This window comes from Protomyctophum parallelum (genome assembly GCF_964188405.1).
Source record: "Protomyctophum parallelum genome assembly, chromosome: 1".
NCBI classification, from domain to species: Eukaryota; Metazoa; Chordata; class Actinopteri; order Myctophiformes; family Myctophidae; genus Protomyctophum; species Protomyctophum parallelum.
In genome coordinates this window covers 20379020-20500915 of record NC_139697.1, presented here as the reverse complement: position 1 = coordinate 20500915, position 121896 = coordinate 20379020, and the positions used below count along the sequence as shown (strand labels likewise).

General features: G+C 39.0%; 3 protein-coding genes across 7 annotated transcripts; 2 read left to right on the top strand and 1 right to left on the bottom strand.

The window, feature by feature from the left end:
- Positions 1-595: 595 nt before the first annotated feature.
- On the bottom strand, positions 596-21590 carry gpnmb (glycoprotein (transmembrane) nmb; the record flags this gene model as incomplete). The annotated part of the gene is made up of 13 exons (XM_083769747.1): positions 596-768; positions 1721-1814; positions 3358-3587; positions 4081-4195; positions 4796-5026; positions 5792-5851; positions 8927-9152; positions 11321-11418; positions 12119-12280; positions 15798-15983; positions 18439-18579; positions 19502-20521; positions 21524-21590. The coding sequence occupies 13 exons, from the start codon at positions 21588-21590 to the stop codon at positions 609-611; spliced, it is 2790 nt and encodes a 929-aa protein (XP_083625873.1). The 3' UTR covers positions 596-608.
- A 9121-nt stretch (positions 21591-30711) lies between these two features.
- On the top strand, positions 30712-47341 carry LOC310859747 (polypeptide N-acetylgalactosaminyltransferase 15-like). Of its 4 annotated transcripts, none has more exons than XM_083766447.1 (10): positions 30712-31360; positions 32432-32598; positions 34481-34685; positions 37663-37830; positions 39267-39384; positions 41012-41209; positions 41334-41465; positions 43072-43173; positions 44866-45009; positions 46173-47341. In XM_083766447.1, exons 1-10 carry the CDS (start codon positions 30723-30725, stop codon positions 46377-46379), a joined length of 2079 nt encoding a protein of 692 aa, XP_083622573.1. In that variant the 5' UTR covers positions 30712-30722; the 3' UTR covers positions 46380-47341. The 4 variants fall into 4 exon arrangements, with proteins under 4 accessions (XP_083622573.1, XP_083622574.1, XP_083622576.1 ...); XM_083766448.1 differs by having other exon boundaries at positions 44866-45037; XM_083766450.1 differs by having other exon boundaries at positions 44866-44999; positions 46173-46205.
- A 377-nt stretch (positions 47342-47718) lies between these two features.
- oxnad1 (oxidoreductase NAD-binding domain containing 1) lies at positions 47719-66787 on the top strand. 2 transcript variants are annotated; one of them, XR_014569969.1, is made up of 9 exons: positions 47719-47776; positions 48199-48341; positions 52773-52836; positions 52989-53092; positions 57185-57326; positions 60332-60586; positions 61517-61625; positions 62799-63737; positions 64344-66787. XR_014569969.1 is itself a non-coding variant. In XM_083776779.1 (8 exons), the coding sequence occupies exons 2-8, from the start codon at positions 48214-48216 to the stop codon at positions 62954-62956; spliced, it is 960 nt and encodes a 319-aa protein (XP_083632905.1). In that variant the 5' UTR covers positions 47719-47776; positions 48199-48213; the 3' UTR covers positions 62957-63820. The 2 variants fall into 2 exon arrangements, 1 of the variants encoding a protein (XP_083632905.1); XM_083776779.1 differs by lacking the exon at positions 64344-66787 and having other exon boundaries at positions 62799-63820.
- The last annotated feature ends 55109 nt before the right edge of the window (positions 66788-121896 follow it).

Below are 121896 nucleotides of genomic sequence, written 5' to 3'. Positions count from 1 at the left end.
ACAGTCCAAAGAGGGAACAATATTATAGTTATAGACTCGTTGCATTCCCAATGCAACCACTTCACCCAAAAAGTATAAGACTTGACAGCTCCTTTCACCGATCCACATGCTAATTACACACTACTCATGCATAAATCACTTGCTCTATCATACACTGTGCCAACAACAACATTAATCGACAGTAAAGTAATTAGTAGTATTTAATATTTCTCGACAAGACATTAAATATGTGGTTCATGCCATTTTGTGACTCGTAAAAACCTTTGATTATTTTGCACAGTCGTCACTTGATTTCTCGACATGGCCCTATAGCTATTATATTTCAGCCATGCCGAGGGAGTGAAGCAGTGGCGTCGCGCAAGGACTTTCTAAAGAGGACAAGACGCGAAGACCGTAAGGGCGCCGCCATGTTGCTCACATGGTGCTCCATGGAAGGAAAGAAACATGCGCAATGGGCTTTATGCAGCCAACACTTCCGCGTTCAGCTTCCTTGGTCTCAACTGTGCATGTTTCTTTCCTTCCATGGAGTGCCATGTGAGCAACATGGCGGCGCCCTTACGTTCTTCGCGTCTCGTCCTCTTTAGACAGTCCTTGGCGTCGCGTTGAGCCTACAGAGGCCTACGCGAGGAGCGGGTCAGGAGGTGACGACTCTCCTCGCTGGTCGGGAAGAGCGTGTCTCTCAGCCGTCCCATGCGTCCTCCGCCCCCGACGTGGATGGCGGCGTCCTCCACCAATGACCTGCGCACGGGCCGGTAGACTTTGTAGCGCCTGGTGGAAAGAGAGAGAGACGGGTGTCAGAGGGCATAGGTAGAGAGAGAGAAGGCCGGGTGTGAGTGGAGAGAGGGTTGTTGCAATGCAAAATGAATAACATGACGGGCAAAGGAGAAGAAATCAGACATGGGATGGAAGATGAAAGTGAGGAATGATTATAAGAGAATGAGATGAGTGATCCGAATTTGCCTGGGATACCCTGACCATTTCTCCAAGAAATGCACCTTGTTTGTGGCATGAAGCCTACTGCCATATGTGTGCCTGCCGAGCCGTTTCGACCGAAAATCAACCGATAATTCCCAGTAGATTACTTATTACGCCGATCTTATCTAGCCGATCGGACCTACTGCATGTAGTCTAGAGCCTACTTGCTGCGATTGGCGTTGATGACACGTTAAACGATCTTATCGCAAGTTATCGGTCTACTCGGGTCTACTGGACATGCTGGGAGCCTACTGAAAACGACAAGCCTCCTCATACCCTCCCCTAAACATAACCGCAAGCATGTCGCAGCGCGGTCCTAATATTAAAGCATGTTCGCCAACCTTAATCCTCTAGTTTTCCGGGTTTTCGTTTTATCAATCGGCAGAGAATGCCCATACTCGTGGAAAACAATCGTACTGATCCTAAGTGATCACTGCGGTCTTGTCTATTGATAACAGTCGAAACGGATGGAGCGCCACTCCCTTTTACTGTCGATGCGTTGTTCTTAAGGATACCCCTCAGGGTTCCTTGAGGTGGGTATTAATGGACCCTTACTAGACCTTCTGTGACTCTGAGAGTATACAAATCGCCCCCTTTACGGTTATGGGTCCATTTGGTTCCAATTGTATACAGAGTTATGCGGTCGGGTTGAAATGGAAAGGTTAGAGAACCACTGCTGTGCGTGTGTGCGTGCGTGCCTGCGTGCCTGCGTGCGTGCCTGCGTGCGTGCGTGAAGACTACTCACTTGTAGACCAGGAAGGCAATGAAGGCAAAGACTGCTGCCAGGATAACGGTGGAGGTGAGAACCACCTCAGGAGTATGAACAGAAGACTTGGACGCTGCTCAGAGATGGAGAAACGGTGGAAAGCATCAATCCTGTTCTCTATCTAAAGGTTATTGGCTGTTCACAACTTGTATTAACAGTTTCAATTTGTATCGCAACTCATTTCTATCACAACTTGTATTGACAGTTTCAATGTGTAGTACAAAAACTCTGTATAGTCATGGTATGAATGAACAGAAGTATCTAGATATCACCTGCACGTTGCATGTAAATATATACTTTCGTATATCGCAATCCGATCTATTGCACATTGATAATTCGGCTGGATTGAGGGGGGGGGGGGGGGGGGGGTAATGCCTTTAGGGCACAAACATAACACCTTTATATAAAATATTGTTTTTAGATAAAGTATGCAAATTAGGTACATCTACGTACTAATCTATGCACTCTTTATAATGAACACCATACATGCAGATTGAGGCCACTGTGTGCCACCCAAGTCGCGGACTCTCCTACTGGCCGGAAATTGCCAGTTCAGCCCAACAGCTTCAGCGAGAGCAGCCTACGGCAGCAACAATTCAGCATTAGGAATTTTAACTGCGGACCACCGAGTTCTACGGGAACCTAACCAGCTGGGACCACCAGCAACGCCAGGGGAGAAGTGTCTGTTCAATCCAACTCTGTGTCCCAGAGTTGCATCGAAGCTGGACAGCGCCGGGAGTGACCTTCGTTTGGGACCTTTTGGATAAAAGAGTACTGCTCACATTGGCCAGTCTCACTGCTCTCCATGGATTGCTCTAAAACTATCGCTTTTTTGTCTGAGGGTCATATAATGTCTGGGTCTTTTTCCATGGCTAGCAGGATCATTTGAAGAGGTCTAACTTATAACCATACATCTGGAAAATGTCCGAAGCGAGATAATGGATTATCCCAAACCGGAGGACAATGGCTGGCGGCAGACAGACAATTGTCCTGTCCCAGTGTGGTTCTCCTGTTCACAGTTTCCACGAAGCCCGTGCAGAAAGTGTGGAGAGGGAGCTGATGGAGGTCGGAAAGTGAAAGAAGGAAACGGCTTCTACCTCCAAAAGAGGCAGACAAAGGAAGATGCTGTATTCTCTAATGAAAATCAGACGGAGTCGGAAACTTGGACTAATATTTGTCAGTTGATTTGTCTATAAAATGACATTATCCTATTGAATTACCTTATTTTTACCTAACTAAATTCAGGCACTAGTGCATTTTATCATAATGACGCATGTAGTCTGGGAGCCTATACTGGCTGCTATTGGCATTGATAAAACGTCCGAGTGAAAATCAACCGATCAACTCCCAGTATAGGTTACTTAATACTTCAATCAATCCGACCTTATTTTTTATTTTTATTTTTGGAGGGGTCCCAGATATAAATGGCATTACATGGGGGTCAGTAGCCGCTATGCATGTCAAACTGGGCATCCTTTTCAAATGGGGTCTTCGTGCGTGCGGACTCGGCCCCCAGCCTGGCGCGCTAGTCAAAATATGGCCCTTGAGGAGAGAATTAATTGGGGAACCCTGCTGTACTGTATGAGTGAGCGTGTGCACGTCGTGGGACGGTATACCAGGCGTGTCCGTGTCGTCCTGCGTCTTGCTGATGGTGACGGTGGTGGTGGCCAGCGCCATGCTGCCGGGGTCCACCAGGGTGATGTTGACGCAGTAGGTGCCCGGCTCCTGGAAGGTCCTCTGCAGGCGCACCTCGCAGCTGGGCGCCGGCTCCACGTCGTTGCACACCACGCTGCGCACGGTGCGGCAGGTGGCGTCCGACACGATGGTGCACACGGAGGTGGGGTTCCTGTGGAGGAGGAGGCGCGGGGAGGGAGGGAGGGGGGGGGGGGGACAGAGAATCCACCTTTATTTAACCCATTTAGGCCTGTCGACTATCTAAGACATATGCCTCCCCACCCGTGTCATACCAAAGACTGTGCCTCCCTGCTTGGCGTCAACGGTTGGCTATGTATGACTGTGACATACTATCGTCACGTCCGGGGAAAATAGCTCATCTACAAGCTGTTTTGCAGATCTGCTCTTTTCGCTAAATTTAGAAAAGAATCTTTTGGATTATTTATAGAACGTTTGCTGTAATCCATTTTCAGATGGGGGTGGGTGGCCAAATACAATCAATCTGGAGGTCCCTTGACATGTTCTACTGCCTACTGGCTTAACCTTCCTGAGTAAAAGCATTAATAAGCACACTAGACCGGTACGTCGGTAGGTACATACTGTATAGGTTGGGGAATTACTTAATCAAAGACACAGTTTACTGATCCAAGCTCAGCCTCGCTCACCTGCCCAGGCATTTGACCACGAAGCTGACGTCAGTATTGGTGACTTTGGCAGCAGAAACGTCCAATATCCTGTTTGTTGCTGTTTGTTGGCTGAAGAATGCGCTGTGCTTGGGCTCTGTGGAGGGCACAGTTACAGCATGCAACGTTGTCTTTTTTAATAACGTTTAATTATACTACACAAGATCTTGTTATATTTCATGCGTTTCATTCAGCCAATGGAAAGGCAGATCTACAAGTTGTACCTGTATATATCGTCACTGTTGGGGCAGAAACCTCGTATCTCTATATTACATTAAAGGGATTGTGACATGAAATAATATCTTTTGTAAAAAAAAAAAAGGTTCTGAGCTCAATTGCACCCCAAACATTGCTGCTTTTGACATTTTTGGTCTAGTTAAGGGCCGATTCATACTCCTATTTTAGCCAACTTTAGGACGGTACCCCCCCCCCCCCCTCCCTGAATCTCAAATGACGTCACATTGTAGTCTCTACAGCGCCGAACCGACTTTTATTCGGCTCTGAAGGAGTATGAATCGGCCCTTAGTCTGTGTGGGTTTTATAAACATTACCCAATGAAAGGTATAACAAGCTCCTGCATGTGACAAAATAATGGAACTTATTTTCCCCCCCCTGAAAACAACTCCATTCTGAAACCCTCCACCTCCCCCCCCCCCCCCATGCCGCCACAACAACAGCAACAACAACAACAACCTACCAACAATGGTGATGTTGCCCGAAAAGTAACCATAGAGGTAGTGGAAACACTCCATTTCGCCATTCCCGGCCGCTACCAGGCTCCGGCGGCTTCGGAGGCGCAGGGCGGCGGAGGGGGGCGTGGGGCGGGGCCCCGGGGTCACGTCGGCCACCGTGTCGGGGAGGGGCTCCGTGGTGGGGAAGCCCGTCGTGGTGGGAACGGTGGAGGGGCCGGGCTTGGTGGTGGTGGGGGCTGGGAGGAGGAGGAGGAAAGGAAGGTGTCACGATATCTGTCTGTTGTATACTTTTATTATTGTAGTCTTGTTCCTTGTGTTCCCTGCTAGTGTATAATTTATGTTATGGTGTCCAGCCCATGTATGTCCTGTGTTGGTAAATAAATATTAATTTAAACTGTGGTTCTGCACTTCGGTCCAACACCTGTCTCATACCGTGACAGAAGGAAGGAGTCGCAGCTTTATGGCGTCAGAAGCCGGGGTGAACATGGTGTGTTCCTTTTATACATTTAGACCTTTCGTCGATTCTAAATCCTGACAGTTCTCTGAAGAACCCCATGTTTCTATGTGAGCGGTTCTCAAACATTTTCATGTCAAGGACCCCTAAAAAATATATGTAATTGGCCAACGCCCCCCGTCTGAAAATATGTTGTTCCAGGGACCCCCCTCCCCCATTTAGTTGTTTAAAAATGTTCACTGTGAAAGAAAGTATTTTTAAAGATTTGCGCCACATTTTAACACTTTTTCAAAAATGGCTATTTGTTTTTATTCGATAAGCTGTATGAGGTCTCTCTCTCTCTCTCTCTCTTTCTCTCTCTGATTTAATTTAATTGGAATCCAAAGTCTTCCCAACCTGAAAATGACTTTTACTCAAGAGCTGCGGAGATGGGGAGACGGCTGTTACTGAACAAACACTCTATCAATGATTTCTATTTAACACTTGAACACTACACACACACACACACACACACACACACACACACACACACAGTAATCTTCCTCACCCCGAGTGGTTTCCATTTGAGCAGTGATAGCGTGGGTGCCAGGCGGAGGTGTGGGGGCAGCTGGAGAGAAAGAGATTGACAATAAAACACTTGAAATTAAGACAATACAATACAGTATAGTGGACAGTTACGAGGTGCATTTAGTCATACTTTAATCCTGTACAGTACACTAGAAAATGTGTAAGTTGTACTTTTGGATACGAATAGGCTACTTAAGCATTTAATCAAGCATGTGCACATTTAGATTCTTCAGTATTTTTTTAAGCAAGTATAAGCACAGATTTCACAGAGCAACTTCGACGCATGTTGTGTCCATATAGGAGACCATTTCCAAACTTTGCCCGCGCGCAAGTGGTTTAATTCCCCCTAACACTAAATCTAACCCTATAACCCCAACCTCAGTCTTAACCAGACACTTATTCCCCCTAACCTCATATCAGTTTTAACCAGCCATGTATCAGTTTTAACCAGCCGCGTATTCGTTTTTGGTCGAAAACGTAGTCTGTGGTTGTAGGAAAATCAGACCCGTCTGAACTGAGTGGTGCCGTACAGCAGGTGCTCCAAACCTTTCCGTTGTCACGGACCGGCACACAGTTCATAAAGACAGTTGACTGGCCCTTAAAGGTATATTCAGTGATTTCACTCAAAAAACCTTAGGTTTCGTTTTTGGCTGTGGGACCCAGCCTTTCGTCCAATCAGGATAGAGAGTCAAAAACGAAACCTAAGGTTTTTTGACCCCCAGGGGTTAACTGGGGACAGGGATGAACTCCTTATATGGCCAGCACACTCTATAGTAGGGAGGATTATCACAACAAAACAAAAAAATAAGTGATATTTGAATTAAGTGAAATCACTGAATATACCTTTAAATAGGTTACCCGCTGTTATATTATTATTATATCACAACATAATGTTATACCATTGACCTAAATGGCGTTATATCAACAATGATAGTATGTTGTTTTTTTTAAGCTTAGGCTTATGGCTTATGTATTATTGTCTCCACCAGGCCGAAGGCATGGGGGGAGAGTATGTTTTGCACTCCGTCCGTCCGTGTGTCCGTCCGTCCGGCCGAAGGCATGGGGGGAGAGTATGTTTTGCACTCCGTCCGTGTGTCCGTTCGTCCGTCCGTCCGTGTGTGTGTGTGTGTCCGTCCGTCCGTGAGCAGCTAATCTCGGCCACCGTTAACCCGCTCGATGCCAGATTTTGCACACACACTCCCTGGATGCCAACGATGAACCTCTGCCCCAAACTTTCCAGAACGGCCTGTTATAGCGCCACCAGGAGGCCGCTTTGTGCAAAACAAGTTTTTGCACAGTACACCTACACATTTTGTCCAAACATCACGCAAATTGGTACACAGTCTCTCTAGAGCCATTCAATGAAACCAGTCTTTCAGATTTCTCAGACTCCATCCTGATTGGTTAAGATTGGCTTCCAAAGTTCACAGGAGTGCTCCGTTTCAAACAAAATGCTGCAAATCATGAACACATCGCGTGATTTCCGTGAAATTGTGCACCCACATTCCCACTAGGCCCAGGACGAAATGCCACATGAACATTTCAACTCAGCCTCAAGGTGGCGCTATAACTGGCCGAAAAGTGTTTTTACCTCTAACTGCACGGATCTGTGGATAACTTTGTATGCCAACTCCCTAGAGGCCAAGGAAAAACCTTTGCCTGGAATTTTTCACATCTGCTCTTTATAGCGCCACCAGGAGGCCGACATATGTAAAACACATTTTCTATTATTACTCCTTCAGATTTTATCAAAATTTCACGCAAATCGGTACACATGATCTCCATAGTCATGTGATCAAGACAGGTTTGTTTGATTTCTCATATTCCATCCTGATTGCCCACGATTGGCTCCTACAGTTTTCAGGAGTAGCCCGCTTTGTACAAATCGCCACAACTCCTCAAGGCAAGTTGCAATGTCCTACATTCCTATCCTGGTGGAGACCTGTGCCCAGAAGGGCACTTTTTCTAGTTTATTTTGTATACCTGACTTTTTACTTGTAACGAAGTATAGTTCTACATAGAAGTATTGATACTTTTAAAGTAAAACAAGTGAGTACTTATTCCTAGCCTCGCGTAGCGATACTAATATCACTGCGTGGATATTAGTCTCATCCCTCTCAGCATTAGATTTTTTTCCCGGCAATGTCCCGCCCCATATTTGCATACTGGGCCCTGGTTGGTTATAGCCTGGTTCCAGACGAATCTGGTTGGCCACTTTGTCCGTGAAGTCCTCCCACAATTGAGAGGGGCCGGACATAATCTCGCCCCGGGGGCAATAATATGCATTGCAAAGGGAGACGAAGGCAGGCTACTTTTTCCACCACTGCCTACAACAGACACAATAGAACATTTTAGCCTCGTTGACAAATCATGACAATAAACACATTTTTTGGGACCGAACAAATAATTAGACAGAATTAAAAAAATCCTAAAAATAAGTGTTGTACCCTGCCCTTTTGAGTGGTGCAACCACTCCAAGGAACAGCAATGTCCAACAGGGGGCACTGTTGCACCACTCACTTCAGACTGGTCTGATTTTTTCCTTCTTTCTAATTATTTGTTCGGCCCCCCCCCAAAATGTGCTTATTGTCATGATTTGTGAACTCGGCTGTTGGCTTTGTCCGAGGCTTAAATGTCTTTAAATACTTTTTGAAACGTCTATAAAATGAATGGGGAATTATTTCCTGGTATGCCCTCGTCGTTCAGAAAGGGGGCGGGACTGCAACGCTCTATATATACGCGAGGCTAACTTTTCCCACCACTGCCTACTACAACAACAACCAAGCCCCCAGTTAAGGCTATCCGACGTTGAAGCTGCCACTACACCTACTGGTCGAAAAGAGGAACTGCAGCACTTTCACGGAGATGGACGGACGTTCATGACGTTCATGTCCGGGGCTTATAACTTCCGCTCGCTCAGGCCATTGAGTTATAATAATTACACTTCCGGGCAGTCTTTTCCGGGTGCTTCAAAACGCCACTGAGCAACTTCCACCGAAATGAATAGCTTGGGGGCGGGGCTAGCGCTCCGGTTTCCGGTCTCTATCCTTTATAGCTCTATGACAACAACAGACACAACATAAACCCAATGCGGCGGCAGCAGCCGTATATATACCTGTGGGAGGCTGGGGCGGCGCGGGCCGCGGCGTCGGGGGGGCGGCGGGGGGCGGGCACTGGACGCGGAAGGCCGCCTCCACGGTCAGCTTGACGTTGACCGTGCCCAGCGTGCTGTAGGCGTGCGTGGCCACGCGGCTGTGCGTCACCAGCTGATTGCCGTCCCGGAAGTCCCAGATGTAGTTGACGCAGGCGGCCGTCTTCAGGTAGTCGCTGGGGTCGTGCACCTGCATGCACGCAGTGTTGATTTTTAACCCATTCTGACCTGAGATCAGATTCTAAAAATGTCTATTACATCCTGACAGTGTCATTATTAACCCATTCTGACCTGAGATCAGATTCTAAAAATGTTTTTGATTTTTTTTAAATAGCAGACCTACAAGCTCGTAGCGCGCCACTCGGTGGCGCGCTATGAGCTTGTAGATCTGCTATTTTTCAATAGCTAAAGCACAAAGTAATGCTAACACCAAAATGGGTTAACGCCTAACGGCAACATTTTTTATTTTAGTTTCTTTTAGTCAGTCTTTTGAATAGTTTTCGTTTGGTTTTAAAGTCACATTTTAGCCACCATGGAATGTTTTAGTGTTTAGTTTAGGTTCAGGCGACCAAATGTAATATTTTAGTCGACTAAATGTATAGGCTACGGCTGATTACGGCACCTAAAATATATTTTTCCGTTGTATTGGCTGATTTTACACTTGCTGAAAATAGCAGATCTACAAGCTCACAACGCGGCTTTTTTCAGTGTAAAATGACTTATAGGCTACTGGATCTCTTGTCCACTAGTGCCTTTCTAACATTCTAGTGTAGTTTTTATCCGTATTCGTATTCGTATTCAGTCTTAGTTTTAGTCGTCATAGCTTACTTTTCATTTTAGTTTCCATTTAGGGAAGTTGTATTTATACAACGTATAGTTTCGGGAGAAGAGGCCTCCTTCCGCCCGACCTTAAAGGTGTAGTGAAACGGAAATGGTGAACAACGTGAAAATGGTGTTTCAACATGAAACACCGGTCTGAAGTTTCTGAACCAATCAGAGCGTCGCATCCCTTCAGGCGATGGGACGGTAGCTAGGGACGGTAGCTATGCTATGCGCAACAGCGTGGTGTGTGTTTGTTTATAAATCATATGGTCGGCCAGCTGTACCAGTTTACTGTTATGTGGCTTATTTCTACCCTATAATGTTTTCAGATACATATTTTAGCGTGATGATTGAGTTGAAACCGAGTAATACACTGTCTGGATATCTTGAATGGAAATAAAAACGGAGTATTCTGTAATCAGTAGCAGCTGTGTTGGACGGATGCGCAAATATGGGGAATTAAACGGGTGAGCTTCATTGTTATTGGCTTTTATCGATGTGTATCTCTACACGTCATCACGCAGCACGTTTTTGTTTTAATAAATAAATAATACAATCGTTTTTATGGACCTTTGATATAATAAAAAACACACAGAAATGAGAATTTTCACATTTTTTTGGCATCCATTGTTGGGTATGCCCATATGATGACCACGGATATGGTCTAAAAGTGTGAAAAACGTATTTTTCATTTCACTGCGCCTTTAACCACTCCCCCCTCCTTATCAATCACTCCCCTCCTTATCAAACCCACCTGCCTTTCATTATCACCTGGCCAATCCTGCCACAATCACCACAGTATAAATACACCTGTGCGCCGACATCTACCTGTTCTCACTGCCTATACGTGATCCAGAACAATCCCTCCATCCACCCCTTCTACCTCCATCTCCATATAATCACACTTGTCTACTTCTCTTTCAGGAACCCGGGGCAGTTTCCGGAGCAGACGCCCGCTCTTCCGATCGTGCATTACACGGCGTCCTCTCCCGAGACTACACCCCCATCCTGAGTCTCACCCATTACACGGCGTCCTCTCCCGAGACTATACACCCCCATCCTGAGTCTCACCCATTACACGGCGTCCTCTCCCGAGACTATACACCCCCATCCTGAGTCTCACCCATCCCGGGTTCCCCTCCTCCCCCCATTTATCATTCGATAGACGGTTGAACTTGAGCGAAGGTTTGGTCTCTTACTAAAGGAAGTTTTCGTCAGTGAAAGAAGGTGCAGTCGAAGGAACATTTTTCGTCGTGGTATCAGTGGACGAAATCAACCACTGACCTGCACGCCGAAGACCACCTCCTCGCCAAATCAACCACTGACCTGCACGCCGAAGACCACCTCCTCGCCAAATCAACCACTGACCTGCACGCTGAAGACCACCTCCTCGCCAAATCCACCACTGACCTGCATGCTGAAGACCACCTCCTCGCCAAATCAACCACTGACCTGCACGCTGAAGACCACCTCCTCGCCAAATCAACCACTGACCTGCACGCTGAAGACCACCTCCTCGCCAAATCCACCACTGACCTGCACGCTGAAGACCACCTCCTCGCCGCGCAGGTACACGCTCTCCGTGAGGTTCACCGCCGCCTTCTGGGAGACGTTGACGTTGAACGGGATCTTGTCTTGAGTGACGGTCGGAGAGATGGAGTATTTAGTAGAGTCATTTATTTACTTACACTGTCTGTCTGTGCATCGACTACCAGTGGTGTCAAGTAACACCAAGTAAGTTCATTGCGTGAGTATTTCCAATTTCCAATGCGTTTACTTCTACTCCACTACATTTCAGAGGCAAATGTTGTACTTTTACTCCACTACAATTATAGTTGAAGACTTTAGTTTAGCAACAATACCATGATATATATATTTTTTGTTCCGTTATTATTAAAATCTTAGTGTTTCGCCAATTCTTTGGGGGCCCATTTGCAGTATCCACCAGTGGATCCCCCCCCCCCCCCCCCCCCCCGGCCCACAGGTTGAGAATCACTGCTCTGCCTGGCTCTCCTGTCACTCCATCCATCATTGTGTCATGTGCAGCCAGGAGATTTACTGTATATAAGACCTATTCTAAAGGCCTATTCATACTCCAGTTTTTAGGTGATAAGGTGACCACCGAAACGGTGGTTTAGTAAAAAAACAGAGAGGTACCGCGTGGCGTGTGTTGGGGGGTGAGCGCTGAGTCACTTTACCATCGCGGCGTGACGTCATGTTGTAGGTTTCGTAGGGTCACCATTATCAACCAAAAACTGGAGTATGACTAGGTGGCCCCTAACAGTGTAATCATGTGTGTGTGTGTGTGTGTGTGGGGGGGGGGGCTTTCTCAACCTGTGACAAAGAAGACGGCGCTGTCGGTGGAGAGGGGCGTGTACTTTCGGCGCTCCTTTTTCCTGTAGACCATGACCTCCATGACCTCTGACCCCAGGGGCATGACGCTGGTGTTGAGGGTGATGCTGGAGGACGAGCCGTCACACGTCTCATAGTACTGACCTGGGAGGAGGAGACGGGGTTAACCAATTCTGACCTGAGATCAGATTCATACGAGGTTTCCACTGGACACACACTGGTCTGATTAACCCATTCTGACCTGAGATCAGATTCTAAAAATGTCAGTCGTTCTTCGATTTTTCAAAAATAGCAGACCTACAAGCTCGTAGCACGCCACTATGAGCTTGTAGATCTGCTATTTTTCAATAGCTAAAGCATAACATGATGCTAACACCAAAATGGGTTCCCGTTCAGACAGGGTTAAGAGTCTATGTGGATCCCAAGCATGGAGTTATAGAGAGCGGACCGGGAGGCGACAGCCTTGCAATGTTACACGGTACGGCAATTATTATTATTATTGCCATCACCTGGGTGGGTCAGGTGTGTGTGTATAACTTTCCCGACGTCAAGCCGTGTATATGTTCAACCACACAGCCATGCAAAATAAGTAAATAACATTGAAAATCGCTTTTTCGGGTGGGATTTAGCGAAGGGCAAATTATATTGTGTTTATAATATATGGTGTGGCAACTTTATAACATAAAACAGTCTTACTGCTCAGGCAACAGCATAGTTACAAGATAGTGTATGGTTATTTCCAGCAGTGGCTATAGAGTCTGTAGAGTAGATTAGAGTCCTGAGTGTTGAAATGAAACCAAATGCACCCGTTGTGGCTACGGTTTGTGACTGTGCACGACATGTTGGTGTGCAGGTCTGTGCACGTGGACTATCTTTGCTGAAAGCACCTAACTCCAAAATGTTCATTTTTCAGGAAATGAAAAGACATCCAGCTCAAGGAGGTTAGTTTAGGTTTTTGTCGAAGCACTTTTTAATACTTTTCATTGGTTCCATATATATTTGTAACCAACACAAAGACGTAAAGGGTGTTCAATATAGCACTGATTTATGGAAAAAAAAGGCTAAACGGATGGAGTTAGCTGGTTTGGCAGATAGTTTGAGGATCCATTGGTGTTAGGAGGTTTTTTGCAGAGGCACTTTTTAATTCTTCCCATTGGTTCAATGTGTTCATCCTATGTCCAGCTTTGAGGGTTTGTGTATAAACACAAACATTGAATGCCGTCGACAACGAATGGCCACGTTTGTGTAAACACAAACAAACACAAACAAACAAACACAGACAAAAGTGAGGACGCAAATTGCGATTAGCCGGAATGAGGTGTTATCAATAACATTGATTTATAAAGAAAACAAATAGAGGGCTATAAACGGGTGGAGTTTGGCAGATAGTTTGAGCTGGGTCCAATGGAGTTTAGGAGGTTTTTTTGCTGAAGCACTTGGTTCAATATTCTTTTAAAGGGACACTTCACCCTTTTTGCAAAAAAATATATGTTAATGATGTTTAGAAGCTTTAGAACACTTTCCTGGGGGTCTTTATGTGTGTAATATGTGGTTTTTAGATATTTTAGATTGTAGCAGTGAGCACAGTGTCTCTGATGTCATGGACACTGGTCTCACTACCTTCCTGGACTACAATTCCCATAATTATTTGGTGCACTGCTCCTCCTTGTGGATAGGGAGAGGGCTGTCTTACTGAGACAAAATGTAGTCCAGGTGAGCCCAGTGTCCATGACATCAGAGACACTGGGCTCACTGCTACAATCTAAACTATCTAAAACCACATATTACATACATAAAGACCCCCAGGAAAGTGTTCTAAAGCTTCTAAACGTCATTAACATATATTGTTTTGCAAAAAGGGTGAAGTGTCCCTTTAACCCATTTTGGGGCGGGAACCCCTTTTGGTGTTAGCATTATGTTACGCTTTAGCTAGTGAAAAATAGCAGATCTACAAGCTCATAGCGCGCCACCGAGTGGCGCGCTACGAGCTTGTAGGTCTGCTATTTTTGAAAAACGACTGACATGGAAACATAGCTTTTTCAAGAAAACTGTCAGGATGCCGAAGACATTTTTAGAAACTGACCTCAGGTCAAAATGTTCATGTGTGTGTTCTCTCTTTACCCATGGTGTGCCACACGTAGACGTAACCCTTCATGTGTGTGTTCTCTCTTTACCCATGGTGTGCCACACGTAGACGTAACCCTTCATGTGTCATGTGTTCTCTCTTTACCCATGGTGTGCCACACGTAGACGTAACCCTTCATGTGTGTGTTCTCTCTTTACCCATGGTGTGCCATACGTAGACGTAACCCTTCATGTGTGTGTTCTCTCTTTACCCATGGTGTGCCATACGTAGACGTAACCCTTCATGTGTCATGTGTTCTCTCTTTACCCATGGTGTGCCATACGTAGATGTAACCCTTCATGTGTGTGTTCTCTCTTTACCCATGGTGTGCCACACGTAGACGTAACCCTTCATGTGTGTGTTCTCTCTTACCCATGGTGTGCCACACGTAGACGTAACCCTTCATGTGTGTGTTCTCTCTTACCCATGGTGTGCCACACGTAGACGTAACCCTTCATGTTATGTGTTCTCTCTTTACCCATGGTGTGCCACACGTAGACGTAACCCTTCATGTTATGTGTTCTCTCTTTACCCATGGTGTGCCACACGTAGACGTAACCCTTCATGTTATGTGTTCTCTCTTTACCCATGGTGTGCCACACGTAGACGTAACCCTTCATGTGTGTGTTCTCTCTTTACCCATGGTGTGCCATACGTAGACGTAACCCTTCATGTGTGTGTTCTCTCTTTACCCATGGTGTGCCATATGTAGACGTAACCCTTCATGTGTGTGTTCTCTCTTTACCCATGGTGTGCCATACGTAGACGTAACCCTTCATGTGTGTGTTCTCTCTTTACCCATGGTGTGCCATACGTAGATGTAACCCTTCATGTGTGTGTTCTCTCTTTACCCATGGTGTGCCATATGTAGACGTAACCCTTCATGTGTGTGTTCTCTCTTTACCCATGGTGTGCCACACGTAGACGTAACCCTTCATGTGTGTGTTCTCTCTTTACCCATGGTGTGCCACACGTAGACGTAACCCTTCATGTGTGTGTTCTCTCTTTACCCATGGTGTGCCATACGTAGACGTAACCCTTCATGTGTGTGTTCTCTCTTTACCCATGGTGTGCCACACGTAGACGTAACCCTTCATGTTATGTGTTCTCTTTACCCATGGTGTGCCATACGTAGACGTAACCCTTCATGTGTGTGTTCTCTCTTACCCATGGTGTGCCATACGTAGACGTAACCCTTCATGTGTGTGTTCTCTCTTTACCCATGGTGTGCCACACATAGACGTAACCCTTCATGTGTGTGTTCTCTCTTTACCCATGGTGTGCCATATGTAGACGTAACCCTTCATGTGTGTGTTCTCTCTTTACCCATGGTGTGCCACACATAGACGTAACCCTTCATGTGTGTGTTCTCTCTTTACCCATGGTGTGCCATATGTAGACGTAACCCTTCATGTGTGTGTTCTCTCTTACCCATGGTGTGCCACACGTAGACGTAACCCTTCATGTGTGTGTTCTCTCTTTACCCATGGTGTGCCACACGTAGACGTAACCCTTCATGTGTGTGTTCTCTCTTACCCATGGTGTGCCACACGTAGACGTAACCCTTGCGTCGCCAGTCGTTGCTCTGGGGGAAGGGCTTGCCGTCGGGGAACACGTTGCACCTCTTCAGGTCTTTGCACGGTCCGAAGCCGTAGTCGTCCAGCCAGGTCGGGTCCGCGGCGGTCTCGTTGAACACGTAGCCAGAGTGCACCTGTCCGTTGGCTGCATGTGATCAGAACGAAATGTTAAAGCGACAAGATGGGTTACCACGAAATGACAAACAAGATAAAAAGATGAACAGAATGCATGTCAAACCTTTTTTTGAGTGGTGCAACCACTCCTAAAACCAGCAATGTCTGTGTACACCTATATGTGTTCACTATGTATGTGTTCACCTATGTAAGTATGAGCACCAGTATGAGTACCAGTAGGGGCGCTGTTGTGCCATGCAGAAACAGAGCGAGAGAGAGAGAGAGAGAGAGAGAGAGAGAGAGAGAGAGAGAGAGAGAGACAGTGCTGCACTGTTGCCTGCTAATGAGAGAGAGAGAGAGAGAGAGAGAGAGAGAGGAGGGGGGAGAGAGAGAGAGTTGCACCACTCAGTTCACACAGGTGTGATTTATTTTTTCCTTTTAGGGGACAGGAGCGGTTGGTAAGTAGGCCTAATTATAAAATCAGACACAAGTAGCATGCATGTGCTTAAATTCACATTTAGATCTTTTTTTTTCAGATGTCAAACATGTCTGAGGTGATGGATGATGATGGTCATGGAAGGGGAACCTTCTGAAAGCTTCATGGGCTCAAAGATAATCAACTTCAAAATCTCAAAATAAAACCGGTCAAAATGACCTCTCAGACATGCTAGTGTTAGCACTGTCTGATGCAGACAGACAGACAGACAGACAGACAGACAGACAGACAGACAGACAGACAGACATAAGGCCTGCTAATACAGAACAAGCCCCCGCTGCTTCAGTGTACCTTCTTGAAAGGTGGGGATTTTTGTATAGTTTGTCTACACTGTATAATCAAGATCAAAAGATAAGCTCCAAAGGTGCACTCTGGAATGTTGTGGCGTATACTTTCGACGTTGAGCGCTTTGCAGAGTAAATCCTAACACAAACACACACGTACAAATTACAAATCCATTTTGGCACTCTTAAGGCCCTTTCAGATCAGACGGGCAGCGAGTGACGCAGGCGCTCACCACAATCCAGGTCGAGTCACCCGCGGCGCACGCGCGCGCAACAGATTTTTCACGAGACCGCGCCCGTGAAAATACGCTTGCTTAATTATCTGCGTGTCCAAAGTAAACAAATAAATCTATACTCCCGAGCCACTCGCGTGTGTGATGGTGGTGGTGGGGCATTGTGAGGCGTTTCGTTGCAGTTGGCATGCGGCATAGTGTGGCATTGCAAGATGTTGCGTGGTTGTGGTATGCCATTTTATGTTTTGTTGCGAGGAGCTGCATTTCATCATGTGCATGCAGTGTTGTCTTTGGCAGCACATTTCTATTCATAGTCTCTTGAATAGTTTTCACTTAGTTTTAGTCACATTTTAGTCACCTGGAATGTATTAGTGTGACTTATACTGGATCTCTTGTCCACTAGTCCCTTCCTAACATCTTAGTCTAGTTTTTAGTTGTTGACGAAATTGTCAGTATATTTAGTCTTAGTTTTAGTCACCATAGCATAGTTTTCATTTAGTTTCCATTTAGTTTTCTTCAGTGGAAAAAGGTAGTCGACGAACATTTTCCGTCTTAGTTTTAGTCGACGAAAACAAAACTGCACCGAAAACTTTGAATATTTGTTGTATTGTTGGATAAGATTTTGTCCACAACTCCATGCTGTATTGACGTTGGTACCATAGGAGAGATAAAAGGCAAAGGTTGATCAAAATATGAATTATTCTACATTCCCTAATTGTGTAGACTTCTTGTGAATTAAGTTAATGCAGATGTTTAATAATAATTTAACTCTTGAGAGCGTAAAATGAAACCAAACGGACCCTTATGGGTCCTTTTGTTTCATTTTACGCCTGGATTTAGTCCATATATAGTTATATACTATAACTAAATTAATTTGAAATTAAATAAAAAAGGTTTTTTTTTCAGGATTCCAATAAAATAATTGCCACATTTTTTTCAGGATTTCAATTCAAATATGGCAAAAAAATAACTGATCTACAAGCTCAAAACGCGCCGCACCGCGACGCGTTTTGAGTTTGTAGATCGGCTGTTTTTGCTGCCCTCTCCATGGTCAAAGTTGCCCACCCCTGACCTGAGGCCAGTTTAGTGTGTAAATATAGTGGACCTTCTCCATGGTCAAAGTTGCCCACCCCTGACCTGAGGCCAGTTTAGTGTGTAAATATAGTGGCCCTTCTCCATGGTCAAAGTTGCCCACCCCTGACCCGAGGCCAGTTTAGTGTGTAAATATAGTGGCCCTTCTCCATGGGTTGCCCACCCCTGACCTGAGGCCAGTTTAGTGTGTAAATATAGTGGCCCTTCTCCATGGTCAAAGTCGCCCGTCCCTGACCTGAGGCCAGTTTAGTGTGTAAATATAGTGGCCCTTCTCCATGGGTTGCCCACCCCTGACCTGAGGCCAGTTTAGTGTGTAAATATAGTGGCCCTTCTCCATGGTCAAAGTCGCCCGTCCCTGACCTGAGGCCTCCAGCTCCGTACCGTCTTTACAGTGCTGGTCCCACACCAGGTCCCCGTTGGCGTCCTCCTTCGAACACGGAGGATACTCGATCTTGGCGGTGAAGGAGATGCTCGAGCCGTTGATCGCCGGGCTGTCACTCGTGAGGCGAATGGTAGGTTTACCTGAGAGAGAAAAGTATATAGCGTACAACATCAACATTTATTTTATTTTATTGGTATTACATTATATAATATATAATGACATAATTACGAGGTACAATTGAAATGTATGTATTCTTTCTACATTGAGTTTTGCCTTCTTTTCTCCTAAACCCTTCATTACTTGCTTTGCACCGCTGATTGTATTGGCAATAAGCCATATAAATGAATAGCTGAATGAATTAAAATCCTATTAATTAAAGGAAAAGGGGGGTGAAGGCGGGGAGATTTAAGCCCAAACCACACCAAAGGGTCGAGACGGGACGAGCTGGTTCCAGCGGTGGTCCCAGCGGTATGTGATATCATGTCCTGTTGCACGTCGACCACAAGGGATTCAACTGGCTCAATTCAATGGCCCGTGTCACGGTCTAGTGTTAGTTAATGTTCTTGGTGTTGGTTTTACTTTACACTTGTGTGCTTTTATTTTGCAGTCTGTTAGTGTTTCCTGTGTTGCTCATGTTACCCGTGTTGTCTCACCAGTACCCTGATTACCCTAGTGTTTCACCTGTGTCTTTGTGTATTTATACTCCCCTGGTTTTTTCATTTCCTTTGTCAGGTCATTGTTTTATAATTATGTCACTTGTGTTTGCCGCCTAGTGAATTCCCAGGGCATTTCTAGTTCCTGTTTGCCTCGTGTTCCTGCGGTTCTTGGATGTCGGTAATAAACCTTCTGCAATTCCACTACTTTGCCTCTCTGCCTCTGTCCTGCACTTGGGTCCGAAAATTTCCTGCCTCGTATTGTGACCGGCCGAACCGCACCAATGGGTCGCCATATACGTCTATACTCGCAAGCGTTTGGTTTGCAAGGAGTTGCATGGCGACCCATTGGTGTGGTTTGGGCTTAAGTATAGTATGTATAGTATCTGACTATAATAAGCCATACTACCTTTATGGTGCGTCAGATCTCTTGGCTTTGGCTTCGGCTTCGGGAAGAATGGAAACGGCGGGTAAAGGCCATCGTCCCAGGGATTGCTGTCGGGGAACCAACCTGGGATGAATGGGATGGGCGGGATGGGAAAGGGAAACTTCCCCTTCTCCAGCTTGTCAGGCTTCTTGTCGGGTTTTTTAGGGGTCCACTTGTCTGGGTGTTCAGGGTCCCACCCTGGGATCGGAGGGAGCGGTGGAATGGGATAAGGTGACTTCTCGAGCTTGTCAGGCTTCTTGTCTGGTTTTTTAGGGGTCCACTTGTCGGGGTGTTCAGGGTCCCACCCTGGGATCGGAGGGAGCGGTGGAATGGGATAAGGTGACTTCTCGAGCTTGTCAGGCTTCTTGTCGGGTTTTTTAGGGGTCCACTTGTCTGGGTGTTCAGGGTCCCACCCTGGGATCGGAGGGAGCGGAGGGATGGGATATGGTGACTTCTCGAGCTTGTCAGGGTCGGGTTTTTTAGGGGACCACTTGTCTGGGTGTTCAGGGTCCCACCCTGGGATCGGAGGGAGCGGTGGGATGGGATATGGTGACTTTTCCAGCTTGTCTGGCTTCTTGTCAGGTTTTTTAGGGGTCCACTTGTCGGGGTGTTCAGGGTCCCACCCTGGGATCGGAGGGAGCGGTGGAATGGGATACGGTGACTTCTCCAGCTTGTCAGGCTTCTTGTCGGGTTTTTTAGGGGTCCACTTGTCGGGGTGTTCAGGGTCCCACCCTGGGATCGGTGGGAGCGGTGGGATGGGATATGGTGACTTCTCGAGTTTGTCAGGGTGCTTTTTGTCTGGTTTTTTAGGGTCCCACTTGTCGGGGTGTTCAGGGTCCCACCCCGGGATCGGAGGGAGCGGTGGAATGGGATATGGCGACTTCCTGACCGGTATCGGGATCTTGTTATTAGGGTCCCATCCTGGAAACGGTGGGAGCGGCGGGATGGGATATGGTGACTTCCCGGGCAATGGGTGCTTGTGAGGGAACATGTCCCTGTATGCTGCAGCGGGAGGAAAATGAATAGAGGTATATTGGGTTAGAAGGTTAGAACACCAGAATTGGATTAGACTTGGCAAGTGATTCTCAAAGGAATCCCACAAGGAAGCAGTGCACCCTTCCAGAGCTATATAGTCCCCAGCAACATGAATTAAGGAAAAAGAAGAAAAAAAAAATTGAATTTAATGGAAGTACACAGTTTTAGAGAATATATATATTAATAAGCAGGATTCATATTGAGATTAAAGTCCACAAAGAAAGGACACAATGGCACACTTTATAGGTCTAACAAAACCTCACCAAAATAACATTTGCTTCATTCTCGCTATCGAAAATGAATTGAAGTTATCGTTTTAAAAGCTATTTTTAAAGCTTATTTTCGACGTTAAACCAACACTTCAACATATCCGTCATCCAGAGCCTGCAGTGCACGCGCGCCCTAATCAAGCTCATGGGACTCTGACTGGCAGACAGGCGCACGGACACTGCCTGCATAAACTATTATAAGGCAGGCCAAGGAGGAAAAGTGACAATAAAGAAAAATAGTGAAACGTAATTTTATGAGCCCTAGCTGTGTTCATAAACGTTGCCATATCCAAACATATTATGGCCAAAATATAATAGAATCCTTAATTTTATTTTATAATTTAAAACAATGAGATGTTACACGCAGCATGCATATACAGGCCTGCCGCCTATAATGGTATAGAAACACATTTCTTCATTCAGGCTTAAACTGAAAGCTATAGGCCTATAGTAAAATAGGCCTATACCGATATCGTAATCAACTATTTTGAACCATAAGAAGGACTTACTTTTCTGCGGCTTCTGCCCATCAGCTTGATAAACGAAACATGTGCATGCCAGCACAAGAATATATTGTAAACATCCCATGTCAGTCGTTAAGGATATATATTCTTTTTAAAGTCGATGACAAAATATTGACAATGCTGGATTTCTTTTCTTTTTTAAAGATTCAAAAGAAGTTTCTCTTCGCATCACCAACGTCGGTCGACGCACCAGACGAACTTGTACAATGACATCCCGGTGGACCAAGAACTCCTCACATCCATAATCGAATCGCGTGGCCGCGCGGCGCGCATGAGCATGTGATGTTTCTAACGAGATGCAACTCATCCCTCATTAGCTTCTATACTAAAGGTACCCACACACACACACACACACACACACACACACACACACACACACACACACACACACACACACACACACACACAGCGTGATTCACTGTCCGTTCCATGGCGCAGGCCTATATCTTTTTACTTAATAGCGCTTTTAGTCTCAAACGCATTGAACAAAGAAATGTCTGAGTTTGGGTTTAATGAGTCCCTATTTTTCGGTGGAAATCATGTGACTTATAGCCTAATTGCGACGTCCTAATAGGATACAGCCTAGGTCTAAAATATATACATGCAAGCAATCTATATTGTATTTGAAATCAAACAATGAAATACATCAACCAACGTACAAGTCAAGAGCTCAATGCCAAGGGCAGGGACCTAAAGCAATATTTCTCTGATTTTTTTGTATTGCAGAAACTTTCAACCAATTAATTTTGACCATTCTCTTTTCAATAAACATAGCCGTGTAATTGAATTTATTCAATTCAAAGGGAATTGGCTAGCCTGTCATTCATTTCACTCAGAAATATACCTACTCGAATTAAAACCTTGATTTTAATTGATACAGAATAAGTTTCGTTCTGGATAAAGTTATTTGGCCGAAACAATTATAGCATAGACTTGCAATAAATCTTTAGCCTCGCGGTTTGACATTTTATGGTTTTATATGTGCCATCAAATCTAATTGAGAATTATGAACCATGCAGATCAATCCTGCTAATTACTTATTGCCTTAGTGTTTTAGCCAACAATCCGTCCTGGAATTAAGGGACATTACAAAATGGGCAGCTGTTGAAACAGGACAGGACACCATGCTGACTTTTGTGCAACTTAACACGTGATATGATATGAGGCCGGCTACTGTACATGAGTTTGGACATTTGCAGCACAGCTGTGTAGCCTCATTTGAAATATCAACAATGACAATGACTATGCAGATTTCGATCTTGTTCTTCAAAACGAGATATCTCTTTGGACGTCAAGTGAACTGTTGTTTTAAGTAATCCGTGTGGAAATCATTTCTGGTCTAAATATAACCTTGAAGTCCATTCAATCACCTCACAACATCTTCCCAAAAATACCAATATCCACAAAATGAATGTAAATGTAGACCCATCCATTTATTGCTTAGTAATTCCATGACTGATAACAATTGATTGAGATTGAGGAACACAATTAAAACACAACACATTTGTAAACTATAAGCACAATACTAACCCTTAATAGGAGAATATAGGCTAAGTATATCTATGAACACCTTTAAATGCTTCAAATATCTGCGTGCTCCTTAAAAACGCTTTTATTTAATTTAACGTTTTTATTTTTTATTGAACTCTTTTCCAATCAAGGCTATACTTGAGATAGTGATTTCGTTAAATATAGTGCTGCATGTATTATTTATTTATCTATCATTTCTTTATTGTTTATATATGGCAATCATGTATATATGCATAGATGGACTGGTTTATTTGTGAGAGTTTACGTGCACAGAGCTACACAGCGTTTCCTTATTATGAAAGAATCTCATGATGTGTGTGATTTGATAAAGCCAATTAACCTAACGAGCAACGCAAGTCAAGGCATGCAACTGACTGACTGACTGACTGACTGACTGACTGACTGACTGACTGACTTGGCTGACTTTGACTCTTGACTGACTGAGTGACCACGGCTATAGGTCACATGATATCCGTTCAGTGGCACATGCAGTACAGTACAGTAGGCCAGTGGCGTGCACAGACATTTAGAGGGGCAGGTGCTCAAGTGGGAAAAAAGGGCACCTTGTGCAGCGCATTTTGGGGCGGGAAGTTGGGAACCCATTTTGGTGCTTTAGCTATTGAAAAATAGCAGATCTACAAGCTCATAGCGCGCCACCGAGTGGCGCGCTACGAGCTTGTAGGTCTGCTATTTTTTTAATTATCGAAGAACCACTGACACTGACTGGGCCTAAATAATATAGTAGAAGCGTTTTTTTTTTAATCAAGATTTGATCAATGTCACTACACTACAAATTAAGAAAAAAAATAAAACTTTCTTTTTTTTTTTTTAAGCACATTGCCAAAAGGGCAGGGGGTGCTCTAGCACCCCCTAGTGTCTATCTGTGCACGCCACTGGTACAGTAGGCTAAACTAAAGTATACATAATGTGTCTTGTATTAGCGAGACAGAGAAAATGTAAACACTACTAAGCTACGTCCAGTAGAGAGCAGTCTCTCTCTCTCTTTCACTTTGTCTCTGTCTGTTCTCTCATCCCGGGCCGTCCGGTGATGGAAAAAGTACTCACGTGTTTTCTTAAAAGTATCAACAGGGCCTGCTGCGGCAATGTAGAACTACTCCATAACAAGTCAAAGTAATCGAAAGATTACTTGAGTAAAAGTATTGGTATCAAAATGTACAAGAGTAGAAAGTACTCGTTATGCAGAATGTCCTATTTCAAGTTTTCAAATAGGGAAGAAGTGGTATATGGTTTGTAATAAAAATCAAAATCTTCAAAGTAACTATTAAAACTAAAGTTTCCAAATAATTGCAGTGGAGTAAAAGTACAATATCTGTCTCTGAGATGTAGTGGAGTAGTACGGAGTAGTCGTAGAAGTAAAAGTAGGCCTACTGGAAATTAGAAACACTCAAGTAAAGTAAAAAAATACCTAAAAAGTGTACTTATAAGTATACTAGTCTACAATGTCTACACCACTGTTGTATACTCCCTCCCCTTTGTCTCTGTGCACACATTTACAGAAAACTGTGTGTGTGTGTGTGTGTGTGTGTGTGTGTGTGTGTGTGTGTGTGTGTGCGTGTGTGCGTGTGTGCGTGTGTGTGCGTGTGTGCGTGCGTGTGCGAGCGTGCGTGCGTGCGTGCGTCTGCAATAATTGGCAGTCGCCAGAAGAATCAGAATCAATCTTTATTGTCACATCACATTACAAGTAAGGTGGGTGAAAGACTTGGTTGTGCAGGTTCATATTGCAGTTAAAAAGGTAGAGAGAGAAGAGCATAAAGTGCCATATATGGAGAAGGCGATGCTTCCTGTACCCGTGAACTGTATCCTGAAGCACTTGTTGTACAGCTTTCCAAGATTGCGCATCCACCATTGGTGCACTTATTGCATGTTTGTGCCGAATCTGGGTGGAATGAGATCAGTGGAGTAACAGTTACCTTCGGCGTTGTTGTGCCCGTCCGTGTGTGGGCCTTACTCACTCTTTTGAAGTACCGTAGTTAGTTAGACAGCGAGGTACATACAAGGGCACTGGTGGTCCCTTGAGTTAGTATCTTTAAGGCCCATTGCATGTTCGCAACACGAGGCTAACCCTGAGCCATCCCACCCAGGCCTACAGTATAGCTAGCACAGGAGTTCCCAAACTGTGGTGCGCGAACGCCCTCAAGGGGGTGCGTGACATGAAAAGGGTAATGTCGGTTTTATGGTGTTCACATCATCTATGTCAGGAGGTAACAGGGGGTGCACGGTCAAAAACAAATAATGAGCAGGGTTTATGACGGGTTTTGCCGACGCATGCTAGCTGCTGTGTGAGGTCTAGTAGTAGTCTGACATATCTGTCGTTTTGATTTGGTGCCTTTGAGGTGTTTGAGTACCATGTCCATTGTCCATGGCACGAGTCCTACAGTCTACTGCATTCAAAATGACATTGAGAGCTCTAGCTCCGTTTGGAACCTCAATATCTACGCTTTAGCTCCGTGATGAGGTTTCCGTGGCAGGATATATCCCTGCACAGGTCAAAATGGGGTCGAGCCGTCCACAAACAGTGACGAAGACCCTTTTCGCAGTATATAGTTTCCTAAAGGTTGTTATCAGAACCGAGCTACAAGATGATAAACTTAACACAGGCACGTCAAATTTTAAGTCAGTGGTGAAACAACCTTACAAAGCGGTTTGTTTGTCAGCCACCATGTTTTCGCAATGCAATCTTACGGAAGCAGTACTGCACATACGGACGGGGGTTGACTGGACGAAAGTTTTATTTAAGCCTGATTTAAGCAGTTGTTTCACCCCTGACTTAGTTTAGTTTAGTTTATTTGATCATCTTCACAGTTACAAAACAGCTTAGTTGTTAACACACGGTTACATAACAAAAAGGACCCCTGACTTAAAATGTTACATGCCTGTTGTTGTAATACTCTAAGTACTGGACCCTCAACTGGTTTGACAGACAGGTGTGTGTGCCCACTGTGCCGGCAGGGTGGTGTGTGACGATCCGGTTGAAGTATTCCTTGGTCCGGCAGCGGGCGGACGGACGGACGGACGGGCCCGGGAGAACAATAACGCGACACGAGGCAGTATCACTCTAAGAGGTTCACAAGATCTTATTATACATACAGGACATATATAGCTGTTGGATCCTAATGTCCTAATGACGTGACTAACTGAGACATATAACAATCGGCTAGCTGCAGCAAGTTGACCTTGCTTTCTGCGATGTCTCCAGTAACTATAAAGTATGATTACAGTAGTAGGCTACACAATACATATCCAAGTACATTGTATTCACGTACAAGTACAAGTACACAGCCAATGGGCAATCAATCAGATCATATCACAACACCTGTGTTAAGTTCATCAACTGTATCTCGGTTCTGATACCTCAGTGCATTACAGAGTACAGATCGACGAGGAGGAGATCCTGCCCAAAAAATCATATTCTTTGGTTCTTTGGTTGAACAAGCGTGTGGCGTGTGCGCACATGTGCGTGTGTGAGAGTGCCGTAGAATGTGCAGTTGTGTTATTCTGTGTATGTGCATTCATATTGTATGCATAATATACTGTATGCACGCATGCAATATAGTGTATGTTATTAGGTATGCATATTATTTATATATGTGAGTACAGGATCCATGCATGCATTGTCAAGTATAGGCTACTTGTTCTCATTTCCAGCGTTGGCCTCCACAAGAGTGAGGAATGCAGGCACACATTCCTGAGGATGCGTGGGACTGCACCGTGGTCCTGCTGTGATTGTGTGAGTGTGTGCGTATACAGTATGTGTGTTGGCCCGGGACCCCGGACTGTGTGTGCGTGTGCGCACGTGCGTGCGTGCGTGTGGTAGTCTGGAAATGTGCTGGCAGTGGAAATTTCAATTCAATGTGTTTTGGCCCAGAGGACAGGCCATATGGGAGTGTTCACTGTGTGTGTGTGTGTGTGCGCAGTCAGGGCTGGAAATACATGTTGGCCAACTTGTCGTACTCGAAACATGTGCCCTGTAACATTAAAATTCCCGGACTGTGTGTTCCCTTATTAACCCATTCTGACCTGAGATCAGATTCTAAAAATGTCTTCTATTTTTCAAAAATAGCAGACCTACAAGCTCGTAGCGCGCCACTCGTGGCGCGCTATGAGCTTGTAGATCTGCTATTTTTCAATAGCTAAAGCATGACATAGTGCTAACACCAAAAGGGGTTACCCGCCCCAAAATGGGTTAAGTGTTTATGTGTATTGTTTTAGACTATAGTGTGTTTGTGGAGAGGGATGGAGGTGCGTGTGCGTGTGTGTGTGTTCCCTCGTGCTAAAGGCTTCCCGTGCCCCTCTGTTATTATGCTTGTTGTTTTGTTTTTGTTCACGCCATCCATGGCATCCTCTTTTTTCCAGTTCTTCCCATCTTCTTTCTTGATTGATTGATTGATTGATTGATTGATTGAATACTTTATTAGTCGGAAAAGTAAACTTGTTGTTTCCATTGTGGCCCTATATGTATTCATTCAATTAATCAACATATAGCGTAAAATAATGTCATCAACAAATATGAACACACCATATGTACAAAGGTAGGCTATAATTGTGGTCCTATTATATATGTCCTTATCACTTTTTCACAGTTCTTTGAGTTGGTTGGTTCCATTTAGTGTAGTGTACCCATGTTGTTGTTTTTTTGGTTGTTATATATTTAAATAGTATATATTTGTCCCGATCGGATCACGTGATTGGAAATCGGGGGCCGATGGGGTTATTTTCAAAATATCGTAATCGGGGAGGGAAAGATCGGAAATATCGGATCGGGGGACAAATCGGTATCGGCATATTCTCAAAATCAAAATGATGGGAAGCGGATCGGGAGCAAAAGAACGTGATCGGGACATCCCTAATAATAATTATATTTACTTTCCCAAATTCCCATATCTATTAGTATATTTCTCTCTCTCTCTCACACACACACACACACACACACACACACACACACACACACACACACACACCCTTCCTGTCTTCATGCTCTTCTCTAGTCTTTCAACTTCAATCTCTCTCTCGCTCCAGGTGTCTCCGCCCCCTGTATACTGTAATCAGTGCCATCAAAAGCCACTGTTTGATCTGCCCTGTCATCTCGTGCAAAGAGAATGGCACGCACGCGCACGCACACACACACACACACACACACACACACACATGTACACACACACACACGCACGCACACGCGCACACACACATGGAGCCCCAGCCTAACCCCACCTCCTCCTCATTCAAGGTAGGTAATCACAGACACCAAAACAAAACAGGGGGTCTCTCTCAATGCAGCCAAATTGGCTTCAAAGCCATGCAGTGCTGCCAAAAGTAGCAGGCGGTGGTAGCCAGCAATGGCCTTTCACAGCTTAAGTCAACACTGACCCGAAGTCATTACAACGGATCCCGCTGACCCATAATGTTGGCACTTAATTTCCCCCAAACTCGATGGAAATAGCACTAACTCACAGTGTTGATTTTGTCGACTAAAACTACGACGAAAACATCTGTCGACTACCTTTTTTTTCACTGATGAAAACTAAATGGAAACTAAGCTATGATGACTAAAAGCTATAAGATTAAATATATTGACAATTTCGTCAACACATAACAACTAGACTAAAAAGGAAGGGACTTAGTGGACAAGAGATCCAGTAGCCTATAAGACATTTACACGTATTTGCATGCTGAAAATAGCAGATCTACAAGCTCACAACACATCGCTGCGGATGCTGTGTGAGCTTGTAGATCGGCTATTTTCAGCAAGTGTAAAATCAGTCATTATAGGCATCAAATCAACTGCAGATTTAGTTGACTAAAACTAGTCTAACACTAAACTAGACTAACACTAAAACTTTCTGGGTGACAAAAAATTACAAAAACGAAAAGAAAACTATTCAAGAGACTACTAAAATTTGCTGTCAAAATCAACACTTAGGTGTAGTTTTTCTTTTCTTTTGTCTTGAAGGGGCATGTTTTGCACAATAACATTAGTCTTTTCTGCCCACGATCTTTTTATATGAATCAGGTCAGATTCCGCAGATTTTGTAACAGTGTATGGGTGTCAGGCTGACACCCATACACTGTTACAAAACGAAAATAAAAATACTTTGAAAAGAAAACGTTTTATTCTGTGTTCAAACTGGCTGCTTGGAGTCCAGTTCCCTGTCTCCATTCCCAGTCTATGCTCCATTTAGAGGCAAACAACAGCGGAGGCTGCCAACTCTCTCTCGGTACGAGGTCGTGGCTGCTGCTGTTGCGGCCGCTGGTGTTACTCCGAAATGTGCGATCTATCGAATTGCGTGACTGACGACATTCTGTCAAATTAAAGTCATTACCGCAAGCGAGGATCAAATAAATGCATGGGAAATGCATGGGCCATTTTTTTAAATCATTATCAAGCATGAAGAAGTCAGTCCTTTTATGATGACTTCCTTTTTGCTTGAAATGAAATAGCCCTACTGTTTATGTTAATAAATACTTAAATCAATAAATGTTACATTTCCTACAGTAACATATCATACATGTCACCTGCAAAGAAAACGTTCTGTATTGTTACTTGCGACCTCTGGGGTGACGGAATTTAATAGGTTACACATGTCGCTGTAACAGCGAGGCTTTCAGCGGCCCAAACAGACGGTCATGGGACCGTCGAGGCCCGCCGCCAGCTGGCCAGAGAGAGCATCTTGGATATGACGCGCCACTAGTAGGAGATCAACTCAACTCTCTCAATACAAATACAATGAACAGATTCTGTTCATTGAATCTGCTCATCCCCCTTGAGGATTGATCAAACTCTTCGGCTCTGGAACAGAACCTAAGAAATTAAATGTACGGTAGCTTAAATTATGCTTGCTTGGTGAGATTAATGGATATATGATGACTCAAGGGAAGGATATTTTTTATGAACAGGAATTTAACATAATGAACTAAAAAGCAGTTGTTTTCATTTCAACCCTTTTCATATTAAGGCCCATTATTTATTCTGCATTTGAGCCACGGACCACCAATTGATTAGGCTACATTTAGCCTATATCAGACACAAAACTAAATAATATTTTGTTCTCGTTGGGTAAGATTTTGTCCACAATTCCATCCATTCCGTATTGATTGGTATAGCCTACCATTAGGAGAGATATAAACAGGCAAACATTGAACAAAATACTACATTGACAATCTACATTCTCTAATTGTGTATAGACTTCTTGTAAATTAAGTAATGCAGATGATGTTTAACAACAATTTAACTCTTGAGAGCATAAAATGAAACGGGTCCATTTGGTTTCATGTTACGCTCTCAAGAGTTAAAGATCTAAGGGTCCATTCGGTTACCAACTCTCCATCATTTAATTAGCTGGGGACCACCTGGAACCCCCTCAAGGACCACTGGTTGAAAACCACTGAACTATATAGTCGACTCTACACACAGGAACTTGTTGCTGGACATCAGGTGCTGCCTTACATCAAAGTACCCTGCCGAGTCTTTAGGACCGCGAGGAGGCGCTCCGGATGAGAGAGACCTGGCTGGTGGTGGAGGTGCACCTCTGTCATTAAACACCAAGATGAGGGTGTCTTCAGTTCAGTTCAAACCACAACAGCGGCTTCTATCACGCGTTATGGAATGCTCTCAAACGGTTAATAAATGGACGCTTGGGTGGGCTAAATCCTCAGTTTATAGGATAATCTCTTCACACAATGCCGTCGATATCAGTGAAAGAAATGGACAGGTCAGCGGTCCGGAGTAACATGGTGCCCCAGCAGCAGCCCCACTAACTCTCTCTCTCTCTCTCTCTCTCTCTCTCTCTCTCTCTCTCCTGCCTCACTCCCATCCATTCCTCCCCAGTTATGGGGCTACTGCGGGGCAGAGTGAGAGCTCCCCGGCGACGCGTGTGCTGCTTCCTCTGGCTGCTGCTGCTCGCCATCGCCCTGGCTGCCCTCGGCCTCTCCTCCGAGCTCGTCTATCGGGACCAGAATAGTCACCAGCATCATCCGCATCGCCAGAGAGCCCCGAGCCTTTATCCCGGCGGCGGCGACCGTCCACACAACCAACGGATCCCCGAGCCGCCGGACCTCGAGGTCATCGTGGACTCCCGGGATCCAGCGGCGTCGAAGGTCCGCACGGGGCTCCTCTCGCCCCTCACTTCTCTCCGAGAGGACCAACTTTTATTCGTGCCGGCGGCGTCGGCGCAGCAGCAGGGCAGCAAGAACCCGCCGGTTCCACCGCCACCACCACCACCGCAGAGGAAAGGGAGTTACAAGATGCTTATGCCGGGGCCAAATAAGGACACCACCACCACCGCGCCAACAACACCGTTGACGCGCGGCGCTATGGGGAAGGCGGTTCGGCTAATACGGGCGCAGGAAGCAGGTTTGGAGGAGGAGGACATGATGGAGCTGGCCGCGGTTCAGAAATACGGTTTCAACGAGGTGATTAGCGAGGGGATTTCGTTGCACCGTGGGCTGCCCGAAGCACGCCATCCCGCGTAAGTGACCTGACCACAGTGACCAGTGTGACCGCCCTGTGCAAGCGCGCACGACGAAGGACAGACTGCACTTTGCATTGATTTGATTGTAAACACAGGTTAACTCCTCTCCTCTCCCCTTGCACCGTGTGTAGCTAAGCTTATTTATTGTTTCACTTATGCAGAGGTGAAAAGTGTTCTAAGTAGTAACAATACTAACAATACTGTTTACTTAAGTACAATTTTGAGTTATTTGTAGTCTATATACCTTACTTCAGTATAGCCTACCTAATTCCAATTTCCAATGACTTCTACTCCACTACGTCTCGGAGACAATTATTGTACTTTTACTCCACTACATTTATTTGAAAACTTTAGTTACTATTTACTTTGTAGATTTGGATTATTATTACAAAACATAGACTAGAATAATACATACATTTCAGTCCTATAGATATACTTTGGCCATTTGAAAATAGCTGCTCTAAAGCGCATGCACAATAGATTTTATACACATTTGAAAACTTGAAATGGGAGTGGGGACATTTCTGCATAATGATTAATTTTACTTTTGGAGCTCCTGAAGTACATTTTGATGCCAATACTTTTGTACTTTTACTCAAGTTTTGATTTCCAGACTTTTTACTTAAAGTATTTCTATATTGCAGTATTGATCATTTTACTTAAAGCAATAACACAAAATGTTAATGACATTTAGAATATTTCGAAAACTTTCCTGGGGGGGACATAAAGACCCCAGGAAAGTGTTCAAAAATCTTCTAAACGTCATTAACATATACGTTTTTGCAAAAAACGGTGAAGTGTCGCTTTAACCCTTTTTGGGTGGGAACCCCTTTTGGTGTTATGTTATGCTTTAGCTATTGAAAAATAGCAGATCTACAAGCTCATAGCGCGCCACCGAGTGGCGCGCTATGAACTTGTAGGTCTGCTATTTTAGAAAAATCGAAGAACGACATACATACATAGCTTTTTCAGAAAACTGTCAGGATGTAGAAGACGTTTTTTAGAATCTGATCTCAGGTCAAATCATTTGAGTGCTTTTTCCTCCCCACCACCACCACGTAAATACAGGTGTCTGGGGGAGCAGTACAGCGAGTCTCTCCCCTCTGCCAGCGTGGTAATCTGTTTCCACGACGAGGCCTGGTCCACGCTGCTGCGCACCGTGCACAGCGTCCTGGACACTGTGCCCCGCCAGTACCTGCACGAGGTCCTGCTAGTGGACGACCTCAGCCAGCACGGTGAGCCAGGGACGTGCAGAGAGTGTTACACAGAGAAAATAGCCGATCTACAAGCTCTCAACACGTCGCCTTGCGATGCGTTGAGAGCTTGTAGATCGGCTATTTTACATGCAGGGCGCAGACTCCGCTGCACTATACTGGAGATGTGGTGATGACATGGATTTCTATAAACAAATTATTTCGGCATGAAATGCTGCGTTCAGGAGAGATCAGGAGAGTTCAGAAAAGAAAGCAATTCTCGTGTATGGCATGGAAAGGAGAGGAGGGCATTTGGCATTAGTAAAGTGCTGCATTCATAGTCTGGAGAAGGCAGTTGTTTTACAGACGGGTAAAAGGGCAGGCAGGGGCTGACGACCCCCTTTGATGTCTATGTGTGCACATGCCGTGCTGTGAGTTATATATATATATAATTTTTTTTTCAAATGAGCCTCCGGAGTCCACCGCTCCCGAATGAAGTGTCTGGTGCTGGGAATCTGGATACATCACTGAGGATACGTCCCAGTTGCATCCTAGCGATGTTTTTTAGTTCCTATACCCATCCATCCATCCATCCACTCATCCATCGATCCATCCACCCACCCACCCACTAGCCTGGGCACCATTCCATTTCTGATTCATGAACTGGTCGGGATATCACTACGTCATGTTGTAGTATTGTTTTGTAGTCATCAATCTCCCGGAACTTCCTTTTCCCTCAAACCGATTTTTCTCAATAAAAGCTACAGGCTACGAGAGCTTTTATTGTTATTCTTCCGGTTTGAGGGAAAAGGAAGTTCCGTTTGATTGTTCCAGCCTGATGACTACAAAACAATATTATACAACATGACGTAACGATATCATCCGTTCCAGACCGGTTCACACTGCACTTTTGGAACAGAGATCAGGCTTTCCTCCGAGGTGGAAAGCCTGGGGAGGCGAGATTACCTACCCACCCAGTTAGGTGATGTCTACTTTTAGTTTTTGCTTCGTTCTTAGGTAATATTTGGCCCATGACATCATGTTTAAACAATGTAGACAAGAGGCGATCAAGAAATAAATGTAATCATCCACGCTGGCACAAACATGTCGGTCTAAAAGTGTATTGATACCTGCCAACCAGCGCTGTCCAGGTAAACAAAATTAAGCTTTTAAAGTGACGGTACACATATTATTAACCAGTTAACAGTTTCTTTAATATTATTTTATTGGTAAAAAGGTCAATTGCCTTCCATCTGTTCTGTATTTGAAGGCCCTAGTAAAAGATACCGGTTCTGTTCAGAATTTATTGTCTCTCGTCTTTCCACAAAATAATAGAAAATGCTCAATAGTTGGCTCGATAAGAACCCGGCTCGACAAGCCTGATCGATAAGGTACTCGTTATCAATACAAATTAAAGGACCACTTCACCACTTTTCAACCTATCTTCATATAATAGAATATAAAAGAATATAGAATATAAAAAATCATGCAATTTCTTTCTACTCGGTCTGTGTCTCATAGGAGGGCTGTGGGCAGTTCAGAAACCGTCTTCCAGTGACATCATCGATGGGGAATACAAGCTAATAGAACCTGCAGGCTTTCTAGTTCTGAAAAGTTGCAATGCGAATATGGAAGCCATCGTTCTCACAATAATGAAAATCTAAACATTTTTGACAAAAAATCTTGTTTAAAAAAAAAATCTGCCTAATGATGATGTCACTGGAAGGCAGTTTCTAAACTGCCCACAGCCCTTCTATGAGACACAGACTGAGTAGAAAACAATCGTGCCATTTTATCATGATTATATAGTGAGGACCTATTATATGAAGATAGGTTGAAAAGTGGTGAAGTGGTCCTTTAACAACACTGAACACACCTGTCCTTTTGCTCTGGCTGTCTCTGTCCCCTGTGCTGCCCACAACAGGTCACCTGAAGAGTGTGCTGAGCGAATATGTGGCTCATCTGGACGGGGTGCGCTTGATTCGCAGCACCAGGCGCCTGGGCATCGCTGGGTGTCGCTTGCTGGGTGCAGCCAGGGCTGCCGGCGAGGTGCTGGTGTTCATGGACTCGCACTGCGAGTGCCACAGAGGCTGGCTGGAGCCCCTGCTGGAGAGAGTGGCACAGGACAGGTATACAATATGCAGACTAACCTATCACTGTGCGTTGTGTTTTCTTTATTTTTTTTATAACTTTGTTTATTGTTTTTTTTCACAGAAGCATTATTGAGATAGAGTTTGAAAAAGAATAATTAACATTAACAGCCTCTCTTAAATAAACCCCACAAGTATGACATAAAAGAGTAAACACATTGAATTTTCACCCCAAAGAAAAAGGACAACAGAAAACAAGACAAACAAACCTTAAATACAAGATCAGTAAAAGTTGAAAAATAAAAGGCAGACAAAAACAGACAAATCAACAGTACACAACATCCTATATAAAAATAAACGGTAAAAGGTACATGATACATCCATAATCCAATCCAATACAATCCATACAATCCAATCACAGTATAAGCTACTTTTAAAACAAAAGTCCAGCAGACCTCACTCATCCCCAAGCAGAGATGGATTCAAATTCTGAATGAATTGAAAGAATGGACCCCATATCCTCCCAAACCTATCGGAAGAGTGTCTAATCTTCTCCAGTTTTACACAGTACAAGGTGTCCCTAACCCAATGAGTGTGAGAAGGGGAAGTGGGCGATTTCCAGTTGGTCAGAATTAGTCTCCTCGCTAACAAAGTGACAAAGGCCAAAACATCCCTCTCTGGTTTGGAGAGCGACGGTATTGAGGGAAAAACACCAAACAGGGCCCCCAAAGGTGTGGGCTCCACTCTTTGCCTGACTATCTTTGATAAGGAATTGAAGATATCGGTCCAATATTTGTGCAGAGAAGGGCAGAGCCAGAACGTATGGATGAGGTCTGCAGGAGCCTGCCGACATCTATCACACTCAGGAGACACATCGTTATATATTCTAGACAACCTGGCCTTGGTGTAGTAGACACGGTGTAGTAATTTACATTGAATAAGAGCATGCCTCGCACAAATAGAGGACCCATGTACCCGATGTAGAATTGTATCCCAAACCTCCTCAGTTATCTCCTCTCCAATATCCACCTCCCAACGAGCCTTTAATGAATCCAAAGACTCTGGGCGCAAACAACAAATCTCATCATAAATACATGAGATCGCACCCTTCAAGGTTGGCAACGGAGTCATAAGGGTGTCTATAACAGAGTCATTGTACGTTGTGTTTGTAATGTTACATAGCTGTTATACTTAAAATGTGTCCTGAATATTGACAAAACAAACGGATGCCAATACATATTCATGCATTGAGCCACAGCCCGCCCACTGCGGCCAGTATAATCCTATGAGCCATTGAGAGGTGATGTCTTTGCCTGGGTTCTACCTCATCATTGGCTCCCGGTGGTTTTTTAGGATTGATTTTAAAATTATTTTACCAAGCCCTAAATGGTCTTGCACCTTCTTACCTCCTTGACTGCCTACCTAGATATGTCCCTCAGGTCCTCCACAGCTGGCCTGCTTGAAGTGCCTAAAAATAAAAGTCTACTAAAACATGTGGTGAGGCAGCTTTCTTTCTGCTGGGAATAAACTCCCATTACAGCTCAGACACGCACCCTCTGTAGACATTTTTAAAGCTCAACTCAAGACTCACCGGACCTCTTGCTTCTAGTTGGGTTTTTAAAACATTTATTTTTGTGGCTTTTGCCTTTATTTAATTTTTATTTTTTTTGTAGAGGGATAGAATCACAGTAGGCTGACAGGAAATGGGGAGAGAGATGGGGGGGAAGTCGGACACTGCCAGACTGGATTACCAGCCAACGTGCACGGACCGCTGAGCCAACGGCCCAGGCTCTAGTTGAGTTTTTAATATCTGTGTTTCTACTCTGTTCTGACTGACTTGCTGCATGTTTTTCTTTCTTCTATGCTTTTATGCTTTTATTTATTTTATGTTTTACTGTTTTAACTGCTTGCTTGTGTTTTATTGCTATTTTTTTGTTCTGCCCTGTAAAGCATTTTGAGCTGCATTCATGTATGAATGAAAGGTGCTATATATAAAGTATATTATTATCCAACTCCCTCAACAAGAAGATATTCGAATATATCACTTTAACCTTACAAACATCAACTTTACAGATATCCTCATCAAAGTATTTTACACGTACTGTAACAGCAGACAGTGAGAAGGGAGACGTGTGTATATATTCATTAGTGAGGTGGGAGAGGAGTGCGTGAACTTATTCCTCGGGCTCACCTGATTTGGCTCAAACTGCCTGTGGAGTGGCTCTAATTAGGTAATTAGGCGTGCAACCACTCATTTCATTTTTGACCCTTTGTCTCTTTTTCTTTTCTCGTTTAACCCCTCTTCCTTCTTTCCTTTCTTTCTTGCCATCATTCCACACGGTCATTCTTGTGAAAAGAAAGAAAAAGACAAGCGTAAATTAATCGCATCTGGTCTGTAAATTAAAACAGACCACAACAACGGATAGTGTGTTTATGTTGAACTTGGCTGCTGTATTAAAACACGAAGTGTAAACCCGAAGAGAATGATGCATAGTTTCTCTCTGAGTCACTGACAGACACACAGATATCAGCTTTAAAGATAAGGGGGGGGGGGGATGCACGAAGCATGGAGAAAACCATAATGAGCTGGATAACAAATGTAATTGGACAGCCGTAGATGGTTGTGAATCAGAAGGTCGCCAGTTCAACCCTCGGTCAAGTCTATAAGGGCGAAGTGTCACTGAGCAAGACACTTCACCCCAAACATTACGTGAGAGGCCTGAAGTGAATGCATGCCTTTAAAAGAAAAATGGATTTGAGTGTTATCAACCAGTAGGTAACTTATCAAGGCCATATAATGGAGTCAGTGGGCTCTACTGGAGCGGAGACGTTGTTGTCTTTGTCAGCCATTGTCCGACGTGGCGTTGGTCGCGTTGTCCGACTATTAGTGACATATCGCTAAAAGTATTTAAGCAACTTAAGCTTAGTGTTACTTTTAGTAGCAAATTCTGATTTAAGCTCAGCGGGTGAAATGTGCCAGTATAAATGCTTCTCTGTGGTGATTGTTTGTGTCTAGGACCCGTGTGGTTTCCCCTGTTATCGATGTGATAGACTGGCAGACCTTCCAGTACAATTTAACCCGGTGGCCAGTGAGAGGAGTGTTTGACTGGAGACTGGACTTCCGCTGGGAATCATTCCCTCCGACTCAAAACACAGACCAAGACTCGGCCATCAAACCCGTCCGGTGAGTGAAAGGTTTCACCTGTTTTCCTTACCAAGCAGTTGTTTTCAACCCTTTTCATATCAAGGCCCGTTATTTATTTGGCCACGGACCACCATTTGATGAGATTTACCCTCTTAGACTCAAAACCAAAGAATATTTTGTTGGAATAAGATTTGGTATACAATTCCATGCTGTGTTGATGTTTGTATACCGTTAGGAGAGACTACATGCAATTGATGCAAACGTTGATCAAAATAACAATTCTTCTACATGCTCTAATTGTGTAGACTTCTTGTAAATTAAGTAATGCAGATGTTTAACAATAATTTAACTCTTGAGAGCGTAAAATGAAACCAAATGGACCGGTAAGGGTGCCCATATGGGTCCATTTGGTTTCATTTTACACTCTCAAGAGTTAAATTGAACTCATGTGCACAAGAGTCCTTGAACCACCTCAAGGACCACTGGTGGTCCCCAGACCACTGGTTGAAAACCACAGTACAGTATGCAATGTGATACCTTATAAATTGTTCACGGAGGTGGGAAGTAATAAAGAACAATAACCATGTTATTGTCCTTGAGTATAATGTGAAGTATTTTATACGGTAACAAGACAACTCACCCCGTTTCTGTTTTCCTCCCAGAATTTTCCCCAGTGAGGGGTGGGAGAGGCTGGACAACAGACGGCTGGACTTTGAATTTCTCTAACTATAAACGTTCATGACAGCAGACAGCCTAAGTCCAAATATAATTTATGAAAAGCTACTACAGTGAAGTCTGTTCACAGAAGTTGTTGTAGGATATGTGGGGATTATCTGTCGAGGTACCATTTGAGTGGGCAAAACCTTACATATACTAAATAATACTAAATTGTTTATAGGGTCAATATAAGTAAAATAATATAGCCTTTTCACAGGAGTATCTTTTTATATTTTTCCAAAAAGAATACAAACAGCCAATAGCATATTACAAAGTTATCCCCCTCACTGGTGAAAATTCCGGGAGGAAAAACGGGCAAGCACCGGGGTGAGTGAGAATTTCTGTCACAGAACAGTTTATATAGATCTATTTTTCTGTCTGCATGCCTATCTGTCTATACATTTTTTTAAATACCTTTTTTAGAAATCATTATTCATTATTATTATTTTCTTTTACTTGAGTAAGGCATTTGAGTCCCTTTGCTATCCCTGGTGGGCCTCTATGATAATTTCCTTCGCTAAAGTTTTGTTCCTGACAAACAAAGTGATTCTGAAATTTGAATCTCATTCTGATAGGAGCCCGGCCTTAGGAGGTGGAGTCCTGGTAATTGACAGGCATTTCTTCTTATTCTGATAGGAGCCCGGCCTTAGGAGGTGGAGTCCTGGTCATTGACAGGCACTTCTTCTCATTCTGATAGGAGCCCGGCCTTAGGAGGTGGAGTCCTGGTCATTGACAGGCATTTCTTCTCATTCTGATAGGAGCCCGGCCTTAGGAGGTGGAGTCCTGGTCATTGACAGGCACTTCTTCCAAAGCGTGGGAGCCTATGACCCGGGCATGCTGCTACGGGGGGCGGAGCAGATTGAACTGTCAATCAGGGTAAAGGAAAGCTGTCGGGCTGAAAATGAGGGGTATTTATGTACTGTATTCATGTATGTTCATGAATAATGTCCTCAATATATGGGGGGGGGGTCTTAAAAACATATCGCTGGCCACGTTGGCCCGGCCACCTCACGATATAATAAGAAAAAGAAAAAAAGTAATAACTATGCACAAAAAACGAATTTCACCCACTTTTGTACTTGTACTGTGATGTGACTAAAGATGATTCTGAACTAACTTTCCGCCCGGAACCCGGTTTCCTGAGCAATTGCTGACGCATTGAGCTAATAGAGCCTGCCTGCTTGCTCAGGGGATAAATTGAATCTTGACCATCAGGTCAAGATTTGTGTCAGATCCTGTGTAACAAATAACGTTCTTGAACCTCTTACCTTCTACATTGGGGGCGGCAGTGGCTCAGGAGGAGATTAACCTCGCCTCACCAGGCTTTCCACCACCTCGGAGGAAAGCCTGGTCTCTGTTTCAAAAGTCCGTATGAGCCGGGCTTGAGCGGATGATATCGTTACGTCATGTTGTAGTATTGTTTTGTAGTCGACAGACATGGGAACAACAGGCGGCAACAACTTCCTTTTCCCTCTCAATAAAAGCTCTCGTAGCCTGTAGCTTTTATTGAGAGGGAAAAGGAAGTTGCCGCCGCCTGTTGTTCCTGTCTGGCGCCTACAAAACAATACTACAACATGACGTAACCATATCATCCGCTCCCTCCCGGATCATATACCGAAATGAAATGGTGTTCAGGCTAGTAGGAGATAGATCGGCCGCTTGGGAGTCGGAAGGTTCCCTATCTCTCCCTGTAGTGTCATCTCTTACAGTAGTGTCAAAGTGTCCTTGAGCAAGACATTTAACCCCTAACTGCTCCTGATGAGCAGGTTGGTGCCTTGCATGGTTTCCTCCGCTGTCGGCGTGTGAAACTGTGAATGTAATGCTGAAGCGCTTGGGATAAAGGCTGTTCCATTTACCAATACAAATATACTCAAAGTGCTTTCAAAGTGCTTAACATTGAGGGAGAGGAATACAGTTCTCAGTCAAATCCTCAGTGTTAATTTAGCTGTGCCTTATATAGTATAACAGTGGTTTTCGATCATATCAAGGCCCGGAATTTATTCTGCATTTGAGCCACGGACCACCATTTGATGAGATTTAGCCTCTCAGACCAAAAACGAAAGAATATTTTGATGTCGTTGGATAAGACTTTGTCTACAATTCCATGCTGTATTGATGTTGGTACCATCAGGAGAGATAACAGGCAAACCTTGATCAAAATAAGAATTCATCTACATTCTCTAATTGTGTAGACTTCTTGTGAATTAAGTAATGCAGATGTTTAACAATTATTTAACTCTTGAGAGTTAAATTATGGAGAAATGGACCCGTAACGGATTGCTTTCATGTTACGCTCTCAAGAGTTAAAGATCTATAAGGGTGCAATTGGTTCCCAACGCTGCATCATTTTAGACCACCTGGAACCCCCTCAAGGACCACTGGTGGTCCCCGGACCACTGGTTATAAACCACTGTAGTATAATAAGCACACACAATCTCGTCTTGGTTGGTCCTTTGATATAATAATATTAATAATAATAATAAACTTTATTTATAATTATTAGGTGTGGCTGTGTGGGGGCTCTATGGAGGTGGTGCCCTGCTCGCGGGTGGCCCACCTGCACCACCGCCACCTGCCCCCCACCCCCCTGGGCGACCAGGAGCTGCTTCAAAAGAACAAGATCCGCGTCGCAGACACCTGGATGGACTCCTACGGCAAGATCTACTACAGGAGAGACACTCTGGCTCACTTCATTAGGCAGGTGTGTGTGTGTGTGTGTGTGTGTGTGTGTGTGTGTGTGTGTGTGTGTGCTTGTGCTCGCTCGCATACATGTGTATACATACATATAGGGAGATCTACAGTGAATTATTTATTTCCCTGAGCAGTCCGAGAGCCCCAATATCACAGAGCGCGTGAGACTGAAGAGAAGGCTGGGCTGTCGTACCTTCCACTGGTTCCTGACTACCGTCTACCCTGAACTCTACATACCCCAGGACAGAACTGCACTATCCGGAGAGGTAAACGCTCTCTCGCACGCACACACACAAACAGTGCCCCCCCAGGCAGTGCCCCCCCCCCCCCCAGTGTCTCCCCAGTGCCCTCCCAGACAGTGCCCCCCCCAGTGGCCCCCAGTGGCCCCCAAGTGTCCCCCCAGTGCCTCCCCAGACAGTGCCCCCTTAGTGCCCCCCCCCCAGTGTCCCCCAGTGCCTCCTCAGACAGTGCCCACCCGTGCCCCCCAGTGCCTCTCCAGACAGTGCCCCCCCAGTGCCTCTCCAGACAGTGCCCCCCCAGTGCTTCCCCAGTGTCCCCCCAGACAGTGACCCCCCAGTTCCTCCCCAGTGTCCCCCCAGACAGTGCCCCCCAGTGCCTCCCCAGACAGTGCCCCCCAGTGTCCCCCCAGTGCCTCCCCAGACAGTGCCCCCCCAGTGAGCCCCAGTGCCTCCCCAGACAGTGACCCCCCAGTGCCTCCCCAGACAGTGCCCCCCAGTGTCCCCCCAGTGCCTCCCCAGACAGTGCCCCCCCAGTGAGCCCCAGTGCCTCCCCAGACAGTGACCCCCCAGTGCCTCCCCAGTGTCCCCCCAGTGTCCCCCCAGTGCCTCCCCAGACAGTGCCCCCCCAGTGAGCCCCAGTGCCTCCCTAGACAGTGCCCCCAGTGCCTCCCCAGACAGTATCCCCCAATTTCCCCCTCACTGTGCCCCCCCCCCCCAGTTTCCCCCCAGTGTCCCCCCAGTGCCACACCAGCAAAAAAGAACGAGATAGAAATGTATGAATGAGTTCAATACAAATCAAAGTTGTCTAGTACCTCTAGTCTAGAACAAAAGCCAAATCAAATATGATGTAAAATCTTAAATAAAAATAAACTTTACATTTTTCTACACTTAATTTGTGCACTCATCTCATTCAGTAGTCATTCAGTTGTGAAAACAGACACTTGTAAAATAGTAGGCTATTTATTGATTGATTGAATACTTTATTAACACTTTGGGCCACGCCTCTAGGAGGGCCTAGTCTTGTTTCCATTGTGGTCCTCTGTATAATATTGGAATCGGTCAGAATCGGTATCGGCAGATATGACCCTGCAAATAATCTGAGATCATTTGCATTCCATCCAGACACGCATGCATTGATGCATATACATTGCATGAATGCATGTTCACTTTTCGGTGGTCACCATCGACAGCCAGTTATAATTATAATAAGTTTCTTTAAAGGTTTATTAGTTGTTTTAGTATTTAATTTCAACTTCAAATTTCAACTTGCGCACTCTGCAAGTTGGCACTCGAGATAGAGTGCAGTTCTAGTTTATTCAGCATTTGAGCCACGGACCACCATTTTAATGTAATTTAGCCTCTCAGACCCAAAACTAAGAAAGTTTTGGGTTGGATAGGATTTTGTCCACAATTCCATGCTGTATTGATGTTGGTACCATTAGGAGAGATGACAGGCAAACGTTGATCAAAATAACAATTATTCTACAGTCTTCTTTTTACGCTTTCAAGAGTTAAAGACCTAGAAGGGTCCATTTGGTTACCAACTCTCCATCATTTAGCTGGGGACCACCTGGATCCCCCTCAAGGACCACTGGTTGAAAACCACTGATCTAACGTGCTTGCGTGTTTGCAGCTCTACAACGTTGGCACCAGCTACTGTGCAGACTACCCTCGAGGACGGGGTCTGCAGGGAGGAGGCATGAACATAGCACCCTGCAGCGGCACTGGCAACCAGGTAACCCATCCATGACAAAGATGAGGATAATAACAAGATACTAATGGCACTCGCATACAAGTGGAGGTTAGAAAGTGCTTATGGTTTTGACACACAAACAAAGCGGTGAAACTATACTTTTATTGTTATAGTTAGTGTGTGTGTGGTGTGTGTGTGTGCGCACGCGCAGCAATGGCGGCACGGTGGAAACGCCGGTGGACGCCAACTTTGCTTGTTCTTTAACATCTAACAACCGCACCTGTTCTAACTACAATCGTTAATGTAGTGGGTACAGCTTTTGGAACTTTTGCAACTCCTGTGGCGGTGGCTGTGTGTCAGGATAGCACGTCAAGATGTACCCAGCGACGTAGTCTACTACCGGCGCCACGCTGCCTGTTGGTCCCTCCTGTGAACAACAGGTGCCGGGAGGAGAGGCAGTGGACCCGGTGACTTCCCCGCGGTGTGTCGGTCCGCCATCGGGGCAGCGGTGTGTGGACTTCCAGGCCCATGAGAGCGGCTAGGGAGTATGGAGGGTGCAGCGTCACCGGGAGAGACCCGGTGAGTCGGCAACTTCCCTACGGCAAGCGGACGCCGCGTGTTGTCACCGGGCGGAGGTGTGAGACGGCTCCGTTCTCTCTGATGGTCCAGCCTGGGACATGCCCACAGCGTGGGAGCGTTTGTGGGAGCGTTTCGAACTCTCGACAGCTTGGAGTGTCCATAGGATGAGGCAGAAGGACTTGCGAGGTGTTGTACTGTCCCTGTTGTACTGTCTATGCCACCATATGAGACTAAGCCTAGTCCTGAGCACCGTCGTGTGAACGAATATGGCTATCAGAGACGCTGCTGAGTGACATTCTTGCATGCTGTATCATGATTCCAAACATGTGTCATAGGCTTGTGATTGTAACATAACTGCACCCATACTGTTTGTGTCCTTATGCATTTTCCTTTTAAAGTGTGGACCAAATAAAATAATTCAAATGTGTCCCAATCACAGGGTTGTAAAGACCCTTCCTGACCCCAATCAGCATGCTGCATGCAGGGGTCAAAGGTCCTACTCTAAACACCCATACACTCTAAGCATCCATAGGGACAGACACAGGGAGGGACACGCATAGCCATTTGAAGGAGCGGTGTGCACCGCTCAAAATGGAATAGAAGGCCCAGGCCGTAGCGTAACGGTCTGGGCACCGGACTGGTAATCCAGTCGCAGTGTGCCGCGGGTTCGACTCCCGGACCCGACACGGCCTTTACTGCATGTCATCCCCCCATCTCTCTCCCGTTTCCTGTCAGCCTACTGTCTGTCCCTTCAAAAAATCAATAAAAGGCGTAAGCCGCAAAAAAATATCTAAAAAAAAAAAAAAAAAAATGGAATAGAATAGAATAGAAAATGGAAAACACGCATAAAGACTGATGGAAGGGAAAGGAACTGGTTGGAATAACGTGTTCCTTCCACGCGCTACGTCCAACCAGGGAAACTCTCCCCTGTCAGGTGTAAAGGAGCAACTTGGACACTCAGGCATGAAGGAAGCATGAGTTCAAGTCCGTTGCTCTCCCCAGAGTTGGCGGAGGGAGTGTGGAGCCCAGGATAAGGATTACATTAGATAATTGAGACTGGGCGAAATAAATGGGGTTACAAAATCGTGGGATAAAAAAAAAGAATCAGAGATACCCCCAAAGATGTACTGTATCTCTTTCACCATGTTGTCGCAGCACTGTGAGCTGAACTCCTTGGGAGAGGTGAGATGGGGTCCTGCGGGCATCCTGTGTTTGGACGCCAGAGGAGACAGGGTGGTCCTGTCCCCGTGCACTGCCCCGCAGCCAAACATCAGCGCACTCCAATGGAAGTTCGTAAAGGTCAGCCTGGGGAAGAACAAGGGTCAAGGTTTTACCATATTAAAACCTTGCACAGACTCACTTATTCTATCCCTAAGGCGTACATAACCTCAAAGCATAATTCTTGGAGTGAAATTCCGGGTTGATGTTTTTGGCAAAGCAGATTCATGACCTTTCCTGACAGAAATGGTAGATGTTTGTTGAGTTGTTCCCATACTAATCAAAACAAAGAATTCAGCCCGTGCTTTTCTCTCAGAGACTCTCTCGCAGACTCTGTGGCTAGGCTAGCTATAGTTTCTTGGGACATTTGTGGTCGCAGTGGCTACATCTGTCATTGAAAAATTATTATTTCCCGGCAATTATCTTAGTTTTAAGGGTAACTGTTAAGGGTAACTCGAGGGTGTTCTTTATCGTCATTAATGCACTTCTGCGATACCTTTCGGAACTCGCCCTGTGGGCGAGTTCCTTCCTACAGCACCGCAGACGTGCATTCATGACAATAAAGAACACCCTCTCGTGTAATATTGGTTAAGTATGCTAGCCTATGCCATTCTGATAACGTAATTTATCACAGGATGATGTTTCATTTAAGGTCATATTTTGAAGGCTTCAGTTGATGTTGCACAACGTGTCTAGTGTGCAACCACCTTTACTGTAGCCTACTATTTACATTATTTTAATAACTTGTAGCAGCACTTTTAACAAAGTGGAATTTGATTGTATTGCTAGATCAGTAGTTCTCAAACCTTTACAGGAGTTACAGACCTACAAGGCTCGATTTGGAACCCAGATCCTTACTTTTCCACTTTTTGGAAAAAGTACTCAATTGTTTTAGTTAAGTAAAAGTATCAATACTGCACCCTCGAACTACTAGTAAAAGTCCTGAATAAAAATGTTACTTGAGTGAAAGTACAAAAGTATTGGTAGCCTATTTGGTATCAAAAGTAATAGTACTAATTGTGCAGAATGTCCCATTTCAAGTTTTCAAATGTATAACAATCTTTAGAAAATAGCAGATCTACAAGCTCACAATGCGTCGCATCGCGACGCATTGTGAGCTTCAAATCTACAAAGCTTTGTAGCTTCAAAATCTACAAAGTAAACTATAGTAACTATAAAGTATTCAAATAACTGGAGTGGAGTAAAAGTACAACGTTTCCCCTCCCTCCTTTCCTTCCTTCCAGCTGAGTGGACAGCTCGTGCATCTGCAGTCCCAGCTGTGTCTGGAGGCTGTGAAGAAGGAAGCCGCCCCCCAGGCCGAGAGGGGCCAGGGTAGGGGAGGTAATGGCACCAAGACGGAGGAGACGACGGGCCTCTTCCTGCGCTCCTGCAGCCATCACTCCCGGCAACAGTGGCACTTTGAGCAGCTAGTTGCTCCCAAGTTTGCTTAAAGGACAACTTTGGGGGGGGGGGGGGGGTTTCAACCAAGGTTCATGTTTTAGGTTATTAGAGAAAGTAAAAGATAATTGGTAAAAATGGTGCATTTATATAAGGCCTTTATCCAAGGCATTTTACATAGATTGTGCATTACATTCACACACACATTCATACACCAACGGCGGCAGAGACCATGCAAGGCACCAACCAGCACATCAGGAGCAATTAGGGGTTCGGACTTCAGAGTCTTGCTCAAGGATAATTCAACACTAACTCTGTGGGGAGCCCGGGTTCGAACCCTCCCTTCACATTCAATAGATCCTGTGTGGGCTTTTTTGGCCAGATTAAAATTTCTGGGGTCTAGTAGGATTATAGTAATTAATAATTAAGACATTTCCGTATTTAAAACAAAAACAAACACATTTTGCCACTTGTTCGAATGCCCCCGTCCCTTCTGTCAAAAATAGCTAAAATCGCAAAAACGAAAGAAAGCAACAGTCATCTTTTACCTAAAACATGAACCTTGGTTGAAAAAAAACCCCAAAGTTTAAGTTGTCCCTCAGGGCTCTGTGCTAGTGTACTTTCAGTTTTCTGCTGTGGGGAAAGCTTTCGCTGAAAATAGCCGATCCATAAGCTTGTCGATCTGCTATTTTCAGCAGAATGCTTTGACCCACAATACGGATGCTGGGATTTAAGTGGTTAATGTAGAAAGCACAGAGGGAATGAATGGTGGATTTGTTTGTCAGACATGATGGAATCCAAGGCACATATTTTGTTGGCAAAATATGTAGCAATACTGTATATGATATCCCCATGATGAGATTGTGTGTATATATACTTTGTCATCCTCCAATTAGCCACTAATACTATATCATTCTTGTTGTTCCTGTTTTAAGGATTGCAAATGCAGACTGTCTGAGATGTTAATAAATGATGGACGATTGAATACAAACGGAATAAAATATATTTGTGCTTATGTTATGTATTTATTATTATTATTATTATTGAACAACAATCCGGGAAGCCATGACAATTTCGTAATTTAACATCCAATTTGTCAAGAAAGACCCTCCACCACATCATCCACATGTAATCTAATCTAATCTTACAAAATTGTCCTCTCTGATATGGGAAAAAAAACGATTGGCAATACACGTCTGCATTTTACTCCCAAATAACATTTCAAGAGGAAAACTGAGTGATTATTAACTATGTGATAAACTACCTTTTACTATATGCGCTCGCAGACTGCATCTGCACATATTCTGCGCAACACATATGCGCAACACGGAGAGAGCCAAACGCACCAATCACTTCCGGGTACAGAAGAAGTCATCCAGTCAACAGTATGTTATCTAATAGAGCATTAGCCATTAAACCATGAAGATCATCTGAACTTTACCCTGTTTTGGTGAGGACAAAACAATCAAATTAATAAAAACAACAGTTTAGTAACGCTATTACGCTGTTCTGGAGTGTGTACATAAACAGGCTATGAACGTAAAGGAGGCAATCATGGGAATGGCAAGTTGGTAACCGAGCGACAGCCTGGTCTTTGACAGCTATGGTTGATTTTTATTTCACAGTATGCAGAATGGGTACACAACACGAGTCAGTACAAAAACGGTTACTGTGGACGACAGACACCATGATGAAGCATGACATTAAAAGCATTACCATTTTCACGTAGTCGACGTGTCACTGTAGTCATTGTCTTTCAGTTACCTTCTCGATTACGGACCATATATCCCACTCTCTCACATATAGCAGGTCATGCTTTTGTTAAGTCTTTATGTTTACGTGGTTGTTGTTGTTGTTGTTGTCCTTTACTAGCTGCCGTGTGGACCCATGCTGCTGCCACAGGCCACGATGAGCGTCCCCTGTGTCCTGACCACAGCTGCTCGAACCTTCACCCTGGCAGCAGGTGGTCTGCTCCGTTCCCGAATATTGTGCCCCGCTTGCTCCACCATCACAAGGTGGGTTACTGGGTTTTATATGAGCATCTAGAACAGTGGGTTTTTTTTAACCTTTTTCACGTGAAGGCCCACTATTTATTCACCATTTGAGTTTTGAGCCATGGATGGACCACCATTTGATGAGGTTTTGACCTCGCATACCCAAAACTAAAGAAAACTTTGCTGTCGTTGGATAAGCTTTTGTCCACAATTCCATGCTGTATCGATGTTGGTACCATTAGGAGAGACAACAAGCGAACGTTGATACAAAGTAACAATTCCTCTACGTTCTCTAATTCTGTAGATTTCTTGAAAATTAAGTATTGCATATGTTTAACAATAATTTAAGTCTTGAGAGCGTGAAATGAAACGTGTTTCATGTTACGCGTTCAAGAGTTATAGATCTATAAGGGTCTGTTAGTTTTATCAACTCTCCAGAGTCCATCATTTAGCTGGGGACTACATAGCCGCAATTTGCAACTACAGTTGCAATACCCTCCACTGAATCCCCATTCATCCAATTTGCATCTGCGTTCTGCTTGTTTTAAATTATGTTAAATCCACCAACATTTCAGCTGTAGGCCAAGCTTGAATTATCCTCTTTCAATCTGCAAAGCGTTTGTTTCATAAAAATACACCATAGACATGTTATCAGCTACTTTTTGTCAAGAAATTCTCTGCCGTGATATTTTCTTCTGTTGTTTTATTTTTTTATTTTTTTTATTTTTTAAATATATGTTTATTGGTAATAGGTTTCAACAATTTTGTACAGTTTGAACATACCATTTTTTTTCTCCCTCACCCCATCCCTCCCCCCAGTTATCGTCATCATCAAAACAATATAAAAAATAACATTAATAATTTAGTACAGACATACAAAAACAAACATACATACAGACATATGATATAAACAGTAGGATACAAAAATAATAATTTAAGCACAGATAACAAAAACAATATAAATAACAAAAAATAAAATAAAACAAAATAAATACAATTATGAGTTGGGTTATTCAAGTTCAAGAGATAGTCAGTCACAAGTTATGTTGGAAAAGATTGTGTTCGGAACGTTGTCATATATCACCCTCTATACACAGTTCTATCATTATGAGAATGCAAAAAACACACATAGTATTGATTCAATTAGTCTGTCGGAAGTACTCTCAGATTCTCAAAGTAGGTAATAAATGGTTGCCAGCTAGAAAAGAACCTTTCTGTTGAACCTCTAATTGTAGACTTTATTTTTTCCAATTTTAAAAATCCCATAATATCCTTAAGCCACATAGCTATAGAAGGGGAAGTTGGGGATTTCCATCCCAACAATATTCTACGTCTTGCTATCAGTGTGGCAAATGCTACCATATTAGACTGTTTCTGGGTTAGAAGTTCAAAATCTGATGGCACTCCAAAAATAGCGATATGGGGTGACGGCTCCAAACGAGCCTCACTCGTTTTTTTTTAATGGGTCGTACTGCAAACTCCAACAGAATCTCCAACAGAATCACCTGCACAGAATTGCTTGACAGAAAGTAGCCCACAACATGTCTACGGTGGATTTTTATGAAACAAACGTTTTGCAGTTTGAAAGAGACTAATTCAAGCTTTCCCTACAGCTGCAATGTTGGTGAGTTTAACGTTGTTTGATACAAGCGGATCGGAAATGCAATTTGGATCAATGGACTGTCAATGGAGGGTATTGCAACTCTAGATTTATCCCATTATAAAAAAATCTAGAACATTTCCTAGCTTTGTAGCTTTGCTTTGTTCCAGTCTGGTGCACAAGTACAAGCTACGGTAGTATATTAGCTTTATTCCAGCCTAGTGCACTAATATGGTACAATGTAGTATAGTTTTTCTATTTTATTTTTAAGGTAGTATTGTAGCTTTATCCCAGTCGGTTCGCACTAGTACAAGGTAGTATAGTTGCATTGTTCCACTCTAGTATTGTATTGTATTGTATTATATTGTACTACTAGTACAAAGTAGTAGATTAAACTAGGGTCCCTTTCGGGACCCTAGTTTACCGTTTCTGTATTTTGGACGTTGGTAACTATGTCCCGGACTGCCGAATACAGAAAAGGTAAACGAGTGTCCCGGAAGGGGCTACTATACACACTACATCGCAGCAAGCAACTAATACGATTATATCGAAAGAATATCGAAACAGGTGGTACGCAGGTCGTCGAGTGATTTACAGCGAGTGCTTCCAAACTCGAACACGTAGAAAATTGCCATGGCAATCAATTGGTTGAGGCAGAGGCTGGAAATTGCACAGGTGAGGGGACTTGGCCTCATTAGGTCCACTGGCAGAGCCTGACCAGAGTGCATGCCACCGACTCAAGGCTGGGCACTGCACTCCCGGTTGTGGTGTGGAACGCTTGTGTCAAGTCGGTGGGGCAAACGGTTGTCGAGTTACGTGCATTACGTGCAACCGTACACACACACGTTCACATACACACAGAGATGTGGTGCATTTATAGTTAGATAACAATAATAAAGGCGAAAGCCGCAAGAATATCTGGAAAAACAATATATTATTATTATTATTATTATTATTATTATTATTATTATTATATTTATTATTATAGCCTAGTGTATGGCAAACTGTATGTCAATGTTCTAAGCGGTCTGTCTGCTTGCCTGCCTGTGCCTGTTTGCCTGCCTGCCTGTCCGTTGACTAAACTACAGCTTTTATTGTGAAGTTGAAGACCATGTGACCTAAGTGACAATGATGATGATTATTTATTTGTTTGTTTGTTTGAATATTGGGCCTATTTTTAGTTTTTTGTATTGGGGTGAAAACCATTGTCAGTTCCAAATCAAATAATGGTAAAATACGAATGACATTTCCTGATTTATGTTTTGTGTCCGAAAATTGGGAAAATGAATGTCTGATCAGAAAACAGTCAATTCCGACCTACTGTCGATCAGATTATACTGATCGTTATACATCCCGGGCGAAAACGAGTGATACAAACAGAAAACGGGAGCATTGTTCCTGATCTTTTGTGGGTGCTAGAAAATTGGTAAAATGAACCAATATTTGATGTTTGTTCTGAAGCAAACATCAGAAAACAGGGACAATTTGTTTATTTTAAGTCTGTTCCAACTGTCAATCAGATTATGCCAAAATACCAAGGAAATGGTCCGAAAATTGAAGCATTGTATTTTTCAGCAACAAACATCAAAAAACTGAAAAAACCTGTTTCTTTAAAGTAAATTCCTCCTGTCGATCAGATAAATACTCACATGATGACAACGGTGGGTTTTTGTGAAACTGTCAAAAGACAGTTGACAAAGAGGATGCTATACGCACAGGTGCAATACTGGTTTGTTTAATCATCGTTTAATACAATCGGATTGTATTCTGTTTCGTGAATGGGATGAGACTAGGGGGTGTTGCAACTTGTTAGCAGATTAAGTTGCTTATGCCTATATACTACCTAGACCAGGCCCTGGTCTAGGTAGTATATATAGACACAAGCAACTGTGGCCCCCTGAGAACCCCTGGTCACCAGGGGTTCTCAAACATTTACATGTCAAGGACCCCCAAAATGATACTCATTAGCCTGCAGACCCCCCATTTGAAAATACATGTCCAGGACCCCCATAATAAAATATTTTTACGGCTCTAGCAGTGAATCTCAACCATTTTCTTTTGAAAGGCCCCCTGGTTTGACCTGAATTAGGCCACGGTCCCACATTTAATGGCATTTCTATCTCTGGGACCCCAATGTACAATATATTGTTAAACCCATTTTGACCTGAGATCAGATTCTAAAAATGTCTTCTACATCCTGACAGTTTTCTGAAAAAGCTATGTTTCTATGTCAGTCGTTCTTCGATTTTTCGAAAATAGCAAAAGCATAACATAATGCTTACACCAAAAGGGGTTCCCGCCCAAAATGGGTTTAAATCAAAGTTAATTTAACTCTAAGTTACAGACCCACGAGGGTCCATTTGGTTCCATTTGTAAACTGTCTGAGTTATAGACACATAAAGCGTACATTTGGTTCCTAACTATCATTTAGCTGGGGACCCCCTGGAACTCCCTCAAGGACCCCTAGGGGTCCCCGGACCCCACTTTGGGAACCACTGACCTAAACTCCTACTACCTACCTTATAATCTAGACTAGTATACTGGTAGTAACTTTGTTACAGTTTGGTGCACTAGTTAATGAATACCAGTAAACTCTCGGAGATACACATTTGGTTCCATTTGTTTGAGGACTGTCCTGTGTACTAGTACTACTTATTGCACCCGGAAGTACTTGCCAAGTTTGAGCATATCATTTACCTGGAGTTTGTTGGAGCAAGTTGACAGCGAGGTAAAAGTCCACTTGTTTTTTTTTGCTGTCCGCTTGTGAATCTGCTTGTCCGTTAGAGACATGTGACTCTGTTTAGATGTGTGCCAGCAGCAAACAACAACAACTTGTCTTTTATATTTGGCAGGAAAATGTCATCTGAAAGACAGATGGACCATTTAGAAAGAACGGCCAACAACAACAGACAAAATGTAAGTTGATCATTTGTCACGGGAATGGGGTAATTTGACGGTATCGTTAAACAAAGATGGTTATTTGTGAGGTTATCTGTTAGTTAATCTATTAATCTCGTCCCTATGTGTACACTTACAGTAAGTATTACCGGTATGTCTTTCTACCTCAGGCTGTGTACACAGCAAAGGTGTGTGGCATGATGAACGAGTCGGACACAGTAAAACGCTTGAGGCTGGCTGTTCATCCGGACTTCAACTTCAAAGCAGGACAATGGTGAGTAGGCATCGACTTTTGACTGCTGACGAAAAGGCAGCCGTTGATGGTGTTATTGTTGTTATGTGGATCTCTAAAGATATAGACCACAAAAGATTGAATACAGTACAAAGTAAAATAAAACTCAACGGAAAATCACTTTTAAACAAGGATGTATCGTCACAGAGCCAGGACTCAAAATCATTGATTGGTTGTACTAGACCAGGGTAGCCGCAATTTGCAACTCTAGATTTTTTTTACAATGGGATGAATCTAGAGTTGCAATACCCTCCATTGACTCCCCACATCCAATTTGGTTTGTGATATGCTTGTCTTAAACAACGTTGAACTCACCAACATTGCAGCTGTAGTCCGAGCTTGAATTATCCTCTTTCAATCTGCCGAGCTTGTTAAGTAATATTAACAAGCTCGGTAAGACACCCAAAGAAGAGGCAGACGCAGCGCGACGGTTGAAAAAATACAAAATGGCGTCTCGGAATATTACTTGTGGAATACCAGGGGTGCCTGCACTTTTTTCACTTTCAAAATGACCAGCTCAACAAGATCTTACACACGCACAAAAGTATTATGCCATTGCTGAAAATAGCAGCACTGGCGTCACATATAAGACAAACGGAATGGGAAATAGAGAGAGGAAAATGGAATTCGTAGTTATTTGAATATGACTTTGTAATGCTATTATTGTTGTTTGTGTGCAACACTATTGAAAGCAAATTATTGCATTGTGTTTGAGCTGACAGTCTCTTTTTGATGTCGATCAATCAAGTCACCTTAATTCAAGTGGCGGATGGCAAAAAAGGTCTACCTGCAAAGCCTTTGTAATCTACTGGTAGATCGTGATCTACCTCCTGGGCACCCCTGTACTAGAGAAACTACACTGGTAAAATACCATAGTGAAGAGCAGTATTTCTGTCTTGCCCTGGCCAGAAGCAAGAAAGCCATGTAATAGAAAGTTGAGTAACAGTCTGTTACTCTTGCACAGTCCACTGTGATGCTTCTCTTGGCCACAAGGGGGAACCATTGTCTTGAAAATTTGTATTTCCTATTCCATCAAACAAAATCAATGACAAAGAAAGTAAACCTAAGCAGCAGTTCTCCTTATGACTTCGGTCTGCACTGTGGTGTTGAGTGATGCGATCTCAGTCAGTGTGCAGTATCAGATAAACAATTACACTTAGCAGACGCTCTTATCCAGAACAACTTACAAAGTGCAAGATTGGAAATGATGAACTGTCTGATGCTGGGACTCTGGTGCAACGCACAGGTCCTCGGCTCTACTCCTGGTGAGAGCAGGAGTGGACCTGGTGAGACGTAGGAGGGGCCCGGACAGGAGACAACCCACAGAGCCTAGTCCCTCCATGTGCCAGAAGTGTACCTCCCAGCCCTGGCAGAGTAGTTCTGGAGTAGTTCCAACGGATTGTGTGCCCCTTGGTTTTTCCCTAGTGGGACTGATTGAGGCTACAGGGACGTAAGTCGGGACTTGATCACTCCCGGCTGGGTCGCCTGAGTGAGGGGTATGATGTTGAGAGACCCGAAAACCCCGTTGACCTCAGGATACATCACTGAGGATACGACTCCCAGGTGCATCCATGCGATGTTTTTTTAGTTAGAGATGAGTATAAGTGGCTTGCCATAAGCACATAATAATCCATTTTGAATATGTTATTTATTTAATTTATTTTGGGTCAAATATTAGATTTGACTGGCCTGTGATTGTGCTGCTAGTTTTGTCTTCATTGCTCAAACAGAAACCAAAAGACATTATGATATAGGGCCTAGGGGTGGCACGGTATCCTAACCCATTTTGGTGTTAGCATTATGTTATGCTTTAGCTATTGAAAAATAGCAGATCTACAAGCTCATAGCGCTGCTCGTGTATTGCAATCGGCTCAGTTAAATACCGAAAACTCACCCACATTACCCCACATTACTGCCAGTCAAATGAAATCGAGTACATCGCGGGCACTCCGACTTCACGGATCTTCGAACGCACTTCCCGTTTAATGAATTAACGTACTATCCGTGTGCATCCATACAGAAGACCGACGGTGACTTTCCAGTTTATACGAGAGCTCTAAGGATGAGCCCCCGCCGTGTTGCTCGAAAACGTCACCATTCCTGCAGATTAAAATCCTTTTAATAGGGAGCTACTTGGCATGCAGATTTATCCGTTTTCAATTTTCGAAAAAGTACAGCAAGCCCCCATACTGTGGGTGGGCGGTTGTGAGATATGCTAACAGCCGGTCAGCATGCTGGCCCCCGCGGCAGCTGGTAATAAATGGAAATGGATGGAAATCCTAGAGTATTTCTCTGCGTCTCTGAGAAAGACGAGAGTTGCACTCTCCATCTTCCAGGTGCACGAGGAGGTGGGCGGAACATAATGTGAGCATTTCTTTTCCCCCACCCCACTGCAGATCCATATTTATGATCCCTCTGAGGGTTCTTCTTACAATGGTGTTCATTGTGTTGTTGGTGGAGCCGAATGCTTTGCATTGTTTCTATGCCTCTGGGGGGGCTCTCTCTAAACTATACGGAGAACATTCTTTTGAACATGATTCTTTTTTTAGCCAGTGGTGTTTTCAACCAGTGGTCCCTGAGGGGGTTCCAGGTGGTCCTCAACCTCAGCTAAATGATGGAGAGTTGGCTACCAAATGGACCCTTATAGATCTTTAACTCTTGAGAGCGTAAAATGAAACCAAATGGACCCGGGAGAGTTAAAAAGAAAAATCTACACAATGAGAGATAATGTAGAATGATGTTGTCTCTCCTACGGTATCAACATCAATGCAGCATGGCATTTTGGACAAAATCCTATCCATCGATAACAAAATATTCTTTAGTTTTGGGTCTGAGAGGGTAAATGTCATCAAATGGCGGTGCGTGGCTCAAATGCAAATAATGGTCCTTGATATGAAAAGGGTTGAAAACGACTGTTTTTAGCGATCAGAATCACAAATGGCAATAGAGAATCTGCAGACACTATCACAGGTTCTTATCAGCAGGGTGGCAGTATAATAAAGAAAAGAGTGGATTTGGTGTTGCCATGTGGGGGACAGGGCCAATTAGGCAATAGGGGGACACAGTGCAAGACGATACACATGGCAAGTCTCAGTGCTTAAGTGACGGATGTTTGGAGTTTGTGGAAGTAATAAGGGTTGTACCCGTTTGACCATAATTCACATGCCAGCCATTTTTCTCTTGCATCATACTTAACCCATTTAGGCCTGACGTCGAATCTACAAATGCCTTCTAAAATCCTGACAGTTTTCTGAAAACCCCATGTTTCGTTCTCAAACTATTTCATGTCAAGGACCCCCAAAAGTATATGTAATTGGCCGCCGACCCCCATCTGAAAATATGTTGTTCCAGGGACCCTCCCAGAAGCAAAGATTTGAGTTAAAAATGTTCGCACTGATTTGCGCCACATTTTCACGATTTTTCAAAAATAGCAGACCTACAAGCTCGTAGCGCGCCACTCAGTGGCGCGCTATGAGCTTGTAGTTCTGCTATATTAATGGTGTGCTATGCAAAAGTAGCCGGAATAGTCAATATACAGGCTCACAGCGTGTATTAACAACAGCTCGTCGCTAAATGGCAACTACTATTTATCCGTTTCCTGAAAAGTAATAGTTTTAGACATACAGTGCAATGTTTCCGCCCATCAGCGGCGATATATGAAATGGGATTATGCTGCTGACCGAAACTGACCCCTATAAATAAAATAATTTGAATCTGTGAAATGGGATTTTGGGCTGCTGACTGACCCCCATAAATAAAATAATGATATTATGAATCTATGAAATGGGATTTTGGGCTGCTGACTGACCCCTTATAAATAAAATAATAATTTGAATCCATGAAATGGGATTTTGGGCTCCTGACTGGCTGACCCCTATACATAAAAGAATGATTTGAATCTATGAAATGGGATTGGGGCTGCTCACTGACTGACTGACTGACCCCTATACATAAAATAATCATTTGAATCTAAATGCATTTTGAAGTAAACGCACACATTATTATATAAAAACGGCTATAAAACAATCGTTTCAGTTCAAATGCATTGTTTTCCTCATATACGCACATGTGCAGGGTGGACTTCTTCGTCCCTGGAATGGAGACGGTGGGGGGCTTCTCCATGTGTTCCAGCCCAGGCTTGCTGCAGAGAGAAGGGGTCATTGAGCTGGCTGTCAAGTACGCCAAACACCCCCCAGCACACTGGATCCACACCCAGGTAAACAAACACCCCCGCCACGTAGGAATACATAGTAATTAGCTTTGCCGAGCCATGAGGCAGGAGCCTATCTCCTGTTTCTGTAGCGTGAGGCAGCTTGATGTACAAGTACACCCCCTGGACATGACGCTAGTATGTCGCAGGGATTTACCCCCAATCCAACCCTTGATGCTGAGTGTCAAGCAGGGAGGCACATTTTAGAGTCTTTGTTATGACCCGGCCGGGGATCGAACCCCGACCTCCCAGTCTCAGGGCGGACACTCTAACCACAAGGCCACTGAGCTGGTACGTAGGAATACATGCTGTGACAAATATCACCCTCCCCGCCCGGCTTAGAACCCACAACCTCCGTGGTGGTGGGCAGGGGACTTTACCACCGCGCCACCCGAGCGCCTACATGAGCAGGTGTTTCCTATTTCACTCGGGTGACGTGTTTTATTTTGGAATGATACTCTTCAAACCTTGGCCTATTTTATGTCCAGCTCTGGAGGGTTTCTGTGAACACAAACATTGAAGACAAAAGTGTGTTCTGTAAACGCAAACATTGAAGACAAAAGTGAGGACGCAAATTGTGATTCAGGCATAGTTTTACTGAGGTTACGTTTAGGAATAAGGTTAGGTTCAGGCATAGTTTTACTGAGGTTACGTTTAGGAATAAGGTTAGGTTCAGGCTAGGGCTGGGTGCAATAACCGCAATTCCACCATACCGCCGGTATGTAACGCATACCGCGGTATCGGGTTCATTACCGCGGTAAAAAAAAACATATTTTTTATTTTATTTTATTTTTTATGAAATGAAAAGTGTATCATAATAAACAGTGACGCTCAGTCAGTCTAATCATGCCAGCAACACAACAACACCAGAGGGAGTTCAAAAAACCATGTGCAACCCAGATTCGGCACAAACAAGGATTAATTGATTGATTGATTGATTGAAATATTTATTAACAATTTGCAGAATTACACTACATTTCAAGCACAACTCAATACAAAGACTGTTAACTGCGAGTGGACACTTGTTTACAAGAGGGTCCACCTAAATTCATTTCACTCCTATGCCACAAAAATGTGGAACGCCCTACCAACTGTCATTAAGACATGTAAATCCCTTGACTCCACCCACCCCTTTCCCCCCTCACTGTATACGTTTTTCCCCCTTTTTACCTCCTTTATGATGATTTCCTGTTTTTGGCTTTATAGAAGTGCATAGTGTACAAAATGATATGATGAATTGAAAATGGTGGACCCTCTTGTAAACAAGTGTAATGCTTTATGGCAGGGGTATTCAATTATATTAGGCCTGGGGCCACAACTGTAGAATGATTGTGTGTGGGGGGCCGCACAGTGTGCGAGCGAAGCGCGGAAATTTGTGGGTTCTCAAAATGCTTTTTGTGCTCAAACACGAAGATTTATGTATATTTCCGCACAGTAATGAGCAGGATAATATGTCTAAACAGGTATATGCTATCTTAGAATAGATGTAGGCCTAGACCTATTTGACAGTGCATAAACAGCATTGCTTTGACATTAACGACCATCAGCTGGACGGACACACACACACACACACACACACACACACACACACACACACACACACACACACTCACTCTGCTGTGGGCAGTTCAGAAACCCGTCCACGACCACCAATGACATCATCATTAGGCAGATTGTTTTTTAAACAAGATTTATTTACGTGAGAATAGTTTATCAGACTATAAAGATCAGATTACATAGAGCAGTGATTCCCAAAGTGGGGTTCGGGGTCCGGGGACCCCCAGGGTCCTTGAGGCAGTTCCAGGGGGTCCCCAGGGAAATTATGGTTTGGAACCAAATGGACCCTTATGGGTCTGTAACTCTGAGAGTGTACAAATGGAACCAAATGGACCCTAACAGGGTTTATTATCGTGAGAATGATGGCTTCCATTTTCGCAGTGCAACTTTTCAGGACTAGAAAGCCTGCAGTTTCTATTAGCTTGGATTCTCCATTGATGTCACTGTTGGGTGGGTTTCTGAACTGCCCACAGCCCTCCTATGTGACACAGACCGAGTAGAAAAAAACGTGCCATTTTATCATGATTATTAGTGAGGACCTATTATATGAAGATAGGTTGAAAAGTGGTCCTTTAATGATTACCGTCATTATGGTAATCTCACAATTAATATCGCACACACCATACCTGTAACTTTTATTAGCCCTCTTATTATTCCCAAAAAGAAATGGCGGTTATTACCGCCATACCGGCGGTATGGGGGCCGGCAATAACCGCGGTAATAAAAATCCCATACCGCCCCAGCCCTAGTTCAGGCATAGTTTCACTGAGGTTACGTTTAGGAATAAGGTTAGCTTCAGGCATAGTTTCACTGAGGTTACGTTTAGGAATAAGGTTAGGTTCAGGCATAGTTTTACTGAGGTTACGTTTAGGAATAAGGTTAGGTTCAGGCATAGTTTTACTGAGGTTACGTTTAGGAATAAGGTTAGGTTCAGGGCTCAGGCATAGTTTTACTGAGGTTACGTTTAGGAATAAGGTTAGGTTCAGGCATAGTTTTACTGAAGTTACGTTTGGGAATACCTAAATGGCGACCGTTCAGAGGTTGCCAGATTTGACCCGGGGGCGAGCATGTTTTGAGGCGAGCGGTATATATCATTTTATGAAAGGGTATAATCGGGCCCAAACGAGGGGCCTTGGCCCCCTGGTCTGAACACCTTATCTTTGCATCTGTCTACATATATCATTTGCTTATCGCTGTCTTTAACCCATTTTGGTGTTCGCATCATGTTATGCTTTAGCTATTGAAAAATAGTAGATCTACAAGCTCATAGCGCGCCACCGAGTGGCGCGCTACGAGCTTGTAGGTCTGCTATTTTTGAAAAATCTAAGTTTCTAGAATCTGATCTCAGGTCAGAATGGGTTAATCAGACCAGTGTGTGTCCAGTGGAAACCTTGTATGAATCTGATCTCAGGTCAGAATGGGTTAACCCTTTCTTTCTGTCTTTTCCTTTCCAGTGTGAGTTGGGCTCCCAGGTCGCCATGAGGGTGGGCGGCGACTTCTTCTTTGACCCGGCGCCCTCGGAGCCCTCCGTGGACCTTCTGCTGGTGGCGGGGGGCGTGGGCATCAACCCCCTCTACTCCATCCTGCTGCACGCCGCCGACCTGCTGCGCCAAGGCCACGCCCACTGTGCTGGGGGCGGGGGGGACTACCACATAGGCTCCACCCACCTCTGCTACAGCGCCAAGAACACCCCGGAGCTGCTCTTCAAGGTGTGTGACGTCTGTATGTGTTGTTTTCCCACAAATATCAGACGATTCTTTTTAAATGTACTTTTTTTAGGCTGATATCATGACGACAGTGTTGATTTTGACAGCAAATGTAGATTTTTTGTTTTAGTCACAGTCTCTTGAATGGTTTTCATTTAGTTTTAGTCACATTTTAGTCACCTGGAATCTCTTAGTGTTAGTCTAGTTTTAGTCGACTAAATATCACTAAAATGTGTTTTGGCGGGCCTTGATGCCGCCGTAATGACGTTAACGCTGCAACGTGTTGTGAGCTTGTAGATCTGCTGTTTTCAGTATGCGACCAAGTGTAACAACATATTTTCAGATGGGAGTCCAAATTCAGATAATTCTGGGGGTCCTTGAAATGAAAAAGGTGGAGCACCACTGACATAGAAACCTAGGTTTTTCAGAAAACTGTCAGGATTTAGAAGACATTTGTAGAATCGTCCTCGGGTCAGTCTAAATGGGTTAATGATACATTAATATTTGTACTGTAGTGCAAATGGTGTCAGCAGTACTTGAATGCGGCACGCACAGCTTTACAGAGAGAGACAGCATCTAAATAAAGTTAAACAGTCGTCTGTCTGTCTGTCTGGAAATGTTTCCCACTGCGCGCGCACACACACACACACACACACACACACACACACACACACACACACACAGACAGACAGACACAGTATTTGGTAGGGATCGAGCAAAGCCGCAAGTGTGTGGGTGAATACCATTTCTTAACAGAAGAAAGTCATTTACATAAATGCCTATCTTCGGCATGCGTGTACTGATGTATGAAGTTTGAAGTAGCTTATGTCATGCATGCATAAATTAACTGTGTGTGTGTGTGTGCGTGTGCGTGTGTGTGTGTGCGTGTGTGTGTGTGTGTCTGCGTGCGTGCGTGCGTGCGCGTGCTCTCAGAATACCATCATGGAGGTGTGTCAGGAGTTCCCTGACAAGTTGTCCTGTAAATTCCACATCACGCAACAGAGCACGGATTTCGAACAGCAGCTCCAACCCTATGTCAGCCGTAAGTAACGGGCAATGCACAGTAACACACACACACACACACACACACACACACACACACACACACACACACACACGCACACACGCACACACACACACACACTCTATCGCCACCATGCACAGAGCGTGGGCGCTGTGCAGGTCAGTGCTGATGACACGTGCACCTGGCAGCCTTCGCTGTTCAGCCGCCCACGACCGCCTGACTTGATGAGAATCAGAAACATCAAAGACCCACGTCCACATAAATCTCCATCTGAACCCGAGGAATATTATGTGGACTGGGAGCTATTAGAGGCAGTTCAACACCCGCATAGTCTCAACTGTTGTTGTTGTGGTGCTGCTGACGCTGACAGTGAATCCCCTTGGGGAACAAAAGCCTACTCCCGCACACACTTTCTCTGCTTTAACTATGCTAGTTTAACCAAGTGTATGGTATTTTCTTTAATGCACACGCACGCACACACACACTACCTACAGTACTACTGTTCCTGAGTTAGATTTTTGTGTTCACGTGTAAGCATGTACATGACAAAATAAAATGAACCGTGATTTTGAAAAACTGAACAAGGGTGTGATAGTACTAGTTACTAGAGTCTTGTATGAGGTACAATTTTATACGCTATTTTAATCATTTATATTATAGTTAAGTTATTTTAGATGTTCAGTTTATTGGCCCTAAATGGATAGTGGTTATTTTATGCCCAGGTTTGTGTGTACGCCATAGCGATGATTTGATTGGCTGAGCACTGTGTGAATGTGTGTACCCACACAGACACAGAAAGCTGGCTATAGCTTTCTTTCTATACCCAGCTTTCCGTGCTCGTGTAAACACAAACATTGAAGGCAAAAGTGAGGACTGCAACTGAGGACGCAACTATGTGCAGCTGCGCGACATGAGACTAATTACTTAGAGCGACAGAGAGAGAGAGAGAGGAGTGTGTGTGTGTGTGTACATGTGTGCGTGTGTGCGTCAATTTAACAAAGGTGCAGACGATCAGAAATCAGCAGAGAGTGAGCAATGTTTGCGCTACTCTATGCCGAATTGAAGTGGACTTTTTTTTCTCCCTGGAAATAAAAATGTCTGGGTTTCCGACACAGGGATAGGCCCAAGTGAACACAGCCTTGCACTGAGCATAAGGGCTAACCGGTGTGTTTCCTCACTGTCTTCCCCCAGGTGGGAGGATCACCGAGGCGGAGTTGCAGGCTCACGTGGACCCCCAGAGGACTCTGTGCTACCTGTGTGGACCTCCACCCATGATCCAGGCCCTCTCCCAGACCCTTACGGACCTCGGCCTGCCCAAAGACAGAATCATCTTTGAGAAGTGGTGGTAGAAGCACGACCACTATAGAAACCGATGGAAATATATCAAAACAACCTGCGGCCCTGGCCCTCTGAATCTGTACTATGTAGTCCTCCGGGGCAGTCCAGCAGGCAGTGACGTGGAGTTAAGTGTCGCGTGGCAGTGCTGGTGACTGACGTGAATGCACGCGTCTAAACCCAGGGCGCTGCATGCGCCACAGTGCAACCATACAGTTATATGTTTTACCCTTAGCCTGCAATTTGTCACTAAGGCTTACATAACCTTCCACGGCTCACCAGTCCTGCATTCACAGAACAGTGGGCCATCTTCTCCTTGGCTGTTACCCAACAGACTGACCTCTGCTTCTGAGACTGGATGATCATTCCCTTCCACCTCTGACATTCTGACGAGACTACGGGCCCTATTTTGCGTGTCTCAAGTACCAGGTCTGAAGGTGTGGCCAATGCTGTTTGGCCACAAAAATAGCTAAACAAAATTGGCCACGCCTCCAGGTCTTAAGTTAAGTCATAAGACCTGGTACTAAAGACATGCAAAATAGGGCCCTAAGACTGAGAACATCTGTTGTTTTGCGTGCACGGGACTTATTTTTTCTTTCTTTGAGTGGTTGGCCGTGCTGTTTGTCACCCTGTGGAGTATCGCAACAGGCCTACAGCTGTGGCATATAACTTCATCTGTAGTACCAAATAGTACCAAGCTTACAGTGTGGGGTCAACTCTCAGTCCAATGAGAGGAAACTCCAATAAAGATGGACTGAGAAGACTATTTATGAACTCACCTTGAAACTCATACGAGTAACTAGAAAAAGTGCCCTTCCGGGCACAGGTCTCCACCAGGTTATCCACAGATCCGTGCAGTTAGAGGTAAAAACACTTTTCGGCCAGTTATAGCGCCACCTTGAGGCTGAGTTGAAATTGTTCATGTGGCATTTCGTCCTCGGCCTAGTGGGAATGTGGGTGCACAATTTCACGGAAATCACGCGATGTGTTCATGATTTGCAGCATTTTGTTTGAAACTGAGCACTCCTGTGAACTTTGGAAGCCAATCTTAACCAATCAGGATGGAGTCTGATAAATCTGAAAGACCCGTTTCGTTGAATGGCTCTAGAGAGACTGTGTACCAATTTGCGTGATGTTTGGACAAAATCTGTAGGTGTACTGTGCAAAAACTTGTTTTGCACAAAGCGGCCTCCTGGTGGCGCTATAACAGGCCGTTCTGGAAAGTTTGGGGCAGAGGTTCATGGTTGGCATCCAGGGAGTGTGTGTGCAAAATTTGGCATCGACCGGGTTAACGGTGGCCGAGATTAGCTGGTCACGGACACACGGACGGACGGACGGACACACAAACGGACGGACGGAGTGCAAAACATACTCTCCCCACATGCCTTCGGCCTGGTGGAGACAATAAATACTCTTATTTATTATTATATTCACACACCCACGGGCCAAGGCAACCAACCAACCACCAGCCTGCTCATCGGGAGCAGTTCAGTATCTTGCTCAAGAACTCCTCGACACAAAGCCAGGACAGGAGGAGTCGGGGATCGAACTATGGAACCCTTGGTTCCCAGATGGCCGCCATACGTCCTGAGCCAATGCTGCCAAGAGTGTGTTGAGGTCAATACGAATAACCGCAAAGTGTTGTTTCACACCGCACACAATGTCTGAAGAATGTCTTGTTTCCATCAAAACACATACATGCTCATTGGATAAATGCCGGGGTCATTTTGCTAATTTTTGAGCAGTGCTAACCGCTCCTACTTGTGACTTTGTTTGGGTGTCGATGCATTATTATTCTAACCTGACTCTGCCAGATGGGGGCGGTATTGGGTAACCATGTTCCCCAAAACAGCATCCATCTGAGATCGCTCAGGGGATTGAGCTAACACCGAACCGCTCCGTGGTTCGGACCAATCAGCGTGAGCTAAGGGCGGGATATGTGCGAACCCGGATGTGAGGCTATATAGACACGTCAATATGATTGGTTGTGTTTGCACGCCCACACAGTGATAGACAGATCATCTACCAAGTATCTTGAAAAAAAAAAAGGAACAGCCCCGTCATCGAATTGGCTCCCGAGATCCCAGATCCCAAACAAATCTGGCAGCGTCAGGTTATTATTATTCCTTCCCCCCTGTGATGTCATGTGGGTCTATACATCATCATCATACATACATCATCATGATAACAAGGCACAACTCACTTCACATGGGTGTGATTTTTGGAATGCCAGATATATTTAATTATTTCTGTACAGTCATTTGCATTATTTATTTACAGTAGCCTTGTGGGCTATGGTGTGACTACTATTTTATTAGGAATTTTAAAAGCGCCCACAACTCAAAGAGTATCGTGATCTAAAAATCACAGAGAATAGCTTTTAAAAGCAATATGGTGAAAACACCGATATCCCAAGTGGTCCATAGCAGATCTGCATTGTGGACTATCATCTCTTCCTGGCTGATTTCCGTGGAGGAAATATCAATATATATTTTCAAAAATGTGTCTTGCGAGTGAATAATGCTTTTGTTGCAGTTGGGCTGTTTTGGAATTGTTTTATTATTTATTATTTTAGAGTGTTCAGTACTGCATGTTCTTGAATAGTTTTATTATTTATTATTTTAGAGTGTTCAGTACTGCATGTTCTTGAATAGTTTTATTATTTATTATTTTAGAGTGTTCAGTACTGCATGTTCTTGAATAGTTTTATTATTTATTATTTTAGAGTGTTCAGTACTGCATGTTCTTGAATAGTTTTATTATTTATTATTTTAGAGTGTTCAGTACTGCATGTTCTTGTTCACATCTGGCGTTTTTATGTGGTCGCTGGGAGTTCTACTAGACATGCATTGTCAGCTGGGGGGGGGGGGGGGTCTTTGTTGGACACATGGCCTAGCAGTGTTGTTTGGACCACAGAATGCTATTTAAAGGACAGTTAAAAACTGCAGAAAAAAGCATGACCATAGAACTACTACATCATTGGAAAGCACAAAACATTGTATTTGAATACAACATTGAAAGTGGATAGACTGCTGCTGAAATAAATCACGGCAGAATAAATATATCTTAAAAAAAAGGCTTCCAAAAAAACGAAATGGTCCGTTTCTGCTTTCTGAGTCTAGTCCTAAACGGGTCCTGCCAATAAGGCGGGGCATCCTTTGCTTCTGCGTCTCTCAATTTTATAGCTACTGCTGCTACTATGGCACTCGCTTTTTGCATTGATGTGCAACATCTGGTGTTTTTATCTGGTACACGCTGGGAGTTCTAGGCATGCATTTTCAGCTGGGGAAAAAAGGCTTTGGTGGGACACATGGCCTAGCAGTGTTGTTGCCAATGCAATGAATGTAGATTTAAATTACACTCATTCCATTTACAAAGAGTCCTGGGCTACCCAACGCTACCTCACCGTGCCGGGAGTGGGTATTTTGTGTGCCTGCTGTCTTCCTTGGTTCTCAGGCTCCCTTAATTAATGCTAATGATAGCTTTCCTATCCTCCACATCCATTGCACACACCAAGAATGACATTGTTTTTTTGTTTAGTTTTTTTCCCCCTTCTTGGCTGTTTTAACTGACTGTTGGATTCTAATTTAGCACTATTACAAAGCAGCCCAATTAAAACCCATTTAGACCTGAGGACGATTTTACAAATGCCTTCTAAATCATGACAGTTTTCTGGAAAACCCATGTTTCTATGTCAGTCGTTCTCAGACATTTTCATGTCAAGGACCCCTAAAAATATATGTAATTGGCCGCCGGCCCCCATCTGAAAATATGTTGTTCTAGGGACCCCCCCAGAAGCAAAGATTTGAGTTAAAAACGCTCTGAAAGAATATATATTAAAAGATTTTCACCACATTTCACGACTCACGCATATGCTCTGAACATTGTTCTATGTTATTGCGTAAAGTATATTGTGTTTATAATGTATACTGTATACATGCACATTATGTTTACAGTATCATCAATAGTTATGCTATGATTTTGGCATGGTGTGCCCTTTCATTGTATTTAATACACAGTAAACTTGAATTTGATATGGTGGAGCAAAACAATGAATAAAAAAAGATTTTGCAATAGCCCGGCGTCGGAGATCAAAGGGGATACATTTATCCATAGATCAAAGATACATTTAACCAATACTTCTACTAATTCGAAAACGATTTTTGAAACCACTACAGAAAAAAAGCAAATCACAATAAGAAAACACAATAATTTACAATGTCATTCATTTGGTTTTAGAACATATCTCACTCAGTTAAGTGTTACATTTATTTTCAAAGTATTGTTCTGTGCATTCATTCCTGAAGGAAGGGTACATTAAAGAACTCAGTGTAGTACTTTATTCACCTTTATTATAGTGTATAGCATCGCAGTATAACTGTATAACACATTCCTTTGAATGCTACATTCTAGTCTAGCGTATAACATTCCAAGGATTAGACCCTTCCTCACCCAGGAGTCAGCCCAGCTCCTTATCCAGACATATCAGAAATCCTCAAAAATGATGAAAAACGGCGTGCTATAGTATGCCTTACGGTATGGGCTATAGCCCATGGTCCAAAATGATGACAAACGAGGTAAAAAAAAAATCTCCAAAATTTAAAAAAACGATGGGCTATAACCCATGTTTTTTTTTTTGTTTTTTTTTAATCCTCAAAAATGATGAAAAACGGCGTGCTATAGTATGCCGTACGGTATGGGCTATAGCCCATGTTCAAAAATGATGAAAAACGAGGTAATTTTTTTTTTTCAAATTTAAAAAAAACGATGGGCTATAACACATGTTTTTTGTTTTTTTTCGTTTTTTTTAAATCCTCAAAAATGATGAAAAACGGCGTGCTATAGTATGCCGTACGGTATGGGCTATAGCCCTTGTTCAAAAATGATGAAAAACGAGGTTATTTTTTTTTTCAAAATTTCAAAAAACGATGGGCTATAACCCATGTTTTTTTTTTTTTTTTTCATTTTTTTCAAATCCTCAAAAATGATGAAAAACGGCGTGCTATAGTATGCTGTACGGTATGGGCTATATAGCCCATGTTCAAAAATGATGAAAAACGAGGTAATTTTTATTTTTCAAAATTTAAAAAAATGATGGGCTATAACCCATGTTTTTTTTTTTTTTTTTCATTTTTTTTAAATCCTCAAAAATGATGAAAAACGGCGTGCTATAGTATGCCGTACGGTATGGGCTATAGCCCATGTTCAAAAATGATGAAAAAGAAATATCCTCGTTTTTCATCATTTTTGACCATGGGCTATAGCCCATACCGTACGGCATACTATAGCATGCTGTTTTTCATCATTTTTGATGATTTGAAAGAAATGAAAAAGAAAAAAAAAACGATGGATTATAGCCCATTGTTTTTTTTATTTTTTAATTTTTTCTTTAATCCTCGTTTTTCATCATTTTTTTACCATCCCACTGAGCAATAGCCGGCTATTAGACGTGCGTCTAAAAATGGGATAAAAAACGTCTAAAAATAGACGTCTAAAACACGTCTATTTTTAGACTTGTTTTAGACGTTTATAAACAGAACATTTTCACTGTCCATCTAAATTCTAAACGGATGGTTAAATATAAGTTCCCGATTGTACCTCACATGCCAGTGTGGCACCGTAGATAAACCTGGGGTTTATAAGCAGAACATTCAGGGTTCAATTCTCTTGAAGAACATTTTCACTGTCCATCTAAATTCTAAACGCCTGGTTAAATATAAGTTCCCGATTGTACCTTACATGCCAATGTGGCTCAAAAGATAAATCTGAGGTTCATAATCCAAAGGTTACTGGTTCAAAACTAATACTCAACCAATGCTGCAGTAATTTGAACTTTTCAAGGCTAGAATAAAAAAGAAAAACTCATAAGCACCAGGAGACATGTGCTGATTGCCCCAAGGTGCCTTAGCTCAATGGTGTGGTGTGCTTGATCGGTTGCCTCTGCTACCTCCTGCCTCTGGCAGGTTCAAGTCCCATGCAAGGTACTAGTGAGGACCATCGGGAGACGGAGCTCTCTCCCCCTGTTTCCTGAAAAGTAGCAGTTGGGGGTTATGTTTGAAAGAACCCTGTCCACCTAAAATTTTACAGATAAGAATTAGGTCAAACGTTTAAAAATAAAATAGCAATTTGGCCCATCATCTGACAGACAGAATAGTCTGTGTATTTGCATACTGGGCCCTGATTGGTGGCCCAAAACTTGGTTGGAAAGTCCCTCTTTTATGTCTGGCTTCCAGGCCAGTTGGAAAAGGGCACACTGAGAGGTGGTAAGAGTATGTTAAATTGGACATTTTCATGGTAAAAGGTTAGCTGGACAGGGTTCTTTCAGACATAAGCCCCAACCGTTACATCTCAGGAAACAGGGGGAGAGAGCACCGTCTCCCGATGGTCCTCCAGCACCTTGATGTCATGACATGGGACTGGAACCTGCCAACTGCCTGTAGCAGAGGCAACGGGTCAAGCGCTCCACACCATTACGCCAAGGCACCTTTGGGCATTCAGCACATGTCTCCTGGTGCTTTTAAGTTTTTATTTATTATTTAAGCCTTGAAAAGTTCAAATTACTGCAGCATTGAGCTGTAGGAGGAACAGGACTTGAACATGGAATGTCTGTACTGAAAGCCTGATGATTAGACCATTGCACCATCAGTCAGACACTCTCAGGCAAAGTCTCCTGGTAATTTTGAAGTGATCTTTTGTTCGTTAGCCTTCAGTTAGTAAAGTTTAAATAACACAGAATCATATTAAACAGATGTTTCTTAGCGCTGTTGAGGTCTTCTTTTATATGATAGTGTAACAGCCGGGAATCGAACCCTGGTCTCCCACGTGGAAAGCCAACATCTTAACCACTACGACAATTAGAGTTTTGAGGTAATCAGGCTGAGGCTGTGAGCCACTGCTAGAATAGCAGTAAATGAAGCTCAATAACTAGCATTAAACTTTAGGAAGAGTGGGATTTGAAAATGAACTCTCTGTGCGGAATAACCCCTACTACACCATCACTCAGTAACATCTGCCTCTTTGTACTGTTGAAGCGATCTTTTGTATGTTAGCCTTCAGATAGTAAAGTTGAAAGAATCAAGAGTTGAACATAGAATCACGTTCATCAGAGTGTAACACGCAGGAATCGAACACAGGTCACCTGCACTGAAGGCCAACATCTTAACCACTAAGCCAAAGCAACTGCCTATGGCTCAGGGGAGATATGAGACTTTTGAGGTCATCAGGCTGAGGCTGTGAGCCACTGCTATACAATAAAAAAAAAAAAGAAATGATGGGCTATAACCCATCTTTTTTCATTTTTTTTCAAATACTCAAAAATGATGAAAAACGGCGTGCTATAGTATGCCGTACGGTATGGGCTATAGCCCATGTTCAAAAATGATGAAAAACGAGGTACTTTTTTTTTTTCAAAATTAAAAAAAACGATGGGCTATAACCCATGTTTTTTTTTTGTTTTTGTTTTTTTAATCCTCAAAAATGATGAAAAACGGCGTGCTATAGTATGCCGTACGGTATGGGCTATAGCCCATGTTCAAAAATGATGAAAAACGAGGTTAATTTTTTTTTTTTCAAAATTAAAAAAAACGATGGGCTATAACCCATGTTTTTTTTTGTTTGTTTTTTTATCCTCAAAAATGATGAAAAACGGCGTGCTATAGTATGCCGTACGGTATGGGCTATAGCCCATGTTCAAAAATGATGAAAAACGAGGTACATTTCTTTTTTCAAAATTAAAAAAAACGATGGGCTATAACCCATGTTTGTTTGTTTTTTTGTTTTTTTTAATCCTCAAAAATGATGAAAAACGGCGTGCTATAGTATGCCGTACGGTATGGGCTATAGCCCATGTTAAAAAATTATGAAAAACGAGGTACTTTTTTTTTTTCAAAATAAAAGAAAACGATGGGCTATAACCCATGTTTTTTTTGTTTTTTTGTTTTTTTTATCCTCAAAAATGATGAAAAACGGCGTGCTATAGTATGCCGTACGGTATGGGCTATAGCCCATGTTCAAAAATGATGAAAAACGAGGTTAATTCTTTTTTTCAAAATTAAAAAAAACGATGGGCTATAACCCATGTTTTTTTTTTTTTTTTTTTTTTTTAATCCTCAAAAATGATGAAAAACGGCGTGCTATAGTATGCCGTACGGTATGGGCTATAGCCCATGTTCAAAAATGATGAAAAACGAGGTAATTTTTTTTTTTCAAAATTTAAAAAAACGATGGGCAATAACCCATGTTTTTTTTTGTTTTTTTTTTAATCCTCAAAAATGATGAAAAACGGCGTGCTATAGTATGCCGTACGGTATGGGCTATAGCCCATGTTCAAAAATGATGAAAAACGAGGTTAATTTTTTTTTCCCAAAATTAAAAAAAACGATGGGCTATAACCCATGTTTTTTTTTGTTTTTTTTAAATCCTCAAAAATGATGAAAAACGGCGTGCTATAGTATGCCGTACGGTATGGGCTATAGCCCTTGTTCAAAAATGATGAAAAACGAGGTTATTCTTTTTTTCAAAATTTCAAAAAACGATGGGCTATAACCCATGTTTTTTTTTTTTTTTTTTTTTTTTATCCTCAAAAATGATGAAAAACGGCGTGCTATAGTATGCCGTACGGTATGGGCTATAGCCCATGTTCAAAAATGATGAAAAACGAGGTTATTTTTTTTTTTTTCAAAATTAAAAAAAAACGATGGGCTATAACCCATGTTTTTTTTTTTTTTTTTTTTTTTTAATCCTCAAAAATGATGAAAAACGGCGTGCTATAGTATGCCGTACGGTATGGGCTATAGCCCATGTTCAAAAATGATGAAAAACGAGGTACATTTCTTTTTTCAAAATTAAAAAAAACGATGGGCTATAACCCATGTTTGTTTTTTTTGTTTTTTTTTTTAATCCTCAAAAATGATGAAAAACGGCGTGCTATAGTATGCCGTACGGTATGGGCTATAGCCCATGTTCAAAAATTATGAAAAACGAGGTACTTTTTTTTTTCAAAATTAAAAAAAACGATGGGCTATAACCCATGTTTTTTTTGTTTGTTTTTTTAATCCTCAAAAATGATGAAAAACGGCGTGCTATAGTATGCCGTACGGTATGGGCTATAGCCCATGTTCAAAAATGATGAAAAACGAGGTACATTTTTTTTCAAATACTCAAAAATGATGAAAAACGGCGTGCTATAGTATGCCGTACGGTATGGGCTATAGCCCATGTTCAAAAATGATGAAAAACGAGGTACTTTTTTTTTTTCAAAATTAAAAAAAACGATGGGCTATAACCCATGTTTTTTTTTTTTTGTTGTTTTTTTAATCCTCAAAAATGATGAAAAACGGCGTGCTATAGTATGCCGTACGGTATGGGCTATAGCCCATGTTCAAAAATGATGAAAAACGAGTTTTTTTTTTTTTTTTTCAAAATTAAAAAAAACGATGGGCTATAACCCATGTTTTTTTTTTTTTTTTTTTTAATCCTCAAAAATGATGAAAAACGGCGTGCTATAGTATGCCGTACGGTATGGGCTATAGCCCATGTTCAAAAATGATGAAAAACGAGGTACATTTCTTTTTTCAAAATTAAAAAAAACGATGGGCTATAACCCATGTTTGTTTGTTTTTTTGTTTTTTTTAATCCTCAAAAATGATGAAAAACGGCGTGCTATAGTATGCCGTACGGTATGGGCTATAGCCCATGTTAAAAAATTATGAAAAACGAGGTACTTTTTTTTTTTCAAAATAAAAGAAAACGATGGGCTATAACCCATGTTTTTTTTGTTTTTTTGTTTTTTTTATCCTCAAAAATGATGAAAAACGGCGTGCTATAGTATGCCGTACGGTATGGGCTATAGCCCATGTTCAAAAATGATGAAAAACGAGGTTAATTTTTTTTTTCAAAATAAAAAAAAACGATGGGCTATAACCCATGTTTTTTTTTTTTTTTTTTTTTTTTAATCCTCAAAAATGATGAAAAACGGCGTGCTATAGTATGCCGTACGGTATGGGCTATAGCCCATGTTCAAAAATGATGAAAAACGAGGTAATTTTTTTTTTTCAAAATTTAAAAAAACGATGGGCAATAACCCATGTTTTTTTTTGTTTTTTTTTTAATCCTCAAAAATGATGAAAAACGGCGTGCTATAGTATGCCGTACGGTATGGGCTATAGCCCATGTTCAAAAATGATGAAAAACGAGGTTAATTTTTTTTCCCCAAAATTAAAAAAAACGATGGGCTATAACCCATGTTTTTTTTGGTTTTTTTTAAATCCTCAAAAATGATGAAAAACGGCGTGCTATAGTATGCCGTACGGTATGGGCTATAGCCCTTGTTCAAAAATGATGAAAAACGAGGTTATTCTTTTTTTCAAAATTTCAAAAAACGATGGGCTATAACCCATGTTTTTTTTTTTTTTTTTTTTTTTTAATCCTCAAAAATGATGAAAAACGGCGTGCTATAGTATGCCGTACGGTATGGGCTATAGCCCATGTTCAAAAATGATGAAAAACGAGGTACATTTCTTTTTTCAAAATTAAAAAAAACGATGGGCTATAACCCATGTTTGTTTTTTTTGTTTTTTTTTTTAATCCTCAAAAATGATGAAAAACGGCGTGCTATAGTATGCCGTACGGTATGGGCTATAGCCCATGTTCAAAAATTATGAAAAACGAGGTACTTTTTTTTTTTTTAAATAAAAAAAAACGATGGGCTATAACCCATGTTTTTTTTTTTTTTTTTTTTTTTTATCCTCAAAAATGATGAAAAACGGCGTGCTATAGTATGCCGTACGGTATGGGCTATAGCCCATGTTCAAAAATGATGAAAAACGAGGTTAATTTTTTTTTTTTCAAAATAAAAAAAAACGATAGGCTATAACCCATGTTTTTTTTTGTTTTTTTTTTTTTTTAATCCTCAAAAATGATGAAAAACGGCGTGCTATAGTATGCCGTACGGTATGGGCTATAGCCCATGTTCAAAAATGATGAAAAAAGAGGTACATGTTTTTTTTTCAAAAAAAGAAAAAAAACGATGGGTTATAACCCATGTTTTTTTTTTTTTTTTTTTTTTTTTATCCTCAAAAATGATGAAAAACGGCGTGCTATAGTATGCCGTACGGTATGGGCTATAGCCCATGTTAAAAAATTATGAAAAACGAGGTACATTTTTCTTTTCAAAAAAAAAAAAAACGATGGGCTATAACCCATGTTTTTTTTTGTTTTTTTGTTTTTTTTATCCTCAAAAATGATGAAAAACGGCGTGCTATAGTATGCCGTACGGTATGGGCTATAGCCCATGTTCAAAAATGATGAAAAACGAGGTACATTTTTTTTTTCAAAATTAAAAAAAACGATGGGCTATAACCCATGTTTTTTTTGTTTGTTTTTTTAATCCTCAAAAATGATGAAAAACGGCGTGCTATAGTATGCCGTACGGTATGGGCTATAGCCCATGTTCAAAAATGATGAAAAACGAGGTACATTTTCTTTTTCAAAATAAAAAAAAACGATGGGCTATAACCCATGTTTTTTTTGTTTTTTTGTTTTTTTTATCCTCAAAAATGATGAAAAACGGCGTGCTATAGTATGCCGTACGGTATGGGCTATAGCCCATGTTAAAAAATGATGAAAAACTAGGTTAATTTTTTTTTTCAAAATAAAAAAAAACGATGGGCTATAACCCATGTTTTTTTTGTTTTTTTTTAATCCTCAAAAATGATGAAAAACGGCGTGCTATAGTATGCCGTACGGTATGGGCTATAGCCCATGTTCAAAAATGATGAAAAACGAGGTAAATTTTTTTTTCCAAAATTTATAAAAACGATGGGCTATAACCCATGTTTTTTTTTTTTTTCGTTTTTTTTAAATCCTCAAAAATGATGAAAAACGGCGTGCTATAGTATGCCGTACGGTATGGGCTATAGCCCTTGTTCAAAAATGATGAAAAACGAGGTACATTTTTCTTTTCAAAAAAAAAAAAAACGATGGGCTATAACCCATGTTTTGTTTTTTTTTCGTTTTTTTTTAATCCTCAAAAATGATGAAAAACGGCGTGCTATAGTATGCCGTACGGTATGGGCTATAGCCCTTGTTCAAAAATGATGAAAAACGAGGTTATTTTGTTTTTTCAAAATTTCAAAAAACGATGGGCTATAACCCATGTTTTTTTTTTTTTTTTTTTTTTATCCTCAAAAATGATGAAAAACGGTGTGCTATAGTATGCCGTACGGTATGGGCTATAGCCCATGTTCAAAAATGATGAAAAACGAGGTACATTTTTTTTTTCAAAAAAAAAAAAAAGATGGGCTATAACCCATGTTTTTTTTGTTTTTTTTTAATCCTCAAAAATGATGAAAAACGGCGTGCTATAGTATGCCGTACGGTATGGGCTATAGCCCATGTTCAAAAATGATGAAAAACGAGGTTAATTTTTTTTTCCTAAATTTAAAAAAACGATGGGCTATAACCCATGTTTTGTTTTTTTTTCGTTTTTTTTAAATCCTCAAAAATGATGAAAAACGGCGTGCTATAGTATGCCGTACGGTATGGGCTATAGCCCTTGTTCAAAAATGATGAAAAACGAGGTACATTTTTCTTTTCAAAAAAAATAAACGATGGGCTATAACCCATGTTTTTTTTTTTTTTTTCATTTTTTTCAAATCCTCAAAAATGATGAAAAACGGCGTGCTATAGTATGCCGTACGGTATGGGCTATAGCCCTTGTTCAAAAATGATGAAAAACGAGGTACATTTTTCTTTTCAAAAAAAAAAAAACGATGGGCTATAACCCATGTTTTTTTTTTTTTTTCATTTTTTTTTTTTTATCCTCAAAAATGATGAAAAACGGCGTGCTATAGTATGCCGTACGGTATGGGCTATAGCCCATGTTCAAAAATGATGAAAAACGAGGTTAATTTCTTTTTTCAAAAAAAAAAAAAACGATGGGCTATAACCCATGTTTTTTTTGTTTTTTTTTAATCCTCAAAAATGATGAAAAACGGCGTGCTATAGTATGCCGTACGGTATGGGCTATAGCCCATGTTCAAAAATGATGAAAAACGAGGTTAATTTTTTTTTCCAAAATTTAAAAAAACGATGGGCTATAACCCATGTTTTTTTTTTTTTTCGTTTTTTTTAAATCCTCAAAAATGATGAAAAACGGCGTGCTATAGTATGCCGTACGGTATGGGCTACAGCCCTTGTTCAAAAATGATGAAAAACGAGGTACATTTTTCTTTTCAAAAAAAAAAAAACGATGGGCTATAACCCATGTTTTTTTTTTTTTTTTTTTTTTTTTCAAATCCTCAAAAATGATGAAAAACGGCGTGCTATAGTATGCCGTACGGTATGGGCTATAGCCCATGTTCAAAAATTATGAAAAACGAGGTACTTTTTTTTTTTCAAAATAAAAAAAACGATGGGCTATAACCCATGTTTTTTTTTTTTTGTTTTTTTTGTTATCCTCAAAAATGATGAAAAACGGCGTGCTATAGTATGCCGTACGGTATGGGCTATAGCCCATGTTCAAAAATGATGAAAAACGAGGTTAATTTTTTTTTTTCAAAATTAAAAAAAACGATGGGCTATAACCCATGTTTTTTTTTTTTCTTTTTTTAATCCTCAAAAATGATGAAAAACGGCGTGCTATAGTATGCCGTACGGTATGGGCTATAGCCCATGTTCAAAAATTATGAAAAACGAGGTTAATTTTTTTTTTCCAAAATTAAAAAAAACGATGGGCTATAACCCATGTTTTTTTTTTTTTTCGTTTTTTTTAAATCCTCAAAAATGATGAAAAACGGCGTGCTATAGTATGCCGTACGGTATGGGCTACAGCCCTTGTTCAAAAATGATGAAAAACGAGGTACATTTTTCTTTAAAAAAAAAAAAAAAAACGATGGGCTATAACCCATGTTTTTTTTTTTTTTTCATTTTTTTCAAATCCTCAAAAATGATGAAAAACGGCGTGCTATAGTATGCCGTACGGTATGGGCTATAGCCCATGTTCAAAAATTATGAAAAACGAGGTACTTTTATTTTTTCAAAATAAAAAAAACGATGGGCTATAACCCATGTTTTTTTTTTTTTTTTTTTTTTTTTATCCTCAAAAATGATGAAAAACGGCGTGCTATAGTATGCCGTACGGTATGGGCTATAGCCCATGTTCAAAAATGATGAAAAACGAGGTTAATTTTTTTTTTTCAAAATTAAAAAAAACGATGGGCTATAACCCATGTTTTTTTTTTTTTTTTTTTTTTTAATCCTCAAAAATGATGAAAAACGGCGTGCTATAGTATGCCGTACGGTATGGGCTATAGCCCATGTTCAAAAATGATGAAAAAAGAGGTACATGTTTTTTTTTCAAAAAAAAACAAAACGATGGGTTATAACCCATGTTTTTTTTTTTTTTTTTTTTTTTTAATCCTCAAAAATGATGAAAAACGGCGTGCTATAGTATGCCGTACGGTATGGGCTATAGCCCATGTTAAAAAATTATGAAAAACGAGGTACATTTTTCTTTTCAAAAAAAAAAAAAAACGATGGGCTATAACCCATGTTTTTTTTTTTTTTTTTTTTTTTTTATCCTCAAAAATGATGAAAAACGGCGTGCTATAGTATGCCGTACGGTATGGGCTATAGCCCATGTTCAAAAATGATGAAAAACGAGGTACATTTCTTTTTTCAAAATTAAAAAAAACGATGGGCTATAACCCATGTTTGTTTTTTTTGTTTTTTTTTTTAATCCTCAAAAATGATGAAAAACGGCGTGCTATAGTATGCCGTACGGTATGGGCTATAGCCCATGTTCAAAAATTATGAAAAACAAGGTACTTTTTTTTTTCAAAATTAAAAAAAACGATGGGCTATAACCCATGTTTTTTTTGTTTGTTTTTTTAATCCTCAAAAATGATGAAAAACGGCGTGCTATAGTATGCCGTACGGTATGGGCTATAGCCCATGTTCAAAAATTATGAAAAACGAGGTACTTTTATTTTTTCAAAATAAAAAAAACGATGGGCTATAACCCATGTTTTTTTTTTTTTTTTTTTTTTTTTATCCTCAAAAATGATGAAAAACGGCGTGCTATAGTATGCCGTACGGTATGGGCTATAGCCCATGTTCAAAAATGATGAAAAACGAGGTTAATTTTTTTTTTTCAAAATTAAAAAAAACGATGGGCTATAACCCATGTTTTTTTTTTTTTTTTTTTTTTTAATCCTCAAAAATGATGAAAAACGGCGTGCTATAGTATGCCGTACGGTATGGGCTATAGCCCATGTTCAAAAATGATGAAAAAAGAGGTACATGTTTTTTTTTCAAAAAAAAACAAAACGATGGGTTATAACCCATGTTTTTTTTTTTTTTTTTTTTTTTTAATCCTCAAAAATGATGAAAAACGGCGTGCTATAGTATGCCGTACGGTATGGGCTATAGCCCATGTTCAAAAATGATGAAAAACGAGGTTAATTTCTTTTTTTCAAAATTAAAAAAAAACGATGGGCTATAACCCATGTTTTTTTGTTTTTTTTTTTAATCCTCAAAAATGATGAAAAACGGCGTGCTATAGTATGCCGTACGGTATGGGCTATAGCCCATGTTCAAAAATTATGAAAAACGAGGTTAATTTTTTTTTTCCAAAATTTAAAAAAACGATGGGCTATAACCCATGTTTTTTTTTTTTTTCGTTTTTTTTAAATCCTCAAAAATGATGAAAAACGGCGTGCTATAGTATGCCGTACGGTATGGGCTACAGCCCTTGTTCAAAAATGATGAAAAACGAGGTACATTTTTCTTTAAAAAAAAAAAAAAACGATGGGCTATAACCCATGTTTTTTTTTTTTTTTCATTTTTTTCAAATCCTCAAAAATGATGAAAAACGGCGTGCTATAGTATGCCGTACGGTATGGGCTATAGCCCATGTTCAAAAATTATGAAAAACGAGGTACTTTTATTTTTTCAAAATAAAAAAAACGATGGGCTATAACCCATGTTTTTTTTTTTTTTTTTTTTTTTTTATCCTCAAAAATGATGAAAAACGGCGTGCTATAGTATGCCGTACGGTATGGGCTATAGCCCATGTTCAAAAATGATGAAAAACGAGGTTAATGTTTTTTTTTTCAAAATTAAAAAAAACGATGGGCTATAACCCATGTTTTTTTTTTTTTTTTTTTTTTTAATCCTCAAAAATGATGAAAAACGGCGTGCTATAGTATGCCGTACGGTATGGGCTATAGCCCATGTTCAAAAATGATGAAAAACGAGGTACATTTTTTTTCAAATACTCAAAAATGATGAAAAACGGCGTGCTATAGTATGCCGTACGGTATGGGCTATAGCCCATGTTCAAAAATGATGAAAAACGAGGTACTTTTTTTTTTTCAAAATTAAAAAAAACGATGGGCTATAACCCATGTTTTTTTTTTGTTTTTGTTTTTTTAATCCTCAAAAATGATGAAAAACGGCGTGCTATAGTATGCCGTACGGTATGGGCTATAGCCCATGTTCAAAAATGATGAAAAACGAGTTTTTTTTTTTTTTTTTCAAAATTAAAAAAAACGATGGGCTATAACCCATGTTTTTTTTTGTTTTTTTTTTAATCCTCAAAAATGATGAAAAACGGCGTGCTATAGTATGCCGTACGGTATGGGCTATAGCCCATGTTCAAAAATGATGAAAAACGAGGTACATTTCTTTTTTCAAAATTAAAAAAAACGATGGGCTATAACCCATGTTTGTTTGTTTTTTTGTTTTTTTTAATCCTCAAAAATGATGAAAAACGGCGTGCTATAGTATGCCGTACGGTATGGGCTATAGCCCATGTTAAAAAATTATGAAAAACGAGGTACTTTTTTTTTTTCAAAATAAAAGAAAACGATGGGCTATAACCCATGTTTTTTTTGTTTTTTTGTTTTTTTTATCCTCAAAAATGATGAAAAACGGCGTGCTATAGTATGCCGTACGGTATGGGCTATAGCCCATGTTCAAAAATGATGAAAAACGAGGTTAATTTTTTTTTTCAAAATAAAAAAAAACGATGGGCTATAACCCATGTTTTTTTTTTTTTTTTTTTTTTTTAATCCTCAAAAATGATGAAAAACGGCGTGCTATAGTATGCCGTACGGTATGGGCTATAGCCCATGTTCAAAAATGATGAAAAACGAGGTAATTTTTTTTTTTCAAAATTTAAAAAAACGATGGGCAATAACCCATGTTTTTTTTTGTTTTTTTTTTAATCCTCAAAAATGATGAAAAACGGCGTGCTATAGTATGCCGTACGGTATGGGCTATAGCCCATGTTCAAAAATGATGAAAAACGAGGTTAATTTTTTTTCCCCAAAATTAAAAAAAACGATGGGCTATAACCCATGTTTTTTTTTGTTTTTTTTAAATCCTCAAAAATGATGAAAAACGGCGTGCTATAGTATGCCGTACGGTATGGGCTATAGCCCTTGTTCAAAAATGATGAAAAACGAGGTTATTCTTTTTTTCAAAATTTCAAAAAACGATGGGCTATAACCCATGTTTTTTTTTTTTTTTTTTTTTTTTATCCTCAAAAATGATGAAAAACGGCGTGCTATAGTATGCCGTACGGTATGGGCTATAGCCCATGTTCAAAAATGATGAAAAACGAGGTTAATTTTTTTTTCCAAAATTTAAAAAAACGATGGGCTATAACCCATGTTTTTTTGTTTTTTTTCATTTTTTTCAAATCCTCAAAAATGATGAAAAACTGCGTGCTATAGTATGCCGTACGGTATGGGCTATAGCCCATGTTCAAAAATTATGAAAAACGAGGTACTTTTTTTTTTTCAAAACAAAAAAAACGATGGGCTATAACCCATGTTTTTTTTTTTTTTTTTAATCCTCAAAAATGATGAAAAACGGCGTGCTATAGTATGCCGTACGGTATAGGCTATAGCCCATGTTCAAAAATGATGAAAAACTAGGTTAATTTTTTTTTCCAAAATTTAAAAAAACGATGGGCTATAACCCATGTTTTTTTTTTTTTTCGTTTTTTTTAAATCCTCAAAATTGATGAAAAACGGCGTGCTATAGTATGCCGTACGGTATGGGCTATAGCCCTTGTTCAAAAATGATGAAAAACGAGGTTATTTTTTTTTTCAAAATTTCAAAAAACGATGGGCTATAACCCATGTTTTTTCATTTTTTTTTCATTTTTTTCAAATCCTCAAAAATGATGAAAAACGGCGTGCTATAGTATGCCGTACGGTATGGGCTATAGCCCATGTTCAAAAATTATGAAAAACGAGGTACTTTTTTTTTTTCAAAAAAAAAAAAAACGATGGGCTATAACCCATGTTTTTTTTGTTTTTTTTTTATCCTCAAAAATGATGAAAAACGGCGTGCTATAGTATGCCGTACGGTATGGGCTATAGCCCATGTTCAAAAATGATGAAAAACGAGGTTAATTTTTTTTTTCCAAAATTTAAAAAAACGATGGGCTATAACCCATGTTTTTTTTTTTTTTCGTTTTTTTTAAATCCTCAAAAATGATGAAAAACGGCGTGCTATAGTATGCCGTACGGTATGGGCTATAGCCCTTGTTCAAAAATGATGAAAAACGAGGTACATTTTTCTTTAAAAAAAAAAAAAAACGATGGGCTATAACCCATGTTTTTTTTTTTTTTCGTTTTTTTTAAATCCTCAAAAATGATGAAAAACGGCGTGCTATAGTATGCCGTACGGTATGGACTATAGCCCTTGTTCAAAAATGATGAAAAACGAGGTTATTTTTTTTTTCAAAATTTCAAAAAACGATGGGCTATAACCCATGTTTTTTTGTTTTTTTTCATTTTTTTCAAATCCTCAAAAATGTTGAAAAACGGCGTGCTATAGTATGCCGTACGGTATGGGCTATAGCCCATGTTCAAAAATTATGAAAAACGAGGTACTTTTTTTTTTTCAAAATAAAAAAAAACGATGGGCTATAACCCATGTTTTTTTGTTTTTTTTCGTTTTTTTTAAATCCTCAAAAATGATGAAAAACGGCGTGCTATAGTATGCCGTACGGTATGGGCTATAGCCCTTGTTCAAAAATGATGAAAAACGAGGTACATTTTTCTTTTCAAAAAAAAAAAAACGATGGGCTATAACCCATGTTTTGTTTTTTTTTCGTTTTTTTTAAATCCTCAAAAATGATGAAAAACGGCGTGCTATAGTATGCCGTACGGTATGGACTATAGCCCTTGTTCAAAAATTATGAAAAACGAGGTTATTTTTTTTTTCAAAATTTCAAAAAACGATGGGCTATAACCCATGTTTTTTTGTTTTTTTTCATTTTTTTCAAATCCTCAAAAATGATGAAAAACGGCGTGCTATAGTATGCCGTACGGTATGGGCTATAGCCCATGTTCAAAAATTATGAAAAACGAGGTACTTTTTTTTTTTCAAAATTAAAAAAAACGATGGGCTATAACCCATGTTTTTTTTTGTTTTTTGTTTTTTTAATCCTCAAAAATGATGAAAAACGGCGTGCTATAGTATGCCGTACGGTATGGGCTATAGCCCATGTTAAAAAATGATGAAAAACGAGGTAAATTTTTTTTTTCAAAATAAAAAAAAACGATGGGCTATAACCCATGTTTGTTTGTTTTTTTGTTTTTTTAATCCTCAAAAATGATGAAAAACGGCGTGCTATAGTATGCCGTACGGTATGGGCTATAGCCCATGTTCAAAAATTATGAAAAACGAGGTACTTTTTTTTTTTCAAAATAAAATAAAACGATGGGCTGTAACCCATGTTTTTTTTTTTTTTATCCTCAAAAATTATGAAAAACGGCGTGCTATAGTATGCCGTACGGTATGGGCTATAGCCCATGTTCAAAAATGATGAAAAACGAGGTTAATTTTTTTTTCCAAAATTTAAAAAAACGATGGGCTATAACCCATGTTTTTTTTTTTTTTCGTTTTTTTTAAATCCTCAAAAATGATGAAAAACGGCGTGCTATAGTATGCCGTACGGTATGGGCTATAGCCCTTGTTCAAAAATGATGAAAAACGAGGTACATTTTTCTTTTCAAAAGAAAAAAAAAACGATGGGCTATAACCCATGTTTTTTTTTTTTTTCGTTTTTTTTATCCTCAAAAATGATGAAAAACGGCGTGCTATAGTATGCCGTACGGTATGGGCTATAGCCCATGTTCAAAAATTATGAAAAACTAGGTACTTCTTTTTTTTCAAAATAAAAAAAACGATAGGCTATAACCCATGTTTTTTTTTTTTTTTTTTTTTTTTAATCCTCAAAAATGATGAAAAACGGCGTGCTATAGTATGCCGTACGGTATGGGCTATAGCCCATGTTCAAAAATGATGAAAAACGAGGTACATTTTTTTTTTCAAAATAAAAAAAAACGATGGGCTATAACCCATGTTTTTTTTGTTTTTTTTTAATCCTCAAAAATGATGAAAAACGGCGTGCTATAGTATGCCGTACGGTATGGGCTATAGCCCTTGTTCAAAAATGATGAAAAACGAGGTACATTTTTCTTTTCAAAAAAAAAAAAACGATGGGCTATAACCCATGTTTTTTTTTTTTTTCGTTTTTTTTAAATCCTCAAAAATGATGAAAAACGGCGTGCTATAGTATGCCGTACGGTATGGACTATAGCCCTTGTTCAAAAATTATGAAAAACGAGGTTATTTTTTTTTTCAAAATTTCAAAAAACGATGGGCTATAACCCATGTTTTTTTGTTTTTTTTCATTTTTTTCAAATCCTCAAAAATGATGAAAAACGGCGTGCTATAGTATGCCGTACGGTATGGGCTATAGCCCATGTTCAAAAATTATGAAAAACGAGGTACTTTTTTTTTTTCAAAATAAAAAAAAACGATGGGCTATAACCCATGTTTTTTTTTTTTTTTGTAATCCTCAAAAATGATGACAAACGGCGTGCTATAGTATGCCGTACGGTATGGGCTATAGCCCATGTTCAAAAATGATGAAAAACGAGGTTAATTTTTTTTTCCAAAATTAAAAAAAACGATGGGCTATAACCCATGTTTTTTTTTTTTTTCGTTTTTTTTTAATCCTCAAAAATGATGAAAAACGGCGTGCTATAGTATGCCGTACGGTATGGGCTATAGCCCTTGTTCAAAAATGATGAAAAACGAGGTACATTTTTCTTTTCAAAAAAAAAAAAAACGATGGGCTATAACCCATGTTTTTTTTTTTTTTTTTTTTTTTTTATCATCAAAAATTATGAAAAACGGCGTGCTATAGTATGCCGTACGGTATGGGCTATAGCCCATGTTCAAAAATGATGAAAAACGAGGTACTTTTTTTTTTTCAAAATAAAAAAAAACGATGGGCTATAACCCATGTTTTTTTGTTTTTTTTCATTTTTTTCAAATCCTCAAAAATGATGAAAAACGGCGTGCTATAGTATGCCGTACGGTATGGGCTATAGCCCATGTTCAAAAATTATGAAAAACGAGGTACTTTTTTTTTTTCAAAATAAAAAAAAACGATGGGCTATAACCCATGTTTTTTTTGCTTTTTTTTTATCCTCAAAAATGATGAAAAACGGCGTGCTATAGTATGCCGTACGGTATGGGCTATAGCCCATGTTCAAAAATGATGAAAAACGAGGTTAATTTTTTTTTCCAAAATTAAAAAAAACGATGGGCTATAACCCATGTTTTTTTTTTTTTTCGTTTTTTTTAAATCCTCAAAAATGATGAAAAACGGCGTGCTATAGTATGCCGTACGGTATGGGCTATAGCCCTTGTTCAAAAATGATGAAAAACGAGGTACATTTTTCTTTTCAAAAAAAAAAAAACGATGGGCTATAACCCATGTTTTTTTTGTTTTTTTGTTTTTTTTATCCTCAAAAATTATGAAAAACGGCGTGCTATAGTATGCCGTACGGTATGGGCTATAGCCCATGTTAAAAAATGATGAAAAACGAGGTACATTTTTTTTTTCAAAATTAAAAACAAACGATGGGCTATAACCCATGTTTTTTTTTTTTTTTTTTTTTGAATCCTCAAAAATGATGAAAAACGGCGTGCTATAGTATGCCGTACGGTATGGGCTATAGCCCATGTTCAAAAATGATGAAAAACGAGGTACATTTTTTTTTTTCAAAATTAAAAAAAACGATGGGCTATAACCCATGTTTGTTTTTTTTTTTGTTTTTTTTAATCCTCAAAAATGATGAAAAACGGCGTGCTATAGTATGCCGTACGGTATGGGCTATAGCCCATGTTCAAAAATTATGAAAAACGAGGTACTTTTTTTTTTTCAAAATAAAAAAAACGATGGGCTGTAACCCATGTTTTTTTTTTTTTTTTTTTTTTTTATCCTCAAAAATTATGAAAAACGGCGTGCTATAGTATGCCGTACGGTATGGGCTATAGCCCATGTTCAAAAATGATGAAAAACGAGGTTAATTTTTTTTTTTCAAAATTAAAAAAAACGATGGGCTATAACCCATGTTTTTTTTTGTTTTTTGTTTTTTTAATCCTCAAAAATGATGAAAAACGGCGTGCTATAGTATGCCGTACGGTATGGGCTATAGCCCATGTTAAAAAATGATGAAAAACGAGGTACATTTTTTTTTTCAAAATAAAAAAAAACGATGGGCTATAACCCATGTTTGTTTGTTTTTTTGTTTTTTTAATCCTCAAAAATGATGAAAAACGGCGTGCTATAGTATGCCGTACGGTATGGGCTATAGCCCATGTTCAAAAATTATGAAAAACGAGGTACTTTTTTTTTTTTCAAAATAAAATAAAACGATGGGCTGTAACCCATGTTTTTTTTTTTTTTTTTTTTTTTTTATCCTCAAAAATTATGAAAAACGGCGTGCTATAGTATGCCGTACGGTATGGGCTATAGCCCATGTTCAAAAATGATGAAAAACGAGGTTAATTTTTTTTTCCAAAATTTAAAAAAACGATGGGCTATAACCCATGTTTTTTTTTTTTTTCGTTTTTTTTAAATCCTCAAAAATGATGAAAAACGGCGTGCTATAGTATGCCGTACGGTATGGGCTATAGCCCTTGTTCAAAAATGATGAAAAACGAGGTACATTTTTCTTTTCAAAAAAAAAAAAAACGATGGGCTATAACCCATGTTTTTTTTTTTTTCCGTTTTTTTTATCCTCAAAAATGATGAAAAACGGCGTGCTATAGTATGCCGTACGGTATGGGCTATAGCCCATGTTAAAAAATGATGAAAAACTAGGTTAATTTTTTTTTTTTCAAAATTTAAAAAAACGATGGGCTATAACCCATGTTTTTTTTTTTTTTTTTTTTTTAATCCTCAAAAATGATGAAAAACGGCGTGCTATAGTATGCCGTACGGTATGGGCTATAGCCCTTGTTCAAAAATGATGAAAAACGAGGTTTTTTTTTTTTTCAAAATTTCAAAAAACGATGGGCTATAACCCATGTTTTTTTGTTTTTTTTCATTTTTTTCAAATCCTCAAAAATGATGAAAAACGGCGTGCTATAGTATGCCGTACGGTATGGGCTATAGCCCATGTTCAAAAATTATGAAAAACTAGGTACTTCTTTTTTTTCAAAATAAAAAAAAACGATGGGCTATAACCCATGTTTTTTTTGTTTTTTTTTTTTTTAATCCTCAAAAATGATGAAAAACGGCGTGCTATAGTATGCCGTACGGTATGGGCTATAGCCCATGTTCAAAAATGATGAAAAACGAGGTACATTTTTTTTTTCAAAATAAAAAAAAACGATGGGCTATAACCCATGTTTTTTTTGTTTTTTTTTAATCCTCAAAAATGGTGAAAAACGGCGTGCTATAGTATGCCGTACGGTATGGGCTATAGCCCTTGTTCAAAAATGATGAAAAACGAGGTTATTTTTTTTTTCAAATTTTCAAAAAACGATGGGCTATAACCCATGTTTTTTCATTTTTTTTCATTTTTTTCAAATCCTCAAAAATGATGAAAAACGGCGTGCTATAGTATGCCGTACGGTATGGGCTATAGCCCATGTTCAAAAATTATGAAAAACGAGGTACTTTTTCTTTTTCAAAAAAAAAAAAAACGATGGGCTATAACCCATGTTTTTTTTTTTTTTTTTTTTTTTTAATCCTCAAAAATGATGAAAAACGGCGTGCTATAGTATGCCGTACGGTATGGGCTATAGCCCATGTTCAAAAATGATGAAAAACGAGGTACATTTTTTTTTCAAAATTAAAAAAAACGATGGGCTATAACCCATGTTTGTTTTTTTTTTGTTTTTTTTTAATCCTCAAAAATGATGAAAAACGGCGTGCTATAGTATGCCGTACGGTATGGGCTATAGCCCATGTTCAAAAATTATGAAAAACGAGGTACTTTTTTTTTTTCAAAATAAAATAAAACGATGGGCTGTAACCCATGTTTTTTTTTTTGTTTGTTTTTTTTTTATCCTCAAAAATTATGAAAAACGGCGTGCTATAGTATGCCGTACGGTATGGGCTATAGCCCATGTTCAAAAATGATGAAAAACGAGGTAAATTTTTTTTTCCAAAATTTAAAAAAACGATGGGCTATAACCCATGTTTTTTTTTTTTTTCGTTTTTTTTAAATCCTCAAAAATGATGAAAAACGGCGTGCTATAGTATGCCGTACGGTATGGGCTATAGCCCTTGTTCAAAAATGATGAAAAACGAGGTACATTTTTCTTTTCAAAAAAAAAAAAAACGATGGGCTATAACCCATGTTTTTTTTTTCCGTTTTTTTTAAATCCTCAAAAATTATGAAAAACGGCGTGCTATAGTATGCCGTACGGTATGGGCTATAGCCCATGTTAAAAAATTATGCAAAACCAGGTACATTTTTCTTTTCAAAAAAAAAAAAAACGATGGGCTATAACCCATGTTTTTTTTGTTTTTTTGTTTTTTTTTATCCTCAAAAATGATGAAAAACGGCGTGCTATAGTATGCCGTACGGTATGGGCTATAGCCCATGTTCAAAAATGATGAAAAACGAGGTACATTTTTTTTTTCAAAATAAAAAAAAACGATGGGCTATAACCCATGTTTGTTTTTTTTTTGTTTTTTTTTAATCCTCAAAAATGATGAAAAACGGCGTGCTATAGTATGCCGTACGGTATGGGCTATAGCCCATGTTCAAAAATTATGAAAAACGAGGTACTTTTTTTTTTTCAAAATAAAATAAAACGATGGGCTGTAACCCATGTTTTTTTTTTTTTTTTTTTTTTTTTTATCCTCAAAAATTATGAAAAACGGCGTGCTATAGTATGCCGTACGGTATGGGCTATAGCCCATGTTCAAAAATGATGAAAAACGAGGTTAATTTTTTTTTCCAAAATTTAAAAAAACGATGGGCTATAACCCATGTTTTTTTTTTTTTTCGTTTTTTTTAAATCCTCAAAAATGATGAAAAACGGCGTGCTATAGTATGCCGTACGGTATGGGCTATAGCCCTTGTTCAAAAATGATGAAAAACGAGGTACATTTTTATTTTCAAAAAAAAAAAAAACGATGGGCTATAACCCATGTTTTTTTTGTTTTTTTTTAATCCTCAAAAATGATGAAAAACGGCGTGCTATAGTATGCCGTACGGTATGGGCTATAGCCCTTGTTCAAAAATGATGAAAAACGAGGTTATTTTTTTTTTCAAAATTTCAAAAAACGATGGGCTATAACCCATGTTTTTTTTTTTTTTTTTTTTTTTTTCAAATCCTCAAAAATGATGAAAAACGGCGTGCTATAGTATGCCGTACGGTATGGGCTATAGCCCATGTTCAAAAATTATGAAAAACGAGGTACTTTTTCTTTTTCAAAATAAAAAAAAACGATGGGCTATAACCCATGTTTTTTTTTTTTTTTTTTTTTTTTTTTATCCTCAAAAATGATGAAAAACGGCGTGCTATAGTATGCCGTACGGTATGGGCTATAGCCCATGTTCAAAAATGATGAAAAACGAGGTACATTTTTTTTTTCAAAATAAAATAAAACGATGGGCTATAACCCATGTTTTTTTTGTTTTTTTTTAATCCTCAAAAATGATGAAAAACGGCGTGCTATAGTATGCCGTACGGTATGGGCTATAGCCCATGTTCAAAAATGATGAAAAACGAGGTTAATTTTTTTTTTTTCAAAATTAAAAAAAACGATGGGCTATAACCCATGTTTGTTTGTTTTTTTGTTTTTTTAATCCTCAAAAATGATGAAAAACGGCGTGCTATAGTATGCCGTACGGTATGGGCTATAGCCCATGTTCAAAAATTATGAAAAACGAGGTACTTTTTTTTTTTCAAAATAAAATAAAACGATGGGCTGTAACCCATGTTTTTTTGTTTTTTGTTTTTTTTTATCCTCAAAAATTATGAAAAACGGCGTGCTATAGTATGCCGTACGGTATGGGCTATAGCCCATGTTCAAAAATGATGAAAAACGAGGTTAATTTTTTTTCCAAAATTTAAAAAAACGATGGGCTATAACCCATGTTTTTTTTTCATTTTTTTCAAATCCTCAAAAATGATGAAAAACGGCGTGCTATAGTATGCCGTACGGTATGGGCTATAGCCCATGTTCAAAAATTATGAAAAACTAGGTACTTTTTTTTTTTCAAAATAAAAAAAAACAATGGGCTATAACCCATGTTTTTTTTGTTTTTTTTTTATCCTCAAAAATGATGAAAAACGGCGTGCTATAGTATGCCGTACGGTATGGGCTATAGCCCATGTTCAAAAATGATGAAAAACGAGGTTAATTTTTTTTTCTCCAAAATAAAAAAAAACGATGGGCTGTAACCCATGTTTTTTTTTTTGTTTTTTTTTTTTATCCTCAAAAAATATGAAAAACGGCGTGCTATAGTATGCCGTACGGTATGGGCTATAGCCCATGTTCAAAAATGATGAAAAACGAGGTTAATTTTTTTTTCCAAAATTTAAAAAAACGATGGGCTATAACCCATGTTTTTTTGTTTTTTTTCATTTTTTTCAAATCCTCAAAAATGATGAAAAACTGCGTGCTATAGTATGCCGTACGGTATGGGCTATAGCCCATGTTCAAAAATTATGAAAAACGAGGTACTTTTTTTTTTTCAAAACAAAAAAAACGATGGGCTATAACCCATGTTTTTTTTTTTTTTTTTAATCCTCAAAAATGATGAAAAACGGCGTGCTATAGTATGCCGTACGGTATAGGCTATAGCCCATGTTCAAAAATGATGAAAAACTAGGTTAATTTTTTTTTCCAAAATTTAAAAAAACGATGGGCTATAACCCATGTTTTTTTTTTTTTTCGTTTTTTTTAAATCCTCAAAATTGATGAAAAACGGCGTGCTATAGTATGCCGTACGGTATGGGCTATAGCCCTTGTTCAAAAATGATGAAAAACGAGGTTATTTTTTTTTTCAAAATTTCAAAAAACGATGGGCTATAACCCATGTTTTTTTGTTTTTTTTTCATTTTTTTCAAATCCTCAAAAATGATGAAAAACGGCGTGCTATAGTATGCCGTACGGTATGGGCTATAGCCCATGTTCAAAAATTATGAAAAACGAGGTACTTTTTTTTTTTCAAAAAAAAAAAAAACGATGGGCTATAACCCATGTTTTTTTTGTTTTTTTTTTATCCTCAAAAATGATGAAAAACGGCGTGCTATAGTATGCCGTACGGTATGGGCTATAGCCCATGTTCAAAAATGATGAAAAACGAGGTTAATTTTTTTTTTCCAAAATTTAAAAAAACGATGGGCTATAACCCATGTTTTTTTTTTTTTTCGTTTTTTTTAAATCCTCAAAAATGATGAAAAACGGCGTGCTATAGTATGCCGTACGGTATGGGCTATAGCCCTTGTTCAAAAATGATGAAAAACGAGGTACATTTTTCTTTTCAAAAAAAAAAAACGATGGGCTATAACCCATGTTTTTTTTTTTTTTCGTTTTTTTTAAATCCTCAAAAATGATGAAAAACGGCGTGCTATAGTATGCCGTACGGTATGGACTATAGCCCTTGTTCAAAAATGATGAAAAACGAGGTTATTTTTTTTTTCAAAATTTCAAAAAACGATGGGCTATAACCCATGTTTTTTTGTTTTTTTTCATTTTTTTCAAATCCTCAAAAATGTTGAAAAACGGCGTGCTATAGTATGCCGTACGGTATGGGCTATAGCCCATGTTCAAAAATTATGAAAAACGAGGTACTTTTTTTTTTTCAAAATAAAAAAAAACGATGGGCTATAACCCATGTTTTTTTTTTTTTCTTTTTTTTTTTAATCCTCAAAAATGATGAAAAACGGCGTGCTATAGTATGCCGTACAGTATGGGCTATAGCCCATGTTCAAAAATGATGAAAAACGAGGTACTTTTTTTTTTTCAAAATTAAAAAAAACGATGGGCTATAACCCATGTTTTTTTGTTTTTTTTCGTTTTTTTTAAATCCTCAAAAATGATGAAAAACGGCGTGCTATAGTATGCCGTACGGTATGGGCTATAGCCCTTGTTCAAAAATGATGAAAAACGAGGTACATTTTTCTTTTCAAAAAAAAAAAAACGATGGGCTATAACCCATGTTTGTTTTTTTTTTCGTTTTTTTTAAATCCTCAAAAATGATGAAAAACGGCGTGCTATAGTATGCCGTACGGTATGGACTATAGCCCTTGTTCAAAAATTATGAAAAACGAGGTTATTTTTTTTTTCAAAATTTCAAAAAACGATGGGCTATAACCCATGTTTTTTTGTTTTTTTTCATTTTTTTCAAATCCTCAAAAATGATGAAAAACGGCGTGCTATAGTATGCCGTACGGTATGGGCTATAGCCCATGTTCAAAAATTATGAAAAACGAGGTACTTTTTTTTTTTCAAAATAAAAAAAAACGATGGGCTATAACCCATGTTTTTTTTTGTTTTTTGTTTTTTTAATCCTCAAAAATGATGAAAAACGGCGTGCTATAGTATGCCGTACGGTATGGGCTATAGCCCATGTTAAAAAATGATGAAAAACGAGGTACATTTTTTTTTTCAAAATAAAAAAAAACGATGGGCTATAACCCATGTTTGTTTGTTTTTTTGTTTTTTTAATCCTCAAAAATGATGAAAAACGGCGTGCTATAGTATGCCGTACGGTATGGGCTATAGCCCATGTTCAAAAATTATGAAAAACGAGGTACTTTTTTTTTTTCAAAATAAAATAAAACGATGGGCTGTAACCCATGTTTTTTTTTTTTTTATCCTCAAAAATTATGAAAAACGGCGTGCTATAGTATGCCGTACGGTATGGGCTATAGCCCATGTTCAAAAATGATGAAAAACGAGGTTAATTTTTTTTTCCAAAATTTAAAAAAACGATGGGCTATAACCCATGTTTTTTTTTTTTTTCGTTTTTTTTAAATCCTCAAAAATGATGAAAAACGGCGTGCTATAGTATGCCGTACGGTATGGGCTATAGCCCTTGTTCAAAAATGATGAAAAACGAGGTACATTTTTCTTTTCAAAAAAAAAAAAAACGATGGGCTATAACCCATGTTTTTTTTTTTTTCCGTTTTTTTTATCCTCAAAAATGATGAAAAACGGCGTGCTATAGTATGCCGTACGGTATGGGCTATAGCCCATGTTAAAAAATGATGAAAAACTAGGTTAATTTTTTTTTTTTCAAAATTTAAAAAAACGATGGGCTATAACCCATGTTTTTTTTTTTTTTTTTTTAATTTAATCCTCAAAAATGATGAAAAACGGCGTGCTATAGTATGCCGTACGGTATGGGCTATAGCCCTTGTTCAAAAATGATGAAAAACGAGGTTATTTTTTTTTTCAAAATTTCAAAAAACGATGGGCTATAACCCATGTTTTTTTGTTTTTTTTCATTTTTTTCAAATCCTCAAAAATGATGAAAAACGGCGTGCTATAGTATGCCGTACGGTATGGGCTATAGCCCATGTTCAAAAATTATGAAAAACTAGGTACTTCTTTTTTTTCAAAATAAAAAAAACGATAGGCTATAACCCATGTTTTTTTTGTTTTGTTTTTTTTTTAATCCTCAAAAATGATGAAAAACGGCGTGCTATAGTATGCCGTACGGTATGGGCTATAGCCCATGTTCAAAAATGATGAAAAACGAGGTACTTTTTTTTTTTCAAAATAAAAAAAAACGATGGGCTATAACCCATGTTTTTTTTGTTTTTTTTTAATCCTCAAAAATGATGAAAAACGGCGTGCTATAGTATGCCGTACGGTATGGGCTATAGCCCTTGTTCAAAAATGATGAAAAACGAGGTACATTTTTCTTTTCAAAAAAAAAAAAACGATGGGCTATAACCCATGTTTTTTTTTTTTTTCGTTTTTTTTAAATCCTCAAAAATGATGAAAAACGGCGTGCTATAGTATGCCGTACGGTATGGACTATAGCCCTTGTTCAAAAATTATGAAAAACGAGGTAATTTTTTTTTTCAAAATTTCAAAAAACGATGGGCTATAACCCATGTTTTTTTGTTTTTTTTCATTTTTTTCAAATCCTCAAAAATGATGAAAAACGGCGTGCTATAGTATGCCGTACGGTATGGGCTATAGCCCATGTTCAAAAATTATGAAAAACGAGGTACTTTTTTTTTTTCAAAATAAAAAAAAACGATGGGCTATAACCCATGTTTTTGTTTTTTTTTGTAATCCTCAAAAATGATGACAAACGGCGTGCTATAGTATGCCGTACGGTATGGGCTATAGCCCATGTTCAAAAATGATGAAAAACGAGGTTAATTTTTTTTTCCAAAATTTAAAAAAACGATGGGCTATAACCCATGTTTTTTTTTTTTTTCGTTTTTTTTTTATCCTCAAAAATGATGAAAAACGGCGTGCTATAGTATGCCGTACGGTATGGGCTATAGCCCTTGTTCAAAAATGATGAAAAACGAGGTACATTTTTCTTTTCAAAAAAAAAAAAAACGATGGGCTATAACCCATGTTTTATTTTTTTATTTTTTATTTTTATCATCAAAAATTATGAAAAACGGCGTGCTATAGTATGCCGTACGGTATGGGCTATAGCCCATGTTCAAAAATGATGAAAAACGAGGTACTTTTTTTTTTTCAAAATTAAAAAAAACGATGGGCTATAACCCATGTTTTTTTGTTTTTTTTCATTTTTTTCAAATCCTCAAAAATGATGAAAAACGGCGTGCTATAGTATGCCGTACGGTATGGGCTATAGCCCATGTTCAAAAATTATGAAAAACGAGGTACTTTTTTTTTTTCAAAATAAAAAAAAACGATGGGCTATAACCCATGTTTTTTTTGTTTTTTTTTATCCTCAAAAATGATGAAAAACGGCGTGCTATAGTATGCCGTACGGTATGGGCTATAGCCCATGTTCAAAAATGATGAAAAACGAGGTTAATTTTTTTTTCCAAAATTAAAAAAAACGATGGGCTATAACCCATGTTTTTTTTTTTTTTCGTTTTTTTTAAATCCTCAAAAATGATGAAAAACGGCGTGCTATAGTATGCCGTACGGTATGGGCTATAGCCCTTGTTCAAAAATGATGAAAAACGAGGTACATTTTTCTTTTCAAAAAAAAAAAAACGATGGGCTATAACCCATGTTTTTTTTGTTTTTTTGTTTTTTTTATCCTCAAAAATTATGAAAAACGGCGTGCTATAGTATGCCGTACGGTATGGGCTATAGCCCATGTTCAAAAATGATGAAAAACGAGGTACATTTTTTTTTTCAAAATTAAAAAAAACGATGGGCTATAACCCATGTTTTTTTTTTTTTTTTTTTTTTTAATCCTCAAAAATGATGAAAAACGGCGTGCTATAGTATGCCGTACGGTATGGGCTATAGCCCATGTTCAAAAATGATGAAAAACGAGGTACATTTTTTTTTTTCAAAATTAAAAAAAACGATGGGCTATAACCCATGTTTGTTTTTTTTTTTGTTTTTTTTAATCCTCAAAAATGATGAAAAACGGCGTGCTATAGTATGCCGTACGGTATGGGCTATAGCCCATGTTCAAAAATTATGAAAAACGAGGTACTTTTTTTTTTTCAAAATAAAAAAAACGATGGGCTGTAACCCATGTTTTTTTTTTTTTTTTTTTTTTTTATCCTCAAAAATTATGAAAAACGGCGTGCTATAGTATGCCGTACGGTATGGGCTATAGCCCATGTTCAAAAATGATGAAAAACGAGGTTAATTTTTTTTTTTTCAAAATTAAAAAAAACGATGGGCTATAACCCATGTTTTTTTTTGTTTTTTGTTTTTTTAATCCTCAAAAATGATGAAAAACGGCGTGCTATAGTATGCCGTACGGTATGGGCTATAGCCCATGTTAAAAAATGATGAAAAACGAGGTACATTTTTTTTTTCAAAATAAAAAAAAACGATGGGCTATAACCCATGTTTGTTTGTTTTTTTGTTTTTTTAATCCTCAAAAATGATGAAAAACGGCGTGCTATAGTATGCCGTACGGTATGGGCTATAGCCCATGTTCAAAAATTATGAAAAACGAGGTACTTTTTTTTTTTTCAAAATAAAATAAAACGATGGGCTGTAACCCATGTTTTTCTTTTTTTTTTTTTTTTTTATCCTCAAAAATTATGAAAAACGGCGTGCTATAGTATGCCGTACGGTATGGGCTATAGCCCATGTTCAAAAATGATGAAAAACGAGGTTAATTTTTTTTTCCAAAATTTAAAAAAACGATGGGCTATAACCCATGTTTTTTTTTTTTTTCGTTTTTTTTAAATCCTCAAAAATGATGAAAAACGGCGTGCTATAGTATGCCGTACGGTATGGGCTATAGCCCATGTTAAAAAATGATGAAAAACTAGGTTAACTTTTTTTTTTCAAAATTTAAAAAAACGATGGGCTATAACCCATGTTTTTTTTTTTTTTTTTTTTTTAATCCTCAAAAATGATGAAAAACGGCGTGCTATAGTATGCCGTACGGTATGGGCTATAGCCCTTGTTCAAAAATGATGAAAAACGAGGTTTTTTTTTTTTTCAAAATTTCAAAAAACGATGGGCTATAACCCATGTTTTTTTGTTTTTTTTCATTTTTTTCAAATCCTCAAAAATGATGAAAAACGGCGTGCTATAGTATGCCGTACGGTATGGGCTATAGCCCATGTTCAAAAATTATGAAAAACTAGGTACTTCTTTTTTTTCAAAATAAAAAAAAACGATGGGCTATAACCCATGTTTTTTTTTTTTTTTTTTTTTTTAATCCTCAAAAATGATGAAAAACGGCGTGCTATAGTATGCCGTACGGTATGGGCTATAGCCCATGTTCAAAAATGATGAAAAACGAGGTACATTTTTTTTTTCAAAATAAAAAAAAACGATGGGCTATAACCCATGTTTTTTTTGTTTTTTTTCAAATCCTCAAAAATGATGAAAAACGGCGTGCTATAGTATGCCGTACGGTATGGGCTATAGCCCATGTTCAAAAATTATGAAAAACGAGGTACTTTTTCTTTTTCAAAAAAAAAAAAAACGATGGGCTATAACCCATGTTTTTATTTTTTTATTTTTTTTTTAATCCTCAAAAATGATGAAAAACGGCGTGCTATAGTATGCCGTACGGTATGGGCTATAGCCCATGTTCAAAAATGATGAAAAACGAGGTACATTTTTTTTTTCAAAATTAAAAAAAACGATGGGCTATAACCCATGTTTGTTTTTTTTTTGTTTTTTTTTAATCCTCAAAAATGATGAAAAACGGCGTGCTATAGTATGCCGTACGGTATGGGCTATAGCCCATGTTCAAAAATTATGAAAAACGAGGTACTTTTTTTTTTTCAAAATAAAATAAAACGATGGGCTGTAACCCATGTTTTTTTTTTTGTTTGTTTTTTTTTTATCCTCAAAAATTATGAAAAACGGCGTGCTATAGTATGCCGTACGGTATGGGCTATAGCCCATGTTCAAAAATGATGAAAAACGAGGTAAATTTTTTTTTCCAAAATTTAAAAAAACGATGGGCTATAACCCATGTTTTTTTTTTTTTTCGTTTTTTTTAAATCCTCAAAAATGATGAAAAACGGCGTGCTATAGTATGCCGTACGGTATGGGCTATAGCCCTTGTTCAAAAATGATGAAAAACGAGGTACATTTTTCTTTTCAAAAAAAAAAAAAACGATGGGCTATAACCCATGTTTTTTTTTTTCCGTTTTTTTTAAATCCTCAAAAATTATGAAAAACGGCGTGCTATAGTATGCCGTACGGTATGGGCTATAGCCCATGTTAAAAAATTATGCAAAACCAGGTACATTTTTCTTTTCAAAAAAAAAAAAAACGATGGGCTATAACCCATGTTTTTTTTGTTTTTTTGTTTTTTTTTATCCTCAAAAATGATGAAAAACGGCGTGCTATAGTATGCCGTACGGTATGGGCTATAGCCCATGTTCAAAAATGATGAAAAACGAGGTACATTTTTTTTTTCAAAATTAAAAAAAACGATGGGCTATAACCCATGTTTGTTTTTTTTTTGTTTTTTTTTAATCCTCAAAAATGATGAAAAACGGCGTGCTATAGTATGCCGTACGGTATGGGCTATAGCCCATGTTCAAAAATTATGAAAAACGAGGTACTTTTTTTTTTTCAAAATAAAATATAACGATGGGCTGTAACCCATGTTTTTTTTTTTTTTTTTTTTTTTTTATCCTCAAAAATTATGAAAAACGGCGTGCTATAGTATGCCGTACGGTATGGGCTATAGCCCATGTTCAGAAATGATGAAAAACGAGGTTAATTTTTTTTTCCAAAATTTAAAAAAACGATGGGCTATAACCCATGTTTTTTTTTTTTTTCGTTTTTTTTAAATCCTCAAAAATGATGAAAAACGGCGTGCTATAGTATGCCGTACGGTATGGGCTATAGCCCTTGTTCAAAAATGATGAAAAACGAGGTACATTTTTCTTAAAAAAAAAAAAAAAAACGATGGGCTATAACCCATGTTTTTTTTGTTTTTTTTTAATCCTCAAAAATGATGAAAAACGGCGTGCTATAGTATGCCGTACGGTATGGGCTATAGCCCTTGTTCAAAAATGATGAAAAACGAGGTTATTTTATTTTTCAAAATTTCAAAAAACGATGGGCTATAACCCATGTTTTTTTGTTTTTTTTCATTTTTTTCAAATCCTCAAAAATGATGAAAAACGGCGTGCTATAGTATGCCGTACGGTATGGGCTATAGCCCATGTTCAAAAATTATGAAAAACGAGGTACTTTTTCTTTTTCAAAATAAAAAAAAACGATGGGCTATAACCCATGTTTTTTTTTTTTTTTTTTTTTTTTTTTATCCTCAAAAATGATGAAAAACGGCGTGCTATAGTATGCCGTACGGTATGGGCTATAGCCCATGTTCAAAAATGATGAAAAACGAGGTACATTTTTTTTTTCAAAATAAAAAAAAACGATGGGCTATAACCCATGTTTTTTTTGTTTTTTTTTAATCCTCAAAAATGATGAAAAACGGCGTGCTATAGTATGCCGTACGGTATGGGCTATAGCCCATGTTCAAAAATGATGAAAAACGAGGTTAATTTTTTTTTTTTCAAAATTAAAAAAAACGATGGGCTATAACCCATGTTTGTTTGTTTTTTTGTTTTTTTAATCCTCAAAAATGATGAAAAACGGCGTGCTATAGTATGCCGTACGGTATGGGCTATAGCCCATGTTCAAAAATTATGAAAAACGAGGTACTTTTTTTTTTTCAAAATAAAATAAAACGATGGGCTGTAACCCATGTTTTTTTTTTTTTTTTTTTTTTTTATCCTCAAAAATTATGAAAAACGGCGTGCTATAGTATGCCGTACGGTATGGGCTATAGCCCATGTTCAAAAATGATGAAAAACGAGGTTAATTTTTTTTCCAAAATTTAAAAAAACGATGGGCTATAACCCATGTTTTTTTTTTTTTTCGTTTTTTTTAAATCCTCAAAAATGATGAAAAACGGCGTGCTATAGTATGCCGTACGGTATGGGCTATAGCCCTTGTTCAAAAATGATGAAAAACTAGGTACATTTTTATTTTCAAAAAAAAAAAAAACGATGGGCTATAACCCATGTTTTTTTTGTTTTTTTGTTTTTTTTATCCTCAAAAATGATGAAAAACGGCGTGCTATAGTATGCCGTACGGTATGGGCTATAGCCCATGTTCAAAAATGATGAAAAACGAGGTACATTTTTTTTTTCAAAATTAAAAAAAACGATGGGCTATAACCCATGTTTGTTTTTTTTTTGTTTTTTTTTAATCCTCAAAAATGATGAAAAACGGCGTGCTATAGTATGCCGTACGGTATGGGCTATAGCCCATGTTCAAAAATTATGAAAAACGAGGTACTTTTTTTTTTTCAAAATAAAATAAAACGATGGGCTGTAACCCATGTTTTTTTTTTTGTTTGTTTTTTTTTTATCCTCAAAAATTATGAAAAACGGCGTGCTATAGTATGCCGTACGGTATGGGCTATAGCCCATGTTCAAAAATGATGAAAAACGAGGTAAATTTTTTTTTCCAAAATTTAAAAAAACGATGGGCTATAACCCATGTTTTTTTTTTTTTTCGTTTTTTTTAAATCCTCAAAAATGATGAAAAACGGCGTGCTATAGTATGCCGTACGGTATGGGCTATAGCCCTTGTTCAAAAATGATGAAAAACGAGGTACATTTTTCTTTTCAAAAAAAAAAAAAACGATGGGCTATAACCCATGTTTTTTTTTTTCCGTTTTTTTTAAATCCTCAAAAATTATGAAAAACGGCGTGCTATAGTATGCCGTACGGTATGGGCTATAGCCCATGTTAAAAAATTATGCAAAACCAGGTACATTTTTCTTTTCAAAAAAAAAAAAACGATGGGCTATAACCCATGTTTTTTTTGTTTTTTTGTTTTTTTTTATCCTCAAAAATGATGAAAAACGGCGTGCTATAGTATGCCGTACGGTATGGGCTATAGCCCATGTTCAAAAATGATGAAAAACGAGGTACATTTTTTTTTTCAAAATTAAAAAAAACGATGGGCTATAACCCATGTTTGTTTTTTTTTTGTTTTTTTTTAATCCTCAAAAATGATGAAAAACGAGGTTATTTTATTTTTCAAAATTTCAAAAAACGATGGGCTATAACCCATGTTTTTTTGTTTTTTTTCATTTTTTTCAAATCCTCAAAAATGATGAAAAACGGCGTGCTATAGTATGCCGTACGGTATGGGCTATAGCCCATGTTCAAAAATTATGAAAAACGAGGTACTTTTTCTTTTTCAAAATAAAAAAAAACGATGGGCTATAACCCATGTTTTTTTTTTTTTTTTTTTTTTTTTTTATCCTCAAAAATGATGAAAAACGGCGTGCTATAGTATGCCGTACGGTATGGGCTATAGCCCATGTTCAAAAATGATGAAAAACGAGGTACATTTTTTTTTTCAAAATAAAAAAAAACGATGGGCTATAACCCATGTTTTTTTTGTTTTTTTTTAATCCTCAAAAATGATGAAAAACGGCGTGCTATAGTATGCCGTACGGTATGGGCTATAGCCCATGTTCAAAAATGATGAAAAACGAGGTTAATTTTTTTTTTTTCAAAATTAAAAAAAACGATGGGCTATAACCCATGTTTGTTTGTTTTTTTGTTTTTTTAATCCTCAAAAATGATGAAAAACGGCGTGCTATAGTATGCCGTACGGTATGGGCTATAGCCCATGTTCAAAAATTATGAAAAACGAGGTACTTTTTTTTTTTCAAAATAAAATAAAACGATGGGCTGTAACCCATGTTTTTTTTTTTTTTTTTTTTTTTTATCCTCAAAAATTATGAAAAACGGCGTGCTATAGTATGCCGTACGGTATGGGCTATAGCCCATGTTCAAAAATGATGAAAAACGAGGTTAATTTTTTTTCCAAAATTTAAAAAAACGATGGGCTATAACCCATGTTTTTTTTTTTTTTCGTTTTTTTTAAATCCTCAAAAATGATGAAAAACGGCGTGCTATAGTATGCCGTACGGTATGGGCTATAGCCCTTGTTCAAAAATGATGAAAAACTAGGTACATTTTTATTTTCAAAAAAAAAAAAAACGATGGGCTATAACCCATGTTTTTTTTGTTTTTTTGTTTTTTTTATCCTCAAAAATGATGAAAAACGGCGTGCTATAGTATGCCGTACGGTATGGGCTATAGCCCATGTTCAAAAATGATGAAAAACGAGGTACATTTTTTTTTTCAAAATTAAAAAAAACGATGGGCTATAACCCATGTTTGTTTTTTTTTTGTTTTTTTTTAATCCTCAAAAATGATGAAAAACGGCGTGCTATAGTATGCCGTACGGTATGGGCTATAGCCCATGTTCAAAAATTATGAAAAACGAGGTACTTTTTTTTTTTCAAAATAAAATAAAACGATGGGCTGTAACCCATGTTTTTTTTTTTGTTTGTTTTTTTTTTATCCTCAAAAATTATGAAAAACGGCGTGCTATAGTATGCCGTACGGTATGGGCTATAGCCCATGTTCAAAAATGATGAAAAACGAGGTAAATTTTTTTTTCCAAAATTTAAAAAAACGATGGGCTATAACCCATGTTTTTTTTTTTTTTCGTTTTTTTTAAATCCTCAAAAATGATGAAAAACGGCGTGCTATAGTATGCCGTACGGTATGGGCTATAGCCCTTGTTCAAAAATGATGAAAAACGAGGTACATTTTTCTTTTCAAAAAAAAAAAAAACGATGGGCTATAACCCATGTTTTTTTTTTTCCGTTTTTTTTAAATCCTCAAAAATTATGAAAAACGGCGTGCTATAGTATGCCGTACGGTATGGGCTATAGCCCATGTTAAAAAATTATGCAAAACCAGGTACATTTTTCTTTTCAAAAAAAAAAAAACGATGGGCTATAACCCATGTTTTTTTTGTTTTTTTGTTTTTTTTTATCCTCAAAAATGATGAAAAACGGCGTGCTATAGTATGCCGTACGGTATGGGCTATAGCCCATGTTCAAAAATGATGAAAAACGAGGTACATTTTTTTTTTCAAAATTAAAAAAAACGATGGGCTATAACCCATGTTTGTTTTTTTTTTGTTTTTTTTTAATCCTCAAAAATGATGAAAAACGGCGTGCTATAGTATGCCGTACGGTATGGGCTATAGCCCATGTTCAAAAATTATGAAAAACGAGGTACTTTTTTTTTTTCAAAATAAAATAAAACGATGGGCTGTAACCCATGTTTTTTTTTTTTTTTTTTTTTTTTTTATCCTCAAAAATTATGAAAAACGGCGTGCTATAGTATGCCGTACGGTATGGGCTATAGCCCATGTTCAGAAATGATGAAAAACGAGGTTAATTTTTTTTTCCAAAATTTAAAAAAACGATGGGCTATAACCCATGTTTTTTTTTTTTTTCGTTTTTTTTAAATCCTCAAAAATGATGAAAAACGGCGTGCTATAGTATGCCGTACGGTATGGGCTATAGCCCTTGTTCAAAAATGATGAAAAACGAGGTACATTTTTCTTAAAAAAAAAAAAAAAAACGATGGGCTATAACCCATGTTTTTTTTGTTTTTTTTTAATCCTCAAAAATGATGAAAAACGGCGTGCTATAGTATGCCGTACGGTATGGGCTATAGCCCTTGTTCAAAAATGATGAAAAACGAGGTTATTTTTTTTTTCAAAATTTCAAAAAACGATGGGCTATAACCCATGTTTTTTTGTTTTTTTTCATTTTTTTCAAATCCTCAAAAATGATGAAAAACGGCGTGCTATAGTATGCCGTACGGTATGGGCTATAGCCCATGTTCAAAAATTATGAAAAACGAGGTACTTTTTCTTTTTCAAAATAAAAAAAAACGATGGGCTATAACCCATGTTTTTTTTTTTTTTTTTTTTTTTTTTTATCCTCAAAAATGATGAAAAACGGCGTGCTATAGTATGCCGTACGGTATGGGCTATAGCCCATGTTCAAAAATGATGAAAAACGAGGTACATTTTTTTTTTCAAAATAAAAAAAAACGATGGGCTATAACCCATGTTTTTTTTGTTTTTTTTTAATCCTCAAAAATGATGAAAAACGGCGTGCTATAGTATGCCGTACGGTATGGGCTATAGCCCATGTTCAAAAATGATGAAAAACGAGGTTAATTTTTTTTTTTTCAAAATTAAAAAAAACGATGGGCTATAACCCATGTTTGTTTGTTTTTTTGTTTTTTTAATCCTCAAAAATGATGAAAAACGGCGTGCTATAGTATGCCGTACGGTATGGGCTATAGCCCATGTTCAAAAATTATGAAAAACGAGGTACTTTTTTTTTTTCAAAATAAAATAAAACGATGGGCTGTAACCCATGTTTTTTTTTTTTTTGTTTTTTTTTATCCTCAAAAATTATGAAAAACGGCGTGCTATAGTATGCCGTACGGTATGGGCTATAGCCCATGTTCAAAAATGATGAAAAACGAGGTTAATTTTTTTTCCAAAATTTAAAAAAACGATGGGCTATAACCCATGTTTTTTTTTTTTTTCGTTTTTTTTAAATCCTCAAAAATGATGAAAAACGGCGTGCTATAGTATGCCGTACGGTATGGGCTATAGCCCTTGTTCAAAAATGATGAAAAACTAGGTACATTTTTATTTTCAAAAAAAAAAAAAACGATGGGCTATAACCCATGTTTTTTTTGTTTTTTTGTTTTTTTTATCCTCAAAAATGATGAAAAACGGCGTGCTATAGTATGCCGTACGGTATGGGCTATAGCCCATGTTCAAAAATGATGAAAAACGAGGTACATGTTTTTTTTTCAAAATTAAAAAAAACGATGGGCTATAACCCATGTTTGTTTTTGTTTTTGTTTTTTTTAATCCTCAAAAATGATGAAAAACGGCGTGCTATAGTATGCCGTACGGTATGGGCTATAGCCCATGTTCAAAAATGATGAAAAACGAGGTTAATTTTTTTTTTTCAAAATTAAAAAAAACGATGGGCTATAACCCATGTTTTTTTTTTTTTTCGTTTTTTTTAAATCCTCAAAAATGATGAAAAACGGCGTGCTATAGTATGCCGTACGGTATGGGCTATAGCCCTTGTTCAAAAATGATGAAAAACAAGGTACATTTTTCTTTAAAAAAAAAAAAAAAAACGATGGGCTATAACCCATGTTTTTTTGTTTTTTTTCATTTTTTTCAAATCCTCAAAAATGATGAAAAACGGCGTGCTATAGTATGCCGTACGGTATGGGCTATAGCCCATGTTCAAAAATTATGAAAAACGAGGTACTTTTTTTTTTTCAAAATAAAAAAAAACGATGGGCTATAACCCATGTTTTTGTTTTTTTTGTAATCCTCAAAAATGATGACAAACGGCGTGCTATAGTATGCCGTACGGTATGGGCTATAGCCCATGTTCAAAAATGATGAAAAACGAGGTTAATTTTTTTTTTTCAAAATTAAAAAAAACGATGGGCTATAACCCATGTTTTTTTTTTTTTTCGTTTTTTTTTAAATCCTCAAAAATGATGAAAAACGGCGTGCTATAGTATGCCGTACGGTATGGGCTATAGCCCTTGTTCAAAAATGATGAAAAACGAGGTACATTTTTCTTTTCAAAAAAAAAAAAAAACGATGGGCTATAACCCATGTTTTTTTTTTTTTTCGTTTTTTTTAAATCCTCAAAAATGATGAAAAACGGCGTGCTATAGTATGCCGTACGGTATGGGCTATAGCCCTTGTTCAAAAATGATGAAAAACGAGGTTATTTTTTTTTTTCAAAATTAAAAAAAACGATGGGCTATAACCCATGTTTTTTTTTGTTTTTTGTTTTTTTAATCCTCAAAAATGATGAAAAACGGCGTGCTATAGTATGCCGTACGGTATGGGCTATAGCCCATGTTAAAAAATGATGAAAAACGAGGTACATTTTTTTTTTCAAAATAAAAAAAAACGATGGGCTATAACCCATGTTTGTTTGTTTTTTTGTTTTTTTAATCCTCAAAAATGATGAAAAACGGCGTGCTATAGTATGCCGTACGGTATGGGCTATAGCCCATGTTCAAAAATTATGAAAAACGAGGTACTTTTTTTTTTTTCAAAATAAAATAAAACGATGGGCTGTAACCCATGTTTTTTTTTTTTTTTTTTTTTTTTTATCCTCAAAAATTATGAAAAACGGCGTGCTATAGTATGCCGTACGGTATGGGCTATAGCCCATGTTCAAAAATGATGAAAAACGAGGTTAATTTTTTTTTCCAAAATTTAAAAAAACGATGGGCTATAACCCATGTTTTTTTTTTTTTTCGTTTTTTTTAAATCCTCAAAAATGATGAAAAACGGCGTGCTATAGTATGCCGTACGGTATGGGCTATAGCCCTTGTTCAAAAATGATGAAAAACGAGGTACATTTTTCTTTTCAAAAAAAAAAAAAACGATGGGCTATAACCCATGTTTTTTTTTTTTTCCGTTTTTTTTATCCTCAAAAATGATGAAAAACGGCGTGCTATAGTATGCCGTACGGTATGGGCTATAGCCCATGTTAAAAAATGATGAAAAACTAGGTTAATTTTTTTTTTTTCAAAATTTAAAAAAACGATGGGCTATAACCCATGTTTTTTTTTTTTTTTTTTTTTTAATCCTCAAAAATGATGAAAAACGGCGTGCTATAGTATGCCGTACGGTATGGGCTATAGCCCTTGTTCAAAAATGATGAAAAACGAGGTTTTTTTTTTTTTCAAAATTTCAAAAAACGATGGGCTATAACCCATGTTTTTTTGTTTTTTTTCATTTTTTTCAAATCCTCAAAAATGATGAAAAACGGCGTGCTATAGTATGCCGTACGGTATGGGCTATAGCCCATGTTCAAAAATTATGAAAAACTAGGTACTTCTTTTTTTTCAAAATAAAAAAAAACGATGGGCTATAACCCATGTTTTTTTTTTTTTTTTTTTTTTTAATCCTCAAAAATGATGAAAAACGGCGTGCTATAGTATGCCGTACGGTATGGGCTATAGCCCATGTTCAAAAATGATGAAAAACGAGGTACATTTTTTTTTTCAAAATAAAAAAAAACGATGGGCTATAACCCATGTTTTTTTTGTTTTTTTTTAATCCTCAAAAATGATGAAAAACGGCGTGCTATAGTATGCCGTACGGTATGGGCTATAGCCCTTGTTCAAAAATGATGAAAAACGAGGTTATTTTTTTTTTCAAATTTTCAAAAAACGATGGGCTATAACCCATGTTTTTTCATTTTTTTTCATTTTTTTCAAATCCTCAAAAATGATGAAAAACGGCGTGCTATAGTATGCCGTACGGTATGGGCTATAGCCCATGTTCAAAAATTATGAAAAACGAGGTACTTTTTCTTTTTCAAAAAAAAAAAAAACGATGGGCTATAACCCATGTTTTTTTTTTTTTTTTTTTTTTTTAATCCTCAAAAATGATGAAAAACGGCGTGCTATAGTATGCCGTACGGTATGGGCTATAGCCCATGTTCAAAAATGATGAAAAACGAGGTACATTTTTTTTTTCAAAATTAAAAAAAACGATGGGCTATAACCCATGTTTGTTTTGTTTTTGTTTTTTTTTAATCCTCAAAAATGATGAAAAACGGCGTGCTATAGTATGCCGTACGGTATGGGCTATAGCCCATGTTCAAAAATTATGAAAAACGAGGTACTTTTTTTTTTTCAAAATAAAATAAAACGATGGGCTGTAACCCATGTTTTTTTTTTGTTTGTTTTTTTTTTATCCTCAAAAATTATGAAAAACGGCGTGCTATAGTATGCCGTACGGTATGGGCTATAGCCCATGTTCAAAAATGATGAAAAACGAGGTTAATTTTTTTTTCCAAAATTTAAAAAAACGATGGGCTATAACCCATGTTTTTTTTTTTTTTCGTTTTTTTTAAATCCTCAAAAATGATGAAAAACGGCGTGCTATAGTATGCCGTACGGTATGGGCTATAGCCCTTGTTCAAAAATGATGAAAAACGAGGTACATTTTTCTTTTCAAAAAAAAAAAAAACGATGGGCTATAACCCATGTTTTTTTTTTTCCGTTTTTTTTAAATCCTCAAAAATTATGAAAAACGGCGTGCTATAGTATGCCGTACGGTATGGGCTATAGCCCATGTTAAAAAATTATGCAAAACCAGGTACATTTTTCTTTTCAAAAAAAAAAAAAACGATGGGCTATAACCCATGTTTTTTTTGTTTTTTTGTTTTTTTTTATCCTCAAAAATGATGAAAAACGGCGTGCTATAGTATGCCGTACGGTATGGGCTATAGCCCATGTTCAAAAATGATGAAAAACGAGGTACATTTTTTTTTTCAAAATTAAAAAAAACGATGGGCTATAACCCATGTTTGTTTTTTTTTTGTTTTTTTTTAATCCTCAAAAATGATGAAAAACGGCGTGCTATAGTATGCCGTACGGTATGGGCTATAGCCCATGTTCAAAAATTATGAAAAACGAGGTACTTTTTTTTTTTCAAAATAAAATAAAACGATGGGCTGTAACCCATGTTTTTTTTTTTTTTTTTTTTTTTTTTATCCTCAAAAATTATGAAAAACGGCGTGCTATAGTATGCCGTACGGTATGGGCTATAGCCCATGTTCAAAAATGATGAAAAACGAGGTTAATTTTTTTTTCCAAAATTAAAAAAAACGATGGGCTATAACCCATGTTTTTTTTTTTTTTCGTTTTTTTTAAATCCTCAAAAATGATGAAAAACGGCGTGCTATAGTATGCCGTACGGTATGGGCTATAGCCCTTGTTCAAAAATGATGAAAAACGAGGTACATTTTTCTTTTCAAAAAAAAAAAAAACGATGGGCTATAACCCATGTTTTTTTTGTTTTTTTTTAATCCTCAAAAATGATGAAAAACGGCGTGCTATAGTATGCCGTACGGTATGGGCTATAGCCCTTGTTCAAAAATGATGAAAAACGAGGTTATTTTTTTTTTCAAAATTTCAAAAAACGATGGGCTATAACCCATGTTTTTTTGTTTTTTTTCATTTTTTTCAAATCCTCAAAAATGATGAAAAACGGCGTGCTATAGTATGCCGTACGGTATGGGCTATAGCCCATGTTCAAAAATTATGAAAAACGAGGTACTTTTTCTTTTTCAAAATAAAAAAAAACGATGGGCTATAACCCATGTTTTTTTTGTTTTTTTTTATCCTCAAAAATGATGAAAAACGGCGTGCTATAGTATGCCGTACGGTATGGGCTATAGCCCATGTTCAAAAATGATGAAAAACGAGGTACATTTTTTTTTTCAAAATAAAAAAAAACGATGGGCTATAACCCATGTTTTTTTTGTTTTTTTTTAATCCTCAAAAATGATGAAAAACGGCGTGCTATAGAATGCCGTACGGTATGGGCTATAGCCCATGTTCAAAAATGATGAAAAACGAGGTTAATTTTTTTTTTTTCAAAATTAAAAAAAACGATGGGCTATAACCCATGTTTGTTTGTTTTTTTGTTTTTTTAATCCTCAAAAATGATGAAAAACGGCGTGCTATAGTATGCCGTACGGTATGGGCTATAGCCCATGTTCAAAAATTATGAAAAACGAGGTACTTTTTTTTTTTCAAAATAAAATAAAACGATGGGCTGTAACCCATGTTTTTTTTTTTTTTGTTTTTTTTTATCCTCAAAAATTATGAAAAACGGCGTGCTATAGTATGCCGTACGGTATGGGCTATAGCCCATGTTCAAAAATGATGAAAAACGAGGTTAATTTTTTTTTTTTCAAAATTAAAAAAAACGATGGGCTATAACCCATGTTTGTTTGTTTTTTTGTTTTTTTAATCCTCAAAAATGATGAAAAACGGCGTGCTATAGTATGCCGTACGGTATGGGCTATAGCCCATGTTCAAAAATTATGAAAAACGAGGTACTTTTTTTTTTTCAAAATAAAATAAAACGATGGGCTGTAACCCATGTTTTTTTTTTTTTCGTTTTTTTTAAATCCTCAAAAATGATGAAAAACGGCGTGCTATAGTATGCCGTACGGTATGGGCTATAGCCCTTGTTCAAAAATGATGAAAAACGAGGTACATTTTTCTTTTCAAAAAAAAAAAAAAACGATGGGCTATAACCCATGTTTTTTTTTTTTTTCGTTTTTTTTAAATCCTCAAAAATGATGAAAAACGGCGTGCTATAGTATGCCGTACGGTATGGGCTATAGCCCTTGTTCAAAAATGATGAAAAACGAGGTTATTTTTTTTTTTCAAAATTTCAAAAAACGATGGGCTATAACCCATGTTTTTTTGTTTTTTTTTCATTTTTTTCAAATCCTCAAAAATGATGAAAAACGGCGTGCTATAGTATGCCGTACGGTATGGGCTATAGCCCATGTTCAAAAATTATGAAAAACGAGGTACTTTTTTTTTTTCAAAATAAAAAAAAACGATGGGCTATAACCCATGTTTTTTTTTTTTTTTTTTTTTTATTATCCTCAAAAATGATGAAAAACGGCGTGCTATAGTATGCCGTACGGTATGGGCTATAGCCCATGTTCAAAAATGATGAAAAACGAGGTACATTTTTTTTTTCAAAAAAAAAAAAAAACGATGGGCTATAACCCATGTTTTTTTTTTTTTCGTTTTTTTTTAATCCTCAAAAATGATGAAAAACGGCGTGCTATAGTATGCCGTACGGTATGGGCTATAGCCCATGTTCAAAAATTATGAAAAACGAGGTACTTTTTTTTTTTCAAAATAAAATAAAACGATGGGCTGTAACCCATGTTTTTTTTTTTTTTTTTTTTTTTTATCCTCAAAAATTATGAAAAACGGCGTGCTATAGTATGCCGTACGGTATGGGCTATAGCCCATGTTCAAAAATGATGAAAAACGAGGTTAATTTTTTTTTCCAAAATTTAAAAAAACGATGGGCTATAACCCATGTTTTTTTTTTTTTTCGTTTTTTTTAAATCCTCAAAAATGATGAAAAACGGCGTGCTATAGTATGCCGTACGGTATGGGCTATAGCCCTTGTTCAAAAATGATGAAAAACTAGGTACATTTTTATTTTCAAAAAAAAAAAAAACGATGGGCTATAACCCATGTTTTTTTTTTTTTTTTTTTTTTTTTATCCTCAAAAATGATGAAAAACGGCGTGCTATAGTATGCCGTACGGTATGGGCTATAGCCCATGTTCAAAAATGATGAAAAACGAGGTACATGTTTTTTTTTCAAAATTAAAAAAAACGATGGGCTATAACCCATGTTTGTTTTTGTTTTTTTTAATCCTCAAAAATGATGAAAAACGGCGTGCTATAGTATGCCGTACGGTATGGGCTATAGCCCATGTTCAAAAATGATGAAAAACGAGGTTAATTTTTTTTTTCAAAATTAAAAAAAACGATGGGCTATAACCCATGTTTTTTTTTTTTTTCGTTTTTTTTAAATCCTCAAAAATGATGAAAAACGGCGTGCTATAGTATGCCGTACGGTATGGGCTATAGCCCTTGTTCAAAAATGATGAAAAACGAGGTACATTTTTCTTTTCAAAAAAAAAAAAAAACGATGGGCTATAACCCATGTTTTTTTTTTTTTCGTTTTTTTTAAATCCTCAAAAATGATGAAAAACGGCGTGCTATAGTATGCCGTACGGTATGGGCTATAGCCCTTGTTCAAAAATGATGAAAAACGAGGTTATTTTTTTTTTTCAAAATTTCAAAAAACGATGGGCTATAACCCATGTTTTTTTGTTTTTTTTTCATTTTTTTCAAATCCTCAAAAATGATGAAAAACGGCGTGCTATAGAATGCCGTACGGTATGGGCTATAGCCCATGTTCAAAAATTATGAAAAACGAGGTACTTTTTTTTTTTCAAAATAAAAAAAAACGATGGGCTATAACCCATGTTTTTTTTTTTTTTTTTTTTTATTATCCTCAAAAATGATGAAAAACGGCGTGCTATAGTATGCCGTACGGTATGGGCTATAGCCCATGTTCAAAAATGATGAAAAACGAGGTACATTTTTTTTTTCAAAAAACAAACAAAACGATGGGCTATAACCCATGTTTTTTTTTTTTTCGTTTTTTTTAAATCCTCAAAAATGATGAAAAACGGCGTGCTATAGTATGCCGTACGGTATGGGCTATAGCCCTTGTTCAAAAATGATGAAAAACGAGGTACATTTTTCTTTTCAAAAAAAAAAAAATGATGGGCTATAACCCATGTTTTTTTTTTTTCCGTTTTTTTTAAATCCTCAAAAATGATGAAAAACGGCGTGCTATAGTATGCCGTACGGTATGGACTATAGCCCTTGTTCAAAAATGATGAAAAACGAGGTTATTTTTTTTTCCAAAATTTCAAAAAACGATGGGCTATAACCCATGTTTTTTTTGTTTTTTTTCTGTTTTTTCAAATCCTCAAAAATGATGAAAAACTGCGTGCTATAGTATGCCGTACGGTATGGGCTATAGCCCATGTTCAAAAATTATGAAAAACGAGGTACTTTTTTTTTTTCAAAATAAAAAAAAACGATGGGCTGTAACCCATGTTTTTTTTTTTTTTTTTTATCCTCAAAAATGATGAAAAACGGCGTGCTATAGTATGCCGTACGGTATGGGCTATAGCCCATGTTCAAAAATTATGAAAAACGAGGTACTTTTTTTTTTTCAAAATAAAATAAAACGATGGGCTGTAACCCATGTTTTTTTTTTTTTTTTTTTTATCCTCAAAAATTATGAAAAACGGCGTGCTATAGTATGCCGTACGGTATGGGCTATAGCCCATGTTCAAAAATGATGAAAAACGAGGTTAATTTTTTTTTCCAAAATTTAAAAAAACGATGGGCTATAACCCATGTTTTTTTTTTTTTTCGTTTTTTTTAATCCTCAAAAATGATGAAAAACGGCGTGCTATAGTATGCCGTACGGTATGGGCTATAGCCCATGTTAAAAAATGATGAAAAACGAGGTTAATTTTTTTTTTTTCAAAATTAAAAAAAACGATGGGCTATAACCCATGTTTTTTTTTTTTTTCGTTTTTTTTTAATCCTCAAAAATGATGAAAAACGGCGTGCTATAGTATGCCGTACGGTATGGGCTATAGCCCTTGTTCAAAAATGATGAAAAACGAGGTACATTTTTCTTAAAAAAAAAAAAAAAAAAACGATGGGCTATAACCCATGTTTTTTTTTTTTTTCGTTTTTTTTAAATCCTCAAAAATGATGAAAAACGGCGTGCTATAGTATGCCGTACGGTATGGGCTATAGCCCTTGTTCAAAAATGATGAAAAACGAGGTTATTTTTTTTTTCAAAATTTCAAAAAACGATGGGCTATAACCCATGTTTTTTTGTTTTTTTTTCATTTTTTTCAAATCCTCAAAAATGATGAAAAACGGCGTGCTATAGTATGCCGTACGGTATGGGCTATAGCCCATGTTCAAAAATTATGAAAAACGAGGTACTTTTTTTTTTTCAAAATAAAAAAAAACGATGGGCTATAACCCATGTTTTTTTTTTGTTTTTTTTTTATTATCCTCAAAAATGATGAAAAACGGCGTGCTATAGTATGCCGTACGGTATGGGCTATAGCCCTTGTTCAAAAATGATGAAAAACGAGGTACATTTTTCTTTTCAAAAAAAAAAAAATTATGGGCTATAACCCATGTTTTTTTTTTTTTCGTTTTTTTTAAATCCTCAAAAATGATGAAAAACGGCGTGCTATAGTATGCCGTACGGTATGGACTATAGCCCTTGTTCAAAAATGATGAAAAACGAGGTTATTTTTTTTTTCAAAATTTCAAAAAACGATGGGCTATAACCCATGTTTTTTTTGTTTTTTTTCTGTTTTTTCAAATCCTCAAAAATGATGAAAAACTGCGTGCTATAGTATGCCGTACGGTATGGGCTATAGCCCATGTTCAAAAATTATGAAAAACGAGGTACTTTTTTTTTTTCAAAATAAAAAAAAACGATGGGCTATAACCCATGTTTTTTTTGTTTTTTTTAATCCTCAAAAATGATGAAAAACGGCGTGCTATAGTATGCCGTACGGTATGGGCTATAGCCCATGTTCAAAAATGATGAAAAACGAGGTTAATTTTTTTTTCCAAAATTTAAAAAAACGATGGGCTATAACCCATGTTTTTTTTTTTTTTCGTTTTTTTTAAATCCTCAAAAATGATGAAAAACGGCGTGCTATAGTATGCCGTACGGTATGGGCTATAGCCCTTGTTCAAAAATGATGAAAAACGAGGTACATTTTTCTTTTCAAAAAAAAAAAAAACGATGGGCTATAACCCATGTTTTTTTTGTTTTGTTTTTTTTTTTATCCTCAAAAATTATGAAAAACGGCGTGCTATAGTATGCCGTACGGTATGGGCTATAGCCCATGTTCAAAAATGATGAAAAACGAGGTAATTTTTTTTTTCAAAATAAAAAAAAACGATGGGCTATAACCCATGTTTTTTTTGTTTTTTTGTTTTTTTTATCCTCAAAAATGATGAAAAACGGCGTGCTATAGTATGCCGTACGGTATGGGCTATAGCCCATGTTCAAAAATGATGAAAAACGAGGTACTTTTTTTTTTCAAAATTAAAAAAAACGATGGGCTATAACCCATGTTTTTTTTGTTTTGTTTTTTAATCCTCAAAAATGATGAAAAACGGCGTGCTATAGTATGCCGTACGGTATGGGCTATAGCCCATGTTCAAAAATGATGAAAAACGAGGTTAATTTTTTTTTTCCAAAATTTAAAAAAACGATGGGCTATAACCCATGTTTTTTTTTTTTTTTCGTTTTTTTTAAATCCTCAAAAATGATGAAAAACGGCGTGCTATAGTATGCTGTACGGTATGGGCTATAGCCCTTGTTCAAAAATGATGAAAAACGAGGTTATTTATCTGAGGTTCATAATCCAAAGGTTACTGGTTCAAAACTAATACTCAACCAATGCTGCAGTAATTTGAACTTTTCAAGGCTAGAATAAAAAAGAAAAACTCATAAGCACCAGGAGACATGTGCTGATTGCCCCAAGGTGCCTTAGCTCAATGGTGTGGTGTGCTTGATCGGTTGCCTCTGCTACCTCCTGCCTCTGGCAGGTTCAAGTCCCATGCAAGGTACTAGTGAGGACCATCGGGAGACGGAGCTCTCTCCCCCTGTTTCCTGAAAAGTAGCAGTTGGGGGTTATGTTTGAAAGAACCCTGTCCACCTAAAATTTTACAGATAAGAATTAGGTCAAACGTTTAAAAATAAAATAGCAATTTGGCCCATCATCTGACAGACAGAATAGTCTGTGTATTTGCATACTGGGCCCTGATTGGTGGCCCAAAACTTGGTTGGAAAGTCCCTCTTTTATGTCTGGCTTCCAGGCCAGTTGAAAAGGGCACACTGAGAGGTGGTAAGAGTATGTTAAATTGGACATTTTCATGGTAAAAGGTTAGCTGGACAGGGTTCTTTCAGACATAAGCCCCAACCGTTACATCTCAGGAAACAGGGGGAGAGAGCACCGTCTCCCAATGGTCCTCCAGCACCTTGATGTCATGACATGGGACTTGAACCTGCCAACTGCCTGTAGCAGAGGCAACGGGTCAAGCGCTCCACACCATTACGCCAAGGCACCTTTGGGCATTCAGCACATGTCTCCTGGTGCTTTTGAGTTTTTATTTTTTATTCAAGCCTTGAAAAGTTCAAATTACTGCAGCATTGAGCTGTAGGAGGAACAGGACTTGAACATGGAATGTCTGTACTGAAAGCCTGATGATTAGACCATTGCACCATCAGTCAGACACTCACTCTCAGGCAAAGTCTCCTGGTAATTTTGAAGTGATCTTTTGTTCGTTAGCCTTCAGTTAGTAAAGTTTAAATAACACATATGATAGTGTAACAGCCGGGAATCGAACCCTGGTCTCCCACGTGGAAAGCCAACATCTTAACCACTACGACAATTAGAGTTTTGAGGTAATCAGGCTGAGGCTGTGAGCCACTGCTAGAATAGCAGTAAATGAAGCTCAATAACTAGCATTAAACTTTAGGAAGAGTGGGATTTGAAAATGAACTCTCTGTGCGGAATAACCCCTACTACACCATCACTCAGTAACATCTGCCTCTTTGTACTGTTGAAGCGATCTTTTGTATGTTAGCCTTCAGATAGTAAAGTTGAAAGAATCAAGAGTTGAACATAGAATCACGTTCATCAGAGTGTAACACGCAGGAATCGAACACAGGTCACCTGCACTGAATGCCAACATCTTAACCACTAAGCCAAAGCAACTGCCTATGGCTCAGGGGAGATATGAGACTTTTGAGGTCATCAGGCTGAGGCTGTGAGCCACTGCTATACAATAAAAAAAATAAAAAAACGATGGGCTATAACCCATGTTTTTTTTCCATTTTTTTCAAATCCTCAAAAATGATGAAAAACGGCGTGCTATAGTATGCCGTACGGTATGGGCTATAGCCCATGGTCAAAAATGATGAAAAACGAGGATAACTTTTTTTTCAAAAATTCAAAAAACGATGGGCTATACCCATGTTTTTATTTTTATTTTTATTTTTTTTCAAATCCTCAAAAATGCTGAAAAACGGCGTGCTATAGTATGCCGTACGGTATGGGCTAAAGCCCATGGTCAAAAATGATGAAAAACGAGGTAAAAAAATAAATAAAATGCCGTACGGTATGGGCTATTAGACGAGCGTCTAAAAATGGGATAAAAAACGACTAAAAATAGACGTCTAAAACACGTCTAAAAATAGACGTGTTTTAGACGTCTATTTTTAGACGTCTATTTTTAGACGTTTTTTATCCCATTTTTAGACGCACGTCTAATAGCCGGCTATTGCTCAGTGGGATAAAATGCTCATGTTCAAAAATAATGAAAAAAAGGTAATTTTTTTTTTCAAAAATTCAAAAAACGATGGGCTATAACCCATGTTCGTTTGTTTTTTCATTTTTTTCAAATCCTCAAAAATGATGAAAAACGGCGTGCTATAGACCGATTCCGTACCGGTTTCATGGTCGCAGCCTACGTATTTCCTGTAGGCGGACTCGACGTAGCTGCGGGGGTAAAACCCTCACCAGACGCACCTCTTCCACTACAGTGAACGGCAGAGTGACTGATGTTAGTTTGCCTCAAACTTTACTCCTTTACCTGCTTTTTTACTAACACTAACATTACAAAGATGCCCAGAACATCGAGATGAACCTGTGTAGTTTATGGCTGCTCCAACAGTAGTGGCAACATAACAAATAAAATAAAACGGAATGTCTAATATCCACCGCGATGGCTGAGACCAGAGCCATTGAGCAATGGTTGAGACAAAGCAGTGAAAGATACATAACGCCAGTCTTACCCAATACCAAATATTTCTGTTTTATTAACACAAGGCTGCTGTACTTTATACCTCATACTTTAAATGCTTAGTATGAGGTATAAAATACAGCAGCCTTGTGTTCATAAAACAGAAAGATTGGGTATTGGGTAAGACTGAAATTATGTATCTTGCAGGATTCTTCACTGCTTTGTCTCAACCATTACTCAATGGCTCTGGTCTCAGCCATCGCGGTGGATATTAGACATTCCGTTTTATTTTATTTGTTATGTTGCCACTACTGTTGGAGCAGCCATAAACTACACAGGTTCATCTCGATGTTCTGGGCATCTTTGTAATGTTAGTGTTAGTAAAAAAGCAGGTAAAGGAGTAAAGTTTGAGGCAAACTAACATCAGTCACTCTGCCGTTCACTGTAGTGGAAGAGGTGCGTCTGGTGAGGGTTTTACCCCCGCAGCTACGTCGAGTCCGCCTACAGGAAATACGTAGGCTGCGACCATGAAACCGGTACGGAATCGGTCTATAGTATGCCGTACGGTATGGGCTATTAGACGAGCGTCTAAAAATGGGATAAAAAACGTCTAAAAATAGACGTCTAAAACACGTCTAAAAATAGACGTGTTTTAGACGTCTATTTTTAGACGTCTATTTTTAGACGTTTTTTATCCCATTTTTAGACGCACGTCTAATAGCCGGCTATTGCTCAGTGGGATAAAATGCTCATGTTAAAAAAGAATGAAAAACAAGGTTAATTTTTTTTCAAAAATTCAAAAAACGATGGGCTATAACCCATGTTTGTTTGTTTTTTCATTTTTTTCAAATCCTCAAAAATGATGAAAAACGGCGTGCTATAGTATGCCGTACGGTATGGGCTAAAGCCCATGGTCAAAAATGATGAAAAACGAGGTTAAAAAGAAATTCAAAAATTCAAAAAACGATGGGCTATAACCCATGTTTAGTTTTTTACATTTTATTTTTTTTAAATCCTCAAAAATGATGAAAAACGGCGTGCTATAGTATGCCGTACGGTATGGGCTATTAGACGAGCGTCTAAAAATAGGATAAAAAACGTCTAAAAATAGACGTCTAAAACACGTCTAAAAATAGACGTGTTTTAGACGTCTATTTTTAGACGTCTATTTTTAGACGTTTTTTATCCCATTTTTAGACGCACGTCTAATAGCCGGCTATTGCTCAGTGGGATAAAATGCTCATGTTAAAAATAATGAAAAACAAGGTTAATTTCTTTTTTCAAAAATTCAAAAAACCATGGGCTATAACCCATGTTTGTTTTTTTTTTTCATTTTTTTCAAATCCTCAAAAATGATGAAAAACGGCGTGCTATAGTATGCCGTACGGTATGGGCTATTAGACGAGCGTCTAAAAATGGGATAAAAAACGTCTAAAAATAGACGTCTAAAACACGTCTAAAAATAGACGTGTTTTAGACGTCTATTTTTTGACGTCTATTTTTAGACGTTTTTTTATACCATTTTTACACGCACGTCTAATAGCCGGCTATTGCTCAGTGGGATAAAATGCTCATGTTCAAAAATAATGAAAAACAACGTTAATTTCTTTTTCAAAAATTCAAAAAACGATGGGCTATAACCCATGTTTGTTTTTTTTTCCATTTTTTTCAAATCCTCAAAAATGATGAAAAACGGCGTGCTATAGTATGCCGTACGGTATGGGCTATAGCCCATGGTCAAAAATGATGAAAAACGAGGATAACTTTTTTTTCAAAAATTCAAAAAACGATGGGCTATAACCCATGTTTGTTTGTTTTTTCATTTTTTTCAAATCCTCAAAAATGATGAAAAACGGCGTGCTATAGTATGCCGTACGGTATGGGCTATTAGACGAGCGTCTAAAAATGGGATAAAAAACGTCTAAAAATAGACGTCTAAAACACGTCTAAAAATAGACGTGTTTTAGACGTCTATTTTTTGACGTCTATTTTTAGACGTTTTTTTATACCATTTTTAGACGCACGTCTAATAGCCGGCTATTGCTCAGTGGGATAAAATGCTCATGTTCAAAAATAATGAAAAACAACGTTAATTTCTTTTTCAAAAATTCAAAAAACGATGGGCTATAACCCATGTTTGTTTTTTTTTCCATTTTTTTCAAATCCTCAAAAATGATGAAAAACGGCGTGCTATAGTATGCCGTACGGTATGGGCTATAGCCCATGGTCAAAAATGATGAAAAACGAGGATAACTTTTTTTTCAAAAATTCAAAAAACGATGGGCTATAACCCATGTTTTTTTTTTTTTCATTTTTTTTAAATCCTCAAAAATGATGAAAAACGGCGTGCTATAGTATGCCGTACGGTATGGGCTATTAGACGAGCGTCTAAAAATGGGATAAAAAACGTCTAAAAATAGACGTCTAAAACACGTCTAAAAATAGACGTGTTTTAGACGTCTATTTTTAGACGTTTTTTATCCCATTTTTAGACGCACGTCTAATAGCCGGCTATTGCTCAGTGGGATAAAATGCTCATGTTCAAAAATAATGAAAAACAAGTAAAATTTTTTTTCAAAAATTCAAAAAACGATGGGCTATAACCCATGTTTGTTTGTTTTTTCATTTTTTTCAAATCCTCAAAAATGATGAAAAACGGCGTGCTATAGTATGCCGTACGGCAGGGTTCCCCAATTAATTTTCCTCAAGGGCCATATTTTGACTAGCGTACCAGGCTGGGGGCCGAGTCTGCACGCGCGAGGTCGAGGTCTTGCCCTGAAAATGAATTTTCAGGGCAAGACCCCATTTGAAAAGGATGCCCAGTTTGACATGCATAGGCTACTGACCCCCATTTAATGCCATTTATATCTGGGACCCTTAAAAACCCCTTTTTTTTTTAATTCTTTCATGGGCCACAAGGGGTCGCTCTGTGGGCCGCAAATGGCCCGCGGGCCGCCTATTGGGGAACCCTGCCGTACGGTATGGGCTATAGCCCATGGTCAAAAATGATGAAAAACGAGGATAACTTTTTTTTCAAAAATTCAAAAAACGTTTGGCTATAACCCATGTTTTGTTTTTTACATTTTTTTTTTCAAATCCTCAAAAATGATGAAAAACGGCGTGCTATATAGTATGCCGTACGGTATGGGCTATTAGACGAGCGTCTAAAAATGGGATAAAAAACGTCTAAAAGCAGCTCTATGGCCCAGAAGGGCACTTTTTCTAGTTTTATTTTATTTTTCAGGGCTGGGTTTTGTCGCCATCTGTGCCTTATTTTTGGCATCACAAACTTAAAATGTAAATTAAAAAGAAATCTACAATTCAAGTTGAACAAAGACTTCAACCGATCTCTCTGCCCTGAGCACATAACCAACGGACGTCCATACGACGTCCAACAGACCTCTCTGTAACCACCAACCCAAAACGTTCATATACGACGTCTTGAGCGCATAACCAACGGACGTCCATACAACGTCCATACGACGTCCAACAGACCTGTAACCAACCACCTGCACCAACCGTCCCGGCGGCGGGGAAGTCGCCGACCCAGCCAGACGTCCATACGACGTCCATACAACGTCGTCGATACGACCTGACAGTCAGAAAAGCTGCGTTGCAAAAAGACGTTGAGCCTCTGCTCGGCACTTCGCAAAAACACATTTGATGAGGTGAAAAATTAAGACAAGATATAGATAGATAGATAGCTAGACAGACAGACAGACAGACAGACAGACAGACAGACAGACAGACAGACAGACAGACAGACAGACAGACAGACAGACAGACAGACAGACAGACAGACAGACAGACAGACAGACAGACAGACAGACAGATATAGATACTACTTTATTTATCCTGAAGGAAATTTGTTTTGTGACCAACAGCTCCAGTGCTATACATAGGCTACATACAGAATAAAAAGAGCATGATGAACATATAAATACAAAAAATACATTACATCAGACAGTAAATAGAAATAGAAATAGAAAAGACCATAAAGAACATAAAAGTAGGCTAAAAAAAGTCAACAAGGCAGGGATATTTAGCCAACCTCCCACGGGGCAGCACACCTAAACCTAACCTTAACCCATGTCTAACCAATGACTAGTCTAAACTAAGTAGGCTATATTATGTTGATGTAAATAGTCATATGGCAAAAGTCACGTCACTATCACGTATTTTGGTCCCATATATGAGATCAAAATATGTTGTTGACATGACACCTGCTGGCTGAAAAATGTCATTGCAGGGTTTTACAGTATAGAACGTAATTGGTCGATTTAACTAGGGTGAGGCAATAAATCCTCCTTTTGTGGTCTTTTCCACCAGTTGTGGAAAAGAGTGCATTGGGCAGCATGAAGACGATGTTCATTTGTAAATGTTCTCAATAAAATGGACTGGACAAGGTTCAGGGTTACTTCTCAGGAGGGGGGAGGGAGGGAGTGGGACACTCCCCAATGGTCCTTCACTCAGTTCACACGGGTGTGATTTTCAAAAATAGCAGACCTAAGCTCGTAGCGCGCTATGAGCTTGTAGATCTGCTATTTTTCAATAGCTAAAGCATAACATAATGCTAACACCAAAAGGCCGTTCCCGCCCAGAATGGGTTAACATTGAATTCAATATAAAATCAACTAAAATGTACATGTATGTAAATTACCATTTAGCTGATGTTTGAATCCATATTGACAAAATACAAAAAAAAAAAGTCTTTGAAATATGAATTTCAAATACATGATGTACTTAAAATGCTACCGAGCCCTCTGAGCACACACAATGCCATTCTCCCACATCATAATGCTCTCACACATGGACACCCTCAATTCTCCAACGAGTGAAGGCCTACGCACACACGCACGCACGCCAGTGTGGGCCGGTGGAGTATCCCACAGTGCTCTGTAATGGAACCTACAGGAGGTCACTGATTGGCCCGGGATCACCACACCATCTCCCAGCGATGGCGTGCGAGTGAGCTTGTCGTTTTCATCTCCCAGTGGGACATTGTGTGTGCATCATAGGAACTCCCGCTTTGAGTGCCTGCCACACCTTAACGGAGGGGGGAGAAAAAAACCACCGGACACGGTTGAACAATATATAGGACAAGAAAAATAAAGGAAAATGGGAGTGATTTTGACTTATGTGTTTATTGACCCCTATAAAGACTTTTCTATATCACGGCACTCACACACAAACACCGGGTGGTCCAGGTCAGTTAGAAACACACAGCGGAATTGTAAATTACACATTTCTTTTTTGTTTTTACAGGAAACTTACAGTTTATTTTGTGACAATGGTGTTCCAAGGTCCAGTAAATGCAGTATACCACCGAATAAGTATTCGATACACTGTATCGCTTCATTTAGAACGATTCTAAAAATGTCTTCTACATCCTGACAGTTTTCTGAAAAAGCTATGTTTCAATGTCAGTCGTTCTTCAATTTTTCAAAAATAGCAGACCTACAATCTCGTAGCGTGCCAACGAGCTTGTAGACCTGCTATTTTTCAATAGCTAAAGCATAACATAATGCCAACACCAAAAGGGGTTCCCGCCCAACCCCTAAGTTCTTCTCCCATTACTTCTTAGCAGAAAGTAGTCAATACAAGCACAGGGTACAACTATAGGCTACTGAAAGGACAACTTTAGCCAAGGTTCATGTTTTAGGTTGTTATTAGATAAAGTAAAAGATGAGTGTTAATGTTTTGTTTTTTTCTTCCATTTACTGCTTTCTTTAATTTTAGCGATTTTCGTGATTTTTTTAGACAGTGGACGGGGGAATTTGAGTGGCTAAATATGT

Bases quoted from the DNA above. Each gene is read 5' to 3' on its own strand.
- LOC310859747 (XM_083766447.1), top strand. From the start codon at position 30,723: ATGGGGCTACTGCGGGGCAGAGTGAGAGCTCCCCGGCGACGCGTGTGC. The intron at 31,361-32,431 runs GTAAGTGACCTG...ACGTAAATACAG, and splicing joins CCCGAAGCACGCCATCCCGC to GTGTCTGGGGGAGCAGTACA. The intron at 32,599-34,480 runs GTGAGCCAGGGA...TGCCCACAACAG, and splicing joins GGACGACCTCAGCCAGCACG to GTCACCTGAAGAGTGTGCTG.
- oxnad1 (XM_083776779.1), top strand. From the start codon at position 48,214: ATGCTGCTGCCACAGGCCACGATGAGCGTCCCCTGTGTCCTGACCACA. The intron at 53,093-57,184 runs GTGAGTAGGCAT...GCACATGTGCAG, and splicing joins AACTTCAAAGCAGGACAATG to GGTGGACTTCTTCGTCCCTG. The intron at 57,327-60,331 runs GTAAACAAACAC...TTTCCTTTCCAG, and splicing joins CACACTGGATCCACACCCAG to TGTGAGTTGGGCTCCCAGGT.